General features: G+C 38.3%; 1 long non-coding RNA gene and 1 pseudogene across 1 annotated transcript; one reads left to right on the top strand and one right to left on the bottom strand.

Moving 5' to 3' along the window:
- Positions 1-60712: 60712 nt before the first annotated feature.
- LOC129644962 (uncharacterized) lies at positions 60713-112530 on the bottom strand. Its single transcript, XR_008711089.1, has 3 exons — positions 112443-112530; positions 70499-70668; positions 60713-60919 (listed from the first exon to the last, which is right to left on the bottom strand). It is a non-coding gene; the product is annotated as an uncharacterized LOC129644962 (long non-coding RNA).
- A 164-nt stretch (positions 112531-112694) lies between these two features.
- Positions 112695-113414, top strand: LOC129644961 (gamma-secretase subunit APH-1B-like; annotated as a pseudogene).
- Positions 113415-133875: the final 20461 nt, after the last annotated feature.

Genomic DNA, 133875 nt, shown 5'->3' with positions numbered 1-133875 from the left:
ATATCTAATTAGTTCTTACACTTTAATGCTCTAATATATGCTGAATTGTTTAAAACTCTAGATTGTCAAATGGAACTGCAATTTGTTCTTTGAGTGACCTTTGTGACCCAATTATGAGAAATAATTTACTGCAATCTTAGGCTCCTTTGGTGGGAGTATAATATTCAGAACAAAGGAGATGAAAAGCACACAAAGCACATCAGGAAAGGCAAAGCTCTTCTTTATATTAGAATGCCAGCTAGTAAAGTTTAAAGAGATAAAATTAGAAATGCTGCACCAGCCAGTGTAATAATTGATGAAGGCAAGAGTCATCAATAGATGCTAAAACTGTAGGTATAAATCTTAGAGAACAAGATGCTCATATAGTCTTAAAGTACTATTACCCCCTATATGTGGATTAATTACAAAGGAGAATACTGACCTCTATAAAGGAGAGTCTGGGAACACCATGTTAAATGATGGTGATCAAATGACAAAAATGTTTACCACCAGAAATGGAACCAGCTGACACCATGCTCCACTTAATGCAGTAGAGTGATATGACTCAACTTTACCTATGTAGTATTATTGTGAAAATGTTTAACCTGAATCTAATAATGAAAAAGCAATCAGACCAATTCCAGTTGTGGAATATTCTGTAAGACATCAGCCCCAAAGTCTTTTTAAACAGAAAATAATCAAAGAAAAGTGAGAGAACTTGAAGAATATTAAAGAGACACAACTGCCAAATGTAAACCATGATCCTTGATTGGATCCTGGGACAGGGAAAAAAGAAGTACCTATAAATAACAATTGGACAGTTAGGTATATTTGAATGTTGACTGTTTATTGTCATAGCAATGTTACATTCTTGGATGTGTTAATGATACAGTGATAATATGAGAAAATGTCTTTGTTCTCATAAAATACATGCTATTTTTTAGGGACAAATATATTTAGGGGCAATTTTTTTTTTTTTTAATGTCAGCAACTTAGCAAAGCTTCAGGCAAATATTGGTATATTTTTATATGGACAAAGAAAAAATAAATGAGAATATTAAATATTTGTTAATACAAGCAAATAATACAATGTTCCTTTAAGTTTTCTCTAGATTTATTATGTTTTTAACTGGGATTAAAAAAAGAGTGAATCAGGATTACTGAGTTCAATTCATGATACCACATTTTAAAGGAGATTTCCATGTCCCAGAGAAAGGTGAAAGGATTAAATATCAAGTTGATGAGCGTCAAGAAGCAATGTCATTAAAAAATTGGGGATGTTCATGTGCAGAAAAAGAACTATTCTTCTGTGTCGGAAAATACAGTCATATAGAAGATGGAGTAATTTTTTTCTGTCTTTCTTTTAAAAGAATGCCTAAGACAAATGATTGAATGTAGCAAGCAAACTAAAACCAGAAAGAGCAGAAACAAACTGCAGTTTTGCTGAAGTGGGTAAGAGGTTGAAAAGACCTTTTCACTTACCTTCAAATCTAAGAGTCCATAGTCGAAATCAGAAATAGGTAATAGTCTTCTGGAAGCACAGTGACACTCACTGCATAACAGCACCCCCAGAGTCTGCTTCAGTGTTTTCAGACCATCAGGTACTCAGTTCAGTTCAGTTCAGTTCAGTCGCTCAGTCGTGTCCAACTCTTTGCGACCCCATGAACCACAGCACACCAGGCCTCCCTGTCCATCACCAGCTCCGGGAGTCCACCCAAACCCACATCCATCGAGTTGGTGATGCCATCCAACCATCTCATCCTCTGTAGTCCCCTTCTCCTCCTGCCCTCAGTCTTTCCCAGCATCAGGGTCTTTTCAAATGAGTCAGCTCTTCGCATTAGGTGGCCAAAGTATTGGAGTTTCAGCTTCAACATCAGTCCTTCCAATGAACACCCAGGACTGATCTCCCTTAGGATGGACTAGTTGGATCTCCTTATAGTCCAAGGGACTCTCAAGAGTCTTCTCCAACACCACAGTTCAAAAGAATCAATTCTTTAGCACTCAGCTTTCTTTATAGTCCAACTCTCACATCCATACATAACCACTGGAAAAGCCATAGCCTTGACTAAAAGGACCTTTGTGGACAAAGTAATGTCTCTGCTTTTTAATATGCTATCTAGGTTGGTCATAACTTTCCTTCCAAGGAGTAAGCGTCTTTTAATTTCATGGCTGCAGTCACCATCTGCAGTGATTTTAAAGCCCAGAAAAATAAAATCAGCCACTGTTTGTACTGTTTCATCTATTTGCCATGAAGTGATGGGACCAGATACCATGATCTTAGTTTTCTGAACATTGAGCTTTAAGCCAACTTTTTCGCTCTCCTCTTTCACTTTCATCAAGAGGTTCTTTAGTTCTTCACTTTCTGCCATAAGGGTGGTGCTGTCTGTATATCTGAGGTTATTGATATTCCTCCCGGCAATCTTGATTCCAGCTTGTGCTTCTTCCAGCCCAGCCTTTCTCAAGATGTACTCTGCATACAAGTTAAATAAGCAGGGTGACAATATACAGCCTTGACGGACTCCTTTTCCTATTTGGAACCAGTCTGTTGTTCCATGTCCAGTTCTAACTGTTGCTTCCTGACCTGCATACAGGTTTCTCAAGAGGCAGATCAGGTGGTCTGGTATCCCCATCTCTTGAAGAATTTCCCACAGTTTATTGTGATCCACACAGTCAAAGGCTTTGGCATAGTCAATAAAGCAGAAATGGATGTTTTTCTGGAACTCTCTTGCTTTTTCGATGATCCAGCAGATGTTGGCAATTTGATCTCTGATTCCTCTGCCTTTCTAAAACCAGCTTGAACATCTGGAAGTTCATGGTTCACGTATTACTCAAAAGCAATACTCAGGGATTTCCTTGGGGGAACAGTGGATAAGAATCTGCCTGCCAGTGCAGGAGACTCAGGTTCAATCCCTAGTCTGGGAAGATTCCACATGCCACAGAGCAACCTAGCAAGCCACAAATGCTGAGCCCATGCACCTAGAGCCTGTGCTCCACAACAAGAGAAGCCATCCCAAGGAGAAGCCCATCCCTGCAACTAGAGAGTAGCCCTCACTCACCACAACTAGAGAAAGCCTGCAAGCAACAACAAAGACCCAGTACAGCCAAAAATAAATAAATAAAAAATTTATTTTAGAAAAGCAATACTCAGACTTCTGATTCCAAATATATATATAAATATATTTAAAAAGAAGCACACCCATTATATGTGAGGCATTTTGTTAAGCACTAGAATTTCAGAACAAACAAGAGTGATAGATTTCTGTTCCTGCAGCTTTTCAGTCTGGGTCATAGTTTTGAAAAACAGTGAGAATTAAGAAAATGGGGTTTTGTCCATTTTATAGAAATGTTCTGTTGTGCTTAAGAAAGAATTATAAAGGCTATCCTGAAAAGTTAGATCTTCTTTAATGAAAATATTTCTGAGACAGGGTTTTGTCCTGTTAATATCTAAGCACTTTTCTGAATCATCTGCTCCAATGTACCTATTTTAGGAAAATAAACACCATGACTGTTTACTTTTATTATACCTATTTTTTATTATTTGGTACATGTACATATTCTAAATTTATGTCAATATCAATTAATGTGTGTTCAATAATTATATTGCAATATATTTGGTCAGTTTTCTATCTCTGTAAGAAGGTACTTTGGTGGATCTTGTTTAGAATCTTCATAAAGCTGGAGCAGATCTTGTTCAGAGTGGTCTGTGCCAGAGGAGATGATTCTAGTTGACCAAAAATGGTAGGATATTTTTTTTGAGGAAACCCCAGATGTTGATGGAGTGTCGAATTGTGTGTAGGGGAAGAGTGGAGGGGAAAACAGTGAAGAAGCCCTGAGCATATTAGACCAAAGATCATGGTGAAATTGTAAACTGAAAATGATTCTCTTAGTGAAACAAAATCAGTACAAGTGGTTCATGATTAAAGCTTTGAAGGTTTAAGGGCAGGCTTTTATAAGAGTGAGTCTACTTGGTGAGCCTGCCAACTTAAAGGAACTAAAGTCAGAGAGACCAATCTATTGTTTCCTGCCAGACTCACTTGCTCTATACCCTTCCAGAGACTAGCAAAATTTATCTTTGGCATTCATATTTAGACTAGGGCATCTTACATTTTCCCATAGAATCAACCTGTTTCTTCTTTATTTATTGGTGTCTCAAGCTTGTGAGAGTTGGCCCTGGTCTTTCATCCACAGCCTCAGGGAAATTGCTGCTTTTTCATCCTTAACTACTCAGTTCAATACAATAAGGATTCCAGAAACATTAGCCAAGCCCTTCGTGTAAGTATGCGGATTATGGAACTATGATAATTTATTGTCCCTAAAGCCTTTGTTTTATTTATCCATTAATTCAAAATTACTTATGAAATAAAGTGATTTATCATGAGACACAACAAGAAATCGAGTTAGTTCCAGTTAGTGGTTCCAGGATTGTTGTTTTTTGCCCTTTTTTAAAATCAAATTTGTCTCCTGTGGTGACAAGTGTATCTGTTAGTTTCAAACTTCATATCCTGACTTCGCAGCATATAAAAACTAGAAAAGACCACCCCATCCTCACATGAGATGTCCCAGAATCCCCACAAAAAATCATCTCTCAAATCAGTCTCATGGACCAGGATGGAATGAAGTCATCTTTTCTAAACCAACCATTAAAATGGTAATAGAACTGTTCCTATTGACTTAGACTAACCAAGATTTAATCTCTAAGGCTTACTCAAGCCTTAAGTGATTCATGAGGCTACTAGAAATACAAACAAAGTTGGGATTTCCATAGCAAGGAATAACTGAAGAGGAAACGGTTCTTAAAGGGGCAGCCAGTGGGGTCAGGGACATATTCCCTTTGTTTGAAATCTCTTTCTTGACTTCCTTTAGAAGTCTCACTCTTTTCTTAAGATTTCTCCTTTGGGCAGCTTCCCTCAACATCAAACTTAGTTACTCTCCTGTGTGCTCACGCAGCATCTCATACATACCCATCTCCCTATAGAACTTAACACACAGGATCACATTGATCCAAACATCTGTTGTCTCCTTGAGTACCTTGAGTACCTTGCTGCTGCTGCTGCTGCTAAGTCGCTTCAGTCGTGCCCGACTCTGTGCGACCCCATAGACGGCAGCCCACCAGGCTCCCCCGTCCCTGGGATTCTCCAGACAAGAACACTGGAGTGGGTTGCCATTTCCTCCTCCAAGTACTTCTTGAGTACTCCAAGTACTTCTTGAGTACCTTGAGTACCTTGTAATCCTATTCTGTAAGCCAGCATCTATCAGTACTATAGATATTGTATGTTCTTTGTGAATATTTTCAAAACAGCAGGAAAAAAACAGAGAGCAAGAAGAAATAAAAGATAAAGAAGGGAAGCATTGAAGATTAAAATGATAATCTTTGCTGATGGTTTACTGATGATTACATAAACAGGAGTATCAATGTTTAGCATGAGCATTGAAGATTATTCGATGGCTTCCCAGGTGGCACAGTGATAAAGAATCTACCTGCCAATGCAGGAAACGCAAGAGTTCAGTTTCAATCCCTGAGTTGGGAAGATCCCCTGGAGAAGGAAATGGCAACCCACTTCAGTATTCTTGCCTGGAAAATTCCATGGACTGAGGAACCTGGTGGGCTACGGTCCATGGGGTCACAAAGAGTCAGACATGACTGATTGAGCACCACCACATTAAAGATTATTAGGCAGACAATTTTATAAATATGTTCAGCAATTTACAAATACATAAATGTTCGATGCTGTTTTTCTGTACTCTGATTTAACCATCCCTTTTATTATTGCTCCCTTTAGCAAAGTCACAGCAGTAGTCTCCTCCCTGAAATAGTTCCTGACAGAGCTGTGGCTCAGGTGAGTGTAGGTGACAGGGAGAGTGGTCTCCTCAGCCAAATATATTTTTAAAAGTGGTACTTATGAAAAAATGTTTAAAAAATACTAAGTTAATACAGTAGTTTTTAGCATTGTGTGATAAAAAAGATCTTAGAAAAAAAAAAAAACAGTATGAAAGCAAGACCATGAGATACCTGGAAAGGGCAACCAAAGCACAAAACCATTCTTACGTTTGCTCTCTCAGGAACCGATAGTGCAGACTTCTGACCCACCTTACTCCCCTCACCCTTCCCCCTACACAGGGTTAACCCTTGCTAGGCTTCCTGTTCCCCAAGAGCAACTTGGCACTAAATATCCACGTGCCTCCCATATACCAGTACTATCCTAGACAGATAGGATGGATCCATGAGTGAAACACAGGAAGATGGCCTCTTGAGGTATTTTAGTAGGGAGCATCTGAGTTGGGGAAGCAGAGAGAGCTGCAGCACACTCAAACTGCCATTGTATCTTTGGAGATAGATGACAAAAACTGCATTAATTTCCAAGAAGAGATACACCTATTCTCATTACCTGGGCTCAGGTAAAAGACATTCAGCAGGACATTCAGCAGACCCATAAGCACTCAACCAGTGAAGTCTGCTGGCTAAGAATGTAGTGAACATATATGTTATAAGTACATTTCCTAAATTCCTATTAGGCTTCCCTGGACATGTAAAACAGATGAGGTCATGAGCGCTAACATATTTCCCAGTATACATCTAGGAAAGAAAAGGACAAAGGAAGAAATAATGTAGTTAAAACAAAACAAAACAAAACAAATATATAGAGCAAGCCCGCTTGGTACTGTGGAAGATAGTATTTAGATAAACTTAGTGTGAGATTTAAACTATTATGTGGGTCATCCCAGTGAGACCCAGACGGATGGTTTGGGGAAGGAGGTGGGAGGGGGGGTCAGGATGGGGAACACGTGTACACCCATGGCGGATGCATGTTGATGTATGGCAAAACCAATATTGTAAAGTAAAAATAAATAAATAAATCAAAAAGAAAAAAAATAATAAACTATTATGTGTAGCTACCTGGAGGAATGCCTAAAAAGAGCCTTTTTATTTTATTTTTGGTTGCACTGCATGGTTTGTGGGATCTTAGTTCCCATCCAAGGATCGAATCATGCCCCCTGCAGTAGAAGCACAGAGTCCTAACCACTGGACCGCCAGAGAATTCCCAAAAGAGGCTTTAACTAATGGCTTCATGAAGATCATAAAAGGAATCCACTGAAATGGATAACAGCTACTAGTTCTTTACATGATGACTACACATTGAAAGCCATATACTTGATATTTGTACATAACTTCAGCATGCTGCTGCTGCTGCTAAGTCGCTTCAGTCGTGTCCGACTCTGTGCGACTCCATAGACGGCAGCCCACCAGGCTCCTCCGTCCATGGGATTCTCTAGGCAAGAACACTGGAGTGGGTTGCCTTTTCCTTCTCCAATGCAGGAAAGTGAAAAGTGAAAGTGACGTCGCTCAGTCGTGTCCGACTCTTAGTGACCCCATGGACTGCAGCCCACCAAGGCTCCTCCGTCCATGGGATTTTCCAGGCAAGAGTACTGGAGTGGGTGCCATTGCCTTCTCCAACTTCGGCATAGTTATGTATAAAGACATTAGAAATATTGTAAGCTTCACTTTGGACAGTGAATTTCTAAATCCTCCTCACTAGCTCACTAGCTAAGTGATTTGGTCTGCTCTGGCCAGAACATGTATTTTTTCTTGCTGTGTTCAGGTTCTGCTTCTTGGCTTCCCATTGTCTCATGCTTCCAAGCAACCTGGGGCTATTACATTCACTCCCTTGATCTCACCATCTACAGTTGGACTTGCTTCCAGATCACTTTACAGATGGTAATTCTCAACTCTATTGCTAGGAAAGCTCTGCCCAGTGCCCCAGTGCTGGTTGCTTACCGCTAGGGACCAACTTTTCTTTTGATTTCTATGGCCTTGAAGCTCTCTTTGTCTATATCATGTTCCTGACCAGATGCGTTTCGTCTGGCTTATGCTCAGCTAGTCTTTTTGACTAGAAGGGTGATTGAGACCAAGCCCAGCCTGAAATCTATCTCTTCCTTAAAAATAGGTTCCATCACACTCCGTATGTTCCTCTATCAGATATCTGTTCTTGCTGCCTCTTCCTTGTTTCGAATGTGTTGTGAGCTGTGCTTAGTCACTCAGTTGTGTCTGACTCTTTGGGACCCCATGGACTGTATCCCATGAGGCTCCTCTGTCCATGAGAGAAAGAGCAGTATTCTCTAGGCAAGAATACTGGAGTGGGTTGCCACGCCCTTCTCTAGGGTATCTTCCCGACCCAGGGATGGAACCCAGGTCTCCCGAATTGCAAGTGGATTCTTTACCATCTGAGCCACCAGGGAAGCCTAGTTTAGCATGACCATTATCATATAAAGAACAGGATAATCCTGAACTAGGTAGATTCTGAGTATAGTGATAAACAGGTACAAACAAGAAGCCATTATTAGAAACACCTGCATGCATGCGTGCTCAGTTGCTTCAGTCCTGTCCAACTCTTTGTGACCCATTCTATGGACTGTAGCCCACCAGGCTCCTCTGTCCATGGGATTCTCCAGGCAAGAATACTGGAGTGGGTTGCCATTCCCTCCTCCAGGGGATCTTTCTGACCCAGAGATCGAACCTGTGTCTCTTATGTCTCCTGCGTTGGCAGGTGGGCTCTTTACCACTGGGGCCTCCTGGGAAGCCCCATTAGAAACACAGTAACAGGGAATTTAAATGTGAGAGACCCAAAAGCAAAGAGGCAAGGAAACAAGGCAGAAATAAATCTACATTTGCAAATAATAGAATTTACAAAATAATAAGGAATTTCATCTCATGTTGCTGGAAAGTCATTTAAACTAAAATTTTCATTTTCACTTAATTGATTTAATATTTTGTTCAATTACAGTGTTACAGAATGAACTATTTTAACAAATAGTGTATCAATGTAATAATAATTCAGTAGCTTGTTACTATGGGTAAAAGGTATATTTTTATATTCTCCCTAATATTTTAGCTGCAATTTAAAGCAGTAAAGTCTAACAGATTAAAAAGAGAAAAAGAAGTGCCATCCATTGAGGGCTTACAGTGTGCCAAGCACTGTGCTAAAATTAATATATTACTTCACTTTTCCTTATAATCATCCAGTATGGTAACAATCATTAATTTTACAGATGCAAAAACTAAGACCTAGAAAGTGAAATGCCCAAGTTAACGAATCTCTTAAGGGAAAGATCTGGGCTTTGCACCTGGCTATCTTATATAAAGGCCATGTTACTACTAATAACCAGCTATGCCAGAGAAGTCTAAAAAGCCAGCTTCCACATGAAGCAAACGTCCACATTCAGACTGTAGCTCATTTGTGACACTAGCAGTCTGACATCTGTAGCTGAACTTGAGGTGCTCTCTGTCTGTCATAAATTTCCCTCTGCGGTCAACTTGTCCGTCAGTGGAAACCATCCAGTGCGAATGATGTCTTTCCATGGAGTCCAGCATGTTGCCACGCACACAGTGGGAAGCGGGCTTAGCTGGAGGAGGCTGAATTATGCATCAAAATGCTCAGTCTGTGGACTTTTAGATAAAGTGTGTCTGCCAGGAGGGCTTTGTGTTCTGTCACGTATCTGTCCGTGAGGGAATCGAGGTGGGTGCCCTACGTGGCGGACTGCAAAACAACAGATGATGCTGTATTGGTCACTGTGGAAACCAGACTTCTGAGATGAAAGAATCTCTTGGCATTTCTATCTGAGCATGTTTCCAAAAATGAACTATCTCTTCCTTCTAGAAGTCTAATTCTCCCAAATTACTTAAAGAACTCCAATTTTATTTTATTTTTAAATTAACTTTTATTGGATATAGTTGCTTTACAATGTTGTGTTGGCTTCTACTGTAAAATGAAGTCAGCTATATGTATACATGTATGCCCTCGTTTTTGGATTTCCTTCCCATTCAGGTCACCACAGAACACTGAGTAGGGCTTCCTGAGCTGTACAGTAGGTTCTCATTAGTTATCAAAGAACTCCAGTTTTAAAATGTCAGTTTTCCAGTGTGCTAACCTGGATATGTTTAAAGGATGTTAAACATATTTTTGAACAACTCGTGGTAGGCAGAACAATGAACTCTTAAAGATGGCTGTGTCCTATCTCCTGGAATCTGGGAATCTATGTCACCTCACGTGGCAAAGGGGTATTAAGCTCAAAGATGGAAGCAAGATTGCTAATTAACTGACCTCAAAATAGAGAAATTATTCTGGATTATCTGGGTGGGCCCAATGTCATTACAAAGGTCCTTAAATGTGGAAAGAGGAGGAGGCAAAAGAAAAATCAGAGTAATAGGATAGGAGAAGAACTCAACTCGTCTTTTCTCAAGCCTGCAGAAGAAATGCAGCCCTGCCAATACCTTGTTTGAGCCCAGGTGACCTCGGTCACACTTTTTACCTGTAGAACTATAAGCGAAGAAATCTGTGCTGTTTCCAGTCACTGACTGTGTGGTCCTACAGCAACAGTAGGTAACGAATATGCTGCTAAAAGATTATATTAGTGAATACTTGAGGACCTGTGATTTTGTGAATTTTAGAAGTTGTATCTGGGCCAAGACAACACAATGGATAGAAACAGACATAAGTGTACCAAGGTGAGGTGCACACGGGTGTACCAAGGTGAAGCCAGAACACAGCACAACCGTGGAGCACAGCACAGTTGGCACTTGGAAAGCTGATGAAGGTATAAGTGCTCTTACACTTAGGCCTTCCTGATTCATGTTATCAGTTTCACTTACCTGGGGAAATTTCTAAAATTCATATGCATGAGTTACATTTGAAGTGTGGAAATAATGGATCTGGGTTCTAGTGGGTTATGAGCTTACAAGAGAAAAAAAAGGCAAATCATCAAAGGGAAAATGTAAATTTTCAGTATTTTTGCAAACTTTTATTCTACTTCTGCTATGTATATGGTATAGAAAGTATTACTGTATTAATTTCCCAGGTTCCTAGTGAGTTCTTTCATAATGTAAAGCCAAGGAGACTCACAGAATTTAGTGTATGCCAAAGTACTAAAATTAAACTAATATTAATTTTTCTCAGTTGATAATTTTTGAATATCCTCTATATTTAAGGTGCTATGTGCTATGGAGTATAAATACATATTGCTTCCATTTCTCAGGGAATTAATAATGTAAAATGTATGTGTATGTGTATATATATATATATATAGAGAGAGAGAGAGAGGAATAAAAAGACACGCAAGCAGTTATAAAGTAGAAGGTGGGAAAAGATATAGATTAAAAAACCATGAGAGGTTACAATACAGTGAGCAGCTATATTTGCTGCATGTGTGCTGTGCTGTGCTTAGTCATGTCCAGCTATTTGCAGCATCCAGCCATGTTTTCAAAGACAATCTTTAGCCCTCACTCTGCAGCTGGGTATTACCATATATATTCCCTGTTTTAAGATTAAGAAAATCAGAAAAGTGACTTACTCAAGGCCAAGTGGCTAGGTGGTAACTCTGACGAATTGCTTTTTCTAAAATGTCGGTTTTAATAGTGCCAGTTATGTACCTGGTGTCTGTGTGTGTACCTGGTAATGTTCTCAAAGTTTTACATCCTTACCACAACCTATGAAGTAGGTCCTTCTTATCACTCCTATTTTACAGGTGACAAGACAGATGCACAAAGAGATTGTCTCCTCCCAAAGTCACAGTTAGTAAGCGGCAGGGTTTATGAGGGAAGCCCAGGCATCCTGGCTCTCCAGTCCTATGCTTCACTACTACCCACACAGACTCTTTGCAGTGATTCTTGCGGAATGAATACTGAGGGTTTCCCTATGAACCTGTTTTAAAGTGGAGCCTAAGGCACTGTCTGATAGGGAACCAAAAAATGTATTGTTTTTATGGGTGCAAATTAATATTATCATATTTTGTTTGAGGAGAGTGTTCAAACAGAAAAGAATCTCTAGCAAAATCATAAAGAGTAATTGCTGTATTTGTGGCAAAAGCCTGAGGCTCATCGTGACTCCTGCTGTGACTTCCGTGGAAAGAAGCCAAGGCTCCAGTCATTAATCCTAAAATTCCTAAAGGTTACAGAACCCTCTCGTTAATTTTCTTGGTGTTATATAAATATTACATGAAACTATGGTTGCTTACTTTATTCATAAGTTATCAAAACAAAGCACTTTTGCATGAGCTTCCTTCTCCTTTCATTTAGTTCTTAACATTTTCTTTGAATTGCCCTCCAGGTACATCTGTAGATTCTGACAATTGGACAGTTGACTAAACAACAATATATGTGAAAAAATATGTGAGTGAGAAATTCTCTATGTGTCTATTTCTTCACTTCAGACCACATTATTTTCATCTGTTTGCATTCCCCAGCCTTGTGACAATGTCACAATTGGCAAAGTGATAATAGGGTTTTTCTGGAAGAACTAGAGAGAAAGAACTCGTCTGTCTTCATCTGGCAATCTGTGGTTAATTAGTCAGGGAGCCCTGCATTAAAAGATTGGTTTTATATTGAACTTTTGGTATGAGGTTATCTTATAATCATTTCTTTCCTTAGAATTGATAGAAATCCAAATCTTTATTCTCAATTTAACCTTAAGTTTTGATCTACACACTATGAGTTTTATTCTCAATTCCAATTTACTATGAAATAATATGCACATGGTAAGCACTACAGTTAGGCATGAAGGAGGAAGATAAGTAGTCAGAGGAACCACCTGTTGGTTTGGTTCTTGACACTCATGTTCTCATTTGTTGTTATTGATGTTTAGTCACTAAGCTGGAGAAGGCAATGGCACCCCACTCCAGTACTCTTGCCTGGGAAATCCCATGGATGGAGGAGCCTGGTAGGCTACAGTCCATGGGGTCACGAAGAGTCAGACATGACTGAGCAACCTCACTTTCACCTTTCACTTTCATGCACTGGAGAAGGAAATGGCAACCCACTCCAGTATGCTTGCCTGGAGAATCCCAAGGAAGGGAGCCTGGTGGGCCGCTGTCTATGGGGTCGCACAGAGTCGGACACGACTGATGTGACTTAGCAGCCCCAGCAGCAGTCACTAAGTTGTATCCAACTCTTCTGTAACCCCATGGACTGGAGCCCACCAGGTACCTCTGTCCATGGGATTTTCCAGGCAAGAATTCTTGGGTGGGTCAGCCATTCCCTTCTCTAGGGGATCTTCCCAACCCAGCGAATGAACACATCTCCTGTACTGGCAGGCGTATTCTTCACCACTGAGCCACCAGGGAAGCCCATGTTCTCATGTAAGCCTCAAATAGTCACATTTTGTAGGTGAAGAAACTTAAACTCACAGAAATGGAAACATTTGCCTAAGTTCATCTTGGCAGTAATCAAAGTTCTATTCATCTGGCTCCAGATGAATCTTTAAAGTTACTGTATATACTAGGTACTGTTTAACAAAATATTCAGTTAAAACAGAGCAAAAAGTAAAATTGGGGGTTGTATTTTCAACTCTTGAGTTTACTTCTGAATTAAAACTTGGATTCTACTCACTACTTGTAAGATATTTGATTGAACAATCTCAGACTCAATTTCTTTACTTGTAAGGTGGGAACAATAATATGTACTTGCAGTTTCTGTGAAAGTGTTAAAGATAATATATTTGAAATGTCCAAACATAGTGCCTGATATACAACAGCTCGAAAAAGATAATTGCTATTATTATTAATTTATAAACTGCTTTTCATTTTATTTCAAATACACATAAAATATTCAATAAGAAAAATGTTTGCCACCTTTACAAATATATCTGTGGATGAAGAGCTGTCAGTGTGTTACTAAATGCATCAAGCTGCAGACGTTCACATATCTGGCAGCATGTCCAGATAATTTCAGGACACTGCAAAGAAAGAAAGGAATCCTGTGTGCCCTGCCCATGCCCATGGGCCATGCTAGGATCATACACGGCTAACCTACTGGTCAGGAGAGTCTTTCTGGGATCATATTGGCTCAGGAATGTGGACAGAAGTAAACCTAGAGATTCAAGTCTCCTCACATGTACAGCATAGTTGGGGACAGTACTGGGAAAATAAGGCTGACTCATGACCCTGCCATGACACCCAGCGTGATCTTCTTAGGTTTCCCAAGATGAAAGGGCCATATTCCCACCAAAATGTACCAGTTTATATCCCAAGTAGTAGTCCATGGACTGCCTATTTTGCTAAATTTTAACAAACCTAAAAAAAAAAAAAATTTCTCAAAGAATTAGTTATCATGGTTCTTTATCAAGTTAATGCCAAAATTAAAAGACAAAAGTGACACTTCCCTCTGGTGAATTAAGAAATTAATTGGTCTGGGACCTCAAACACTTGAGCTAGCAGGGAAGTAAAAAATAAGTAAATAATGAGGCACATCTTGATAGCAACCATATCACTGCAGACAAAAAGTAAAGCTGCAGCTGTTGATACTGCTGTTTGTGCTTTAGAAGGCTTGTGAAAGTAAGAAAGGGGAAAAATCAGGATTCATTATGACATTTTTTTCTTTTACTGACCTATATAGTTGATTTACAATGATTTACAATGTTGACATTATTACAATGTTGATTTACAATGTTGTATCAGTTTCAGGTGTATAGCAAAGTGGTTCAGTTATATATATATATTTTCCAGATTCTTTTCCATTAAAAGTTATTACTCGATGTTGAATATAGTTTCCTGTGTTACACAGTAGGTCCTTGTTTTTTACTTTATATATTGTAGTGTGTATTCGTTAATCCCAAATTCCTAATCTATTTCTCCCGCTGCTCCCCCATCCCTGCTTTCTGCTTTGGTAACTATAAGTTTGTTTTCTATATCTGTGAGTCTATTTCTGGTTTGTAAGAGAGTTCATTTATATGATTTTTCAATTTCACATATAAATGATATATTTGTCTTTCTCTGTGAGACTTAGTTAATTTGATAGTGTCTAGGTCCATCAATGTTGCTGCAAATGGCATTATTTAATTCATTTTTATGGCTGAATAATGCTCCATTGTGTATGTGTACCACATCTTCTTTATCCATTCCTCTGTCAAAGGACATTTGCATCCCTGTCCTGGCTATTGTAAATAATGCTACTATAACATTGGGGTGTATGTATGTTTCTGAATTAAAGTTTTCTCTCTCCATATCCATATATATCTATATCAGTATCTATCTATATATATGGAGAGGGATTGCTGGATCATATGGTAACCATATTTTTAGTTTTTTAAGGAGCCTCCATTCTGCTCTACAAAGTGACTGCACCAATTTACATTCCCACCAACAGTATCAGAGGGTTCCTTTTTCTTCATACCGTCTCCAGCATTTATTATCTGTAGATGTTTTAATGATGGTTGTTTTGACAGAGGTGAAGTGATAACTCACTGTAGAAAAAAGTCAGGACTCGTTACATTTCTGTTGATACTCAGCCTTGAAGTGATCCTGAGTGCAATTAAGGTGCCCTCTTAAAAACATAGATTTCAAGGCCCAGTGCTAAAGACTCTGGCCTGCATTTTTAACAAGATCCTGGGTGGCTCTGAAGCACGTCATTTTCAGAGGAACTTTGAGAAATGTGGGCCCCTGGCCTCAACTGTGGCTGCTCATTGAACTAACTAAGACAGGAACTTTTAAAACCTCAGATGGTCTAAGGACACCAGTGGAGGAACTTGCAGAGTGATGAAAGGATTGTAATTTTTCAACAGACTTTAAAACCTTATGAACTGCTTTAGTGTATTCAGGACCTTGCTGTGAATTTCATGGTATTTATGTTTTTGGTACTCATGGTACTTAACGTTGGAAAGTTGTAATTAACATAAAATTTGAGATACCCAAATTTTATGATTTTCTCTACTTTTTATTTTACTAAATCAAGGAATGGAACAGAGTAAACTTCCCAGACTATTTGTGAAAAATCTGATAAATATCAAGTTTTATGGGAAGTTCCTCACTAAAATATAAATAAATACATTTTATTGCTTTTCTGATAGAGTCTTTTTGCACAGTTAGGATAAAATTTTATTGTTATTGTGGAGTTGTGTTCACAATATGTCCCTGAGTTTGGACCCGGGAAAAATTTTTGAATTCTGATAGCATGTCTTTAGGGCTTCCCCAGTGGCTCAGAGGTATCTGCCTGCAATGCAGGAGATGCAGGAGATGTGGGTTTGATCCCTGGGTCAGGAAGATCCCCTGGAGGAGGGCATGGCAACTCACTCCAGTATTCTTCCCTGGAGAATCCCATGGACAAGAGGCCTAGCAGGTTACAGTCCATAGGGTCACAAACAATCAGACACAACTGAAGCGACTGAGCACACACAGGCAGCATATATTTATGCCTCTTTTCTAGTATTAGAATTAGTAATTGTTCACTTAGTTAAACAGCTTACTTATAGAAGTCTTAATGCTTCAAGGTTTGAACTTACGTCATTAATAGTTAGCTCTTAGATAAATGATCCATAAAACATTGACAAGTAATCTTTATTAATGATAAATGTTGGTTCTGCCGCTGTCATTTGTTCTAAAGGTTAATGGCAGGCTTGTCATTTCTCCCAGTTTCATTAGGCGGATATTGTCAGAAAGGTATTTACCAGCACTGACATGTTTACAGAATCAATAGTGGTAATGAGGAGCTGCTTTCTTCTGGAAGTGGAAGCAAAATATGTGTCATTTTGTTTGTCATATGCCTCGAATCAGTGATCTGGGTCTTCCTGAACTAGCCAGCTGTGTAACTCACAGGCAGGCAGAGAATTGGGTAAATGACAGCAAACAGCGTAGATTAAGGTGACGGACAAGTAGGTAAGACTTTTGGTATATTTCTAGAAAATAATAAAGTCTGTGGCCACAGGATAGGAAAAGGACTAGTTTAAGTAGAGCATGAACAGTGGTAAAAATAAAGTTTGGGGACCACATGTCACCTTATCTCTATTTTCAACAATAAATAAAAAATAGCACATTTAGTTATGTAAGAGAGTGACTTCACTAAGAGGATTCGAGATTAAAACTAATTATTCCTATATTTAATTGCTCTGTAAAGCAATTGACTTGGGTTAGATTTGCGCTAATTTAGGGCCCTCTAGTTCTGCTCAGTGGCTTTAAGAATGTGACTCATTAAACAAAAACTTGGAAGCTTAAAAGAGATAATAAACCTCAGCTGGATAAACATTTTTACTTACATATTTATGAGGTCAGTACAGATAAGCATATATTTTCATATTACATGATATTAAATTTGTTTCTTTTTAAAAGTAAAAACACAGCAAAAAATGCTGCATTTAGAAGCAGTTGTCACCATTGAAGCTTACAATATCTGAGCTCCCCTGGGATGCAAGGTGGGGACATTGTTTTATTCACAGCTTTCTCCCCAGGACATAATACTGTGCCTACATCTGAGTAGGCATTTAATAAATATCTTTGGATGATGAACATCTATCCACCGATAAACAGACTATAATACTAAGAATTTACCACATGTTTGCAATATGCTACCCTTTAAGTCAAAAGGGAAGAAAATAATAATGCATGTTTGTAAAAATATGGAAAATAGAAAGGCAGGTATTGCAAGCATAGAGAAAAGTACGTGTAAACAGGCTGTGATAGAAAAAAATTTTTAAATCTCCAAGGAAAGGAAAAGTTGGGCACGAAAACGAAAACCATTTTGATAATATAGTTTAGCTGTTAATAGTCACAACAATGTAAACACGACATACTGATCTATCCCAAATTATAATATGACAGAAGAGTGGTTAATGAGAGTGATATCTGCTTATGGTATGGGAAGACCCTGATCAAAAATCTTGCTTTATATAATAGAAAATCAAGTGGTAAAGCCTCAAACTGAGTCAGGAAGTAGCAATACAAGCATGAAATTTTAAAGCATGAAAAGAAATTCCAAAATAATTAGCTAAAAGAAGTGAAAGTTGTTGCCAGTGAGGAAAGGTGAATAGTGGGAATGCTTGTTTTATATGTATATTTGTTTGTTGAATGGTTCTATAATAAAAGATGCAGAAGTTCTTTAGAAAGCCATAATTATGAGAAATGTCACATTAAAGCTAGTGGATTGGCAACATCATCCTAGGACCCTGCTGTTGGTTATCAGACATAAGTTTTTTTAATCTCTATTTTACTTATTCATTTTTTCATTTTTATTTTATATTAGAGAATAGTTAATTTTCAGTGTTGTATTAGTTTCAGGTATACAGCAAAGTGAATCAGTTATACATATATCTATTCTTTTTCAGAATCTTTTTTTCATATAGGTTTTTACAGAATGTTGAGTAGAGTTCCTTATGCTATACAGTAGGGTCCTTGTTGATTATTTTATATGTAGTATTGCATATCCTGGAGGAGGGCATGGCAACCCACTTCAGAATTCTTGCCTGGAGAATCCCATGGACAGGGGAGCCTGGTAGGCCACAGTCCATGGGTCACAGAGTTGGACATGACTGAGCGACTAAGCACAGCACACATTGTGTATATGTTAATTACAACATCCTAATATATGCAGAGTATATCATGAGAAACACTGGGCTGGAGGAAGCACAAGCTGGAATCAAGATTGCCAGGAGGAATATCAACAACCTCAGATATACAGATGACACCACCCTTATGGCAGAAAGTGAAGAAGAACAAAAGAGCTTCTTAATGAAAGTGAAAGAGGAGAGTGAAAAAATTGGCTTAAAGCTCAACATTCAGAAAACTAAGATCATGGCATCGGTCTCATCACTTCATGGGAAATAGATGGGGAAACAGTGGACACAGTGGCTGACTTTATTTTTCTGGGCTCCAAAATCACTGCAGATGGTGACTGCAGCCATGAAATTAAAAGACACTTACTCCTTGGAAGGAAAGTTATGACCAACCTAGACAGCATATTCAAAAGCAGAGACATTACTTTGCCAACAAAGGTCTATCTAGTCAAGGCTTTGGTTTTTCCAGTGGTCATGTATGGATGTGAGAGTTGGACTATAAAGAAAGCTGAGCACTAAAGAATTGATGCTTTTGAACTGTGGTGTTGGAGAAGACTCTTGAGAGTCCCTTGGACTGCAAGGAGATACAACCAGTCCATCCTAAAGGAGATCAGTCCTGGGTGTTCATTGGAAGGACTGATGCTAAAGCTGAAACTCCAATACTTTGCAAAGAGCTGAGTCATTTGAAAAGACCCTGATGCTGGGAAAGATTGAGGGCAGGAGGAGAAGGGGATGATGGAGGATGAGATGGTTGGATGGCATCACCAACTCAATGGACATGGGTTTGGGTGGACCCCACGAGTTGGTGATGGACAGGGAGGCCTGGCGTGCTGCAGTTCATGGGGTCACAAAGAGTCGGACACAACTGAGTGACTGGACTGAACTGAACTGAATTTTTCCATTCCCTCCCCCAACTTTTCATTTTCAGTGACCATAAATTTGTTTTCTAAGTCTGTGAGTCTGCTTCTGTTTTGTAAAGAAGTTCACTTGTATCATTTTTTACATTCCACATGTAAGTGACATACAATATTTGTCTTTCTCTGTCTGATTTATTCCACTTAGTATGATAATCTCTAGGTCCATCCATGTTGCTGAAAATGGTGTTGTTTCATTCTAATTTATGACTGACTAATATTCCATTGTATATATGTACCACAGCTTCTTTATCCATTTCTCTGCTGATGGACATTTAGGTTGTGTCCATGTCTTGGCTATTGTAAACAGTGCTGCAGTGAACATTGAGGTACATGTGTCTTTTTGAATTATGATGTTCTCCAGATACATTCTCAGAAGTGGGATTAATGAATCATATGGTAACTGTTTTCAGTATTTTAAGGAACCTCCCTACTGTTCTCCCTAGTGGTTTACATTCTCACTAACAGTGTAAAAGGGTTCTCTTTTCTCTATAGCCTCTCCAGAATTCATTGTTTGTAGCCTTTTAATTAGCACTGATGAACATCTTTTTTTGTGCCTTTTAGCCATGCATACGTCTTCTTTGGAAAAGTGTCTGTTTAGATCATTTTTTGATTGAGTTGTTTGTTTTTCTGACATTGAGCTACATGAGCTATTTTGGAAATTAATCCCTAGTCAGTCATTTCATTTGCAAATATTTTCTCCCATTCTGTGGGTTGTCTTTTCATTTTGTTTATGGTTTCCTTTGCTGTGCAAAAACTTGGTCCTTAATGAGGACCAATTTGTTTATTTTTACTTTCATTCGTCTGGGAGACAGATCCAAAAAGATCTTGCTGTGATTTATGTCAAAGTAATCTCCTTCTGTTTTCATCTTAAGAGTTTTATAGTATCCGGTCTTATATTTAGGTCTTTAATCCATTTTAAGTTTATTCTTGTGTACGGTGTTAGGGAATGTTCTAATTTCTTTTTTTTTTTTTTTTATTTTATTTTATTTATTTATTTATTTTATTTTATTTTTAAACTTTACATAATTGTATTAGTTTACAAGTAGCTGTCCAGTTTTCCCAGCACCACTCATTGAAGAGATTGTCTTTCCTCCATTGTGTTTTCTTGCCTCCTTTGTAGACTCATTGGCCATCAGTGTGCAGGTTTATTTCTGGGCTTTCTATCCTATTCCATTGATCTAGAAGTCTGTCCTTGTGCCAGTACTACACTTTCTTTGTTACCATAGGTTTATAATATAGTCTAAAGTCAGGGAGCCTGATATAACTGTTTTTGTCTTCTCAAGATTGCTTTCAGGATCTTCTGTGTTTCGATATACATTTTTGTTTTTTGTTCTAGATCTAAAAAAAATGCTATTGGTAATTTGATAAGGTCTGCATTGAATCTGCAGATTGCCTTGGGTAGTATAGACATTTTGACAATATTGATTCTTCCGATCCAAGTACATGGTATTTCATTCCATCTGTCTGTGTCATCTTCTTTTTCTTTCATCAGCATCTTACAGTGTTCAGAGTACAGTTTTTTGCCTTCTTACATTGCTTTATTCCTAGGTATATTATTCTTTTTGATGCGATGGTAAATGGGATTGTTTCCTTAATTTCTCTTTCTGATCTTTCATTGTTAGTGTATAGAAATGCAACATATTTCTGCATATGAGTTTTGTATCCTGCAACTATACTGAATATATTAATAAGCTCTAGTAGTTTTCTGGTAGCATCTTTACATCTACCTTTCAGTGGATAGTATGTCATCTGCATAAATAGTGACAGTTTTACTTCTTTTCCAATTTGTGTTCTTTTTCTTCTCAGATTGCTGTGGCTCAGCCATCCAAAACTATGATGAATAATAGTGGTGGTAGTGAACATCTTTGTCTTGTTCCTGATCTTAGAGGAAATGCTTTCAGCTTTTACTATTGAGTATGATATTAGCTATGGGTTTGTCATACATGGCTTTTGTTATGTTGAGGTATGTCCCCTCTGTGCCAATTTTCTGAAGAGCTTTTATCATAAATGAATGTGTGCTGAATTTTTGTCAAAAATTTTTCTACATCTATTGAGATGATTATATGGTTTTTATTCTTTAATATGTTAATGTGGTATATCACACTGGTTGATTTGCATATATTCAAAAATCCTTGCATCCCTGGGATTAATCTCACTTGATCATGGTATGTAAGATCCTTTTAATGTCTTGTTGGATTTGGTTTCCTAGTATTTTGTTGAGAATTTTTATGTCTATGTTCATCAGCGATATTGGCCCATAGTTTTATTTTTTGTCTGTCTTTGTCTGGTTTTGGTATCAGTATGATAGAGAGAGTGAGTTTGGGAGTGTTCCTTCCTCTTCAGTTTTTTTGGAACAGTTTCCGAAGAATAGGTATTAACTCATCTCTAGATGTTTGATAGACTTCACCTGTGAAGCCATCTGGTCCCGGACTTCTGCTTGCTGGGAGCTTCTCAGTCACAGTGTCAATTTCAGTACTTGTGACTGGTTTGTTCATATTTTCTGTTTCTTCCTGGTTAAGTCTTGAATGATTGTACCTTTCTACAAATTTGTCTGTTTCTTCTAGTTAGTCCATTTTATTGACATATAGATGCTTGTGGTAGTCTCTGTGATCCTTTGCATTTTGTAATGTCTGTTGTAACTTCTCCTTTTTCATTTCTAATCTATTCATCTGAACACTCTCCCTTTTTTTCTTGATGAGTCTGGCTGAAGGTTTATCAATTTTGTTTATCCGTTCAAAGAACCTGTTTTTAGTTTCATTGACCTTTTCTATTGTTTTCTTAGTCTCTGTTTCATTTGTTTCTGCTCTTATCTTTTTTTTTCTTTTTTTTTTTTAATTTTATTTTATTTTTAAACTTTACAATATTGTATTGGTTTCGCCAAATATCGAAATGAATCCACAACAGGTATACATGTGTTCCTTTTTTCCTTCTAACTTTGGATTTTGTTTCTTCTTTCTCTAGTTGCTTTAGGTGTGAGGTTAGATTGTTTATTTGAGATTTTTCTTATTTCCTGAGATAAGTTAGTATTGCTATAAATGCTTTTTAGAACTGCTTTTGCTGCATCTCATAGATTTTAGATCATTGTGTTTTCATTTTCATTTGTCTTTAGATTTTTTTTATTTTCTCTTTGATATCTTCAGTGATCCATTGGTTGTTTGTTAGCATATTATTTAGCCTCCAGATGTTTGTGCTTTTTGCAGGTTTTTTTGTAGTTGATTTCTTCTTTTTTTTTTATTTTATTTTATTTTTAAACTTTACAATATTGTATTGGTTTTGCCAAATATTGAAATGAATCTGCGACAGGTATACATGTGTTCCCCATCCTGAACCCTCCTCCCTCCTCCCTCCCCATACCATCCCTCTGGGTCGTTCCAGTGCACCAGCCCCAAGCATCCAGTATCGTGCATCAAACCTGGACTGGCGACTCGTTTCATACATGGTATTATACATATTTCAATGCCATTCTCCCAAATCTTCCCACCCTCTCCCTCTCCCACAGAGTCCATAAGACTGTTCTATACATCAGTGTCTCTTTTGCTGTCTCGTATACAGGGTTATTGTTACCATCTTTCTAAATTCCATATATATGCATTAGTATACTGTATTGGTGTTTTTCTTTCTGGCTTACTTCACTCTGTATAATAGGCTCCAGTTTCATCCACCTCATTAGAACTGATTCAAATGTATTCTTTTTAATGGCTGAGTAATAATCCATTGTGTATATGTACCACAGCTTTCTTATCCATTCATCTGCTGATGGACATCTAGGTTGCTTCCATGTCCTGGCTATTATAAACAGTGCTGCGATGAACACTGGGGTACACGTGTCTCTTTCCCTTCTGGTTTCCTCAGTGTGTATGCCCAGCAGTGGGATTGCTGGATCATAAGGCAGGTCTATTTCCAGTTTTTTAAGGACTCTCCACACTGTTCTCCATAGTGGCTGTACTAGTTTGCATTCCCACCAACAGTGTAAGAGGGTTCCCTTTTCTCCACACCCTCTCCAGCATTTATTGCTTGTAGACTTTTGGATCACAGCCATTCTGACTGGTGTGAAATGGTACCTCATAGTGGTTTTGATTTGGATTTCTCTGATAATGAGTGATGTTGAGCATCTTTTCATATGTTTGTTAGCCATCTGTAAGTCTTCTTTGGAGAAATGTCTGTTTAGTTCTTTGGCCCATTTTTTGATTGGGTCATTTATTTTTCTGGAATTGAGCTGTAGGAGTTGCTTGTATATTCTCGAGATTAGTTGTTTGTCAGTTGCTTCATTTGCTATTATTTTCTCCCATTCTGAAGGCTGTCTTTTCACCTTGCTAATAGTTTCCTTTGATGTGCAGAAGCTTTTAAGGTTAATTAGGTCCCATTTGTTTATTTTTGCTTTTATTTCCAATATTCTGGGAGGTGGGTCAAAGAGGATCCTGCTGTGATGTATGTCGGAGAGTGTTTTGCCTATGTTCTCCTCTAGGAGTTTTATAGTTTCTGGTCTTATGTTTAGATCTTTAATCCATTTTGAGTTTATTTTTGTGTATGGTGTTAGAAAGTGTTCTAGTTTCATTCTTTTACAAGTGGTTGACCAGATTTCCCAGCACCACTTGTTAAAGAGATTGTCTTTAATCCATTGTATATTCTTGCCTCCTTTGTCAAAGATAAGGTGTCCATATGTGCGTGGATTTATCTCTGGGTTTTCTATTTTGTTCCATTGATCTATATTCCTGTCTTTGTGCCAGTACCATACTGTCTTGATAACTGTGGCTTTGTAGCAGAGCCTGAAGTCAGGTAGGTTGATTCCTCCAGTTCCATTCTTCTTTCTCAAGATAGCTTTGGCTATTCGAGGTTTTTTTGTATTTTCATACAAATTGTGAAATTATTTGTTCTAGCTCTGTGAAGAATACCATTGGTAGCTTGATAGGGATTGCATTGAATCTATAGATTGCTTTGGGTAGTATACTCATTTTCACTATATTGATTCTTCCAATCCATGAACATGGTATATTTCTCCATCTGTTAGTGTCCTCTTTGATTTCTTTCACCAGTGTTTTATAGTTTTCTATATATAGGTCTTTAGTTTCTTTAGGTAGATATATTCCTAAGTATTTTATTCTTTCCGTTGCAATGGTGAATGGAATTGTTTCCTTAATTTCTCTTTCTGTTTTCTCATTATTAGTGTATAGGAATGCAAGGGATTTCTGTGTGTTGATTTTATATCCTGCAACCTTACTATAGTCATTGATTAGCTCTAGTAATTTTCTGGTGGAGTCTTTAGGGTTTTCTATGTAGAGGATCATGTCATCTGCAAATAGTGAGAGTTTTACTTCTTCTTTTCCAGTTTGGATTCCCTTTATTTCTTTTTCTGCTCTGATTGCTGTGGCCAAAACTTCCAAAACTATGTTGAATAGTAATGGTGAAAGTGGGCACCCTTGTCTTGTTCCTGACTTTAGAGGAAATGCTTTCAATTTTTCACCATTGAGGATAATGTTTGCTGTGGGTTTGTCATATATAGCTTTGATTATGTTGAGGTATGTTCCTTCTATTCCTGCTTTCTGGAGAGTTTTTATCATAAATGGATGTTGAAGTTTGTCAAAGGCTTTCTCTGCATCTATTGAGATAATCATATGGTTTTTATTTTTCAATTTGTTGGTGTGGTGTATTACATTGATTGACTTGCGGATATTGAAGAATCCTTGCATCCCTGGGATAAAGCCCACTTGGTCCTGGTGTATGATCTTTTTAATGTGTTGTTGGATTCTGATTGCTAGAATTTTGTTAAGGATTTTTGCATCTATGTTCATCAGTGATATTGGCCTGTAGTTTTCTTTTTTTGTGGGATCTTTGTCAGGTTTTGGTATTAGGGTGATGGTGGCCTCATAGAATGAGTTTGGAAGTTTACCTTCCTCTGAAATTTTCTGGAAGAGTTTGAGCAGGATAGGTGTTAGCTCTTCTCTAAATTTTTGGTAGAATTCAGCTGTGAAGCCGTCTGGACCTGGGCTTTTGTTTGCTGGAAGATTTTTGATTACAGTTTCAATTTCCGTGCTTGTGATGGGTCTGTTAAGATTTTCTATTTCTTCCTGGTCCAGTTTTGGAAAGTTGTACTTTTCTAAGAATTTGTCCATTTCTTCCAGGTTGTCCATTTTATTGGCATATAATTGTTGATAGTAGTCTCTTATGATCCTTTGTATTTCTGTGTTGTCTGTTGTGATCTCTCCATTTTCATTTCTAATTTTATTGATTTGATTTTTCTCCCTTTGTTTCTTGATGAGTCTGGCTAATGGTTTGTCAATTTTATTTATCCTTTCAAAGAACCAGCTTTTGGCTTTGTTGATTTTTGCTATGGTCTCTTTTGTTTCTTTTGCATTTATTTCTGCCCGAATTTTTAAGATTTCTTTCCTTCTACTAACCCTGGGGTTCTTCATTTCTTCCTTTTCTAGTTGCTTTAGGTGTAGAGTTAGGTTATTTATTTGACTTTTTTCTTGTTTCTTGAGGTGTGCCTGTATTGCTATGAACTTTCCCCTTAGGACTGCTTCTACAGTGTCCCACAGGTTTTGGGTTGTTGTGTTTTCATTTTCATTCATTTCTATGCAAATTTTGATTTCTTTTTTGATTTCTTCTGTGATTTGTTGGTTATTCAGCAGCGTGTTGTTCAGCCTCCATATGTTGGAATTTTTAATAGTTTTTCTTCTGTAATTGAGATCTAATCTTACTGCATTGTGGTCAGAGAAGATGCTTGGAATGATTTCTATTTTTTTGAATTTACCAAGGCTAGATTTATGGCCCAGGATGTGATCTATCCTGGAGAAGGTTCCATGTGCACTTGAGAAAAAGGTGAAATTCATTGTTTTGAGATGAAATGTCCTATAGATATCAGTTAGGTCTAACTGGTCTATTGTATCATTTAAAGTTTGTGTTTCCTTGTTAATTTTCTGTTTAGTTGATCTATCCATAGGTGTGAGTGGGGTATTAAAGTCTCCCACTATTACTGTGTTATTGTTAATTTCTCCTTTCATACTTGTTAGCATTTGTCTTACATACTGCGGTGCTCCCGTGTTGGGTGCATATATATTTATAATTGTTATATCTTCTTCTTGGATTGATCCTTTGATCATTATGTAGTGACCTTCTTTGTCTCTTTTCACAGCCTTTGTTTTAAAGTCTATTTTATCTGATATGAGTATTGCTACTCCGGCTTTCTTTTGGTCCCTATTTGCATGGAAAATCTTTTTCCAGCCCTTCACTTTCAGTCTGTATGTGTCCCCTGTTTTGAGGTGGGTCTCTTGTAGACAACATATGTAGGGGTCTTGTTTTTGTATCCATTCAGCCAGTCTTTGTCTTTTGGTTGGGGCATTCAACCCATTTACATTTAAGGTAATTAACTGATAAGTATGATCCTGTTGCCATTTACTTTATTGTTTTGGCTTCGAATTTATACACCGTTTTTGTGTTTCCTGTCTAGAGAATATCCCTTAGCATTTGTTGGAGAGCTGGTTTGGTGGTGCTGAATTCTCTCAGCTTTTGCTTGTCTGAAAAGCTTTTGATTTCTCCTTCATATTTGAATGAGATCCTTGTGGGTACAATAATCTGGGCTGTAGGTTATTTTCTTTCATCATTTTGAGTGTGTCTTGCCATTCCCTCCTGGCTTGAAGAGTTTCTATTGAAAGATCAGCTGTTATCCTTATGGGAATTCCCTTGTGTGTTATTTGTTGTTTTTCCCTTGCTGCTTGTAATATTTGTTCTTTGTGTTTGATCTTTGTTAATTTGATTACTATGTGTCTTGGGGTGTTTTGCCTTGGGTTTATCCTGCTTGGGACTCTCTGGGTTTCTTGGACTTGAGTGATTATTTCCTTCCCCATTTTAGGGAAGTTTTCAACTATTATCTCCTCAAGTATTTTCTCATGGTCTTTCTTTTTGTCTTCTTCTTCTGGGATCCCTATGATTCGAATGTTGTAGCGTTTAATATTGTCCTGGAGGTCTCTGAGATTGTCCTCATTTCTTTTAATTCGTTTTTCTTTTATCCTCTCTGATTCATTTATTTCTACCATTCTATCTTCTAATTCACTAATCCTATCTTCTGCCTCTGTTATTCTACTATTTGTTGCCTCCAGAGTGTTTTTAATTTCATTTATTGCATTATTCATTATATATTGACTCTTTTTTATTTCTTCTAGGTCCTTGTTAAACCTTTCTTGCATCTTCTCAATCCTTGTCTCCAGGCTATTTATCTGTGATTCCATTTTATTTTCAAGATTTTGGATCAATTTCACTATCATTATTCAGAATTCTTTATCAGGTAGATTCCCTATCTCTTCCTCTTTGGTTTGGTTTGGTGGGCATTTATCCTGTTCCTTTATCTGCTGGGTATTCCTCTGTCTCTTCATCTTGTTTAAATTGCTGAGTTTGGGGTGTCCTTTCTGTATTCTGGCAGTTTGTGGAGTTCTCTTTATTGTGGCATTTCCTCGCTGTGTGTGGGTTTGTACAGGTGGCTTGTCAAGGTTTCCTGGTTAGGGAAGCTTGTGTCGGTGTTCTGGTGGGTGGAGCTGTATTTCTTCTCTCTGGAGTGCAATGAAGTGTCCAGTAATAAGTTATGAGATGTCTATGGTTTTGGGGTGACTTGATTTCTAATATAGTGTTGTGGTTAGAAAAAATGTTTGATATGCTTTCAGTTGTCTTAAAGTTACTGAGGCTTGTTTATGGCCCAGCATGTATCTGTCATGGAGACTGTTCCATGTCTACTTGAAAAGAAAGTGTAGTTTGCTTTTGGATGGAATGCTCTATAGGTATAAATTAAAACCTTCCCATGCAATCACATTGCACTTACAATATGTCCCTAAACTACCATTCTACCTCTTCTCGCATTGTTACTTTCCTCATCAGTCATTACCCTCCAGCCACATAGGTTTCTGTACTACTTCTCCAATAGCAACATGTCTTGTTTGGGGGTACATTGTAAGAAATATCCCTGAAAGTCTCAATAATATATCTAGTACAAGGATATTGTTGCTGCTGCTGCTGCTAAGTCACTTCAGTCGTGTCCGACTCTGTGTAACCCCATAGATGGCAGCCACCAGGCTCCCCCGTCCCTGGGATTCTCCAGGCAAGAACACTGGAGTGAGTTGCCATTTCCTTCTCCAATGCAGGAAAGTGAAAAGTGAAAGTGAAGTCGCTCAGTCGTGTCCGACTCTTAGTGACCCCATGGACTGCAGCCCACCAGGCTCCTCCATCCATGGGATTTTCCAGGCAAAGTACTGGAGTGGGGTGCCATTGCCTTCTCTGAGGATATTGTTAAATGCATGAATTTTAGGGGCCAATAAATAACCTTCTTCTTCAAATCCAAAGTCTGACCAATTGCAAGAGAATCAGAGACACCTAATGGAAGAAGGTCACTATTTCAGCTCCTTGTTGAGAGGGCTGATGGAGGAGGGTCTGTCTTTGTGGCAAAATGGACTCCTTGAATCTTCATCCATGATTGAGAGAGATTTACCAGCTGAGTCACAGGCAAAGGTAAACAGTAGCAATTTACCCCCACCTCTCTGAGGCTGAGCTGCACCCTGAAATTTGCCCTGGAGCTGCAGAGTATTCAGACTCCCAGAAGACAGGCTGGTTTCAAGAATTATTAGTGAGGAAGGAGATAAGCTATACATTCTCTTTCTCTCAAACTTCTCAACCAGCTGTATCATTCCTCCCTATGTAGAGAGGGGGTGAAAGAGAAGCTTCTAGTGTAGGTCTCCGACCTTCCTTCCTGAAGAGGGGAGTGGACATTCCTTTCTCCATGGAAACTTGGAAGAAGGGAGGGAGAATCCCCTCCCACTAAAGTGTAGGACCCTGTTCACTAGGTTCACACAGTGTCTTCTTTGCAGAGACTCAAAAGCAAACATATCTCTTAGATTTCATGCTGAAAATAGCTGTTTAATAGCTAGTGTGTTCTTAAAGTTTTTTAGACAATGTGGATTTTATTTCAGATTAGCTGTCAGAAATCAGGGCTGTTGAGCATCTTTTCTTGTGCCAAAGCAATGACCCACCTCCAATAAATCAAACAAGACAATGGGCAGGTATGTTGGGTACTAACCATGGCCCAGAATCTATTTTTTCCTACCTTAATTTTCATTTCACCTGACACTCACATACATTTTTAACAGAATCTTATTCTTATAGTAGTATATGTATCTTTCTGTGTACCTAAAATTATAGGTACCTATATTTACCTAAAATTTGTAGGAACAAAGCTTGATTATAAGGAATATCCTTTAAATTATCACCACAATTATGATTTTAGTGGATGCATAATACTCATTTGACTAGGTTCCTAAACCATTTCTGTATTATTTATTTCTTAGGCTGTTTCCACTGTTTCACTGTTATATATAAAACTGCAGTCTTCTTTATGCAGATAGCTTTTTTTTCCTCTTTAGCATTATTTCCCTAAGAAGAGTTCCTATATGTTAAGATGACTGAGGTCAAGGGATATAAACAGTTCTCCAACTTTTATATATTTTTCTGCATTACTATCATAAAGAGTTGTGACAAATTATTACTTACAGTAATGGATTGTTTTAGCAGTTTCAACAAAACCTTTCCAGGCTTGAGTATAAATGTCAAAATTTTAAACTATTTTAATAAGTATAAAGTGACACTTTTTTTGTTGGGTAGGAAAATCATTACTCTAAAATTTTGCTCATTAATTATCTTTCCAGTTATATCATTGCATCTTGTTATCTGAGTTCATTACCTAACATAGTGTGTTAGTCAGGGTTCTCAAAAGAAGCAGAACAAATAGAATATTTGTTTGTCTGTTGGCTTACTTATTAATTTATTGTGAAAAATTGGCTCATGCAGTCAAAGAGGCTGACAAGTCCCAAGATCTGCAGTTGGCAAGTTGGAGACCCTGGAGAGTCAATGGGATGGTTCCCATCCCAAGATTTGTAGACTTGAGATGCAGGAAGAGCCAATGCTTCAGTTCAAGCCCAAAGGCAGAACAAATCTGATGTCCCAGCTTGAAGGCAGTCAGGCAGGAGGAATTCCCTCTTACTTGTGGGAGGATCAGTCTTTTGTCCCTACTTAGACTTTCAGCTGAAAGGATGGGGCTCACCCCCATTAGGGAGAGCAGTCTCTTTACTCAGTCTACCAACTCAATTGTTAATCTCATCCAGCAAGAACCCCACCAACACCCAGAATAATGTTTAGTCAAATGTCTGGTCACCTCATGATCTGATCAACTTGACACATAAAGTTAACTTTGACATAAATATTACACTCTTGATTACACTCTTGCCTTTTACACTTGCTAAAAAAGAAAGTGTTTTTAATGAAATTTATTAATTTTTCTCTTCTAATAGTTCTTTTATGTCATAATATATTAAGATTTAATTCCTAACAAGAATTGACATTTAATCAATCATGTTTTGGCACGTTTACAATTACACACACGTTGTATGGCTATTTATATATACATACATATAAATATATTTATACACATACTTGTGGCTTAGTGGTAAAAACATCTTCCTGCCGGTGTAGGTGACCCAGGTTCAATCCCTGTGTCAGGAAGATCCCCTGGAGAAGGAAATGGCAACCCCCTCCACTATTCTTGCCTGGAAAATCCCATGGACAAAGGAGGCTGGTGGGCCACAGTCCATGGGGTCACAAAAGAGTTAGACATGACTAGTGACTAAAACAAAAAGAGCAACAATAGCATATGACTTCTTATTCTATGAATCTTGTTGGTAGTAGAAACAAATACATTGGAATTAAGTATTTTCTGGATTCTGATTAGAGAAGTGAGAAAGAGCAAGGCAGGAGACAGAAGGATAGGAATGTCCTAAAAGGCTTTTGTAAAGAAACTGGCTCAGCAGTTGTCACATCAAACCATTAGTGCTTAGGGCAGAGAATTTAGTGGGTTTTATGTGCATACAAGTGACAGAATACCTTTTCCTGTGACCTGTCAGCGGTTTCTGTTTGTGTGTGAACTCTTGATTAACAGTTTTAAATAATAACTCATACCTGGGAGGCATTAACGTGGCCATGCCACCATCCTTCACTCACTCACTCACTCAAGAGTAATACTTTTTATACTAGGTGATTAAGAAAACATTGACTATGTATGTTTTATAGATGTATTTCTATAGAGATACAAAAGCTATTAGTGAATTGGCAGTTTTTTATACTTATTGGAAGATCTTCATTAAAAGAAAAATACCACTGACTTGTTGAATCTAATTTGGAATTGAGTGCTGTCCATTATGGAGAAGGCGATGGCACCCCACTCCAGTACTCTTGCCTGGAAAATCCCAGGGACCGGGGAGCCTAGTGGGCTGCCGTCTATGGGGTCGCACAGAGTCAGACACGACTGAAGCGACTTAGCAGCAGCAGCTGTCCAATAACATTCCCCCAGGATTCACATTATCCTTGGGACGGTAAAGCAGAACTGAAGAAAGGGTTTATGAATTAAACGTTTGGGCCCTCTATAGCTCTAACTTTATACTCTGTACAGTTTCAGTATGTACAGTTCATTTGTTATGATGAAGCTTAACTTGCTGAATCTGGGGCACATGGCTATAACATTAATAGCCATATCAGTCTTTCTATGTCATGAAGATTTCACAGGAGAATAATTTATGTGACTTCCCTCACTCATATTGAAATATCACAAGGTTCTTCAATCAATTACAAAATATTTATTGAATGCCTTTAGCTGTACTCAGAATTGGCTTCAAAGAGTCTGAGTAACCTGAAGTTTAGTATCATTCCTGATCCTCCCCACCCACCCACCCATTACTGGAATTGGCAGTCTTCACTGGGGCTCACATTCTAAAACTGAGGACTTAGCTATCCAGACACACCAAAGTGGGCTGGAAATGTAATCCTCAACTGGGCAACCATATGCAGCTACAATTCTAAAATTATGTAAGAACTGGGAAACAGATCTTGTTAACAACTGGCAGCTTCAGTGAGATCACCTAACAAAGCCAGACTTCATTTACAAAAACAGGCAGTGGGATAGATTTGGCTTATTGACCATAATTGACCGACCACTCTGAAGGTAGACTGTGGTAAGTTAAAGAGCTATACCATAAACCCTAAAGCTACCACTGAAAAAAAGTTATAGCTAATAAATAAATTAAAAAGGCAAATATAATTATAAAAAATGTAGTTAATCCTAGATAAGGCAGAAAAGGAAGTAACAAAGAAAACAGGGAAATGGGAGAACACAAATAACAAAATAAGTGTAAATGTAACCATATTAATAATCATATTAATGGAAATGATCTAAACACCCAAGTCAAAAGGCAGAGATTTTCATATTGAACATAAAAGCAAGAACCAAATATGCTCTTATAAGAAATGCACTTTTAATATAAGCTCAAATGGACTGAAAGTAAAAGGATAAAATACAATGCTAAAACTAATATTTAGAAGAGGAGACTACAGCCCAAATAGTCATAAACAGGTGAATGAATACACAGATTGTGCTGCTGCTGCTAAGTCGCTTCTTTCGTGTCTGACCCTATGCGACCCCATAGACGGCAGCACACCAGGCTCCCCCGTCCCTGGGATTCTCCAGGCAAGAACACTGGAGTGGGTTGCCTTTTCCTCTTCCAATGCATGAAAGTGAAAAGTGAAAAGTGAAAGTGAAGTTGCTCAGTCGTGTCCGACTCTTCGCAACCCCATGGACTGCAGCCTACCAGGCTCCTCCGTCCATGGGATTTTCCAGGCAAGAGTACTGGAGTGGGGTGTCATTGCCTTCTCCACAGATTGTGCTAGATCCATACAATTAAAAGGAACAAAATATTGACACATGCTGCAACATGAATGAATCTCAATAATAATTAATAGTATGTGAAAAAAATTTAGATGTCTTTTAAAAAGAGTAAATACTTCATGATTCTATTTGAATAAAAATAATCCAGAGAATCTAAAACAAATGCAAACTAATTTAGAGTAACAGAAAGCAGATCAATGATCAGGGACAAGGATGGAGGTTGTATGGGGGGCGGGGGCAAGAGAGAAAAATTACAACTGGAACAAGGATACTTTTGGGGGTGATTGATATGTTCACTGTTTGATTGTGGTGATTATTTCATGGTTGCATACATATGTCAAAAATTACCAAACTATACAATTTAACTATGTGAAGTATATTGTACTGCAGTTATACCTCAATTAGATTCTTTTTAAAAAATCCACAGAGAGAGTTCACAGCAGGAGTATAGTTTCCCACCACTGTCAATCTGTCTCACCAGTGTGGTTGCATTTCAGCTTTTTTTTTCTTCTCACATCAACCACTGATTTATCTTAAAATATGGCTGAAGTCCAAATTCATCCAAAAATGTTTTATCACCCACTCATACTCCAAAACTGTGTTCTCAGGAAAATAAATATTCAGAAAAGAAATGCAAAAAAGCAAAATGGCTGTCTGAGGAGGCCTTACAAATAGCTGTGCAAAGAAGAGAAGTGAAAAGCAAAGGAGAAAAGAAAACAAAAGATATAAGCATCTGAATACAGAGTTCCAAAGAATAGCAAGGAGAGATAAGAAAGCCTTCCTCAGCAATCAGTGCAAAGAAATAGAGGAAAACAACGGAATGGGAAAGACTAGAGATCTCTTCAAGAAAATTAGAGATACCAAAGGAACATTTCATGCAAAGATGGGCTCGATGAAGGACAGAAATGGTATGGACCCAACAGAAGCAGAAGATATTAAGAAGAGGTGGCAAGAATACACAGAAGAACTGTACAAAAAAGATCTTCACATCCCAGATAATCACAATGGTGTGATCACTGACCTAGAGCCAGACATCCTGGAATGTGAAGTCAAGTGGGCCTTGGAAAGCATTGATTCATGGGGTCACAAAGAGTCAGACACGACTGAGCGACTGAACTGACTGACTGAAGTTTGCCTTACTCTACAGCTTTGTCTTACTGAGGTCAGTCACCTTGTGTCTATATGCTCAAGGTCAAATCATACGTTCATAAAAAATATGATCAGTCTTATCGGCTTTCTTTATTAAAATAGCTCATTAAATATGACGCTCAGAATATGAAGTACTTGGTTTGATCAAGGCAAGATAAACCAACTAAACTGGACATTAACACATAATTCTCCTAAGGGCACAACTGCACAATTAATATCACATTAAGTATTATTTTATGGGGCTAAATGGGACCATTTTGTTGGCATTAACTTTATAAAGATAAGAATTATCTAACCTATAGAAACTTTGTTTAACAACCAATATGTTATTGAGATCTCAGAAATAATAATAAAAGGAATCATATAGTAATACTAATTATGGTATACATTTTATAGTTTGACTATTTACAACACACTTTGATAAGTTTTATCACCTTAGAAAATGAATGATGACTCTAAAAATGCTTTGGGCTTTGAGGTAGGGGGCAGCATAATTTGAAACATAATTTCTCTGTCAGATACTCATATAAACTGTCTGCATTAAGCAAGTCTTCTATTGCTTAGTTATTCTGAACTTTTTTTGCAAAAAGACTTAAATAGAAACTTTCAGTCAAAGCTTGCCCCATACCTTGTGAAAACCTTAAGAGGGCAAAATATCAAATTTCTTTGTTTTTAACTAAAATTTTTATTTTAGAATAGTTTTAGATTAACAGAAAAGTTGCAAATGTAATATGGATAGTTATTACACATCCCACGCCCAGTTTCCCTGTTGTTAGTATGTTAGTGTCATACATTTGTCATAGCTAATAAACCAATACCATTATGTTAGTATTCACTCAACTCCATACCTAGTTCAGATTTCATTCATTCTCTGCATCCTTTTCCTTTTTCTGTTACAGGATCCAATCCAGGGTACATAGTGTATTTAGTTATCATGCTTCTTAGTCGCCTCTGGTCTTAAAAGTTTCTCAGGCTTTTCTTGTTTTTTGTCTTGTTTTGATAGTTTTAAGGAATACTGGTCATGCATTTTGGAGAATGTCACTTTAGGTGTGTATCATGTTTTCTTTTAGGTTGAGATTGAGGGTTTGTGGGAAGAAGACCATAGAGATGACATGCATTTCTTGTCACATCAGGAATGCATGCTATCAGTACGTACTATCATTATCACTGATAAGGTTGACATTGGTCATTTGACTGAGATAGCATTTGCTTCTCACTATAAAGTGTTTTTTGTTATTTTTGTTTGGTTTTGTTTTTTTGCTGTTGTTCTTTTTTCTACCCTTTGGGAGTGAGTTGTTAAGCACAGCTCACATTTAAGGGACAGAGTTAAGATTCACCTTCTTGAGGGATTAGTAGCTACATAGATTACTTGAAATTCTTCTGTGCAAGAAATTCATCTCTTCCTCATTTACTTAATCACTTATTTATATTGGTGTATATTCATGGATGTTTTATACTTTGTGTTATAATCCAATACTATGTTATTTATTTTGTGGCTCAGATCGATCCAACTCTGCCCACGGGGAATTCTTTCAGTTTGGCTCCCATATCTTTTCAGTATACCCCACCCATGTGGTTTTCAGTTTTTGAGCTTTTTTTTTTCTTTCTAGAACTACAAGATGTTTTAGACTCTCCTTTCTCCAGCCCCAGAATCAGCCATTTTGACAAAACTTGAAGTGGATAATGACTTTCCTAAAATTTAATGATAGATATTTACATAATTACTGACTAGTCTATAATAATTATTTGTCTTTACCCTTTGAGGTCCTTGAGTAGTTTACAATCAAATCAAAATTGAATAACAGAAACACTTCTTAATAAATCAGTTGTTAGCTTTAAGTTTCTAAGCTCAATTTTTTACTCAGCTTTGTAACTGAAACTTCTGTTAGCCATGACTGTCCCTCTCGCTTTATTACCTGTCCTCCTGATGCTCTGATATCTGGGATTGGTTTTACTCATGGAGTTTGAATAGGAAAATATACAGGCAAAAAGTCTAATGCAATCTTGATGAGAACAGTTTAATTTCAAATGCTTTTAAAAATACATTGCACTCACACACACAAAAAAAAAGTTCAAAAATTCTGCACAGATGCAAATAGTCTCAATGGCCTCTTATTTCATACACTTAAGTGTGAGTTACAGAAAACTCCAATGGATAATGGGCTCATCAATAGAAGGTAGAAATTTCTGAACATTTATCTTGAGAATGATGTTCTAAAATATCTAGGTATAATTTGAAGTTATAAAGCTATCTTAAAATAAATAAATAAAGCTATCTTAAACAAAAATATAACTTTAACCAACACTGTAGAGTGATGGCTTTTTTAAATCAGCAAAAGTTAAATTACCTTGACTGCTTTGATCACAGCTTCAAAAGTCAAGCTTCTCTGTGAACAGGGTACACTACAACCATAATCTGCTGGAGTGGAGAAGGACCTTTTAGACCACAGCGACCCATTTTACAAAAGAGGATATCATCGTCAAAACATACACCATTTTTAATTTGTTTAGAGAAAACAATTGGTGAAATGACTATGAAATTGATACCAAATTTTTTTGATGCATAGAGTGATTAGGGCAACTCACTAATTCAGCTAACAGGTAAAATCATTTTAAAGAGGTATTCAACTTTTTCCTCAAAATATAGATTGTATTTTTTAGAAATACATTGTTTTTAATCACGAAGTCCCAGGTTTGCTTACCTATTGTACAGCAAACAGTTTCTCAATCAATCATTATAAATTAATTATTTGAAATCATATTATCTTTAACTCTATAAACATATAATATACAGATTTTGGAGTAGCACTAGACTGGAAGTCAGTAGGCCTAAATGATAGACTCATTTCTGTCAGTAACTCTCATGTGCTCTTGGACGGGTGGGTGGTTTAACACAGTTCTGCCTCAGTTTCCTTTTCTGTAAAGTAATGGGGAGCATCTGAAGAGCGCTGGGATCACTTCCAGCTTTAACATTCTATGATTACATTATTTTTATCTTTACTTTCAAGAAATCACTTCACATCATATGTGTTTGCCTATATGCATATTTCTAAATAGCTTGTCATCCCTTTTTATGTTTTTCTTCCTGGAACTCTGCTGTTTCTATAGAGAGAGAAGCTGTCGCTTAAAGAAGGAAATTGTCCAAAGTAAAGAACTTACATTCCAGGATATGTGATTTTTGTAATCATGCTTTTTGCTTGTTTTCACATTCACATTAAATGGCTGAAGAGCAGCCAGCAACAATGCCAGGATGAGAAGAGGAATTTAAAGGAATTAAGGAAATGTGCAATAAATTGCATGTCTTAACCTATCAAACTCTTTTAAATCTTGAGAAAACTGCTATTTTTTTTTTTTAAATTTGATGTGGCCTTGTTGCCATATGGTCTGTATCTGGTACTTAGTGATAGCAGGCAGCCCATCTCTTGTCATTATTATTGTGAACAGCAGGATGTAAATGGCATGACCTAAACCAGCTAGGCACGAAGGTGTTAACTCCCTCAGTTCTTAACTAGAATGCACACCATATGTATGTGTGTAATTAGCCTTATGCTTTTTATGTTCCAACCTTGAGTCTTTTTTTTTTTTTCAAAAAGTTATTATAATTTAATTTTGTGTTTTTGTAATGATACCATTTTTTTTCAATTAAGAAATGTTAGTTACTTTTTTTTCCCCAATAATCACCCTCTTATCTGAGTTCATCACTAGGAGAGAAAAATTGCTTCACATTATCTTGAGTAACATTTGGATGAGCTATCAGTCATCAGCGGAAATTAACCTGAACATGTCTCCAGTGAGATGAAGAACATTTAGGCATGCCAGCTGGAAGACATTTACAGTTTCATTTTTCCAACTTCCTCAGAAAAATCTTTCCCGTGCACATCTGTGAAGGTTTCATAATGATTCGAGTGATGTGAGCTTTGTGTGGCATTCGGGCACTCAGAGACATTTAAACCACCCTGCAGTATCAGAAATGCACCTACAATTTAAGAGCAAGAAGCTTTTCAGTTCTCACATTGCAGCTCTGCCCTCTGGTTCATGATTGATTAAAGGCTATTGCCAACTTTCTAAAAGGCAGCTCAGAGCACACAAAACCTCTTCAATATAGTGTTTTTCCCCTCTGATCCCTTCATTCTGAGGATTATTAACCTTAAAACTGGAAGGAACCTGCAGATCATCTGGTCCAACCCAATAAATTTGATAGCTGAAGAGACTGGCTCCAGAGAGACCAAGCCATTACCCAAACCTCTATACCCACCTTGTGACAATATGAGGACAAAGCCCAGGGCTATGTTGTTTCTAATACATTAGGGTGATTCTCTTGTTATTTCAAAATTATAAATATATTCATTATGTCTCTAGATTGTAGTCACATGTCAAGACTTTCATGAATCATGGTTATAAACCAAAGCTGATGTGCAAAGCAGTATAAATATATTTTTAACAACATAGGAAAATTACCCTCACTCACTATGAAAACTCCATTTATCCTTATGGTAGATAGACTTTATGGTTCACATATAGCGAGATTATTGTAAACAATGATCCAAGATGTCTAATATCTTATAAAGAAAATAAGAAAATTACCTGATAGCTTTAATTATGTCAATATTCCAAATCAGATCTTTTTTGAAGTTAGTTTCTGTTAAGAAAAAGAGAGTTTTGTACCACCTGTTAAAATCAGATTGTGAAGATTTCAAAGAGCCTCAAAGACTTTCCCCTGCTTCTAGAAATTCCCGTGTTTAAACAGTTTCAGATGTATAAAAATCTACTAGTTTTAAAGAATTTACTAAGTAAATTTTTTTTTGGAATCTTAAAATCTAATGAAGCTTTATTACATGGTGGAACTGTCCCTGGATTCAAATCCAACCGCTTTTGTTTACTGGCCATGTGATTTTGGGAAAAGCTCTCTAAGCTTCAATTTTCCTCAGAGAATAGGAAAATATAAAGAGCCAGCTCATTGAGTCACAACATGAATTAACTGATAACCCCCTAGCTTAGCTCCTCATACAGGAGGCACTCAAAAAATGGTTCCTCACTTTCCAAAAGCTTATGAACCACTCCCATAAACCTTGAAATGTTCAAGGTTCCCATATGTCGCCTCTAAGACAGTTCATCACAGGTAGAAGTAAAATCTTTATCGAGTCATAATTACTCATATTTGTTTGGATAATATGGTCACCCTACCTAGAAGAAAAGAGGCTATTGACAGATATTTTTAGAGCCTTTCAAAAGTGATGTTTCCACAAAGTCACTAAGAACAAGAATAAATCAAAAGATGGGCAGTGAAGGTCTCCTAAAGACCTTGACCTTTGACTTACACCAACCTGGCATCTACTTTTATTTTTTTGGACCTGAGAATTGCCTAAGATTTTTTTGTGTGCTAATACTGAAATATATACAGGGCTTCCCTTGTGGCTCAGAGGTTAAAGCGTCTGCCTACAATGCGGGAGACTCGGGTTTGATCCCTGGGCTGGGAAGATTCCCCTGGAGAAGGAAATGGAAACCCACTCCAAGATTCTTGCCTGGAGAATCCCAGGGACAGTGGAGCCTGGTAGGCTACAGTCCACAGGGTTGCAAAGAGTTGGACACGACTGAGCGACTTCACTTTCACTGTCAATACTGAAATAAACTATAAATATCTGTACACTCATGAACTCTTGCCTGGAAAATCCCATGGGTGAAGGAGCCTGGTAGGCTGTGGTCCACGGGGTCGCTAAGAATCAGACATGACTGAGCGACTTCACTTCCACTTTTCACTTTCATGCACTGGAGAAGGAAATGGCAGCCCACTCCAGTGTTCTTGCCTGGAGAATCCCAGGGACAGGGGAGCCTGGTGGGCTGCCGTCTATGGGGTCGCACAGAGTCGGACATGACTGAAGCAGCAGCAGCAGCGGCATAAACTCAGTGAAACAAAATGAAGTACAGTTTTGAGGAAAGTCAAGCATAGAAAACTTGGCAGGCGGGCAGTTTGGGGTGCATCTACAAGTTTAGGGGTTCTGTCACATAAACCGAGAACAAAGAACAAGGGGACCTAAGCCCATGGAAAACCCCTTTCCTTATTCAAATATAAAGTATTTCTTACCTTCATAATCTAATTGTAGTGTGGGATGTTCACAAATGAATATATACTTTCAGCCACAAAAGTATAATTCTTTTTCTTTTTTCTTCTTAAATTTTCTAATTCTTGTTAATTGTAGTGGTTTTGCCATACATCAACATGAATCCTCCACGGGTGTACATGTGTTCCCAATCCTGAACACCCCTCCCACCTCCCTCCCCATCCCATTCCTCTGGGTCATCCCAGTGCACCAGCCCTGAGCACCCTGTCTCATGCATCAAACCTGGATTGGCGATTCGTTTCACATATGATAATATACATATTTCAATGCCATTCTCCCAAATCATCCCACCCTCACCCTCTCCCACAGAGTCCAAAAGACTGTTATATACATCTGTGTCTCTTTTGCTGTCTTGCATATAGGGTTATCGTTACCATCTTTCTAAATTCCAAATATATGCGTTAGTATACTGTATTGGTGTTTTTCTTCCTGGCTTACTTCACTCTGTATAATAGGCTCCAGTTTCATCCACCTCATTAGAACGGATTCAAATGTATTCTTTTTAATGGCTGCGTAATACTCCATTGTGTATATGTACCACAGCTTTCTTATCCATTCGTCTGCTGATGGACATCTAGGTTGCTTCCATGTCCTGGCTATTGTAAACAGTGCTGCAATGAACATTGGGGTACACGTGTCTCTTTCAATTCTGGTTTCCTCGGTGTGTATGCCCAGCAGTGGGATTGCTGGGTTATATGGCAGTTGTATTTCCAGTTTTTTAAGGACTCTCCACACTGTTCTCCATAGTGGCTGTACTAGTTTGCATTCCCACCAACAGTGGAAGAAGGTTCCCTTTTCTCCACACCCTCTCCAGCATTTATTGCTTGTAGACTTTTGGATCACAGCCATTCTGACTGGCGTGAAATGGTACCTCATAGTGGTTTTGATTTGCATTTCTCTGATAATGAGTGATGTTGAGCATCTTTTCATGTGTTTGTTAGCCATCTGTATGTCTTCTTTGAAGAAATGTCTGTTTAGTTCTTTGGCCCATTTTTTGATTGGGTCATTTATTTTTCTGGAATTGAGCTGCAGGAATTGCTTGTATATTTTTGAGATTAATTCTTTGTCAGTTGCTTCATTTGCTATTATTTTTGCCCACAAATGAATATATACTTTCACAGTATATATACAGCCACAAAAGTATAATTTTATATTAGTATTTGTAAGTATAATTACAATGCAGACATTTAATGTGGCATGTGGAATTGAAGGTATGAATCATACCTAAGGACATATGATTATAAAGATGCTAGCTCCCCAAAAGTAATATGGTAGAGTTTTTATGTTGTTTTTCTTTGTTTTGTTGTTATTGCATTTATGTGACTCTCAGAATAACAATTTTTCTTCTGTTGTATGTATGTGTGTGTGTGTATCACATTAAGTAGGCTAGCAGTGCCATTGGTATTTATTCATATTTACAAAAGTCCTATAGCTTTGTATAGAAGCAAGTATTTTTCCTTACTATAATGGAGGAGATTTCATTGTGATTTCTGGGCACACATTAACCTTCCCAGACCTGGAAAGACCTGCTTTCTATATCAGTCAATATGGAAGATGCAAATAAGTAATTAACACATGCTCTGTACAAACTAGTACTCTGCTTAGCACTTTTCTTGCATTATCTAATTTAATGCCCACAACCCTATAAGTTTTATTCTCAGCACCATTTTATAGATAAGGAAAGTACAGTATAGAAAACTGAGTGTATAAAAGTTAAATAGCATGTTCATGTGGTAATTATCAGAGCCATCAAAGTGTAATCTGATTTCAAAGTCAGTGACAATTAACTCCTTTATTACATATAGTATGCTCCACAGATTTTTTTAAAAAAATTTTTTTACACATGTTCTTCTAAAACAGGACAAGGCGGGCATAACAGAGTATCTGAAGTGTGATGACTGTATTTTTGGCCATTTTAATAGCATGATAATGGAGAAGGAAGTGGCAACCCACTCCAGTATTCCTGCCAGGATAGTTGCATGGACAGAGGAACCTGGTGGGCTACAGTACATAAGGTCACAGAGAGTCAGACACAACTTAGCAACTGAATAACATCACAGAGAGCATGATGGTAAAATTCAGAGGCAGGAAAGAACAGATACTACCAAAAATTTGTCAGAAGTTTAAAAAAAATGGAAATATATATACATCAATAATAATGAGTGGGCAACGAGAAATAAAAGAGATCCATCAAGATGCAAGTTGTTAGGATATTTGGGAAGTTCCCATGTAAAATGGTTCTTATTTGGAAAGAAGGTTCATTGTCTTTGAAAATGCAGTGTCAGAGAAGGGAGTAGGATGTGTGGGCTGATCTATCAACCCGAAACAGTTTACCATCATTCATAGCTTTTTCAGAGGAAAAATAGAAAAAGCATTTGTTTGCTACCACCTGAGGCTCTTAGTGAAGATACGAAGGAGATTTGTCCAGCCTGCTTGAAGATAGGGATGCTCTGTAAGGAAGCCAAAAAATGCTACTGGCCCAAATACATCTGGAGAGTAATTAGCTTTAGCAAACCACCAACAGTATCAGCTTAATCACCAGCAAGACCCAGTCACGATAATGAAGCTATCTGTGTTTACTCTAGTATGATCATAACAGGCACGACGTCAGTATGTCTAAATCATTCTAGCAATTTAACATTCCTATAAATTAACTCAAGAGATCAACACCAAGCATCAACAAAGTGAAAAATGAAATGGACCTGTGACCATGGGTGGGAATTTCTACTGCTTACTCTAAGCCCTTAGTCAAGGTCTTCATGTCCCAGGGCCTCAATTTTTTCAGTAAAGTTAGGATCACTCACAAAGTCTTTATGGAACAACTACTAAGCACTTGGTTCTGCATTGTAGGATATTAAAAGTAGAGGAAGACAGAGCCCACCCCTCTCCCAGGATTTAGAATAATACATATTCCTACTCAAGGAAATAGAAACACTGGCTATCAGTAATGTTAGCACTTCACTATTCTTTTCTTTTTTTAGGGAATATATGGAATCCCATATATTTTTAGGGAATATATGGAACATTTAAGAGGTATGCATGTTCAGTTGCTCAGCTGACTCTGTGACCCCATGGAGTGTAGCCTGCCAGGCTCCCAGGTTCAACCCAGGGATAGAACCCGAGTCTTCTGCATCTCCTGTATTGCAAGTGTATTCTTTACCACTGAGCCACCAGGGAAGCCAGGGGATATGAGATTCCTTTAACAAAAGAGACAGAGTCTCACTGTGTTGCCCAAGTTGGACTGCAGCGGCCAATCACAGGCACCATCCCACTACTAATCAGCACAGGAGTTCTGACCTGCTCCGTTTTTGACATGGACCAGTTCACGCTTCTTTAGGTAACCTGCTGGTCCCCTGTGGCCAGGAGGTCACCATATGAATGCTGAACTTAATTTAGACACCCATTGGCATAGCATACCACAGCCTGGAACTCCTGGACTCAATCCATCCTCCTGCCTCTGCCTCCAGAGTAACTGGGACTATAGGCACCAGGCACCAAGCCCCGCAGCACTTTACTATTCCTAATCAAGACATCAGACCTCATCAGCTCTGCTCAGGTGAGTGGAAGAATCTCTATCTGTTCCTCTTATCTTTGTAAAGTTTTGTAAGAATTCAGTTCACTGGTCACATTGCTGCTGGAAAACCCATGGGAAGACTCTAGAAATGCAGAATTAGAGATGTATGGAATAATCTAAGTATCACTCTCATATTTCCATTTTCAGTGGTTATTAACAACCTCTGGAATCAGACTACTTGTATGTTCATATTCTAGCTCTGCCACTTACTAACTGTTGCTCTGGGGTGAATAAGCCTTGGTTTTGTCATCTCTAAAATGAAATTGTGAACACTTTATTGGGAGAATTAAATAATATCCATTCATATAATACACTTTAGAAGCATGACTGACATAGGAATTCGCTATTATCAAAATGATCCTCTCCACACAGATCAATAAGGATGCAGGGCCCAGTAGGTGACAATATAGCTGCAGGAAGCTATGGATTTGTCTTAGCAACAAGTATCTAAACCCAGATTAAATTAGGTATTCAAGTTACAATTTATCATTGATGCTAAGCCATAAAAATATATTTCTGACATGAGACAAAATGAAGAACCGAGGTCATTGTTATACATGGTTAAATGTTTATAATTAATAGAAATGTATTTATGTGTGTGTGTGTCTTTAGGAAAAGACAGATGGCACACATGCTTAAACCAGATATTAGTGTGTTCCTCTCAACAAAGTGTATAGTCCTTCCCTTCAATACTTAGTAGTAATAACTTCCAAACTAATGACAAAATAATATCAAACATTTATTAAAAGCAATAATATTCACCTAAAAAAAATATATATATATATTTCTAAGTGCACAGATAGAAACAAGTTGCAGTTCAGGAAGAAAAAGAAGCCGAGATTATTTGACATTTTTTGGCAGTTTCTCTTGGAAGCATTAAATTCTATTTAACCTTTAGTTTTAGCTTCTCATTGATCTTGTCCAGAGAGCAGGAAGGAGTTCTTTTAGTATATTTTATGGGTTCTAAACCCTAACACATTATGTTTTTAATACATGAGCATTCAGAAGCTCAACCCTTTACTTCTAAATAAGAAATTTGTCCTCCAGTTAACATCCTGACCTGAAGATTTGTACATTTGCTATTACTTTCAAAGAACGGTCTCCAGCGCATAATTAGTTGAATCCATAAAGGATATTAATTCATCCCCATTGTAAATCATTTCATTATTTCATTCCTTTTTTCCTAAGTTTTTAGAATGGATCTTACATCATGCTTAAGGTTTTTACTTCTGTGTTCAACTAAAACTATGAGTGATGACAAGATGTCACAATGTGTCCAGTATGATTTTTCACCAAAAAAGATTATGTGTACAGATAAAATCAAAATATGCCACACAACATGTTAAACACCTGGGGCTTTATAATCCCTGTTAACATAATGAAAATCTCTTTAGAGGCAGCTTTAAACTTTTACAGGTTTAACTTTTTACGGGTTCACTGTCTCTCAAACTCTTCAACTATTAAAGTTTTTCTTGAGGTATCTATTAACATTTTTAGAAAACTGTGTCCAGTAGAACACCTTTTGGAAAGTAATAATGACAAACTCAGAGCAGCCCTTCACATATCCAAAAAAGGTCACCCGTCAGGAACAAAACTAGACCTCGAGGTGCAAGCAGGCCTCTGAAGTAGCTGCAAAAAAATCACAGCTGGCCCATAGCATATGCATGTGCTGCATTCTAAATCACTCCAGTCGTGTCCAACTCTTTGCGACCCCATGGACTGTAGCCTGTTAGGCTTCTCTATCCATGGGATAATTGCTGGAGTGGGTTGCCATGTGTTCCTCCAGGAGATCTTCCCGACCTAGGGATTGAATCTGAGTCTCTTATGTCTCCTGCATGGGCAGATGGATTCTTTACCACTAGCCACCTAGAAAGCCCCCTGAGTCTGTAAATGAACTTCCCCTAGGTTCTTCATTCACACACCCATCTCCTGGAGATGGAGAGAGAGGAAAGCAAACGGCATCATGCAACCATAAAAGCACAGCAAAGTGAGACCATTTACAGACAGAAAAACAGTCCTGTATGTGCCTATAGACTTTGGGGTGTATTATTGTATTAAGGACTCAAAGAATTTATGTTAGTAATAATAACACTGATTTTTCCAGAGGAAGTCATGTTCAATAATCACCCCCAAGTAGAGAAAGCAGAGTGAAGTACCCCTCAGAAAAATTTCTAGGGGAAATTAAAATTGAAAAGTTTTGGTGTTTAAGAAAATTCATCTTTCTGGAACCCTTAATCACAAGTGATAGGAGGAAAGTTCCTGAAAATTGTTGCAGTGCTTATTTTAGCCTGGAAGAATGAATGGTGGGACTTATACTAAATATGTTTAGATTTAGAGCCTGAATGCAATTAATTTATAATATACAGTTTAAAATAAGAATTTGCATCCATCTGTACAAAAAATACTTCCGCTTCTAGTGTTACTAAGCTAATCTACATTCAACAAGATGACTTGCTCAATGAAAAGTGGCTTGCCCTTCCCCTCACTTCTAATGAGTTAGCTATAGAATTCAGTTGCCAGATTTAGCATACAAAAGTACTTGATGCCCAGTTAAACTTGAATTTCTCTGAAATTCTCTGCAAGCTAAACTTAACTGGGTTTCATGTGGTTTTTACCTGGTAACTCTACATATAGAATATAATATGGATTTAAAAAAAAAAAAAAACCATAGGGAAGTGAGTCTGCAAGTTCGCAGGCCATCTGGGAAAGATGGACAACTAAGTGGTCAAACCTTTTAACACAGAAATAGAGGAAATAGATTCTAAAATTGCTAAACCCTGGTCACCAACTAAGGCTAGGCAAAAATCTTTTCAGGTGATACCCTAAAGCTGAAATTCATTCTATCATTTCCTCTGTCGTTTCTTTGCCAGAGATCCAGCATGGCCAAGCTGTGGCCCTGAAGGAATTACTACCCAGCTCCACTTTCCCTTGACAGCCAACTTGGGAGAAGGTATTTAGTTCGGAAAAATCCCTATCCTGGGTCCTCAGGTGGGGACAAGATGCTGTTTTCTTCCTTATTACAATAAATATCCTTCTACTTTGAAAGACTGGGTGTGTGACCACTTAGTTTATCTACATAGGTGCGTGGAGTTGAGTGGAAACAGCTAGATATTCCTGTGAGCTTGGGTATAGGCTATTTAAACTGAGTAAAATACCCTAGAGAAACCAAAGCCACAGTGTCTAGAATAGATGTGAGAACAAGTGATGGTGGTAGATCCCTGTAACACCCCAAACACCAGGATTCATGCCTAAAACTAGGCACTTGGATAGAATAGTATTCTTGGGCAAATTACCTCTTGTGCCTCAGAATCCTTATCTGTAAAATGGGTATAATAATGGCATTTACTTCATAAAGTTGTCATGAAGGTTTAAAGCGGTCATAGAACAGCACAAGTCCATAACTGGCTTTCAGTAAACGCCACTTGTCTTCACAAGCTGATTTTCCTCTTACTCTCTGTTCAACCTGGAGATTTCCCTAGTAAGGAGGCCAAAGCCAAAGCTTCTTTCTTAAAGCAACTAAGTTATTTGTAGTATTGTCCTCACTGATATGTTTTTTTATTCTCATGGCCTGAGATATTTAGGAGCTTCAGAAGTATCTTCACAATGATTTAGGTTTTTCAAATATTTGAAAAAACTCAGAGATTTATAATTCAGAGTCCTGAGTCAATAATGATTGGGTCTCACCTTTAAGCTGGAAGGACCCCCAGTCCAGAAGAGAGTTGTCAAATTGGTCGTCAAGTTAGAATCAGGAGATTGCCTGATGAAAGGTTTCTGGCTTGGACTGCCCTGGACTGCCAGGTGACTGAGATGCACAGGCTGTATAGGAGTCAAAGTTGTCTTTGGGTTGACGGTGGACCTCTACTTCCCGCAGTGCCTCACTCTCGGCACACCCACCTCCCCACCCACTGAGGAGCTGAGAAGGCTGAATTAACTTGGCCTGTGTCGTATCCTGAAGAAGACGGGACAGTTTTACATACTGCTGTTTAAAGCGGGGCATTTAGGAAGGGCCATTATGAAGTGTCTGTTCTCACTTTGTATTTAGTTGTCACTCTTTGGGTTGAAGAAATCATACATACACACAGTGACCTTTATTCATTTCTTATTCCTAAAAAGCCTTTCGTTAAACACTTCCTAGCATTTTTTACAAACTGACTGAGTTTTTACAAAACTGAATGAGTTAATGGAGATCCCACTCTCTGTTTCTTTCCCTCCCATTTTCTCATTATTCCGTAGTCATAATTCCAAAATTGAGACTTCAGCATTGGAAATCGTCTTTGATGCGGAAGGTCAGGCCCTCACCGGTGCAGTTTCCAGCGGTCCATTATTCATTTGGATTGGCAGTTCTCTTAATTAACACCTTGTCTGTATTTACTGCAAAGGTTCAGAGTTTGGAGCTAAAGCCAAGAATGTTTAATGCAAATTTGCCACATTCAAAACAGAAATGATTTCATCTGAGACATCAGCTCAATAATGTCTTGAAAATGCACTGTAAACTTATATTTTCTGATTATTAATTATTGATCATCCATATTATACTAGGCAGAATGAGTGTATCATTTCTCATTTCTAGTAATTTAGATAGAAAAAAAAGGCAAATAGACTAATACACATTCTCTGTTGCTAAAATGAGGAGCTACAAAGGTAAAGTGGATGCTGTATTGTTTATAGTTATAAGCTCCCTCAATGAATATTCATCAGAGCAGAAATTGCATTGATGTGTTCTTTCACTTTTAAAGGATGCCACTGAGTAATTGTATTATATGCATAGGTGCTTTATCTGAATAACACATTGTTTAAAAGAGATGCAAATAGCAGCCAGGGAGGAAACAATTGGAGAAGCATTTTCTTCTTTGCTATTGGATTCTGCCCTTGGGATAGCCACACTTCAGTACAGCCTCTTCAACTCTAGTATTCATGACATGCTGCTGGTCTCACAGGCATTAGGATATTAATTGCTGTCTGATCCTCCTAACTAGCTTGACTGATTTGTGGAGGCCAGAACAACATTAGGAACCTGACAAGGTTACTTGCAAGCTGACATTTTATTTTTTTGTTTATCACCTATTAATTACTGTTAACTACCATGTTACAGCAATCTATTTCAAGAAAGTAGAATTACCAATAGTACACTCTGCCTATTAACACAATTTTTGTTTTCTTTTGTATTTTTTTATTGACCCATATTTAACAAACATATTTTCAAATCCAATGACAAAAATGTAGCATTCGAGGACATTTAAACATTGTAGAAGAAAAGTATTTCTGGTTTGCAAAAATACTGGTAATGTTGAGTCAAAACAAAATGATGAAAAGTGTTACAGAATGGGCTTTGCTTGGTTCTATTTATAAGAATAGAAACTTTTTTGTAAGTGATTCAAAGTGTGCTGTGTTTACAAACATTGAAATAGATGAGAGAAAGTGTCATCTTCATTCTTTCTCAGGAATAAGGAAAAGTCTTTTATGAGTAAGTCTTTTTACTGATTCATGATTTTACTGAATCAGAAATTGATTTCTACTCTGTAATTACTTGAGATAGTTGTCACTGATCCTCCTTAACTGGAAAAAAAAGGAGCAAATTAACCATGTTTTACTTTACTAATAAGAATAAAAATACGATGATTGAACGATATGATAATCTGAAAAATTAGCCTGATTTTGGAAGTTCTTATGAATTGTTGTTAACTTTTCATATGATGACAGATATTTCTGGTTCCTTGTGGGAGATTAAGTATTTAGACACACAATAGCCGGATCAGATATTAAAATATAACTCTGACCCATAACCTTCAGAGGCTAGTCCAGCAAGCCAGGCCACAACCTGCTAGCCATCAGCCCCAAATGCTCAGGACTTGTTGAAAAACTGAGAGCTTTCCTAATATTTACTCCTGATTCTAAAGAGATAAAGTCAATGGAATGGGACCAATGGAATAAAGCCAAATATATGACCCTAACGAACCTCATAGGAGGTCCCTCTTCTAGTTTCCTGGCCCCCAGCTTCTCCACATCAATTGTCTTCTTTCAGGGCATATCTGGAGCCCTGCTTTTTTCCACTATAAAGCTGTCCCACTTCGCTGCCAGTCTTTGAGTTTCTGTCAAATGCAAATTATGATGGCTGACTCTCTTGCTGTAGCAGGTTCTGAATAAATAGCCCTTAATGGTTCTTGCTTGAATGGTCTTCACTTATTTCCATATGTAGGAATAGACTACATTTTTCTAAGCCATATTGTTTAAGTTTATGACTCTTTTTTATCAATATATTCTTATTGGACTCTGGACAACCTCCATAAGTCAACTGGACATTCTTAAAAAACATGATCCCATTTTTTCCATAATTTTCCAAGTATGAAAGTTATATTTTACCCAAAAGTAATTAAGACTCTTATTTTTTTAAAGAGTACCTCTAATTTACTGGGTAAGATATATTACATAACATTCTAAAATAGAACCAAGGAGTTATATTACTTACATCTAAAAGAAGAATAGGATTAAAAATAATTTCTCTATCATACCTTGTAATAAACCATATTGGAAAAGAATATGAAAAAGAATATATATGTTCTATATAATATATATAAGAATATATATATAAATGAATCACTCTGCCGTACACCAGAAACTAACACAACATTGTAAATCAACTATACTTCAATAAAAGAAATAATTACATTAAATAAATAATTTTTTCAGAGAAGTTTATCAAAGGTAAAATCCCATTCTGTACAGTGAGACATATTCTGCAGTGAGGCTTTTACGAGCTTCATAGCTTTCTTAATCAGGAAGAGAGTAGCAAGATCAATGTTAAGTCTAGTTTTAAACCATATGATGTTGTTTGTTGATGTTTTTTAATCACTAAGTCATGTCTTACTCTTTGCAACCCCATGGAGTGTAGCACTCCAGGCTCTTCTGTCTATGGGGTTTTCCAGGCAAAAATATTGGAGTGGGTTGCCATTTCCTTCTCTGGGGGATCTTCTCAACCAAGGGATCAAACCTGCAACTCCTGTGTCGGTAGGCAGATTCTTTACTGCTGAGCCACTAGGGAAGCCCTTTTTAAACCATGTAGAAAATCCCTAATGAGAGATAGGTCTAATTTACAGGCACAACTGCTTTGGGGTTTGTTTGGTAATTTACTATTATGCTGAGCAATTACCACAGTAAAGCTGTGATCACATGATACATTTATACCCATGAAAGTGTGAAAGTGTTAGTTGCTTAGCTGTGTCCAACTCTTTGTGACCCCATGGACTGTAACTGGTCAGGCTCCTCTGTCTGTGGAATTTTCCAGGAAGGAATACTGGAGAGGATAGCCATTCTCTTCTCCACAGGATCTTCCCATCCCAGTGATCAAACCCAGACCTCCTGCATTGCAGGCAGATTCTTTACCATCTGAGCCACCAGGGAAGCAATTACACCCATACTACACCCAAAACTAAAGATCATAAAACTAACATTATGGAAATCTACCAAGGAAAGCCACAAAGGTCAAAGTTGAAGCCATCTATCAGCCTCAGAAATTCTATGTTTCTACTTGGTTCTGTGTTTAAATAAACCATCAAGTATATTAGCATAGAATAGTGGAGTTCAGAAATATACCTAGTTCCTGTCTCACCCATTCATGTTGTGAACATGTTCTGGGAACACCAACATTCTCTTAGCACAATACAAACTAGGATTCATTGCCATCAAATATACTGTAAAATTTCCAGTTGATTTTCCAATTGAATTGCCACAGAATTATTTCTTGATTTAATATATTTTAGTTTAATATATTTTTTGTATTTGATTTTCTTATTTGTAGGAAACCAAATGCTTAAAATATATTCAGACTATATTTGAGAATTAACTCAAAGTGCTGAACAAATTTCAATTTGATAAATTTATTTCTTTCTTAAAAAAGACCCCAAAGTACACATCCAATCCCATCTGCTCCTGACAAATGTTTGTACAAGGCATCAATGTTAATTCTCTGAAACTTTTTAGTAAAATTATACATTAGACCATTTTGTCCACCATTATAATGGACTCACAATGAAGGTCATTCTGGAACTATCAGAAGGTTAAGGAAAGAATAAATCTCCAGTATGCTACTGGAGAAGAGCAGAGAAATAAGCTCCAGAAGGAATAAAGAGATGTAGCCAAAGCAAAAACAATGCCCAGTTGTGGATGTGACTGGTGATGGAAGTAAAGTTTGATGCTGTAAAGAGCAGTATTGCATAGGAACCCGGAATGTTAGGTCTGTGAATCAAGGTAAATTGGAAAATTCTTAAAGAGATAAGAATACCAGACCACCTTACCTACCTCCTGTGAAATCTGTGTGCAGGTCAAGAAGCAACAGTTAAAACTGTACATGGAACAACAGACTGATTCCAAATTGGGAAAGGAGTACGTCAAGGCTGTATGTTGTCACCCTGCTTATTTAACTTCTATGCAAAATACATCATGCAAAATGCCAGCTGGATGAAGCACAAGCTGGAATCAAGACTGCCAGGAGAAATATCAATAACCTCAGATATGCACATGACATCACCCTTATGGCAGAAAGTGAAGAGGAGATGAAGAGTCTCTCGATGAAGGTAAAAGAGGAGAGTGAAAAAGCTGGCTTAAAACTCAACGTTCAAAAATTGAAGATCATGGCATCTGGTCCCATCACTTCATGGCAAATAGATGGGGAAACAATGGAAACAGTGAAAGACTATTTTCTTGGGCTTCAAAATCACTGCAGAAGGTGACTGCAGCCATGAAATTAAAAGATGCTTGCTTCTTGGAAGAGAAGCTATGACAAACCTAGACAGCATATTAAAAAGCAGAGGCATTACTTTGCCAACAAAGGTCTGTCTAGTCAAAGCTATGATTTTTCTGGTAGTCATATAAGGATATGAGAGTTGGACCATAAAGAAAGCTGGGCGCCAAAGAATTGATGCTTTTGAACTGTGGTGTTGAAGAAGACTCTGGAGAGTCCCTTTGACAGCAAGGAGATCAAACCAGTCAATCCTAAAGGAAATCAATCCTGAATATTCATTGGAAGGACAGATGCTGAAGCTGAAGCTCCCAATACTTTGGGCACCTGATGCAAAGAGCCAACTCATTGGAAAAGACCCTGATTCTGGGAAAGATTGAAGGCAGGAGGAGAAGGGGATGACAGAGGACGAGATGGTTTGGTAGCATCACCAACTCAATGGACATGAGTTTGAGCAAGCTCTGGGAGATGGTGAAGGACAGGGAAGCCTAGCTTGCTGCAGTCCATGGGGTTGCAAAGAGTCGGACACAACTGAGCGAATGAACAACAACAGCAATTTAATTCCATTCCAATGTTTTATTATTGAAGTATAGTTCATTTACAGTGTTGTGTTATTAATAGTTTCAGGTGTACAGGATAGTGATTCAGTATATTTGCAGATTATAATTCCATTATAGGTTATTATATGATAATGGGTAGAATTCCCTTTGCTATACTGTGTATCCTTTTTGCTTATCTATTTTATATATAGTAATTTGTACCTCTTAATTCCATACCCCTGATTTCTTCCTCTCCCCTTCCTTCTCCTATTTGGTAATTACAAATTTGTTTTCTATATCTGTGAGCCTCTTTCTTTTTTGCATATACTTTGATTTGAATAATTTTTAAATTCTACATATAAGTGATATATATAATATAGTACTTTTCTTTGTCTGACATTTCACCAAGCATAATATTCTCTAGGTCCATCCACTTTGCTGCAAATGGCAGTATTTCATTCTTTTTATGGCTGAGTACTATCCCATTGTATGCCACATCTTCCGAACCCAGTTGTCTGTTGATGGACATGTGGATTGCTTCTGTGTCTTGGCTATTGTAAATAATGTTTCTAGAAAATAAGTACATTATCTTTTTTATTTAATTAGAGTTTTCATTTTTTTTCCCAGAAATATATCCAGGAGTGGAATTGCTGGATCATATGGTATTTCTATTATTAATTTTTTAGGGAACCTTCATACTGTTTCCACAGTGGCTTCACCAATTTCCATCCCCACCAACCGTGTACAAAGGTTCCCTTTTCTCCATGTCCTCTTCATCATTTGTCATTTGTAAGCTTTTGAATGAGAGCCATTCTCACAGCTGTGAGGTGATACCTCATGTAGCTTAGATTTGTGTTTCTTTAATAATTAGTGATGTTAAGTATCTTTTCATAAGCCTGTTAGCCACCTGTATGTCTTCTTTGGTAAAATATCCAAGTTTTCTACCCAGCTTTGCTTGGATTTTTGGATATCAAATTGTATGAGCTATTGATAAAAGCAAAATCTTTTTTAACTAGGCTCCATTTGTTTATTTTTGCTTTTATTTCTTTTGCCTTAGGAGACCGATTTAAGAAAATACTTCTAAGATTTAAATCAAAATGTGTTCTTATATTCTCTTCTAGGAGTTTTATGGTTTCAGGTTTTACGTTTGTCTTTAAACCATTTTGAATTTATTTTTGTATATAGTGTGAAGGAATGCTCTAATTTCATTGTTTTATATTTGGCTATATGGTTTCCCCAGTACCACTTATTGAAGAGATATCTTTTCTAATATATTCTTGTCTCCTTTGTAGTAGTGACCATCAGTGGGTGGGTTATTTCTAGGCTCTCTATTCTGTTCCATTAATTTATGTGTCTCTTTTTGTACCAGTACCATACTATTTTGATTACTGTGGCTTTGTACTAAAGTCTGGAAGAGTTATAACTCTGGCTGTGTTCTTTTTTTCTCAGAACTGCTTTGGCAATTTGGCATATTTTGTGCTTTCATATGAGTTTTAGGATGGTTTGTTCTAGTTCTGTGAAAAACATCATGAGTATTTTAATAGTGATTGCATTAAATCTATATACTAATTTTGGGATTATGGCCATATGAAGTGAAAGGCAAAAGCAGAAAGGAAAGATATATCCATTGGAATGCAGAGTTCCAAGGAATAGCAAGGAGAGATAAGAAAGCCTTTCTCAGTGATCAGTGCAAAGAAATAGAGGAAAACAATAGAATGGGAAAGGCTAGACATCCCTTCAAGAAAATTAATGAAACCAAGGGAACATTTCATGCAAAGATGGGCACAATAAAGTATAGAAATGGTAGGGACCTAACAGAAGCAGAAGATATTAAGATGAGGTGGCAAGAATACACAGAAGAACTATACAAAAAAGATTTTCATGACCCAGATAATCACGAAGGCATGATCACTCACCTAGAGCCAGACATCCTGGAATGTGAAGGCAAGTGGGCCTTAGGAAGTGTCACTACAAACAAAGCTAGTGGAGGTGATGGAATTCCAGTTGAGCTATTTCAGATCCTAAACGATGATGCTGTGAAAATGCTGCACTCAATATGCCAGCAAATTTGGAAAACTCAGCAGTGGCCATCGGATTGGAAAAGGTCAGTTTTCATTCCAGTCCCAAAGAAAGGCAATGCCAAAGAATGCTCAAACTACTGTACAATTGCACTCATCTCACACACCAATAATGTACTGCTCAAAATTCTCCAAGCCAGGCTTCACAGTATGTGAACCGTGAACTTCTGGATGTTCAAGCTTGATTTAGAAAAGGCAGAGGAACCAGAGATCAAATTGCCAACATCGATTGAATCATAGAAAAAGCAAGAGAGTTCCAGAAAAACATCTACTCCTGCATTATTGACTATGCCAAAACCTTTGACTGTGTGGATCACAACCAACTGGAAAATTCTTAAAGATATGGGAATACCAGACCACTTTACCTACCTCCTGAGAAATCTGTATGCAGGTCAGGAAGCAACAGTTAGAACTGGACATGCAACAACAGACTGGTTCCAAATCAGGAAAGGAGTACGGTCAAGGCTGTATATGGTCACCCTGCTTATTTAACTTCTACACAGAGTACATCATGAGAAACGCTGGACTAGATGAAGCAAGCACAAGCTGGAATCAAGATTGCCGGGAGAAATATCAATAACCTCAGATATGCACATGACCCCACCTTTATGGCAGAAAGCAAAGAAGAACTAAAGAGCCTCTTGATGAAAATGAAAGAGGAGAGTGAAAAAGTTGGCTTAAAATTCAACATTCAGAAAATGAAGATCATGACATCCCTTCATGGGAAATAGATGGGGAAACAATGGAAACAGTGACAGACTTCATTTTTGGGTGCTCCAAAATCACTGCAGATGGTGATTGCAGCCATGAAATTAAAAGACACTTGCCCCTGGGAAGAAAAGCTGTAACCAACCTTGAGAGCATATTAAAAAGCAGAGACATTACTTTGCCAACAAAGGCCCATCTAGTAAAAGCTATGATTTTTCCAGTAGTCATGTATGGATGTGAGAGTTGGACTATAAAGAAAGCTGAGTGACAAAGAATTGATTCTTTTGAACTGTGGTGTTGGAGAAGACTCTTGAGAGTCCCTTGGACTGCAAAGATATCCGACCAGTCCATCCTAAAGGAAATCAGTCCTGAATATTCATTGGAAGGACTGATGCTGAAGCTGAAGCTCCCAATACTTTGGCCACCTGATGCAAAGAATTGACTTATTTGAAAAGACCTTGATTCTGGGAAAGATTGAAGGCAGGAGGAGAAGGGGATGACAGAGGACAAAATAGTTGGATGGCCTCACTGACTCGATGGACATGAGTTTGAGCAAGCTCCGGGAGTTGGTGATGGACAGGAAAGCCTGGCGTGCTGCAGTCTATGTGGTCACAAAGAATTGGACACGACTGAGGGACTGAACTGAACTTAATTTTTGGGTTATGGCCATTTAATATTAATTCTTTCAGTCCAAGAGCAGAGTATATCCTTCCATTTCTTGGAATCATCTTCAATTTTCTTTCTCAGTGTTTTATAGTTTTCAAAATATGTGTAAGTCTTTCTCTTCAGTGGTTAAGTTTATTTCTAGGTATTTTTTTTATGCGACTTCAAACAGGATTGCTTTTTTACTTTCATAACGATGCCTACTCTTCCTGCTTCTATTTTACATAGTATTGAAAGTCCTAGCCACAGCAATCAGGTAAGAAAATTGAGCCCAAATTGAAAGGGAAGAGATAAAGCTGTCACTATTTGCAGATGATTTGATAAACACTGTGTGGAGAACACTTGGATTTCCTCAGTGGTTCAGCAGGCAAAGAATCTACCTGCAATGCAGCAGACACTGGAGTGAGGGTTCCATCCCTGGGTTGTGATGAGCAACTAAGCACACACATAGAGAATCCTAAAGTTTGTACCCAAAAACTATTGGAACTAACAAGTGAATTCAGCAAGGTTGCAGGATATAAGGTTGATATACAGAAATCTGTTGCATTGCATCCCAATTTTTACTCATTTTCTTTCTCACATTCCTTTCTAGTATTTCCTTTCCACCTCCAAGAAGGTTTTACTTGAAGAAGTAACTACAATGTCAGTGGAACATTGTAGTTAACTAGTCTCAGACATTTGTTTAACTCTGTTTCCTGATTTTATTTTAAAGTAAGAAAAATGGAATAAAAGGCTTTACATAAGTTAATTTAGCTTTTATTAGCCTTTCTTAGTCACATTCTGATGAACCCAGTTAAAAGTGTGGCTAAAAGCAAACAAAAGTTTCTCACATCATAGTGAACTCTTGGAACTGCGTGTTAAGGAGGAATTTGCATTATCTCCTATGCACCCTTTCTCTAAAAGCTTCTGGAAATGGGTTTTTATTTATGTAAGGAGTTAGCCAAGAAAGATGAAAGTCATGGGATACAAATAACAGGAGATCCAACTAAAGAAGCAAAGGAAATCCCCAGAATCATGCTGAAGGAGACACCAGAATGGCGTCTGTGATCAGATGTAGAGAGGACCTTGGAGTCCCAGTGAGCAACTTTTCTGGAGGGGAAGAAAGAAGATTGATAGAAATCTGAAGCAACTAAAATCTTTAAGTATGGTTTAGACCAGAGGTCAGCAAACTGCAGCGTGAGGGTCAAATCTACAATGACAGTATGGAGTAGTTGTGACAAGAGACCACAAAGTCTAAAGCACTAAAAGTATAAAAGATTTAAGGGTATTTATAGAAAGACTTTGCCAAAAAGGTTTTAGGTTGAATTAGCAATGCCGGAGAAGACAATGGCAACCCACTCCAGTTTTCTTGCCTGGAGAATCCCAGGGACGGGGGAACCTGGTGGGCTGCCGTCTATGGGTCACACAGAGTCAGACACAACTGAAGCTACTTAGCAGCAGCAGCAGCAGCAATGAATTCATTAGGAAACTAAGAGAAAGAAGATAAAGAGTGACAGTTGACTCCAGAGAAAACAGTTGTATAGAAAAAGAAAACAGTTTCCTATGTTTGAATTGCATTTTATACCTTAATGATGGTCTGGCTTCCTGGTGGCTCAGAGGGTAAAGCGTCTGCCTGCAATGCAGGAGACCCGGGTTCAATTCCTGGGTCAGGAAGATTCCTTGGAGAAGGAAATGGCAACCCACTCCAGTACTCTTGCCTGGAGAATCCCATGGACGGAGAAGCCTGGTAGGCTACAGTCCATGGGGTCGCAAAGAGTCAGACACGACTGTGCAAATATAAATATTGAATATTCATCTAAGCAAAAATTACAGTACTTGAGGAGGGTAGCTAGGGCTAGGGGAGAAGGGAGAGCTTAATCCTCATCATGCATAGTGAAAATTCGATAGAAAATGGCTAAATCTGAAAAATCAAGGAGTAACAGTTTTAAAAAGCATGTTGTTTAAACACATGATGCAAGAAAGTCAACTAAAGGAGGTAAAAGTGGTTGCTTCTGGGGAAGAGGAAAGAAAAAGAGTTGATACTGTTTTGTAAACAACCTAGTGCAATCCTTGGCTCTTAAATTATGTGCATATATCATTTCAAAAAGTTAACATTGAAAGTAAAGTAATTTGAGCCTGGCATAATATAAAAACCACTCATAAAACAACAGTCATTTCAGAAAGTTTTTCGCCCTGGTCGGTGTGCTATCCATGTGCATTCAATTCTCCCACTAATCCCAAGTAAGAACAATTATCCAAAATGACTAATTCACATGATCTTTGTATCCTAATGACAAACTTATTATTATATAACAATAGTTGAGTCCCACTGATTCTGTGAGACGTTCAGTATAATAGATTTCTGGGAATCATTTCCCCAAGAAGTCTCAGATAATACTGGAAGTTATTTGTTTGTGTTGACATTATAAGCTAGTATTTCTGAACTTCTCTTCCCACAAAATGAAAAAATAAAGAGAGCAAAGTCAGAAACACTCTAAGGTTATTATTGGTATAAAAGATAAAATTGTTTCATGCTATGTAACAAGAAATTTTAAAATATTGTATAAAAATGATACATACATTATAGACCAAGAAAGTACTTGCTGCAGCTATTCTTGTTCTCTTCTGACATTTAACAGGTTCATACAGTATTCTACACAACTAGACTGAATGCCAAGCTATAACCAAAGCGTTCTTGTTTTTCTTAAAAAATAGTTTGTAAGTTAGAATACTTTTTCCTGTAATTACTGCAGCTATTTGGCTTATACTTAGTACTTTTAGTTTTTACTTTGATAAGTTAATAATATGTACACTATTAAGACTGCCTTCAAGGAAAAGGGAAGACATTCCTATGCATGACCATGGATATTGCACAAAATCAAGCTTCTCTTTTGTTTGTGCATGTATAATTCAAACTACCAGTGTGTTTCATGTTCTCCAATTGTTCTAGCAATAATCTGGCCTTTTCATATTGCATCTAAGACTTGATTCATCAACTATGAGATCATTACTATTTGGGTGCCTGCATTCTAGAATGTTAGAGTGATAGAAAACAAAGACAATGAGTCTTGTGTTGAGAAACTTTTACAAGCACCAAGGAATGCATATAATATGAAAGAAGAGATGAGCTCATGCATAAAATGTATTAGTGTGAACTGAGGTATTGAAAATTGGTATGCCTTGATGTCAAATAAAGATCTTTATCTCCCTTGACTCTGAATATAAGGACTACAGGATTGAATGATGTGGTTACATTCATATGAAATCTAAATTTTTCAACTTTCAATACCTTTTGTTCAAAGTGACTACTGTAATCAAAAGAAAACATAGAAGAATCAGTGAGTGCTTTTTAAAGATGTATTTTGTATTGTTTTCAGTGGATTTTTTGAACTGCACCTACATAATATCAGAACATCAGGATGAAAATTGAATTCAGTCAACCAGAAATTTTTGATTACATTACCAAAAATACAGATGGAGGGTAGCAAAATTAAATCCTAAAGCTTCACAGAAAACTTCTATGTTTTATTTTTTGTCGCTACGCTGTCTACCGCCCTAGGCTCTCATTTAATAGCACTTCTCTGAATCTTTTTAACTTTGTACCCTCTCTTTCTTTGGAACTTCAAAGTTTTGGAGTGAGAGATTGCATTCCCTTTGTATTCCTTGAGAAAGTTAACAGAATTCTTGGTCTGCTTGTGTTTAGGCTATCTTTCTACTTCCCAAGATTGGTTTCACTCCTGAAATGTCTCCTCATATCTTTCCAGTCATAGGACACACCATTTTCTTCCTCCAACTCTAGATTAAAAAAGGAAAACCACTTAAAATAATATAATTATTTAAACCAACCAGCACCCTTCTTTCAAACAGGGAGGTTTCATAACATATGAGTCACCTAACTTGCCCCTGACTTTGGAATTTCTACAGTTTCAACTACTTCAACTGAATCATCTAATGTTGAACTTTATTCTCAATATCCTCCTTTCCTTGTTCCTTTCTTTTGACACCTTTGTTTTTTTGTCCCTTACTTTATTTATTTAATCCCTGGCTCCTGTGTGGTCCTTGTTTCCTCACTGATCAAAATCTTTTTCTTTTTTTAAGCTTTATTTGAAGTTACAATGCACTTAGTTGTATGTGTGTGTGTGTGTGTGTGTGTGTGTGTGTGTGTATATATATATATATATATATATAATTTTATTTAGTTAGTTATTTTTGGCTGTGCTGGGTCTTTGTTGCTGCACCTGGGCTGCCTTTAGTTGCAGCAAGCGGGGGCCACTCTCTAGTTGCAGTGTGAGGTTGTCTCATTGTGGTTGCTTCTCGTGTTGTGGAGCACAGCTCTAGGGCATGCAGGCTTCAGTAGTTGTGGCTTACAGGCTTAGTTGCCCTGGGCCATTTGGGATCTTCCAGAACCAGCGGTGGAGCAGGCATCCTCTGTATCAAAAGGAAAAGTCTTAACCACTGGATCATCAAGGAAACCCTGATCATCAGAATCCTTTGTTCATTAAATTGAATTATCTATTCAATACATATTGATTGACTTGCTTTGTGCAATGTACAATGAGGAATTTAGAAAATATAAAACATAGCTCCAAGGATCTCACACGTAATAAAGACAAGGCATATATACATAAGGCTAAAACACAGAGATGAATATGAGAGATACAGAAAATGTGAATTCTGAAGTAAAAGGGATTACTGGGATAGCAGGAAGCTTAGGTCATAGATGAAGAAATTTTCCAAGGAGAAACTGAAGCTGGATAGGTCTTGAAAATCCAAGATATGTGCAAGTTGGAGGTGAGTGGGGGAGCACAGAAAAGGAGAGCATTCCAAGGAGGAGACAACATGAATTGTATCAGGCACAGAAATCTAATAGGAAATATTTGTTTGATTAGAGCTTAGTCTGAATGAAAAGAACAGTTTTTTTTTTTTTTAAAGAGTAAATCCTTCCATTTTATTAAAAACCATTTTGTTAAAGCCATTTTACTGGTTTAAAGAGTTAGTAAGAATGTTTATCCATGTAAGATTCAGGGACTTCTGTCATGTGAAATAAATGAATAGCAAGAACAGGTATATGACTGGCACTTGAGGACTTCTGTTTTCTCTGTGAGGAAGGTGACAAGGTCATCTACTAAGAGTGAGGAGATAGGTATACTGTTAGGTGTTTGGGGACAAGATCATTATCACTTAAGATAATTCTTGTAATAATAATGACTTCTTAGCTGCAATGGCACCCCACTCCAGTACTCTTGCCTGGAAAATCCTATGGATGGAGGAGCCTAGTAGGCTGCAGTCCATGGGGTCGCTAAGAGTCAGACACGACTGAGCAACTTCACTTTCACTTTTCACTTTCATGCATTGGAGAAGGAAATGGCAACCCACTCCAGTGTTCTTGCCTGGAGAATCCCAGGGACGGGGGAGCCTGGTGGGCTGCCGTCTATGGGGTCGCACAGAGTCGGACACGACTGAAGTGACTTAACAGCAGATGATAGCTATTACTATCATATATACTCTTGACCATTCATAATCAGACCATAGTTCTTAAAAAGCATCTAATTCTTGCTACAGGCTTCCCAGGTGGCGTAGTGGTGGTAAAGAATCTGTCTGCCAAGCAGGAGATATGGGTTTAATCCCTGGGTCAGGAAGATCCCCTGGTGAAGAAAATGGCAACCCATTCCAGTATCCCTGAGAAATCCCGTGGACAGAGGAGCCTGACAGGCTATAGCCCATGGGGTTGCAAAGAGTAGGACTCAACTGAGCATACACACCGTTCTTGTTACAAAGTGTGAATTTAGTTTTCTCAACAAATTTTTCAAACAATTTTCTTTGGCAGGTCTAGAATTAAAGAAATTTTTCAATTACTATTAAGCATAATTTCCTTAACCAGATTGATCTTATTGGATTGATTATTAGATCTAAGTTTTTTTTACTCAAAATTGCACAATATAAGCAACCTTCCTTTGGAATTTTGTCTAGGCTTGTCTTTGCCCAGGTGCTCTGCAAGTTAACTTTCTCGTATTTTATCTCAGTGACTCTGAGAAAAGTGTGTGTGTGTGTGTTGTGTGATTTTTTGTTGTTGTTGCCGTCTATCTCTTTCCTTTTAAAATTAACTTTAAGATCCTTGAAATGAAGGTAATCCTCTGCATTGTTCAGTTCAGTTCAGTTGCTCAGCCGTGTCTGACTCTTTGCAACCCCATGAATTGCAGCACGCCAGGCCTCCCTGTCCATCACCAACTCCCGGAGTTCACTCAGACTCACATCCATCGAGTCAGTGATGCCATCCAGCCATTTCATCCTCTGTCATCCCCTTCTCCTCCTGCCCCCAATCCCTCCCAGCATCAGAGTCTTTTCCAATGAGTCAACTCTTCGCATGAGGTGGCCAAAGTACTGGAATTTCAGCTTTAGGATCATTCCTTCCAAAGAAATCCCAGGGCTGATCTCCTTCAGAATGGACTGGTTGGATCTCCTTGCAGCCCAAGGGACTCTCAAGAGTCTTCTCCAACACCACAGTTCAAAAGCATCAATTTTTCAGCACTCAGCTTTCTTCACAGTCCAACTCTCACATCCATACATGATCACTGGAAAAACCATAGCCTTGACTAGACGAACCTTTGTTGGCAAAGTAATGTCTCTGCTTTTGAATATGCTATCTAGGTTGGTCATAACTTTCCTTCCAAGGAGTAAGCGTCTTTTAATTTCATGGCTGCAGTCACCATCTGCAGTGATTTTGGAGCCCCAAAAAATAAAGTCTGACACTGTTTCCACTGTTTCCCCATCTATTTCCCATGAAGTGATGGGACCAGATGCCATGATCTTCGTTTTCTGAATGTTGAGCTTTAAGCCAACTTTTTCACTCTCCTCTTTCACTTTCTTTAAGAGGCTTTTTAGTTCTCTTCACTTTCTGCCATAAGGGTGGTGTCATCTGCATATCTGAGGTTATTGATATTTCTCCCGGCAATCTTGATTCCAGCTTGTGTTTCTTCCAGTCCAGCGTTTCTCATGTACTCTGCATATAAGTTAAATAAGCAGGGTGACAATATACAGCCTTGAAGTACTCCTTTTCCCATTTGGAACCAGTCTGTTGTTCCATGTCCAGTTCTAACTGTTGCTTCCTCCCCTGCATATAGGTTTCTCAAGAGGCAGGTCAGGTGGTCTGGTATTCCAATCTCTTTCAGAATTTTCCATAGTTTATTGTGATCCACACAGTCAAAGGCTTTGGCATAGTCAATAAAGCAGAAATAGATGTTTTTCTGGAACTCTCTTGCTTTTTCCATGATCCAGCAGATGTTGGCAATTTGATATCTGGTTCCTCTGCCTTTTCGAAAACCAGCTTGAACACCAGGAAGTTCATGGTTCACATATTGCTGAAGCCTAGCTTGGAGAATTTTGAGCATTACTTTACTAGCATGTGAGATGAGTGCAATTGTGTGGTAGTTTGAGCATTCTTTGGCATTGCCTTTCTTTGGGATTGGAATGAAAACTGACCTTTTCCTGTCCTGTGACCACTGCTGAGTTTTCCAAATTTGCTGGCATATTGAGTGCAGCACTTTCACAGCATCATCTTTCAGGACCTGGAACAGCTCAACTGGAATTCCATCACCTCCACTAGCTTTGTTCGTAGTGATGCTTTCTAAAGCCCACTTGACTTCACATTCCAGTATGTCTGGCTCTAGATCAGTGATCACACCATCGTGATTATCTGGGTCATGAAGATCTCTTTTGTACAGTTCTTCTGTGTATTCTTGCCATCTCTTCTTAATATCTTCTGCTTCTGTTAGGTCCCTACCATTTCTGTCCTTTATCGAGACCATCTTTGCATGAAATGTTCCCTTGGTATCTCTAATTTTCTGAAGAGATCTCTAGTCTTTCCCATTCTGTTGTTTTCCTCTATTTCTTTGCATTGATCGCTGAGAAAGGCTTTCTTATCTCTTCTTGCTATTCTTTGGAACTCTGCATTCAGATGTTTATATCTTTCCTTTTCTCCTTTGCTTTTCACTTCTCTTCTTTTCACAGCCATTTGTAAGGCCTCCCCAGACAACCATTTTGCTTTTTTGCATTTCTTTTCCATGGGGATGGTCTTGATCCCTGTCTCCTGTAAAATGTTATGAACTTCATTCCATAGTTCATCAGGCACTCTATCTATCAGAATGTGGTCCACTGGAGAAGGGAATGGCAAACCACTTCAGTATTCTTGCCTTGAGAACCCCATGAACAGTATGAAAAGGCAAAATGATAGGATACTGAAAGAGGAACTCCCCAGGTCAGTAGGTGCCCAATATGCTACAGGAGATCAGTGGAAAAATAACTCCAGAAAGAATGAACAGATGGAGCCAAAGCAAAAACAATACCCAGTTGCGGATGTGACTGGTGATAGAAGCAAGGTCTGATACTGTAAAGAGCAATATTGCATAGGAATGTCAGGTCGATGAATCAAGGCAAATTGGAAGTGGTCAAACAAGAGATGGCAAGAGTGAACGTTGACATTCTAGAAATCAGCGAACTAAAATGGACTGGAATGGGTGAATTTAAACCATTATATCTACTACTGCGGGCAGAAATCCCTCAGAAGAAATGGAGTGGCCATTATGGTCAACAAAAGAGTCCGAAATGCAGCACTTGGATGCAATCTCAAAACGACAGAATGATCTCCGTTTGCTTCCAAGGCAAACCATTCAATATTACAGTAATCCAAGTCTATACCCTAACCAGTAACACTGAAGAAGCTGAAGTTGAATGGTTCTATGAAGACCTCCAAGACCTTTTAGAACTAACACCCAAAAAAGATGTCCTTTTCATTATAGGGGACTGGAATGCAAAAGTAGGAAGTCAAGAAACACCTGGAGTAACAGGCAAATTTGGCCTTGGAATACGGAATGAAGCAGGGCAAAGACTACTAGAGTTTTGCCAAGAGAACGCACTGGTCATAGCAAACACCCTCTTCCAACAACACAAGAGAAGACTCTACACATAGACATCACCAGATGGTCAACACCAAAATCAGATTGATTATATTCTTTGCAGCCAAAGATGGGGAAGCTCTATACAGTCAACAAAAACAAGACCAGGAGCTGACTGTGGCTCAGATCATGAACTCCTTATTGCCAAATTCAGACTTAAATTGAAGAAAGTAGGGAAAACCACTAGACTATTCAGGTATGACCTAAATCAAATCCCTTATGATTATACAGTGGAAGTGAGAAAAAGAAATAGATTTAAGGGCCTCTGCATTGTACAGAGTGGTAAAAAAGGAAACAGAAAAGAAAGTAAGAAATTTAAGGATTCTGACTTCCTAACAAGCATATTAGGATGGAAGAAACTCCCGGGCAGACTTAAAAAATAATTAAGCTGAAATTAATTTGCTATTAATAGGTCATTGGGAAGAGCAGAGATGCCACAAGCTGACTAAGAAGTTGTCTGAGGGCTCGGCAAGCAGTAGCCAATGAATGAAGCCTCCCAACAGCTGTGGTGTGCCTCACCTATGTCAGCCCCATTCCAGGTCACCAAACATCCTCTCTGACTCTCTCTTTGGATTTTACAGCCTCTGAAATAATCAAATGCCATATACGACTTGTCAGAAAGAGTGAAAATAAAATGAAAATTTGCTAATCTATTATGTCATCTATTATCACTTTAGAAAAGAATTCAGTGTTTAAGTTATATGTTAGACACATTTGGGTGAAAATTAATTTTTACTTAAGGATAGATACCATTTCTACTAGTTGGAGAGAGAGCAGCAGTGCTTGGGAAAGGAAAATCTTTATAGAGTTCTTAATCCTGTAACATTTTACCAGTGCATTCTGTAACCTTGTAAGCTAAGATTTTATTTTTTCACAAAATAATGGCTTAGTATTATGAAATCCCATGGACAGAGGAGCCTGGTGGGCTAAAGTCCCTGGGGTTGCAAGAGTCAGATACAACTCAGCGACTAAACCACTACCACCTTTATCTTCATAATTATAATTCAAAGTAAAATTTAACATTAAGGAGAAAAAATAAGCCTTGTCCTCATAGAACTGAATTATCCACAATGTCCCCTCCAGTTACACCTGTAGGAAAAATCTGAGTGCCTAAAGATATTTTTTCAGAAAGTTATTCTTCATCTCACATGCTAGTGAAGTGATGCTTAAAATTCTCCAAGCCAGGCATCAGCAATATGTGAACCGTGAACTTCCAGATGTTCAAGCTGGTTTTAGAAAAGGCAGAGGAACCAGAGATCAAATTGCCAACATCTGCTGGATCATCAAAAAAGCAAGAGAGTTCCAGAAAAACATCCATTTCTGCTTTATTGACTATGCCAAAGCCTTTGACTGTGTGGATCACAATAAACTATGGAAAATTCTGAAAGAGATTGGAATACCAGACCACCTGACCTGCCTCTTGAGAAACCTATATGCAGGGGAGGAAGCAACAGTTAGAACTGGACATGGAACAACAGACTGGTTCCAAATAGGAAAAGGAGTATGTCAAGGCTGTATATTGTCACCCTGCTTATTTAACTTCTATGCAGAGTATATCATGAGAAATGCTGGACTGAAATAAACACAAGCTGGAATCAAAATTGCCGGGAGAAATATCAATAACCTCAGATATGCAGATGACACCACACTTAAGGCAGAAAGTGAAGAGGAACTCAAAAGCCTCTTTATGAAAGTGAAAGAGGAGAGTGAAAAAGTTGGCTTAAAGCTCAACATTCAGAAAACGAAGATCATGGCATCTGGTCCCATCACTTCATGGCAAATAGATGGGGAAACAGTGGCTGACTTTATTTTTCTGGACTTCAAAATCACTGTAGATGGTGATTTCTGCCATGAAATTAAAAAAGACACTCCTTGGAGGGAAAGTTATGACCAACCTAGACAGCATATTAAAAAGCAGAGACATTACTTTGCCAAAAAGGTCTGTCTAGTCAAGGCTATGGTTTTTTCCAGTGGTCATGTATGGATGTGAGAGTTGGACTATAATGAAAGCTGAGAGCAAAAGAATTGATGCTTTTGAACTGCGGTGTTGGAGAAGACTCTTGGGAGTCCCTTGGACTGCAAGGAGATCCAACCAGTCCAACCTAAAGGAAATCAGTCCTGGGTGTTCATTGGAAGGACTGATGCTGAAGCTGAAACTCCAATACTTTGGCCAACTGATGCCAAGAGCTGACTTATTTGAAAAGACCCTGATTCTGGGAAAGATTGAGGGCAGGAGGAGAAGGGGACAACAGAGGATGAGATGGCTGGATGGCATCACCGACTCAATGGACATGGGTTTGGGTGGACTCTGGGAGTTGGTGATGGACAAGGAGGTGTGGCGTGCTGCAGTTCATGGGGTTGCAAAGAGTCAGACACAACTGAGTAACTGAACTGAACTGAACATTAAAGCCATGCTTTAATGGTTCTGGTAGCTATTTTTATGGCTCTCTAAATAATTAATCTGATTTACAAATAGAACATTCTGAAAAGTCAGCTTTCATCCCCATGGTATTACTGCTGCATTTTATAATTGTTCACAATACCAAGTTTACAAACATTTGCTGGTACAATGATGCAGCAGAAGCTAGGGCATAGATTTAGTGGAAAGAAATGTCAAGCATGTAAGAGAAATCAAGAGATGAAGAAAACTCAAAGAAAATAATCCTAACAGGTGAATGATACAAATTTACCTAGACAGCTGATGGGTCAAGCCATTTGTATTACCAAACATTTCATTTTGTCACACTTTACAGTAATTTTTCATATAGCTACATCTTAATATAATTATATTCTTTCATTCAGTAAGGGTTTATTAGGCCCCTTCCTGTGGCTGCACAAATGGGAGACATAGTCAGATCAAGATATAACTACAAAACAGTGTAGAAGCACAGTGTTCCACTTCAATACCATTCAGCTCTGATCATTGATAGGGCATGAAGTCAAAGAACCAGCCTTGGTGTGTCTCTTAATCTCCTCTGGAAATGGGGATAATGACTCAAACATGGACCCTATAATTCACCTCAAATGCATAACTCGTAAGTCTTCAAGCACAATAGTAGGAGGTAGTGTATAGCTTAATGCTAACTATAATATAGCTAAAAAATAAATAGAGAAAGGTGGAGTCAACTTGATCTGATGCACCAATGCAGTCCAGAAGAGCAGAGGAGCCACAGCAGAAAGAATCCTGCTCAGGGGCACATGGACAAAGCTGCTGCTGCTAAGTCACTTCAGTCGTGTCTGACTCTGTGCGACCCCATAGATGGCAGCCCACCAGGATCCCCTGTCCCTTGGATTCGCCAGGCAAGAACACTGGAGTGGGTTGCCATTTCCTTCTCCAGTGCATGAAAGTGAAAAGTGAAAATGAAGTCGCTCAGTTATGTCCAACCCTCAGCGACCCCAAGGACTGCGGCCTTCCAGGCTCCTCCGTCCATGGGATTTTCCAGGCAAGAGTACTGGAGTGGGGTGCCATTGCCTACTCCACATGGACAAAGCTAGGAGCACTGAAATGTGTGTGGCTTGTTTGTGGGACCTTTTGATTTGCTGAACCAACTCCTTTCTCCTTCCTACCCCTTCCTCTCTACGTTTCCTGCCTTTCACTCCAGAAACTCACCTGATATTGTTAAGGCATAGGTGGGATAAATTTGCATCTAAACCTGTGTTTAGATTGCCTTCAGCCAATTGTGTAACCTGTCTGATATAAGTTCTCAGGAAAAGAAGCTCAGTTTGCACAATATACGAATGAATCATCCAGCCACTAAGGTTTGGCCTCATGGAGTCTGAGATGTGCTAATTTTGACTTTTTAACTTTAATTTTAACTGTAATCAATCAGTTAGTTCACACAGCTCACAACCTGTTGATACTCTAGGAGTTCAAGACAGTATTTGTGGGCGTGCTTTGTCATTCAGTTGTGTCCGATTTTTTGCCACTGTAGCCCACCAGGCTCCTCTGTCCATGGGATTCTCCAGGCAAGAATACTGGAGTGGGTTGCCATTTCCTTCTCCAGGGAATCTTCCCAACCCAGGGATTAAACCCAGGTCTCCTGCACTGCAGGCAGACTCTTTACAATCTGAGCCACCAGCGATACTCTAGAAGTTCAGGACAATATATCTTGCTTTAACCTTGCCCACACTGAACTTAAAATCTCTTGCCTGAAGTTCCACAGATTTTCCTCCCTCCCTCCCACAGCTTTCTTATATGTGCCTCTTCCACCCTCAGCTTCCTGCATTCTTACTGCTTCCTTCTCATCTGGACATGCCATGGGTATTTCTGCATCCCCATGTTTGTTTGAAAATGAAGCATGACTCAGAAAACCTTCCAGATCCTTCCACATCAAGGTAAAGCCCACCTCATCAGGGAAGTCTACTGAGGATCCCTACACCTGTTTCTCTCTTCCACAGCTTCCTGGTTAGTGAGAATGGGCTCCACGTGGCTTCAGACCCTGTCTTGGACTCTATATGACCTTGGGAAAGTTGCCAACCAAACTGTCTCTATTTCCTCATCTGTAAAATAGAGATGTTTTCACTTACCTTATGAGGTCACTGTAAGTACTAATAAGATAAATCAAGTGAAGTGCCAGGAGTCATGCCCAGCATACCTAGTGCATGATAACTGTTCTCTTTCATTAGCAGAAAAAGCAATGACAACAGTCACGATTAATTAAGCACTTACTATCTGCCAGATGCTATGTCCTGCATAACCTTGTGAAGCAGATATTATGATCAGTTTACTCGTGAGAAAAATAAAGACCTGAATGGTTAGGAAACACACCTAAGGCCACACACTGAGACACCGAGCTAAGACTTAAAGGCAGTTCAACCTAATTTCAAAGCCCGTGTCTTTTGTTTGCTTGTTTTTAATTTCAGCATATTCCCCTCAGTTGTTAAAGTAAAAGAGGAGGAAAATACATTTTTAGAATGCTTTATTGTAAGCAAGCCCTAAACTGGTCTCATTTTTTCCAATTAATTGTGTACTCCTGCCTAAAATCCTGATGGCAGCTGAGGTTGCTCTACCCTTTGAGAAATAAAATTTTATAAAGCTATGTATTTTATACTTTACCAAAAGTCTTGCTCCAGGACTGTTTTCTCTTCTGGAAAGGTCTAGCTTGGAGCTTCAGTGCCATGACGTGGTTCCAACTTTTGGTTCCTTCTAAAACTTCAGTCTCATTCTATCCTCACCTGTAGGTTCTGTTTCATAGTCGCTCACACATGGGGCTTCTTGGAGTCCGCCTAAACAAGTACAAAAGAAGACTGTACTTCAGATTTGGAGCAGTAAAGGGTATTTAAATTATAGAAGCACAAACCACTCAACAATGAATGTTCAATTTCCTTCATCTCAAAGCAGCCTCCCTTCACTGTGAGGGAAGTGAGAAATCACTCACTTTCCCATTTTCACCCCAAGGTCCATGATCTTGCCATATGGCTGAACTCCCTTCTTCCCCTCAAAACTCTTAATATTCCCCTTTTCTGTGGAATACTCTTTAAATTCCTGCTGAATAACCAACAAATCACAGAAGAAATCAAAAAAGATATCAAAATTTGCATAGAAATGAATGAAAATGAAAACACAACAACCCAAAACCTGTGGGACACTGTAAAAGCAGTCCTAAGGGGAAAGTTCATAGCAATACAGGCATACCTCAAAAAAACAAGAAAAAAGTCAAATAAATAACCTAACTCTACACCTAAAGCAACTAGAAAAGGAAGAAATGAAGAACCCCAGGGCTAGTAGAAGGAAAGAAATCTTAAAAATTAGAGCAGAAATAAATGCAAAAGAAACAAAAGAGACCATAGCAAAAATCAACAAAGCCAAAAGCTGGTTCTTTGAAAGGATAAATCAAATTGACAAACCATTAGCCAGACTCATCAAGAAACAAAGGGAGAAAAATCAAATCAATAAAATTAGAAATGAAAATGGAGAGATCACAACAGACAACACAGAAATACAAAGGATCATAAGAGACTACTATCAACAATTATATGCCAACAAAATGGACAGCGTGGAAGAAATGGACAAATTCTTAGAAAAGTACAACTTTCCAAAACTGGACCAGGAAGAAATAGAAAATCTTAACAGACCCATCACAAGCACGGAAATTGAAACTGTAATCAAAAATCTTCCAGCAAACAAAAGCCCAGGTCCAGACGGCTTCACAGCTGAATTCTACCAAAAATTTAGAGAAGAGCTAACACCTATCCTGCTCAAACTCTTCCAGAAAATTGCAGAGGAAGGTAAACTTCCAAACTCATTCTATGAGGCCACCATCACCCTAATACCAAAACCTGACAAAGATCCCACAAAAAAATAAAACTGCACGCCAATATCACTGATGAACATAGATGCAAAAATCCTTAACAAAATTCTAGCAATCAGAATCCAACAACACATTAAAAAGATCATACACCAGGACCAAGTGGGCTTTATCCCAGGGATGCAAGGATTCTTCAATATCCACAAATCAATCAATGTAATACACCACATTAACAAATTGAAAAATAAAAACCATATGATTATCTCAATAGATGCAGAAAAAGCCTTTGACAAACTTCAACATCCATTTATGATAAAAACTCTCCAGAAAGCAGGACTAGAAGGAACATACCTCAACATAATAAAAGCTATATATGACAAACCCACAGCAAACATTATCCTCAATGGTGAAAAATTGAAAGCATTTCCTCTAAAGTCAGGAACAAGACAAGGGTGCCCACTTTCACCATTACTAGTCAACATAGTTTTGGAAGTTTTGGCCACAGCAATCAGAGCAGAAAAAGAAATAAAGGGAATCCAAATTGGAAAAGAAGAAGTAAAACTCTCACTATTTGCAGATGACACGATCCTCTACATAGAAAACCCTAAAGACTCCACCAGAAAATTACTAGAACTAATCAATGACCATAGTAAAGTTGCAGGATATAAAATCAACACACAGAAATCCCTTGCATTTCTATACACTAATAATGAGAAAACAGAAAGAGAAATTAAGGAAACAATTCCATTCACCATTGCAACGGAAAGAATAAAATACTTAGGAATGTTTCTTTTTTTAAGTTCTAAGAGGTTTCCCAGATAGCACTAGTGGTAAAGAACCTGCCTTCCAATGCAGGAGACATAAGAGACGTGGATTTGATCTCTGGACTGGGAAGATCCTCTGGATGAAGGTATGGCAACCCACTCCAGTATTCTGGCCTGGACAATCTCATGGACAGAGGAACCTGGTGGGCTACAGTCCATAGGGTCACAAAGAGTCGGACATGACTGAAGCAGCTTAGCATGCATGCACAATTTAGAGACAGATTTATTGTCCCACTGATAAAAATTTGCCATGATATTCACTGCCAGTATTATTATGATCAGTTTACATGTGAGGAAAATAAAGACCAGAATGGTTAGTAAATGTACCAAAGGCCACATATTGAGTAACAGACCCAAGACTTGAATGTAGTTCAGCCAAAGCCAGTGCCTTTTGTTTGTTTCTAAATTCAGCATATTTCCCTCAGTTGTTAAAGTAAAAGGGGATGAAATTACATTTACAGATGGGAGATGTTGCTCTAGTCCATTTAGATTTCATGCATTTCAGTATTTTCCCACTATTGATAGATACTTAAATGTACTCTCCGTTCACACTTTTCATATAGCATATGCCCACTTCAGTCTTTGAAAGAGCCTTGTCACACTCCTCTTTCTTTCCCTTACAGTGTATAAAGTTTTGCAGTTTAAGGATGACAATGATAATATTGTATTGGCTAATCTATTGGATATGACAAACATATTGTAGAACCATAGGCAAAGAAATCGCCCTCTCTCTAACTCTTTTTGTAAATCAGAAACTTCTTCACTGAATGTCACCAGTGATGCATTATTAAGAACAGACTAAAGAAAAAGAAAATTAAAATGAGAAAGAAAGAGAAAAACAATAGAGACGATGGGGGAAAAGAGAAGGGTAAGCAGGAGAGAAAGAAAAGGAATCAAATGAAGGTGGCAGTTCAAACTTGTTAGTTTCCTATCCAACAACCAGTACACTCTTCTTCCTTGTTAATAAAGACTCTAAGTTTGTACAAGGATGCAGCTCATAAAAATCTGAGGATAATTCCTGATTATTTTAAACCCATCATTGTAATCTCATTGCCTTTGCCAGTTAAATATTTTTTGTTATTTTAGTTGCTAAGTCATGCCCAACTCTTTTGAGACTCCATGGACTATAGCCCTCCAGGCTCCTCTGATAGATTTCCCAGGCAAGGATACTGGAGTGAGTTGCTGTTTCCTTCCCCAGGAGATCTTCCCAACCCAGGCATCGAACCCACATCTCCTGCATTACAGGTGGGTTCTTTACCACTGAGCTACCTGGGAAGCCAATTAAATATTTAGGCAATCACATTTTATGACATTCTGACAGCAAAATGTGAGAAATATTATGCAGGGGATAAAGCTTGGAAAGGTTTCATCCCACTTTAAAAAAATAAAGACGCACAATGAAATGTTCAGATGTTGTTATATCTAGAAAACATAGCTGGACTGAGACAGACATCTGTCTTGTGACCACTGGAGGATCCAACTTGAGGACAGTGAAGTGAAAGATGAAAAATAAATAGGTTCCCAGATCCATCACAAAACAATCAACTGATCAGCCTTGGAACTACTCTATTTCCTCTAATTTCTGATTATTTAAGATAAACATTATTATTTTAAGCAATTATGTCAGGTTTCTATTATTTAAGTAAGACTAGATTAACTGAAACATAGGAATTTTAAGCAAGGTAAAGGTATTAAAACATGTGTGTTTTAATGCAGTTACATTGGCTGAACTGTCAGAAGAGGCAAGATCCATTAAGAAATATATCCATTTAGTGAAGTAAAATCAGTGAAGGTGAACATGACCATTCAGTGGAAATGAACTGGATACAAAGTGGAAACAAAGAAGGAAATGACTATAAGTGATACTGAAGAAGAGAAATCCACAGGACTTTGACAATTGGTTAAACATGGGAAAACAAAGAGAGAGGAGATAGAATAAGTTAGAATTTCTGAAAATAGCATGCTCCCAAATACGGAAGTCAAAATAAAAAACTTATTTGCAGGGTCAAAAGATTTGTTTCAGACATAGGACAGGGATACTTGCACCAGGCAGCTGGAAATACTAAAATGGAGATGCTAGGAGCGATCAGAACTGATGTTGATGTACACACAGAGGTGATAGTTGAAGACAACAGAGTGAAATGTGCTAACCATACAAAAGATAGGGAGTGGGGACAGGGAGCAGTGGATATAAAAGACGAGATGGAGGATTAGGAGGAACACTTATGTTTAAGAAAAAATACAGGAGAAAAAACATCACTTAAAGATGTGGGGAAAGAGAGAAACTAAGATAAAAAAATGTAACCAAAAGTGAGAGAAGAGAGATTTTCATGCAGGAGGGGAAGGATAAAGGGTCAAACACTCCTGGAAGGTAAAGAAGATCAGCGCGTGATCTGGCAAAGGATTCTGGGATTAGGAGCTGTTGGTTCTTCAGTGAAGATGGTTAAAGTTCCTCAGTGATGAGGTGATAAAGAGTTGAGGAGCACGAGGTATAGAAACTGAAAACAAATCCTATTTTGAGATGTTTGAATTTTAAAAGGAGAAAATTAGAAAATCAAGGTAGATGAAAAGTTTATTTATGTATAAAGAGAATCTGAACATTTTGGAAGTCAAAGCATGAGTAGTCAGTGGAGTGGGAAAGATGAGAGATGACACTTGCTTATGCTAGTCTACTCATGTTATAATGCTGTTTGTCTCTGAAATAATTTACCTAAAAGTTATATGTGTGTGAATGTGTGTAAACTTGCTATATATATTAATATATCTTAAAGCTACATATATTAATATGCTATATATATTAATATGTATACACATTATAACACACACATGAGCAATTTATTACAGAAGAATGGTAAGCATAGATCTTTCCAGCTCTGAGAGCTACTGTAGACTCTCAGCCAACAAGTTTTAGTGTATAAAAATCTAAGCTGTTTCAGCCACCACACCATAAAGAATTGTGGTTTTTAAAAGTTTACCACAATCTGTGTCCCTCACATTTATTTTATTACAAAGGACACCAAAGGGCTGACCCATAGTTTTGACTAATAATGGCTGACAAAATGTGCTGAACAGTATGAAAAGGCAAAAAGATAGGACACTGAAAGATGAACTCCCCAGGTCAGTAGGTGCCTAATATGCTTCTGGAGATCAGTGGAGAAATAACTCCAGAAAGAATGAACAGATGGAGCCAAAGCAAAAACAACATTCAGTTGTAGATGTGACTGGTCATGGAAGTAAAGTCAATGCTGTAAAGAGCAAATTGCATAGGAACAAGAAACGTTAGATCCACAAATCAAGACAAATTGGAAGTAGTCAAACAGGAGATGGCAAGAGTGACCAATGATATTCTAGGAATCAGCCAACTAAAATGGACTGCAATAGGTGAATTTAACTCAGAAGACCATTATATCTACTATTGTGGGCAAGAATCCCTTAGAAGAAATGGAGTAGCCATCATAGTCAACAAAAGAGTTCAAAATGTAGCACTTGGATGCAATCTCAAAAATGACAGAATGATCGCTGTTCATTTCCAAGGCAAACATTCAGTATCACAGTAATCCAGGTCTCTGCCCCGACCAGTAATGTTGAAGAAGCCGAAGCTGAATGGTTCTATGAAGACCTACAAGACATTCTAGAACTAACACCCCAAAAGATGTCCTTTTCATTATAGGGGACTGGAATGCAAAAGTAGGAAGTCAAGAGATACCTGGAGTAAAGGGCAAATTTGGCTTTACAAAACAAACAAAGTTGGTCAAAGGCTAATAGAGTTTTGCCAAGAGAGCGCACTGATCATACAAAAACCCTCTTCCAACAACACAAGAGAAGACTCTACACATGGACATCACCAGATGGTCAATACTGAAATCAGATTAATTATATTCTTTGCAGCCAACGATGGAGAAGCTCTATACAGTCAGCAAAAACAAGACCAGGAACTGACTGTGGCTCAGATCGTGAATTCCTTATTGCCAAATTCAGACTTAAATTGAAGAAAGTAGGGAAAACCACTAGACCATTCAGGTATGACCTAAATCAAGTGACAAATAGATTTAAGGGATTAGATATGATAGACAGAGTACCTGAAAAACTATGGACAGAGGTTCATGACATTGTACAGGAGGCAATGATCAAGACCATCCCCAAGAAAAAGAAATGCAAAAAGGCAAAATAGTTGTCTAAGGAGGACTTACAAATAGCTGAGAAAAAAAAGAAAAGCTAAAGGCAAAGGAGAAAAGGAAAGATATTCCCATTGGAATGCAGAGTTCCAAAGAATAGCACGGAGAGATAAGAAAGCCTTCCTCAGTGATGAATGCAAAGAAATAAAGGAAAACAGCAGAATGGGAAAGACTAGAGATCTCTTCAAGAAAATTAGAGATATCAAGGGAACATTTTATGCAAAGAAGGGCTCAATAAAGGACAGTAATGGTATGTACCTAACAGAAGAAGAAGATATTAAGAAGAGGTGGCAAGAATACACAGAAGAACCATAGAAAAAAGATCTTCATGACCCAGATAAGCACAATGGTGTGATCACTCACCTAGAGCCAGATATCCTGAAATGCAAAGTCAAGAGGGCCTTAGGAAGCATCACTACAAAGCTAGTGGAGGTGATGGAATTCCAGTTGAGCTATTTCAAATCCTAAATGATGATGCTGTGAAAGTGCTGCACTCAATATGCCAGCAAATTTGGAAAACTCAGCAGTGGCCACAGGACTAGAAAAGTTCGGTTTTCATTCCAATCCAAAAGAAAGGCAGTGCCAAAGAATGCTCAAGCTACCACACAATTGCACTCATCTCACACATTAGCAAAGTAATAATCAAAATTCTCCAAGCCAGGCTTTAACAGTACATGAACAGTGAACTTCCAGATGTTCAAGCTAGATTTAGAAAGGGCAGAGGAACCAGAGATCAAATTGTCAATATCCATTGGATTATTGAAAAAGCAAGAGAGTTCAAAAAAAACCATCTACCTCTGCTTTTTGACTACACCAAAGCCTTTGACTGTGTGGAGCACAACAAACTGTGGGAAATTCTTCAAGAGATGGGAATACCAGACCACCTGACCTGCCTCCTGAGAAATCTGTATGCAGGTCAAGAAGCAACAGTTAGAACTAGACATCGAACAACAGACTGGTTCCAAATCGGGAAAGGAGTACGTCAATGCTGTATTGTCACCCAGTTTATTTAACTTCTATGCAGAGTACATCATGAGAAACGCTGGACTGGAGGAAGCACAAGCTGGAATCAAGATTGCTGGGAGAAATATCAGTAACCTCAGATATGCAGATGACACCACGTTTATGGCAGAAAGTAAAGAAGAACTAAAGAGCCTCTTGATGAAAGTGAAAGAGGAAAGTGAAAAAGTTGGCTTAAAGCTCAACATTCAAAAAATTAAGGTCATGGCATCCGGTCCCATCACTTCATTGCAAACAGATGGGGAAACAATGGAAACAGTGACTCCGGGAGCTGGTGATGGACAGGGAGGCCTGGCGTGCTGCGATTCATGGGTTCACAAAAAGTCGGACACAACTCAGCGACTGAACTGAACTGAAGTGAATTGAACATGAAGCTGAAATTCTAGAAGCTGATAAAAACTTGTTTTTTTTAAATAAACCTTATTTCTGAACTTTGCTCTCTCAATTCTTTCCTCAGGTTTCTCACTCCTTACTACTTCATTTTTATATAAATGTAAATATGAGGGAGAAAGGAAGAAGGGAGAATTAGAAATTCCTTTGCAATGAAGGTAACATGGTCAGGAAAGAGGCATGTTTGACTACTTACTACCGTTGATGAGTCTTCATTTTAGGTTTAAGTCTGTCCTCAGAATCAGTGTTTAATATGTTCGTAAATTGCTTTCATGTTGGGTTAGTCAAAGTGCCAATAAGCTGAGCTTTCATATACTGCCTTGGGTGCTTCCCAGGCTCTTGGAATTATCTCTTCCTAAAAAGTGTGATGAATGATCTCAGTCCTACAGGTCATGAAGAGGCCACTATTTGAGCCTACAAACATCAGGAAAACATTTTGTCTAGTGATAATTCATTAAAATTGCTGGAATAAAACTGATGTATTTTCCTGTCTTTGAAATAAATTCCGTTCTCTCTGTGTACTTTAGTATCTTCCATGAACAAAAAAGAGTTGCTCCATGACACACCTCTATTTCACATACTTATGTTGAGGTTGTTTTTATGGTCATTACAGTAAGATTTTTATTTTTATTATTCCTGACTGCTTTTAGGAAAGAAACAGAAAATATAATACTAAGGAATCAAGCAGTTATGTTTTGTTTTTGCTCTTGTGTTCTAAGTAAACACAAGAGCAAAAACAGGGAAACACCCTTGGAAATGGAGCCTGAATACTTAGTCAGTTGGACCCTCCATGACTTCATAAGTGGAGATCTTTGAGAATGACTCACATTTTCAGGCAGAGATTTCTTGCTAAAAGTCCAATATTTTGAAGGCATCTCCATCAACTAGAAACATCCTGAGATACCGAAATTACTAGAGTGCCACATTGTGGTGAATTCAGAAAAAAATGCTATAATAACCTCTGTCTCTTCCTACAAATAGCAAATAAAAAGAGACCCCTCCCCCTTTATCAGAGCAACTGGTTTCTGACACTTAACATATATTTCTGGATATAAAATAAAGTGATTACATATGAGTCTTTTTGCAAATGCTCAAGAGCTTTTTTAAACTACGTAAGAATTGCATCATTGGATGACACCTAGGACCCTAATCAGTCTTCACTGGTGAGCACTGATGGATATGAAAAGGAACATTCAGCTGTTTGATTTTTTGATACAACTTACCACAAAATTTCTCCAGTTAGTCATTTTAGTGATATCAAATTCCATATCAAGTTTGCCCCACCATTGAAAACTTATGAAAAGTATCAGGTTGGCCAAAAGATTCACACAGGTTTTTCTGTAACATTGTCCAGCAAAATGCAAATGAACCTTTTGACCAACCCAATATTTGCCTTTTCTAATCCAGTGTTCTTGCCTGGAGAATCCCAGGGATGGGGGAGGCTGGTAGGCTGCTGTCTATGGGGTCGCACAGAGTTGGACACGACTGAAGCGACTTAGCAGCAGCAGCAGCAGCAGCAATCCATGTCATAGAAGGTGAAGACAGGGAAAACCCAGGGGAGTAATTAAATTGACTGTTTTTTGAATTGGCAGTTACATAAACTGCTGGAAACAACCTAAGGTCATTCCTAGTACCTGTGTTAGTTCCACACTTGAATGTAGGGTTTATTTCCAGGGACTGCAGAAAGAAGAACCAGAAAGAGTGCTGGGAGTCTCCAAGGCCAACAATACAGAGAGCAGCATCCGGGTTGTGTTATCCCAGTCTCAGCTGTTAAGGCTCTGTGTTGCGAAGATGCCCCTTTAACTGCCCAAATTCACTGCTTCATATTAAACTTCAGATTTTTCATAAAGGTACATTCAACTTGACTAAAGGAAAATTTTGATATATTTTATTACTAGCACTTATTCAAATTCCTTCACGGCAGAAACTTTCTCTCTTATCATTTTATATCTTTAGTACCCAACAGAGACTATAGCACAAAAAAAGGTGCTTGATCATGTTTTATTGATAAAATTGTTGAAAGTTACTAAAGGCACTTTACCAGGTTCCTAAATTTGATATTTTGCCCAATACCACTGTCCCATTTTTTTTTTCTTTTACTGTTAGGTATTAACACATATATGGTTTAGCAAAAATATAATAAACTTTATTTTAGAATTGTTGGACCACTGTCTCCTGGAAAAATGGCAGTTCCAAGTGGTTCAACTTCATAACTCAATTTGGCTTTATAGCATTTATATTTTTCAAGGCATGTTCTTAGCAGGAAAAAATTCTCTACCACCTCTTAGAGTCTCCAGCTGAGCCTACGAAATAAACTGACAGAAAACAGATTAACAGGAGAAAAGCATACAAATTTTATTAAATTTTTACATATACATGGGAAACTTCACAAGAGAATAAAGCAAAAAGAAGTAACCAGAGCAGGAAGCTTTTTTATACCTTAGACAAAGAAATGATAAATTTGTAAAGAATTTGCAAGATAGAGGGATTTGGGCTGGGGTAGCAATGGTGAGGGCTTCCCAGGTGGCTCAGCAGTAAGAAGTCACCTGCAGCGCAGGAGACAAGGGTTCAGTCCCTGGGTTGGGAAGATTCCCTGGAGAAGGAAATGGCAACTCACTCCAGTATCCTTACCTAGGAAATCTCACAGACAGAGGAACCTGGTGGGCTACAGTCCATGGGGTCACAAGAGTTGGACATGACTTAGTGACTAAACAACAGCAGCAAGTGATGAAGAAGTAACTAGGAAGACAAGGGTGAATTTAACAAGATTTGTTTATATGGATTTTTCAGCCCCAAATTCCCCATCTCTGGTGATAAGAATGTCTTCTTTCCTCCCGGTACAGGGAGGGTACCTTTCATTTGATAGTTTTTTCTCCTGCTTTCAGGAAGAAAAAGGAAAGTCAGAGTGTCTTTCTTACCCCTGCTGGTTTTTAAGTGCCTTTATATCAAGATAATCAGTACACCAAAGCAGCACATTTTGGGTAATGTATTCTGGTTTCCTTCACCATGTATAGTGCTTAGTTTTTATTTTTACTATGAGGTGGGTTAAAATAGGAGCATCCCATTTTGCAGATGAAGCCCAGAGAGGTTAAGTGCCTTCCCAAGGTTTCCCTACATTGCAGACCGGCCCAAAGTTAAAATCAACTCTTTTGTCTCAGCTCATTCAAACATCTTTGCAAAAAGTCCGGAAAGTTTTAAAACTTTATTTTTGCTTTCTTTTCATATATGATATTCCCCTAAAGACCATCAGAGTTTGGTTGTCCCATCAAGTTAGAAATGATATTTGTCACTTTAAGAGCTGATAGACCAAAATGCAGTTTGAACACTAAAAATGCACATTTTAGTACAGAGCGATGGGGAATGAAGCATTATAGCCAAATCATTATTCAAACCATTTAACAGGCTGCTGCTGCTAAGTCACTTCAGTCGTGTCCGACTCTGTGCGACCCCATAGATGGCAGCCCACCAGGCTCCCCCGTCCCTGGGATCCTCCAGGCAAGAACACTGGAGTGGGGTGCCATTGCCTTCTCCATTTAACAGGCTAAAAGTCCCAAATCTCAACAAGCCCTAAATCACCCCTACCAAAAGTTAGAGTCATTTTTAAAGAGGTTACCAAGACATGGTTTGTTGTTATCCATCTATATACTTATTAGGTTTCAAAATATCATTAGAAAATATTTTCTACTCCTATCCTCTGGGAAATTTTCTACTGCCCAATTTTATTCTTTGGCCATAGGCAAGTAGATTTAATTTACATAAAATATTCCTCCTAGCTGTAAACACCATTTAAGCATTTTTTCCCAGAAGTAATCTTGCTATTACTATTTTCTGTTAAATATATATATAAACAATCTCAATCATGTCTAAGTTTTTTTTTTTTAGGAAGAAATTTAGTTCTTGAATAAGGATAAATATTATTTTCTGATTAAAAATCTGATGAAAGCTTGTTAAAGTCTGACATAATGTATAACAATACTTAATTTCTTAGGATCAAAAGTTCAGATAAACTTAGAACTAATGAGCATTTTTCCATATTTTACTTAAATTCTGAGCTATTCTTACTACCCCCCCAAAGATTTAATAATTACTCAAACTAAATTTCCCCAAACCTCAATTTCAGATTTTAACTTATGTCCAAATACTGTCCAATTCTCAAATGACTTAGGTTTTGTTAAAAACTTCAGTCAATTGTAAATTGACTTGCCCTATGGATATTCAAAATCAATTTTTATATTGTATTTTTAGAAGCAAATGTGAAACTTCCTAAAAAAACAACACTCATTATAGTTTTCTTCCCATCTTCTGTGAAGGCTGTGTCTGCTTAGTAATACCATTTCCAGAAGATTATTCTAGAGGTGAATTTTCTGGGTCTGTAAGTGGATGAGGAAGTCAGGGTTGAAGCAAGGACAGGCTGGGCCATCTGGAGGCTTGATTCAGTGGACATACTTGAATAAAAGATTTGGTTCTGAACAAGGCCTTGAAAGAGATGTTATGTTAGCTCTGAAGAAAGAGCAGCTGAGGAAAAAAACATGGGACATGAGAAAGCCAAGAGGTTGCTGTCTGGGCAAAGGGTTAGGTAGTCAAATAACGAGGCACTTCTGTGCATTGTGACAGTACCCTGAAGTTCAGCCACCCTCCCAGAATCTGCCTTGTTGCTGCAAAAGTGACTGTTTCCCAGTTAAAAAACAAACAAACAAACAAAAAAAACAACCCAGTGTTCCAAATAGCATGTGCTTCACAATTCACTCTGCCTGTTATGCGATGAAATCTTGCTGTTTATGCACTGCCAGGAGTGGACCCATTTACATACTAATCCACATGGCATCACCAAATTTTCAGAATTACTCTAGATGGTGCAGCACACGATTAACTGTGTGCACGTGGGAAACTGTGGGATTAACATGACATCCCAACTGCGGGTTCCAGGGACAACTTTATTTTCTTTTCCATTGTATTACTGTTCTCTCCAGAGTTATCTAGCCCTCAGACAAGCCAATTCACTTACCACCTGCTCTAAGTAGAAATATACTACCTCCTAGGTATAGGGTTGGAGAAGGCAATGGCACCCCACTCCAGGACTCTTGCCTGGAAAATCCCATGGACGGAGGAGCCTGGTGGGCTACAGTTTATGGGGACGCTAAGAGTCAGACACGACTGAGTGACTTCACTTTCAATTTTCACTCTCACGCAATGGAGAAGGAAATAGCAACCCACTCCAGTGTTCTTGCCTGGAGAATCCCAGGGACAGAGGAGCCTGGTGGGCTGCCCTCTATGGGGTCGCACAGAGTCGGGCACGACTGAAGCAACTTAGCAGCAGCAACAGCAGGTAAAGGGTATCACATAGTAACTAATCTTGTGTATATGTCTTTGTGTGTGTGTGTGTGTGTTTCATTCATCAACAAATATTTACTGAGTATATCATAAATACACTAGACCCAGCCCAGACAATGGAGATAAAAAAATTAAAAAGAAAGCCTAGGTCCCTGTTCCTGTAGAGCTGGTATTCTAGTAGAAGATGATAGTAATAAGCAAGGGAAAAAATAAACAAGATAGTTTCAGAGACAGTCATCGTCGTGTTAGTTGCCCAGTCATGTCCGACCCTTTGTGACCCCATGGAGTGTAGCCCACCAGGTTCCCCTGTCCATGGAGTTCTCCAGGCAAGAATACTGGAGTGGGTTGCCATTCCCTTCTTCAGAGGATCTTCCCAACCCAGGGATCGAACCCAGATGTCCTCCATTGCAGGCAAATATTTTACCATATAAACTACAGGGAAGTCCCTCAGAAACAGTAATTAAGTCATTTAATTTACAGTGAGCTGTGATTTCTAAACAGTCATTTTACATACTAAGAAATAAATCTAACTCATAAATTGTTTTCATATGCAGTGAAAATATGAAATACGAAGGCTGAGACCGTCACTGTGTTTAGACACTCACTTAAATGTATTTTTTTTTTCATTTTGCAGTTTCCTTTTCATATTTTGGGGCCATTAGTTGTTTTTCTAGTTCCAAACATTTTTGTAGGCTCTTAAAAATTGCTGAGAACCGTGGCACTGTGTTCATTGACCCTGGCGAATAAGCACATTCTCCTTCTAGACTATGTGAAGGTCTGTATTTCATGCTGATGGTGATGGGAAGATTTGCTACATATCAGGGGAGCTCCACCTTCTTCTGCCCCAACACACAGGATGCACACTCCCGGTAGTTACAGGGCTCAACCCAGAAGGTATTTCTAACTCAGGGGCTTATCAGAAACTATAGGACGTTTGAAGGTTAGTAAATCAAAAAGAGGCATACATATGGAAAGCCCCTGGTGGGATGTACTTCAACTTTGAAAATTACTACAATATACATATATAGTACTTTTATGCTTGTGTGTTAATTGGTGTTGAAAGGTTAAATAGTAGCTGTTGCTTCAGGAAGGGAAGACAGTTATGACGTTGCACAGGATCACCAATGGGGGAATTTATTTTCAGTTGTTCCCCTAATCAGAAAGTTATTGTTGTTGTTTAGTCACTAAGTCGTATCCAACACTTTGCGACCCTATAGACTATAGCCTGACAGGCTCCTCTGTCCATGGGATTCTCCAGGCAAGAATACTGGAGTGGGTTGCCATTTCCTTCTCCAATTCAGAAAGTTATACTTCTCACACACATAAGAAAAAAAGTAGTTTTAACTCATTACTTATCAAAACATCACTCAGAAAGTAAAGAGAGTAAAACCCAGGAAGAAACACAGAAAGCTCAAAAGGCCACAGGTTAGTTCAGGAAAATAGTTCAGCTTTTTGGTCCTAGAATCAGACTTGTTAGTCATATCCTAGCTGTGAGGCCCTGGACGAGTTAGTCAACATCTCTGAGCCTCAGTTTGCATATCTATAAAGTGGAATAATTATTATCCCTACTTCATGGAGTTGTGATCATTAAGTGAAGTGACTCAGGTTTGCACCAGCAGGTCAGCAAATATTAGCTGTTAGCAGAGAGAGTGGCTGCACTGGGCAGAAAATGAAGTTTTTGGAAGACTAATCAACAACGTGGGTAGCTGGTATTTTACAGAATTTATTATTTAGAAATTCCCATGTCAGAATTTCATATATGGGGAACATTTTGACTAATAATATTGGCCTGACAATTTTTTTCAAAATTAGTAGTCAGAATTATAGAGAAAGCAAATTTCCAAATGTGCTACCTCATTTCAGAATAGCTTTGAATAACACATGTTAGAAACTCAAAAGTGGCCTAAGTTTGAGAAAAACAGGAAGAGGTCGAGTCTAGTTTCTTTTACATCAAGTTCTTTACAGAGGAGAAACTGAAATCCAGACACCATGGTGTCAGAAACCCCGTGTGTATATGTTAATGCATAGAATTGTAATACATGTAGTTCTCATTCATCCTCAACTAATCATTGTGATATATTCTTAAACCTTTGATGGAAAGATTCCTTCAAGTGATTGGAACTGATAGAAACTTGGCCTGAATAAAGTCTTCCTGGTGCCCAGATGGCCATGGCATCAACCAGGCAGGTCTTTAATGGAGACCCACTCCAGTATTCTTGCTGGGAACATCCCATGGACCCAGGAACCTGGCAGGCTACAGTCCCTGGGGGTCACAAAGAATTGGACATGGCTGAGCGACTGAGCACAATGCTTGACAACTGTGTTATACTTCTACATTTGTCATCTGTATGTTCATCTGTTCATTTTACGATGAGGAAATGCATCTAATAAAAGACCATCATTAAACATCAACTTAGCAGAACCATGATAGAATCCTGGACTCTTGATGGCTCCCAAGGACTCAACCCACCTTCCCTGACTAACTCTAGGATGGTGAAGCAATCCTGACCGCATAGATGATGGATTTTCCTGTGGACATTCCTGAATCCAGGACAATGAGTCAGGCTACAGCACAGCTTCAAGCTACATGGGAATATCAGGATTCTTGGGAAACAGACTGCAGAACATCATAAACCAAACCTACCTGAAAATAGGGCTGTGTGCTTTCAGAAAGGTTCTGGGAAGCCAGCCAGACATTCATGTACATTTTTTTATGTGTCAGCTGCTGCACGGGTATTTTGAGAAACACTTTGGGAAGTCACAGCAGGAACTTGGCTTTTGTGTTTTGAAAGTGCCAGCTCTATTGCAGCTCAAACAGAAATAAAAGGGAAACAGCATCATTACCTGGCAGGTTTTTCAGTGCAATTCCAGCAGAGATTCTCACTTTCCTAGTTTTAACATGTTTGCCTCCCCAGCTTTATGAAAAAAGAACAGTATCTGGGAGGGACCTGAACCAAATATGAAACATGGTTTCAACAATTTCATACCATTTTTACCAGGAAGTGCTTTCACTGGAACATTTTGGTTTACTGAGAACCTCTTCTTTTGAGAGACAGAACATTCTTTCGTTTGATGACCTTAAGAGCCTTTTTACCTTTAGCTGGAAAGAGGGGAAAAAAAAATGGAACTCCAGTGGAAAAGTAATTGTACATCTCTGTCATGCACTTTCTTGCTGAGCTACATAATGGTTCATAAGCTCTTAACTGAAACTTATAAAAGTGTTCCCAATTGTTAATTCAGGATCTGTAGCAAGCTTAGAAATTGTTGAAATGCACAAAATAAATGGAAGGGGAAAAAAAAAACCCAGCAGGAAAAGAAATTCTAGGTCACGCTTTTAAAAGCTGCTTGACCAAGAAAAAGTTTCTTTCAGAGAATAGGAACAATTTCAGTGTTCAGTTTTCTATGTCGTTGGTTTTGTTGGGCACAATATGTGGATCTCTGGTGCAAATGACTCAGTGTTTAAAGAGAGTTTGTTTCTAGCTCCTGTGAAATGCAGATACCTTGAATGGTATGGAGTCCTTTCTACCACCAGTAATCTTACATTGTGTAGCTTAGTTAAACCTCCATTGCACTCTGTTGTTAACTGTGGTTAGAAAGAAGAATTTTAAGCTGAGGTCAGATACAGGAGACAAAATTATTGCACAGCAAGAATATATTAAATTTTCAAGACAGTCCTAAAATTTCTGAAAGAAACCTGAGGAAAAGACTGCAAAGCACATAGGAAATGATATGCATGAGTGAGCTGATGATGCCAAGTCAGGATATTTTCCTGTGTCAGGGCACACAGTCACCATCTGTGGGTAGAATGGGTAGAATGCACTGTGGTTTTCCCATTCAGCAACACAGAGGCTGAGGTTTCCCAAAAGAAAACAACCGTCACTCTACATCTCTTCCCTCCCTTCCCTGTGATCACCCAACTTTGATTAATTTCTAGTCAACTCTCAGATCTCACTCAAACATCACTTCCTCAGAGAAGCCTTCCCTGAATAGGTCTCCATGGATTTGAATGTCTCCATAATATACTCTCTTTCTAGCCCCATGTAGTACATGTCATAGTTGGTTTTGCATTTGCATGAGTACGAGGTTAATGGCTGTCTCCCAAAGTTTACTTAGAGCTCAGTCAAGGACCAGTTTGGTAGTAGGTCTTCAAGAGATGTTGGCTAATGAATGATTAAGTGTGGGGATAAATACACAAGTCAGTCAAAAGACGGATAGAATCTCCATTATGCACTGGAGTAAATGTATCTCCTGCTGGAGGGGAAAAGAACTCAACAGTCTTGACTATATTATTAGAACTAAAACAGACCACTCTATCTTAACTTTCATAACTTATACATAAGATTCATCAAAATTATCTTCTCTTTATATAACTTCTGAGGCTGCCCATCTAAACATTTCACACAATGTCCAGCACTAAAACACAGCTCATGTTATATTAAAAAATTTAAACTGTATCTGATATGGTGGAATGATATGGAATAATTATTCTGCAGCTGAGATTGGAGGATCCCTGAGAGGGAAACTTCTGAGAAGGGAGACTGCTAAGGCAGACACAAGGCTTCCACATTTTCTCCTGGTGTCTCTGCCCTAAACAATAATTGCACAGTTCCCTGTACACTGATCACCCTGGGGAAACACCACAGACCGTCTCCTGAACCTGAATTCACCCAGTTTTACCGTGCACTTTAAAAATAACCTAAACTATAGAAAAGTAATTCTGTATCTCTATGGTAATGGATTAAAGCAAAAGGTAAACATCTCCAAGGATTTAAAATCAGATGCTAAAAGTAGTCTGTGAAATGTAGTTCTTTCTATGCTCACTTCTCCCCTTTCCCTAGAAGCAGAGGGCTTTCCACCCACTACACAGCTGCCTAGAAGAGGCTGCATTCTAGATTCAACTTCAGTGACAGTTAAGGAGAAAAATCTAGCATGAAATCCCAGTAACACTAGTGGAAACAAACGTGGCTGAGGCCATAAGTCAGGAACGATAAGTCTAGATAACATTCTAGCTCTTGAAATGGCAAATACTGGCATATCACTTGTAATGGAGGTCTGATTTAGTGCTCATTTAAATTAACTACCTAGTCCTTATTTCATTTTGCTCTCTTTTAAAATTTTTTTGTAAAATAATGATGTAATATTATGACTTTCGACATTTTCAGATATATGCAGCCATTTTTCATGTATGATCATACAATTTGTAGTATTCATTTAAATTATTATATACTAGCTTCCCTTCTGCTCCTCCCCCTCAACACAGACACTGTAACTGTCATATGTGCTCCAAAGCCCTGTCTAAACTGTTCATAATATGACAGTCTAAAATTCTTTTAGAATCTCACCCATTTGAGAAAACTTGATTAATTCCCTACATTCTATAATTATCATTAGACCTAGAATTATTTTGAATACTATCTGTAAGTGAAACTAAAAGTTACTCAGTTGTGTCTAACTCTTTGCAATGCCATGCGCTATACAGTCCGTGGAATTCTCCAGGCCAGAATACTGGAGTGGGTAGCCTTACCTTCTCCAAGGGATCTTTCCAACCCAGGGATCAAACCCAGGTCTCCCTCATTACAGGAGGATTCTTTACCAGCTGAGCAACAAGGGAAGCCCAGGAATACTGGAGTGGGTAGCGTATCCCTTCTCTATCAGATCTTCCCCACCCAGGAATCAAGCTGGGGTCTCCTGCATTGCAGGCAGATTCTTTACCAACTGAATTATCAGTTCAGTTCAGTCACTCAGTCCTGTCCAACTCTGCGACCCCATGGACTGTGGCAGGCCAAGCCTCCCTGTCTGTCACCAACTCCTGGAGTTAACTCAAACTCATGTCCATTGAGTCAGTGATGCCATCCAACCATCTCATCCTCTGTCATCCCCTTCTCCTCCAGCCTTCAATCTTTCTCAGCATCAGGGTCTTTTCCAATGAGTCAGCTCTTCGCATCAGGTGGCCAAAGCATTGGAGCTTCAGCTTCAACATCAGTGCTTCCAGTGAATATTCAGGACTGATTTCCTTTAGAATGGACTGGTTGGACCTCCTTGCTGTCCAAGGGACTCGCAAGAGTCTTCTCCAACACCACAGTTCAAAAGCATCACTTTTTCAGCGCTCAGCTTTCTTCACAGTCCAACTCTCACATCCATACATGACCACTGGAAAAACCATAGCTTTGACTAGACGGACCTTTGTTGGCAAAGTAATGTCTCTGCTTTTTAATATGTTGTCTAGGTTTGTCATAACTTTTCTTCCAAGAAGCAAGCGTCATTTAATTTCATGCCTGCAGTCACCATCTGCAGTGATTTTGGAGCCCCCCAAATTAAACTCTGTCACTGTTTCCATTGTTTCCCCATCTATTTCCCATGAAGTGATAGGACCAGATGCCATGATCTTCGTTTTCTGAATGTTGAGCTTTAAGCCAACTTTTTCACTCTCCTCTTTCACTTTCCTCAAGAGGCTCTTCAGTTCCTCTTCACTTTCTGCCATAAGGGTGGTATCATGTGCATATCTGAAGTTATTGATATTTCTCCCAGCAATCTTGATCCCAGCTTGTGCTTCATCCAGCCCAGTGTTTCTCATGATGTACTCTGCATAGAAGTTAAATAAGTAGGGTGACAATATATTTTGACCTACTCCTTTCCCAATTTGGAACCAGTCTGTTGTTGCATGTCCAGTTCTAACTGTGGCTTCTTGACCTGCATACAGATTTCTCAGGAGACAGATCAGGTGGTCTGGTATTCCCTTCTCTTGAAGATTTTTCACAGTTCGTTGTGATCCACAGTCAAAGACTTTGGCACAGTCAAAAAAGGAGAAATAGATGTTTTTCTGGAACTTTCTTGCTTTTTCAATGCTCCAACGGATGTTGGCAATTTGATCTCTGGTTCCTCTGCCTTTTCTAAATCCAGCTTGAACATCTGGAAGTACACAGTTCATGTATTGTTGAACCCTGGATTGGAGAATTTTGAGCAACTTTGTTAGCATGTGACATGAGTGAAATTGTGCAGTAGTTTGAGCATTCTTTGGCATTGCCTTTCTTTGGGATTGGGATGAAAACTGACGTTTTCCAGTCCTGTGGCCAATGACGCATTTTCCAAGTTTGCTGGCATATTGAGTGCAGAACTTTCACAGCGTCATCTTTCAGGATTTAAAATAGCTCAACTGGAATTCCATCACCTCCACTGGCTTTGTTTGTAGTAATGCTTCCTAAGGCCCACTTGACTTCACATTACAGATTGTTTGACTCTAGGTGAGTGATCACATCATTATGATTATCTGAATAGTGAAGATCTTTTTTGTATAGTTCTTCTGTGTATTCTTGCCACCACTTCTTAATATTTTCTGCTTCCGTTAGGTCCATACCTGCTACTGCTAAGTCACTTCAGTCGTGTCCAACTCTGTGCGACCCCATAGACGGCAGCCCACCAGGCTCCCCCGTCCCTGGGATTCTCCAGGCAAGAACACTGGAGTGGGATGCCATTTCCTTCTCCAATGCATGAAAGTGAAAAGTGAAAGTGAAGTCGCTCAGTCGTGTCCAACTCTTCATGACCCCATGGACTGCAGCCTACCAGGCTCCTCCATCCATGGGGTTTTCCAGGCAAGAGTACTGGAGTGGGTTGCCATTGCCTTCTCCATTGGTCCATACCATTTGTCCTTTATTGTGCCCATTTTTGCATGAAATGTTCCCTTGGTGTCTCTAATTTTCTTGAGATCTCTAGTCTTTCGCATTCTATTGTTTTCCTCTATTTCTTTTCATTCATCACTGACGAAGGCCTTCTTATCTCTCCTTACTATTCTTTGTAATTCTGCATTCCAACAGGAATATCTTTCCTTTTCTCCTTTGACTTGTTGCTTCTCTTCTTTTCTCAGCTCAGACCTCCTCAGACAAACATTTTACCTTTGTGCATTTCTTTTTCTTGGGAATGGTCTTGATCTTTGCCTTCTGTACAATGTCACAAACCTCCATCCATAGTTCTTCATGCACTCTGTCTATCATATCTAATCCCTTGAATCTATTTGTCACTTCCACTGTATAATCATAAGGGATTTGATTTAGGTCATACCTGAATGGCCTAGTGGTTTTCCCTACTTTCTTCAATTTAAGTCTGAATTTGGCAATAAGGAGTTCATGATCTGAGCCATAGTCAGCTCCCAGTTTTGTTTTTGCTGACTGTATAGAGCTTCTCCATCATTGGCTGCAAAGAATATAATCAATCTGATTTCGGTATTGACCATCTGGTGATGTGCAAGTGTAGAGTCTTCTCTTGTGTTGTTGGAAGAGGGTTTTTGTGTGAACAGTGTGCTCTCTTGGCAAAACTCTATTATCCTTTGACCAGCTTTGTTTTGTATTCCAAGGCCAAATTTGCCTGTTACTCCAGGTATCTCTTGACTTCCTACTTTTGCATTCCAGTCCCCTATAATGAAAAGGACATCTTTTTGGATGTTAGTTCTAGAAGGTCTTGTAGGTTTTCATAGAACCATTCAGCTTCAGCTTCTTCACATTACTGTTCGGGACAGAGACCTGGATTACTGTGATATTGAATGGTTTGCCTTGGAAATGAACAGAGATCATTCTGTCATTTTTGAGATTGCATCCAAGTGCTGCATTTCCAACTCTTTTGTTGACTATGATGGCTACTCCATTTCTTCTAAGGGATTCTTGCCCACAGTAGTAGATATAATGGTCATCTGAGTTAAATTCACCCATTCCAGTCCATTTTAGTTGACTGATTCCTAAAATGTTGATATTCGCCCTTGTCATCTCCTGTTTGACCACTTCCTATTTGCCTTGTTTCATGGACCTAACATTCCAGGTTCCTATACAATATTTCTGTTTATAGCATTGGACTTTACTTCCATCACCCGTCACATCTACAACTGAGTGGTGTTGCTTTGGCTCCATCTCTTCATTCTTTCTGAAGTTATTTCTCCACTGATCTCCAGTAGCATGTTGGGCACCTACCGACCTGGGGAGTTCATCTTTCAGTGTCCTATTTTTTTGCCTTTCATACTGTTCTTGGGTTCTGATGGCAAGAATGCTGAAGTGATTTGCCATTCCCTTCTCCAGTGCACCACGTTTTGTCAGGACTCTCCACCATGACCTGTCCGTCTTGGGTGGTCATAGGGCATGGCTCATAGTTTCATTGAGTTAGACAAGGCTGTGGTCCATGTGATCAGATTTAGTTTTCTGTGATTGTGGTTTTCAGTCTGTCTGCCCTCTAGTGGAGAAGGGTAAAAGGCTTATGGAAGTTTCCTGATGGGAGAGATTGACTGAGGGGAAACTGGGTCTTCTTCTGATGGGCAGGGCCATGCTCAGTAAATCCTTAATCCAATTTTCTGTTGATGGGTGGGGCTGTGTTCCCTCCCTGTTATTTACTGGGGCCAAACTATTATCTGTATTATAATATAATATATAATATATTATATAATATATAATAATATAATATAATATATATATAATATAATCTGTATTATCTGTATATATAATATATCTGTATATATAATATATGTATTATATAATATTTATATATATTATATATATAATATAATCTGTATTATCTATTATCTATAAAGTTTATTTAAAACATTAACTTTCTTATTTATTCATTTATATAATAATTTTTGCATATTGAAGATATAGTCACTTCTAGGAGTCAGTTACCCCAAGTTTGAATTCTACTCTGAATGGTGTAAAACCTTTGAAATAGAACTTAGTACCTCAGTAACTAAGATTTTTACTCTTTAGAACCAAGGGGTTAGACCAGTGCATTGTAAAGCATCTAACGTATATTATTTCATTCAATTTTGCCAACCATTCCATGTGAAAAGTGCTATTATTATTGACATTTTACAAATGAGAAAAGGAGACACAAAAGGGTAATAAAACTTTCCTAGAATCATTCAGTAGGAACCAGTGGAGCTGGGATGAAAATACAGGTCTGACTTAAACTATTTGTACAATGTCTAAATCAGAGGTCAAGAGAGTGGAGATAAATTTACCCAAATGTTAAATTCGATCACTTGGTACCTCTGGTTATGAATTATTTTGATTACTATGAATTATTCAGTCACAGATAAACAAGAATATTTTATGCCTCCAATTTTCCATGGACCATAAGCTATACTCTATCCACACATCTCCCCTTGGCATCTCCCCTCACCAGATGCTACCACATAAACATACAGGCTCATGTGTGCACATGAGTGTGTGAACATACACACAGAGTCCTAGATGAATGATATCTACCTATCATACATCCATATTAAACCACAATGATTTTTTTGTAACTCAACCCTTATATAATAAGACTAATGTGTTTGAAGTTGGAGTTTTATCGAAATAATGGTACTTTTCATTTCATTTCCAAAAAATACCTACAGAGATAGCCATAAGTACACAAACCTAATGCCTAAAACTATTTGACCCACTTTCTTATTTCCAAAAACTTTTTTCTCTCATTATTTTTGCTTAAGGCAGCAACAGAGGAGAATCAAAAATCAATAAATGACTGAAGAAACAATTCATGGACTGGAAAATAGCTCAGAGTAAAATATCTAGAATGAAGACAAAGATTAGAAAACACAGAAAAGTGCTGAGAGACAAAAGGGATATAGTGAAAGCATGTTATATACAAAATTTGGAGTTTCAAAAGGAAAGCAAAAAAGTGAATGGATCAGGAACTATATTAAAAGATAATGCCTAAGAATTTTTCAAAATTAGAGAAACTGTATAATTCATAGATTAGAGACGGATGATCTCTAAGTTGGATAAATAAAAAGAAATTCATATCTAGATATATCATAATGAGATCAATGAAAATAAAAGACAAGAAATCTTAAAAATTGCTGTGGTAGGCAGAATTCTGAGATGACTCCCAAGACTCCTACCCACTGAGATACACATCTTATATAATCTGTCCACCCCTCACCCCTCATTGAAAGAGACCTGTGAATATGATGGAATAGTCCTCCCTTGATTAGCTTATATCACATCCCAATGGTGGTGGATAGCCATACCAGTGATTATGATATATTATATCACTCACTAGTAGCAGAGTGTGGAGAGTGAGTCTTCTGGCCTTCAGTAAGTAAGCTGCTGCCATATTTTGAGATGGCCACATGGCTAGAACCTTATGGCCTCTAGCAACTGAGAGCAGTCCCAATGAGAAGAAAAATCTGGCTAAACTTTGCTTGACCCTAACCCACAAGAACTGTGAGATAATAAATATTTCTTGTTTTAAGGTGGTAAGTTGCAGTAATTTATTACACAGCAATTGTAAACTAACTGATCTCCTTGGACTTCAAGGAGATCAAATGAGTCAATCCTAAAGGAGATCAACCCTGAATGATCATTGGAAGGACTGATGCTAAAGCTGAAGCTCCAATATTTTGTCTACCTGATGCAGAGAACCAATTCATTGAAAAGACCCTACTCATTGGAAAAGACCCTGATCTTGGGAAAAAGGTTGAAGGCAAAAAAGAGAAGAGGGCAGCAGAGGATGAGATGGTTAGATAGAATCAGTGACTCAATGGACATGAATCTGAGTAAACTCTGGAAGATAATAGAGGACAGAGAAGCCTGGTGTGCTACAGTCCATGGAGTTGCAAACAGTCAAACACGACTTAGCGACTGAACAACAACAACAATTGCAACTAATACAGGAGTATTTGGAAGATAGTGCAGGTTCCGTTCCAGGTGATCTTAATAAGGCAAATATTTCAATAAAGGAAGTCACAAAATTTTTGGTTTCCCAGTGCATTTAAAAGTTATGATTACACTATACTATAATCTATTAAGTGTGTGATAGCATTATGTCTTTTAAAATGTACAGACCTGTGGATTCTTTACTGTCTGAGCCACCAGGGAAGCCCTAATTCAAAAATACTTTATTGCTAAAAAGTGCTAACCATTATCTGAGGCTTCAACAAGTCATACTAGTAACATCAAAATTTACTGATCAAAGGTCACCAAAAAAGGTCAGTTTTCATTCCAATCCCAAAGAAAGGCAATGCCAAAGAATGCTCAAACTACCGCACAATTGTACTCATCTCACATGCTAGTAAAGTAATGCTCAAAATTCTCCAAGCCAGGCTTCAGCAATATGTGAACCGTGAACTTCCTGATGTTCAAGCTGGTTTTACAAAAGGCAGAGGAACTACAGATCAAATTGCCAACATCTGCTGGATCATCGAAAAAGCAAGAGACTTCCAGAAAAACATCTATTTCTGCTTTATTGACTATGCCAAAGCCTTTGACTGTGTGGATCACAATAAACTGTGGAAAATTCTGAAAGAGATGGGAATACCAAACCACCTGATCTGCCTCTTGAGAAATCTGTATGCAGGTCAGGAAGCAACAGTTAGAACTGGACACAGAACAACAGACTGGTTCCAAATAGGAAAAGGAGTTCGTCAAGGCTGTATATTGTCACCCTGCTTATTTAACTTATATGCAGAGTACATCATGAGAAACGCTGGACTGGAAGAAACACAAGCTGGAATCAAGATTGCCGGGAGAAATATCAATCACCTCAGATATGCAGATGACACCACCCTTATGGCAGAAAGTGAAGAGGAACTCAAAAGCCTCTTGATGAAAGTGAAAGTGAAAAAGAGTGAAAAAGTTGCCTTAAAGCTCAACGTTCAGAAAACGAAGATCATGGCATCCGGTCCCACCACTTCATGGGAAATAGATGGGGAAAGAGGGGAAACAGTGTCAGACTTTATTTTTCTGGGCTCCAAAATCACTACAGATGGTGACTTCAGCCATGAAATTAAAAGACGCTTACTCCTTGGAAGGAAAGTTATGACCAACCTAGATAGCATATTCAAAAGCAGAGACATTACTTTGCCAACAAAGGTTCATCTAGTCAAGGCTATGGTTTTTCCTGTGGTCATGTATGGATGTGAGAGTTGAACTGTGAAGAAGGCTGAGCGCCAAAGAATTGATGCTTTTGAACTGTGGTGTTGGAGAAGACTCTTGAGAGTCCCTTGGACTGCAAGGAGATCCAACCAGTCCATTCTGAAGGAGATGAGCCCTGGGATTTCTTTGGAAGGAGTGATGCTGAAGCTGAAACTCCAGTACTTTGGCCACCTCATGTGAAGAGTTGACTCATTGGAAAAGACTCTGAGGCTGGGAGGGACTGGGGGCAGGAGGAGAAGGGGACGATAGAGGATGAGATGGCTGGATGGCATCACTGACTTGATGGACGTGAGTCTGAGTGAACTCTGGGAGTTGGTGATGGACAGGGAGGCCTGGTGCGCTGTGATTCATGGGGTCTCAAAGAGTCAGACACAACTGAGCGACTGATCTGATCTGATAGTGAAAAAGTTTAAAATATTGCAAGAACTACCAAAATGTGACACAGAGACACTAAATGATCAAATGTTATTTCAAAAATAACTTGATGCAGGGTGGCCACAAACCTTTAACTTTTTAAAAATGCAATATCTGCAAAGTGCAATAAAGTGAAATATTGATATAATAAAACAAGTTATGGCTGTATAGATTATTTTCAAAAGAACAATAGATTTGATAGCCATCTTATGAGACATGATAGGAGCCAGAAGACAATAAGTGTACAAAAAGAAACTACAAAACTAGAACTCTATACTCAGTAAATATATCTTTAAAGAATGAATTTGAAATAAAAATATTTCCAGACACACAAAAACAAAAATGTGTTACCAAAAGACCCACATTAAATAAAATTCTAAAAAATGTTAGTTAAGCAGTTAACAGTTGATCCTAGATGAAAATTGAAAGCTACAAGAAGGAATAATGATCAAAAGATAAAGTATGTGTGTAAAAATAAATGATAAGGATGCATGTTAATTTCTCTAGATTTCAACTCTGAAATGGCTGTAAACTATGTTTGTATACTTTTCCATATTATAGCTCACAATTTAAAAGTTTTAAAATGCAAAATGAACAAAATTCAAAAGGATAAAATTTGTTACTTTTGACTACATATGCTTTTTAAAACAATTTTATGTATTTTCTTACGGCATTTACTTTTATGGTTTCAATTTATTTTTACAGTTAACTTTTGACCCACATGGAATTTGGTGGAAAAAATTAGCAAAGATCCACCTTTATTTTTTTCTAATTTTCTTAACACAATTTATTGGATAATCTATCACTTCCCCTTGCTTAAAATGTGTACTTCATTATAGACTAAATTTTCGTATGTATACATGTCTGTTTCTTCACAGTTTCATTTCCTCTATTTCTATGTTTATTCTCAAGCTCATACCAAAATTTTTACTTATTGTAGCACAGTGCCCAGGTTAAGAGCATAGAATCTGGAGCCAGATTACCTGGGTGTGAAGTCTGGTTCTTTCAATTTACAAGCTGTGAGATCTTGAGGAAATTACCCGACCTCTCTGTGCCTGTTTTCTTATCTATAAAATGGGGAAAGTAATAACTCCCTCTTTGAAGGATTATTACATGATAATATTTAATATATATAAGGCACTTAATACATATATGGCACACAGTAAATACTATCAAATATCTATTAAATTAAATAAGCACATTTTAGTGTCTGGTATAACTAGTCCTGCTTTATGTTACATTTTCTATTTTTCCTGGCTATTTTACATTTTTTTTTCCATGTGAACTTTAAGTTAGACCAAAGATCAATATGTTACATTTTTATTGGGTCCATATTAAACTTATAATTTATGCAGTATTGGTATTTTTACAATAATATCTTTCTCTCTAAGAACAAAATATATATCATTATATATGGTCAGATTGTCTTGGGATCTCAGAAGCAATTAATTTTTACATAGATTTTACAAATTTTGGTAAGGTATTTATAGACATTTTATATTATTGGTTATTATTATTAATGTAATCCTTCCACTAAGTTTTGGGGGTTTTATATATTGTACAACTATTGCCTTTTGCATTTAATATTGTACTCAGCTACTTTATTTTTTTTTAATTTTATTTTATTTTTAAACTTTACAATATTGTATTCGTTTTGCCAAATATCGAAATGGATCCACCACAGGTATACATGTGTTCCCCATCCTGAACCCTCCTCCCTCCTCCCTCCCCATTCCATCCCTCTGGGTCGTCCCAGTGCACCAGCCCCAAGCATCCAGTATCGTGCATCGAACCTGGACTGGCGACTCGTTTCATACATGATATTATACATGTTTCAATGCCATTCTCCCAAATCTTCCCACCCTCTCCCTCTCCAACAGAGTCCATAAGACTCTTCTATACATCAGTGTCTCTTTTGCTGTCCCGTATACAGGGTTATTGTTACCATCTTTCTAAATTCCATATATATGCGTTAGTATACTGTATTGGTGTTTTTCTTTCTGGCTTACTTCACTCTGTATAATAGGCTCCAGTTTCATCCACCTCATTAGAACTTCATCGCAGCACTGTTTATAATAGTCAGCTACTTTAGGAAGTTCTTACCTATTGCTTCTATTATTTGATCATCTGATTATTTGGAATTTCCCTATATATAATAGTTATGGACTGAATTGTATTCCCCTCAGATTCACATGTTGAAACCCTCACTACCAATGTGATGATATATGGAGGTGGGCCCTTTGGGAGGTAATTAGATTTACATGAGGGCATGACTAATCTTGTGACGAGATTAGTGTCCTTATAGGAAGAGATACTGCAGAGATTCCTTAGTCTCTCAGCCTTGTGAGGACACAGCAGGAAAGTGGCCATTTACCAGCCAGGCCATCTGCAAGTTCTCACCAGAACTCCACCACACTAGAATCCTGATCTCTTACTTTCAACCTCCAGAACCATCAGAAAAGTAATTTCTATTGCTAAGGCACCCCATCTATGGTAGTTTGTTATGACACCCTGAGCTGAAAAAGACTGTAGTCAAATCATCTACAAATAATTGTCATTCGCTTCTTTCCTTCTCATTTTTATATTTCATCTTCTTCCTATTTAATTGCATTTGCAAGTACTCCCAGAAAAATATTAAATAATAATGATGGTAGAATAACTAATATTTCACCATTAAGCATTATGTTTAAGGCTTAGTTTGCAGTTTCTGTATGATGTAACTAATAATAATAATCACAATAGCTAATACTTACTGAATGCTTAGTGTGGTCTGTGCCCTTCATATACAGTGACTGAATTAATCCTCACATTCAGTCTCTGAGAAGGTTCTATTGGCTCCATTTTACAGATAAACTGAGACACAGAGAGGTCATGCAGAGTGTCCAAGATCACACATCCCATCCTGTAACTAACTTTGCATTACCAATAACATTATAGTTATCATTTCATGTATTATTTTCCTCACTATTCTGCACCTCTGGAGGGTTTGCACTCTTAAGACAAAGCCTGGAATACATTAAATATTCAGTAAATGCTTGCTTGGGGAAGGAATGAAAGAGCTGGTTTCTGAAAAAAAAAATAGTAAGTTCTGTTTGGGACATGACAAAAATGAATTGCTTGCAGGAATTCTGGAGCAGGGTCCTATGAACAGTTGAGTGAGTACATTGTGAGCTGGGGAAACATCTTGGCTAAAGCTAAGATTTGAAGCCACGAGTTCCAGCTTGATTGTGATTTTGCTCCTGCTTCCTAACATTAATTATACATTTCACTAATAATGATATAGAAATGCTAGTCAATAGAGAATGTCATTGAATAGAGGCTCTGAAGTCATGAGAATGGCCGAGAGTACACAGAAGGCACATGTAAAGGGAGCAAAACAGGTGAGGGAGGGGCTGGTGGTCCTTCCTTCCAGGGCAGAGGATATGGCTAAACAATGCACTAGGAAGCAGACAGTGTAATTCATGCCCACACATTTTCTTAGTAGATTTTCTTAAGAAAAATTGTATATACTTTTAAACTATACTAGTCTGAACAAGAATAAATTGTCTGGAAAGGAAGCTATTTCTCAGCTCCACAGGTACACCTTATTATCTTATTCATCCCTTCAGTGATCCTTATTGTTTTCCCCACTGTTGATATTACTTAAGCTACAGCAAATGTATCTACCTATTGCTTTATTTCCCACTGCATTATCTAAAATTGCCCCCAGTCTTATTGACAACAGAGAGCCAATTCATATCTTAAAACCCCTAAGTCATCAAATAAATTAAAACATAAAAAACTTTGGCATGCAATAGAGTTGTGTGCTCACTGATGGGACCAATGTTAATGAGAGCAAACGATGCAAGGTGCAAGCCAGATGTCAGGGACTGGACAGTCAAGTGGAATAAAGACAGAAGGAACCAGGCAAGAGGACAGAATAGGTAGAAGCAAGGCTCCAGGGTCCCACTTGTATGAGTCTCCGCTTCTTCCTGACAACACTAAATTCCAGCACAATTGTCTCCCCAGAATTCCCAGAAAACATGTTTGCTCAGAGCTGAGTTTAAACCCAAAATAGGATTAAAAGAATTCCAGTGAAACCTAGGATTTTAAAAAGTATAATGAACTGCCTTCTGTATTTATACCCGTAATGCCATTTTGTTTGTTTGGTGGGGTTTTGAGGGGACATGCTTTGGGAGGTTTTGCTGAAAATAACAGGAACCTCAATTAAGACAGAGGAGCCTGGTAGATGGGGTCGCTAAGAGTCGGACACGACTGAACGACTTCACTTTCACTTTTCACTTTCATGCATTGGAGGAGGAAATGGCAACCCACTCCAGTGTTTTTGCCTGGAGAATCCCAGGGACGGCGGGGCCTGGTGGGCTGCCGTCTGTGGGGTCGCACAGAGTCGGACACAACTGAAGTGACTTAGCAGCAGCAGCAAACAATAAGAAAATTTGTTATGTTGCATAAGCCAAGTCTAGAGATCAATTCAGCAGTCTGGTGATGCTAACAAGGGTACAAGCTCTTTCCATTTTCTGTTCTGCTGGCCTTGGTTTTCTCTTCCCTTGGAGACTGGTGTACTTTTTGTTCATGGCTGGCAGGGAACAGGAACTGGAGCAAGGGGCTTCCTCAATTACATTCTACAGGAGGCGAAGAAAACATCTCCCCCAATTGGAAAACATAAGATACTCATTCTGTTGAACTGGGCAAACCTGAACTGCATGTACCAATGAAAGTCATTAGGTGTGTCCCGAGTGCTCATCCTCATTTAGACAAATCAAGATTCAGAACTAGGGTTTTGGATGAGAAATTTACATGAAAAAGAGGTGTTTTAAGAAAAGGTAAAAGTGGCAAATTAAAGCTAAATAGGAAACAGATCAGGTCCTCTATATCCATCAGAAAATCTGAGCTAATGATAATAGGCACAGAGTTTGCTATGTTTTCTACTCCAGTATATTCTGTCATTTCATTCTATATAAAGTACTTTAATTGTACTTTAATATCAATGTACTAAAATACTTTAACATTAATTGTACTAAAATATCATAGTTTATTGAGATATTTTTATGAAAATACTGATTTTCCTTTAATACATAATTGAGTATGATTGCACTGCACCATATTCACAGAACCATTTTGACCAGAGAAAAAGGGACTATTAATTTTCTAATAAGGCTCAAGGTGAAATTCAACAGAGTTCCAGCAAACATGAGATATACATGCATTTTTGCAGTACAGAAGGTAGAAAGATAGAAAATCTTTTAAACCTTCAATATTTTCTGAATCAATCAATGGTTCAGTTCAATTCAGTTCAGTTCAGTCGCTCAGTGGTGTCCGACTCTTTGCGACCCCATGAATCGCAGCACGCCAGGCCTCCCTGTCCATCACCATCTCCCGGAGTTCACTCAGACTCACGTCTATTGAGTCAGTGATGCCATCCAGCCATCTCATCCTCTGTCGTCCCCCTTCTCCTCCTGCCCCCAATCCCTCCCAGCATCAGAGTCTTTTCCAGTGAGTCAACTCTTCACATGAGGTGGCCAAGGTACTGGAGTTTCAGCTTCAGCATCATTACCTCCAAAGAAATCCCAGGACTGATCTCCTTTAGAATGGACTGGTTGGATCTCCTTGCAGTCCAAGGGACTCTCCAGAGTCTTCTCCAACACCACAGTTCAAAAGCATCAATTCTTTGGCGCTCAGCCCTCTTCACAGTCCAACTCTCACATCCATACAATTGCATGTTTTGTTTATTTAAATACGTCTTATAGTGCCTATACCCTTTATTAATAGTTTTCACAATGATGTTAGCACAGGAACATTTTTTAAAATGAAAGCTTGAGTGAAATGCTCATATATAAGACAAGTAAAAAGTGGAACTACTCTGATTGAAGCATAAGTTCCACCTATTTTTGTCTGTTTCTTGTTTTGTCATACCTCTCACCATGGTAGAAATTGGTACAGTTGGAGGGGTGGATGAACCTGGTCTATGAAGGACTTTAGAAACAATTGCCCTATATTATTGCCAATTATAATGGAAGGACAGAAAGTAGGGGGCTCTTGGAATTAAAATGACATTGCCAATAATGCTAACTTGTCTATGAAGACTCAAATTCACATCCTTCCTAACATTAATTTTACATTTATTATTAAAAATATAGATATGCTTGTAAATAGAGAATTCCACCTAGTAGAATGCCATAGTATTATCAAGAGAGTGCTGCACTAAACCAAATATAACATAATAAACAATATTCATATTTATGATAAAGAAATACAAATAAACAGTGTTGAAAGGAGTGATTCTTTTGTACATGCATCATTATACACTCCTTCATATGTAAGATTACTTTCTTATTACTTTATCTTATCAATTATGTACTACAGATCACTTTCCTTCCAGTTTAATTATGATTTTGCTCATGCACTTGTTATTACCAAATCAATACAACAGAGCATAATGCATTGTAAGCAAACATGCTATTGTGTGATTAGTACTATAGGAAATTTCAAATAAGCCATTTGCTGGAATCACCATAACTCTTCTTCAACATGATAAAAAGTTTAGTTTATCCTTGTGTTTAGGTATTTTGTGTGGGAGCTGGAATGGTCTTTTAGATTTGTCATAATTTAGGGTGAATAGGTCAAGACATTGCCCACTCCCCAAACCAGTGACCAGTCATTGAGTCTGGCTGTCCCCAGCAAGGCCTTGAGTAAGACAAGTCGTCCGCTGAGGACATTACTAAGACGGGTTCAACTGTGAGCTGGCAGCACCAAAGTCCCTGACAGCTGGGGTAGTGAGTGTCTCGGTCCTGCAGGGAGATTGGTGATGCATCACAGAATCAACTTCTGACTCCAGCTTTTACCTCTGAAGAGTGATCATTAAAAATAATCAGGCATTTATCCTGCCTTTTTGAAATGAACTAGCAGAATAACAACAAAGCATTGATGGATGAGGAGAAATTTTCTGTAAGGAAAATCCTAGCTAACAACTACAAAAGGAATAGAATCACATTTTATAAAAATTTGATTCAGAGAATGGTCATCAATAGATGCCAAACTTATTAAGGGATATGCTGAAAAGATCAGAGTGTCATCACCTGAAAGTCATGAATTAATTTTAGTATCATAAAAGTGGCACATTATGGGCAAATGAAGTACACATGCCACTTAAGAAGTGTTTTGGTCAAAAAAAAATTGGAATCTGACTTTAGATCTAAATTTAAGTCTACAGAATATGAGAAAGAAGTTAAACTGCACCACAAAGATGCAACAGTCAAATCCAGGAAGTGGGTCATATTTTTTCAGTATGCTGATGGCCTGAAAAAAATAAGATGAATGCGAGGGAGATGGGGGGAAGGAGGCTTAAGATAAATAATAGCCATAAACAACAAGTGAACTGTCTTGTTTAGATCCTAATTTAAACAAACTACAAAAAGACATTTTGAAGAAAATCAGTGAAAGTTGAATATGGAGTGGGTATTAAATAATATTAGGGAATTACTTATTAATTTTAAGCATAAAATTGCCATTGTGGCAATATTAGGAAATATCCAAAATTTTTGCTAATTAATATTAAAATATTGAGAAGTAAAATGACATCATATTTCATATATATTATAAACTACTCCAGCCAAAAAGAAGAAAAGGCAGGGTAAGGTGGCCAGGATGGGGAAAAGAGATGAAACAAATACCGCTGACTATTGGCAATCACAAAAGCTGTGTAATCAATACAAGGGTACACAGGACCGTTGACTCTACTTATTTGTACATTTTGAAATTTTCACAACAAATTTTTAAAGACAGAAAAATCATTTTCCAAGTTTCATGAGGTTCTTCTTTACTCTTCTGGGAGATAATGAGAATATTAAGAGACTTTAGTTTATAATACGTGTGAGAACATGAATGCAGAATAGATTTAATTATAAATATAGCACACATCTCTGAATTTATTCATAATTAAACAATAAGTATGTGGCAATTGAGAACTTTCATTATGTGAAAAGAAAGGAATGCTCATTATTCCTTTCCTGATGTATATATTGACTATTCAGTGACATTCTATAAACATAGAGCAAGTGATGGAAGAATATATTTGCTTTAATAAAACCCCATTATTCTGTTCATAAAGAAGGGATTGTATATCAGACTTTTAGCCCCAAGATAAAACTATCCAGCATCATTCGAATTCTAGCACAATCTTCATTTAACTGAACTCCCATTAAAATATGCAGAGGAAAATTGTACTTTCATAATCCACTTATTTCATATCAATTTCCAAGAGTTAATCTATATATTTGTATTGATTTCTACAAGTCTGTAGGCTGAGATTAATATGTGAATCTTTGATTTTGATCTTTTAATTCAAAGTATATTTGAATACTTTGAAGTTTTAGATAGGATGTCATAATATTGACTGGAAACATTGCTGATCAACTCTGGGGAGAGAAAGTGGATGATGGAGAATGCTGAGTGTCATTGGATTCACATATTTGAGCAGAAGGCATGTATCAGACTCCTGGCATTATAAGCTTTTAGATAGAACAGGTTCTTTCATAACTAAGGTGTTCACCATAATGGAGATCATTTGGAATCTTGATATTCTCCTTTACAAATTAAAGGTGTATAGGCAAGCCTTACCACTGTTCTTTTTCTCTGTCAACATTTTAATGCAGTTTATATTCTTGAAAAAATGGCAGCTGTCATTGAAAGAATATACCTTTTCTCCAGCTCTGGATTTTTGTGATTCTGTCCTCATTGTATCATTTGTGGTGGTCAATAATAAATGCAGTTTTATGAGATAATCCTTAATCGTTCTAGGGTTATAGACCCTTTTGAGTATCTGTATCAGTTGGAGTCTAGGTACAAGTAACAAAAGTCTATTCTGCCAACTTTAAGTGTTTTTAAGTGAGATATTGATTCAGTAAGTGGATATTGGGTAGCTCACAGAATTTCTGGGTTTGGCTTTGGGATTAGGCAAACAGAAACTCCATCCAAAATCTTTCTGCAGTATCCATGCCAGTAAGGACAGCCCTGGGGCCTCTCTGACATCCTCCATGATGTCAGGACTGACTCTTGCTATGCCTGCCACCACCAGCAGAGTGTTCCCCATGTACCCCTCCCCTCATGTTTTCATCTCTAATCCAGTGATAAAGGGACTGGTGTTCACAACTCCAGCTCTGCATCTGTCTGGTATTTTTAGGTTCAGCAATGAGAAGTGAACAATGCTGTCATTTCCCAGGAATATGAAGGAAATTTAAAAGGATAAATATCTAATACAAAATGAATATAGATTCTTCACCCCCAAAACACACACACACAATTTTATGCATTTATGAAGGTTCATGAGCTTTCAAGACTCATCCACTGGGCTCCTAGAGATAAAATGGGTCCTGGAGGTGCTGGCAGTTGTCATTATCGTTTGAGAAAACAAATCCTGCTACATAATAGGAAGTCCGTAGATAATTAGCTCTAATTTTATAGATCAACTATTTAGACTTTTTTATATAACAGTTTGAGTTCTAGATGAGAAGTATGGGTATGGCTGTGTATTTAAAATAAAAAGTTTATATAAATAACCTCTTTCCTTATGAGCTTTACATCTATAAAAATCCTCAGTTATCATGTTAATGAAAGGAAATTTTTATTACTACCCATATGTAGCCATGTGGTCAGGGCCCCATGTGTCCTGTCCTCTGCTGTGAGTCATAGCTATATATCTATATCTCTATCTATATTTATGTGTAATCTGGCTCTCAGAACTACTTTCAAATGAATTTCAATTTTTTGGCTACATCTTTCAAGAAATATTAAGGATCTGATTCGCAATTCATGACAATACTTGTTAAAACCTGCTCTCCTTACCTTTCTTTCTCTCATATCCCCTAGAGTTTCTGGCATTGTGCTGTCCAATAAAGTAGCCACTAGCCATATATGGCTATTTAAATTTAAATTAATTAAATTAAATGAGATATAGAAGTTCCTCAGTTCACACAATCCACATCCGTGTACTCAACAGTCACGTGCTGCTATTGGTGAAGTTGTTTGACATTTCAAGCAGAGAACAATTCCGTAACTGCAGAAAGTTCTACTGGACAGCGCTGCACTAGGGCCCCACCTCAACAAACACCAGACTCTTTCTGACACTCACCCAAGTTGCCATCTGCACCTCCAACATTCTCAGCAATTTGAAATAAAACGGCAACTCTCTATTTCAGCCCTTTATCCTTACATGTCAGATCACTTCCTTCTCTAGTATATTTTTTGATTTCACATCACCAATATATCCAGAGACTGAGCTGACACAGACTGAAAGCTCTCTAAGAGAGATACAAGCCTGGAGTCAGGCAGGAAATGCATGGAATTTAGAAAGATGGTAACAATAACCCTGTGTACAAGACAGCAAAAGAGACACTGATGTATAGAACAGTCTTATGGACTCTGTGGGAGAGGGAGAGGGTGGGAAGATTAGGGAGAATGGCATTGAAACATGTATAATATCATGTATGAAACGAGTTGCCAGTCCAGGTTCGATGCACGATACTGGATGCTTGGGGCTGGTGCACTGGGACGACCCAGAGGGATGGTATGGGGAGAGAGAAGGGAGGAGGGTTCAGGGTGGGGAACACATGTATACCTGTGGCGGATTCATTTTGATATTTGGCAAAACTAATACAGTTATGTAAAGTTTTAAAAATAAAATAAAATTAAAAAAAAAAAAGATGCCTTTTCACAATCACATCAGTATAATAATACTATTACATAGTAAGCGTCTTCTGATGCACTCATCACTTTTAATTCTTAGAATAACCCTTCAGAATAAAAATCAATTTCATTAAAAAAACAAAAACCTGAGGCTTGGAGAGCTTGAATCATTTACCTACAGTGGTACAGCTAGTAAGGAGTTAAGGCCAGGGTAGAATACACTGTTTCCTAAATATAAGGCCCACTTTCTCTCTGCTCTACCGCACTGAAAAACAGTATCTCTCTGAAGATATAAAAATGGACATTCCCATGGCAACACAAGAAAACAATGGTAAAATTCCCAAAGAGCTCCCTTAGATATGCTAAATGAGAAGCCTCTGCCACATACATTTTTAAATAAAGTCCTTGAGGAGAGAAAAACCTACTTGATCATATATCCCAACACTGTCTGGCCATTGCACTTTAAAGATTCAGAATTCACTATGAACATGACTAGGAAAGGTTTTCCATTGTGGACTTCAATAACACTTTCCAACTCCTCTAGTTTGGCCTTTAAAAATAAGTACAAAATGTATAATCAAATAAGCAGATGGAAAAATGCCAGTTTTACCCTCATTACTGATAGTCTATGCAGAACCATCTGATTTTAATCTCCCCACTTGATTTACCTCATGTTTTAAAAATTTGTCCATCCAGTGAGGAATAAATGCAAAACAAGTATAGTGTTATGTTCTAAGGTTTGCCAGAAATTCAAATGTGGGCATTACCAGTTTGCTATAAAAATCGAGGTAGGAAGTATTTTAATTCCACAAGCAGAAGCACAAAATGCACCTATTTTCCCTTCAAAAATCATGCTTTTGAAAAAATGTTTTTCTCTTCTGGAATTTAGGGAGAGCTTAGTTTAGAAAAATAAAATGATACATTTAGAAGAGAAAGGGGGGAGCTGGACCTTACTAATCTCTCCCTTTTCCTTTTCCCAGTTCTTCAGTACATTTCCATTTTGTCAACAGCAAATTGTTTTTTTGGAGTGAAACTGGACCAAATTCTAGTGCAGAATATTGGTATTTGTCTCTTCCTGGCTTAGGAAGCATTTGTATCTCCAGACGGAATTTCACAGACATTATTTAATCAAACTATACAACAGTTTTGCATGTAAAGTGAATTTGGGAATTACATTCAGTAGTGTCTAAGAGCTCTTTACAAGCACCATATCTGGTTTCAAATATTAACAACAATTGTTGAATGAGAGAGAATATGATTTTTCAAATACTCTGTTCAGCAAAGAAAGTATAGATTAGATTTTACTGAATCTTGATAAGCTACAGAATGAATTTATTCTCTTAGATGTGGATTATCATAGAAGCAAGATAAGAAATGGAGACTTAACCATAGTGAGAAGAGACCACTACAGTGACTTTCAGAGTAGAAATAAACCTCATCTCAATTGTATTACAGTAGTTATATCTGTAACTCAGTCTTTTCCATTTTTTAATCTAACCAGTCCTGAAATATTTTCCAACTCTACTGCCCTGGGTTTGCACTTAGCAAAGCATTGAATTCTCAAGATTTGTGAACAGCTTTCTAATTAGTTCACAAACTACAGAAATGGCTCTGATAGTGGTCTAGAATTAGAAATCATAGGGTGTCCCCAAACTGAAAATCCTTAGTTACTTACTCCCACCCCTTTTCTAGGTCCCACTCAAATATCACCTTCTCTTTTCCCTGACACATATATGCAAAGTGGCAACTCCTTTCCCTTCAAGCTGCCATTACCATATACACCAAATCTAGTGAACCCATGAAGAAAAGGAGTTTAATCCCAGCTAACCCATGAGAATTGACTAGAAGGCTGGAGATTCATGGCTCAGCAGAGATCAGCAATTGTCAGCCAAAGAGGATAACAAATTTATCAACAATGTTAATCCTTGAGTCACTCTAGAAGACAGGCTGGTGGGCATGACCTAGTTCACAAGATCGCATCTGGGCTAGAGAAATGCAGAGCTCCTGTAGTTACAGAGCCCCAAGATTGCAAGGGAAAGATGAATCCTAGACCAGAATCAGGCGGTGTCCTGAAAGAAGGTGGAAAGTAAAATGAACAAACATCCCCTGCACCATTCATTTGGTAATTCGTCAGGCTCTGCCTACCAATGCCCTCCAGTGTTCATCTTCAAATGTTATTTGATTTGCATTTTATTATGTAACTTTTGATTAATTTACTTACATGCTATTTTTCCTACTAAATTGTTAGTACCTCAAAGGCAAAAAAATAACATGTCTTAAAATTACCTATAGTACTTCATACAAAAGGATGTGCTGAATAAAATTTTTAAGACTAAAAGTTACAATTGTTTAAAGGATTGTTTTACATCCCTGTAAAATCACTTTCTAGGTTCTTCAACCATTTATTTTGGAAAGCCCCTTAAAAAGCCAGGTTTTTTTTTTTATATTTGCAGCTGTTTTTTTCTTTCAACAATATCTGGTATTTCCTTGGCAAGAGAAGCTGCTGGAATAGTTGCTGAGTATGGGAAGAATCTGTCAACAAATGAGGAGCTTAGCATTCACATAGGGCTTATTTAAATCTTAAATATTTACTTCACACTCTAAAGACATCAGTTATTGCCAAGTAATGAGACTGTGCCCAATAAACTAAAAGATCTGAGCTCCAGGAGTCAAATTATGTCAGACTGCTTTCAATTCTCCTCTGAAAATGCTGCAAATTAGACCAGGTTCTAACCATCTAGAGTGAACAAAAGACTGTGCAAGTGGCTATCAACCAGAGGCCCAGAGGCTTGTCTCCCGCAGTTGTCCTTCACAGACACATGTTGGCTGCAAGGCAAGCCATGGAAATGTGATGCCTGCCTTTTCCACTAACTGGTGTTTTCACCCTGGGTATTACTTGCCCTCTTTAAGAATCTGCCTGCAATGCAGGAGACCTAGGTTCGATCCCTGGGTTGGGAAGATCCCCTGGAGAAGGGAAAGGGTACCCACTCCAGTATTCTTGCCTGGAGCAAAGAGTGGGACACGACTGAGCCACTTTCACTTCACTTCACTTCACTTCACTTCACTTTGGTCTTCAGCTTCCTCTCCCGTAAAATAAAGATGCCCGATCAGAACATCTCTATGGTCTGTCCGGACTCTACTGTTCTTTGAATCTAGGTTTCTATGCTTCTCATCTTCAAATGAACACCAAAGCACACTTTGTACTTAGTAAAGTAATAATTATCTCAGTAATAACATTTACTGAGTCCACATTATGAACTAGGCTGACAGTTTTACATAACTGTTACTATGGTTTACCATAATTATTTCAGGTGGCTACAAAAGATCACCATTGTCTATGTGAAAAAAAAAAATGAAGCTAATATCTATATATGGGAAATTAAGGCTGCAACTAAGTTGTTCAATTGTTCAGTTGTGTCAGACTCTTTACAATCCCATGGACTGCAGCATACCGGCTTCCAGAGTTTGCTCAAACTCATGTTCATTGAGTCAGTGATCCCACCCAACAATCTCATCCTCTGTTCTCCCCTTCTCCTCCTGCCTTCAGTCTTTCTCAGCATGAGGGTCTTTTCCAGTGAGTTAGCTCTTCATATCTAAGTAGCAACTTAAGATCATAAAACTAAAAGGTTTTTAGGGTAAGGATTTATATCCAATTCCATCTCATTCCAGACTTTGAATTAATTGATACAGTCTGCTGCTGCTGCTAAGTTGCTTCAGTCATGTCCGACTCTGTGCGACCCCATAGATGGCAGCCCACCAGACTCTGCCGTCTCTGGGATTCTCCAGGCAAGAACACTGGAGTGGGTTGCCATTTCCTTCTCCAACGCATGAAAGTGAAAATGAAGTCGCTCAGTCGTGTCCGACTCTTCGCGACCCCATAGACTGCAGCCTACCAGGTCCCTCCGTCCATGGGATTTTCCAGGCAAGAGTACTGAAGTGGGTTGCCTTTGCCTTCTCCTGATAAAGTCTATAGCCATGCAAATGTCCAATCACCATATACATTCAGCCATGTTAAATCAGTAGATATCAACCTAGGCTACAGACTAGAGGCAATGTTGAGCATAGATTAATCAAATATACACAACTACTTTAATACCAGAACAGGATACAGTTTTGTCATAGTACTACATTATCATTTCCTCATTGTAATTCCTTCACTCATCACTAGCATGTTCAAACACATGGATTATGAAAGAAGAGTAGGTGAGGAAACCACTATTCAGTCTACCATCATCCGTGGAATGTCTATTTCCATGGGCTGTAACTATCTGGAATATGACAAGAGACTTCAATCTCAATTATTCATAGACTCATAGAAAACAAACTAGTGGTTACCAGCGGTGAGAGGGAAGGGAAGAGAGGCAAGATAGGCATAGGGATTAAGAGGTACAGACTATTATGTATCAAATAATGTAAATAAGCTATGATGTTAAATTTTACAACACAGGGAGCATAATCAATATTTTATAAAAACTATAAGTGGAGTATAACCTTTCAAAATTGTGAATCACTATGGTGCATACCTATGCTGCTGCTGCTGCTAAGTCACCGCAGTCGTGTCCGACTCTGTGTGACCCCATAGACGGCAGCCCACCAGGCTCTGCCATCTCTGGGATTCTCCAGGCAAGAACACTGGAGTGGGTTGCCATTTCCTTCTCCAGTGTAGCAAAGTGAAAAGTGAAAGTGAAGTCGCTGAGTCCTGTCCAACTCTCAGCGACCCCATGGACTGAAGGCTACCAGGCTTCTCCGCCCATGGGATTTTCCAGGCAAGAGTACTGGAGTGGGCTGCCATTGCCTTCTCCAGGTGTATACTTATAACTTACCTAATATTGTACATCAACTATACCTCAATTTAAAACATCAAAAAGAAAAAGCAGTGCTTGATTTTTACAAGTGATTCTCTGGGAGGGAAGATCAAACCGGTGTTTCAGTAAGTATTCTGTTGGCTGAAGCAAGAACTTTACCTCAAGCAAAATTGTACAAAGGTAAGTTTATTTTTGTTACCCTCATTTTCTCAACGCTGCCCATACTTCCGTCTTTCAATCGTCAGGCTTTATAACTGCATCCTCTCTCCTTTCTGGAACCTGTCCTTGGAAACTACTGGGACACATAAACGTCCCAAAGTATTTAAGAGTGAGAGCAATTAAAAGGTATGAGTGCTGAGACCATCTGTGTTAATATGGCTTAATTAAGAATACGGATCAGCTGAGCCACCCATCACCCACCCCCCCCCCACCACAGGCTTCTACGGTTGCCATGACGGCAGCCTTGTTCTGGGCTGCACTTGCCTTTGCACCTGTGCTCGAGTTCTACCTCTTCACCATGGCCACCGCCATTGCGCATCAACTTTCTCCTCATCGCAGTTCTTCTGGTTGGTGTCTCTGCTTCTTTCCTCCCTTGTTTGGTTTATGACAGCAGTCATTACTGACATCAAAGATGGACCAGTGCGGAAATGTCTGCTGATCTTTGGAGTGTTAGTCTGTCCTTATGCAAGAAATGTGCTGATTTGCATGTTATACACTTTTTTTTTTTTTTAAGCCAGTGAGGACTTGAAGAGGATAAACCCGGGTGAGAGCACCCTCTACGGACTGCTGGCTTATGTTTCTGGCTTGGGCTTTGATATCACGAGTGGAGCATTTTCCTCTGTAAATACTCTGTCTGACTCTCTGGGGCCAGGCACAGTAGGCATTCTTTGAGACCCTCTCCAGTGCTTCGGAGATTCAGCTTTCATGACACTGGTGAACACATTGCTGCACGTGTTCTAGAGCATTGTGTTTTTGGAAGTGCCTGTGAGAAGAAAAAGTGGTACACCCTTCTTGTCATTCTCACCCATCTGCTGGTGTCAGCCCCAAGCGTCGTGAATACTCACTGTGGATTAAATCTGGTGTCAGAGTGCATCATGCTGGTACTCATGGGCATCTGGCCATTCTCCGTTTCTGCCAAAGCCTGAAATGCTGCCTGCTCTGCCAAGACTAAGGCTTGCTCCTCTTCAACCAGTGCTCTAGACAACCTCCAAGGACCAGCACTTTTGAAATGGTAAGTTGCACCTTTAGAAGAAGCACAACTGTGTCTTTTTCTATAAATCTCTTTTACTGGTGAAATTTGGAAAAAACAAAAAAACTGTCTAGATATGATATAGCCTTCATGCTACAACTTTTTGAAAAGGATACATCAGTGAAATGTAGTCTGGCTGCAAGTCAAAATCACCTAGTAAAACGCAGAGTACTGATTTCTGGGCTCCACCTCCAGGTCTAATTGATCTGGTATTTGATAATTTTTTTAAGCTTCTCAGATAATGCTGATGTGCATCCAGGTGGAAAACCACTGATGTCCAAGTAGGAACTTTCTGAGAATTCTGTAAGTAAATAAAAATGAGATGATTAGCTGTCTCCTGACTGAGTTTGTCTCCAGTCTGCGTTGAGCAAGTAACTATCTGAGTATCAAATCCTGGTTAACCTTCATCTTTCTGAGTTCTGAAGTCACAAAAGGCTAAAGGGCTATCACCTCTGTGAACTGTTTCACTTCACAGTACTCTGATTTCTGAGAATGTGAAAGGATGTGCTTCTAACTACAAAATTGCTCTGACTTACTATGCCAATTTAACCAAAGTAAGCTATTGATTGTTACACTGTATTTTTCTGTAGTTTTCCCCTTATGGATTTTGCTTTTTTGAGGCATTACATTATTTTGATCATAGATTCATTTTCCTTAACTAAAAAACCAATTATTCCTGACTTCCTGTTAAGATATTATAAAACCAGGAATTTATGTGCATATGAATAAAGGAGGAAAAACCACTAGACCATTCAGGTATGACCTAAATCAAATCCCTTAAGATTATACAGTGGAAGTGAGAAACAGATTCAGGGGATTAGATCTGATAGAGTGCTTCATGAGCTATGGACAGAGGTTCATGACATTGTACAGGAGACGGAGATCAAGACCTTCCCCAAGAAAAAGAAATGCAAAAAAGCAAAATGGTTGTCTGAGGAGGCCTTACAAATAGTTGTGAAAATAAAAGAAGCTAAAGGTAAAGGAGAAAAGGAAAGATATACCATTTGAATGCCGAGTTCCAAAGAATACCAAGGAGAGATAAGAAAGCCTTCCTTAGCGATCAATACAAAGAAATAGAGGAAAACAATAGAATGGGAAAGACTAGAGATCTCTTCAAGAAAATTAGAGATACCAAGGGAACATTTCATGCTAAGATGGGCTCAATAAAGGACATAAATGGTATGGATCTAACAGAAGCAGAAGTTATTAAGAAGAAGTGGCAAGAATACACAGAAGAACTATATAAAAAAGATCTTCATGATCCAGATAATCATGATGATGTGATCACTCACCTAGAGCCAGACTTCCTGGAATGTGAAGTCAAGTGGGCCTTAGGAAGCATCATTAAGAACAAAGCTAGTGGAGGTGATAGAATTCCAGTTGAGCTATTTCAAGTCCTAAAAGATGATGCTGTGAAAGTGCTGCACTCAATATGCCAGCAAATTTGGAAAACTCAGCAGTGGCCACAGGACTGGAAAAGGTCAGTTTTCATTCCTATCCCAAAGAAAGGCAATGCCAAAGAATGCTCAAACTGCTGCACAATTGCATTCATCTGACATGCTAGCAAAGTAATGCTCAAAATTCTCCAAGCCAGGTTTCAACAGTACATGGACAGTGAACTTCCAGATGTTCAAGCTGGTTTTAGAAAAGGCAGAAAACCAGAGATCAAATTGCCAACATCCGTTGGATTATCAAAAAGTCAAGAGAGTTCCAGAAAAACATCTAATTCTGCTTTACTGACTATGCCAAAGCCTTTGACTGTGTGAATCACCACAAACTAGAAAATTCTTCAAGAGATGGGAATATCAGACCACCTGACCTGCTTCCTGAGAAATCTGTATACAGGTCAAGAAGCAACAGTTAGAACTGGATATGGAACAACAGACTGGTTCCAAATTGGGAAAGAAGTATGTCAAGGCTGTATATTGTCACCCTGTTTGTTTAACTTATATGCAGAGTAAATCATAAGAAGTGCTGGGCTGGATGAAGCACAAGCTGGAATCAAGATTCTGGGAGAAATATCAATAACCTCAGATATGCAGATGACACCACCCTTATGGCACAAAGCAAAGAAGAACTGAAGAGCCTCTTGATGAAAATGAAAGAGGAGAGTGAAAAAGTTGGCTTAAAGCTCAACATTCAGAAAACTAAGATCATGGCATCTGGTCCCATCACTTCATGGAAAATAGATGGGGAAAGAGTGGAAACAGTGGCTGACTTTATTTTGGGGTCTCCAAAATCACTGCAGATGGTGACTGCAGCCATGAAATTAAAAGATGCTTACTCTTTGGAAGAAAAGTTATGACCAACCTAAACAGCATATTAAAAAGCAGAGACATTACCTTGCCAAAAAGGTCCATTTGGTCTCAAGGCTATGGTTTTTCTAAAGGGCATGTATGGATGTGAGAGTTGGACTATAAAGAAAACTGAGTACCAAAGAACTGATGCTTTTGAACTGTGGTGTTGGAGAAGACTTTTGAAAGTCCCTTGGACTGCAAGGAGATCCAACCAGTCCATCCTAAAGGAAATCAGTCCTGAATATTCATTGGAAGGAGTGATGTTGAATCTGAAACTCCAATACTTTGGCCACCTGATGCAAAGAACTGACTCATTGGAAAAGACCCTGATGCTGGGAAAGATTGAAGGCTGGAGGAGAAGGGGATGACAGAGGATGAGATGGTTGGATAGCACCACTGACTAAATGGACATGAGTTTGGGTAAACTCTAGGAGTTGGTGATGGACAAGGAGGCCTGGTGTGCTGCAGTCCATGGGGTCTCAAAGAGTCAGACACAACTGAGCAACTGAACTGAACTGCTGTTAAGTCTTTTCTGGGTGCATCCTCACACAGCATTTACCTGCTGAATGCTGGCTGCTGGATTCATTGAGGTGAAGCCCACTGTTCTACCTCTGAGCAGCTCTGCAGGTTTTCCGAGTGATTACCCTGGGACAGGATTCACTGGAAGCTGGTGGAAGTTTGGGCGGAAAGCAAGCCAGGAGGGTGGTGTTCACACTTTTAGCTTGTCCTGTATTACTGACTAACACTTCCATCCAAATGATATAGTGGAAAATTGGAAATATGTCCTAAAATACCATATTCATGCTTTTACATAATCCGTATACTCTTTAGATATGGTAAATGCCCTTAGGTTTTGGTAGCACATACAGCATTCACTTTTTAGGAATACCAAAGATGCTTGTTTGGGCTTCCCAGGTGGCATTAGTGATAAAGAACCCGCCTGCCAATGCAGATGTAAGAGAAGCGCACTCCATCCCTGGGGCAGGCAGGGCAACCCTCTCCAGTATCCTTGCCTGGAGAATCCCATGGACAGAGGAGCCTGAGGGCTACAGTTCACAGGGTCATAAATACTTGGACACAACTGAAGTGACTTAGCACACAAGATGTTTGTTCAACTTCCAAACATCACTTTTGGTTTCCTTTATAAAGGAGAATTGTGCCTTTACTAATTAGAAATTGTTCCAAGTTGATGGTTTCTAGGGAGCTGATGTTCTGTGAGAAATGGAAATTCCCTACATATTCAAGTAGGAACACAGTGAAGCTTGTATGTGCAGTAGAACAGCCAAAAGAAATAGAAGCAGCAATGAGAGGGCTCATCAGTGACATGAAGGATGGAAGAATTTGGTAATATTATGGTGGGGGGAGAATAATGGACATGTTTAAAATGGAAACATGGCCAGTTAATTTGGGCTAGCTGCACATCTGTCCAGGGACCAGAAACTTACACATAAACTAGACCTTTATCAATAAAATCCCCTCTTATGTTTACATAATTCAAATTTTTTGATCTAGGGTTTCAAGAGGACTAAGGTTTCTAGCAAGGCTGTAAACAGTCCCATAAGCAATTGCAGTTATTCCCATAAAGTCTACTTGAGCACTAATACCACTGCTCCTGCTGGGGTTTGCTGTTTTCCACTTTTATACAAGATTTTCTTTAGGTGAGTCATACACGAGTCAAAGACATAGAGACTAAACAGTGACATTTATTATGAAGAGTTGAAGGGAATAAGATACCTATTGAACTAGGCTTCATTCCTATTGGAGCACAGTGTTCTTTGATAAACAGAGTAAGAAAAATGTAGAGTTGGTTTATTACTGTTGACTTACAATTCCTTAAATGGATAGTCTGATAAAACATTTGTGGATCTATGAAGTCTAGACTGCAAGGAGATCCAACCAGTCCATTCTGAAGGAGATCAGCCCTGGGATTTCTTTAGAAGGAATGATCCTAAAGCTGAAACTCCAGTACTTTGGCCACCTCATGCGAAGAGTTGACTCATTGGAAACGACTCTGATGCTGGGAGGGATTGGGGGCAGGAGGAGAAGGGGACGACAGAGGATGAGATGGCTGGATAGCATCACTGACTTGATGGACGTGAGTCTGAGTGAACTCCGGGAGTTGGTGATGGACAGGGAGGCCTGGCATGCTGCGATTCATGGGGTCACAAAGAGTCGGATAAGACTGAGCAACTGAACTGAACTGAACTGAAGTCTAGAAAAATCTGAGAATATTAGTATTACTCATACTTGAGCTCAGAGGATGTCCTCTGTGCATTAGTAGTTTAATCTTAAGTAAGCAATCTGGACCACTGTGAAATATCATTTAGAAAAACATCTTGGACAAGAAAATTTTCTTTGATGGTGAGATTAATGTCTTAGGTTAGGAAATTGTTGGCTAATCCTTGATTGAGTGAGTGCCAAGAAAACCCAGAAGGAGAGTAGTCTTTCTTTGTTGCTGTGTATATAAAGATGTGCTTTATTTATTTTTATTTTTTTGCATTTGTTATTTGTGATGAGTTTTCTGAGCCCTGACAGTGTTTGGAGAGGAGGTGATGGTGTTAATCTTGTGTTCATCTCCACACAGAGCTTTCTCAATTTGGAGGAAAATGTGGCTATGTTCCAAGTTGACCTTGGAAAGTGAATATTATTGCAGCACTTGACTATGTTGCCATGTACATCACAGAGATTGATTTTTGACTCTCTAATAAATTTGTATTTTTTTAACTCATTTCAACTAGGAATTGAAGCTAGAACTTTGTTACCTTTGATCCTGGCCTGCCTGCCTGGCAGTATAATAGGAGCAGCCTCTTTTAGAGCATCTTTGTGAACACATAGCTGAAAGAAATAAATGGTGTCTGTAGACTGTATAGAAAATAGAAAATGGCTTTTGTTCCCAATATTGTATTTTTGTTGTCAACCACTTTTCAGTGTTTGCTGAGAGTGACAGATACACATCAAAAATGCTAGGTGTTCTTATCTGTTGAGTTGGTGCAGTACAAGGGGTCGTGACAGAAGCTTCCTCCTACGTGATCTTCTTCCTGGTCGCCTCAAACTAGCCCCAGGACAGGGACTAATGGTCAGAGTGGGCCTGAGGGCTCCAGGGAAGCCAGGGCACCAGCCTGTCTCAGGCACCAGCAGCATGCTTCCTGGGAAGAGGTCCTGAGAGTACTGGCTTTTTGTTGGCTAAGTTTTCTCTGGGCCCCCACCATTCCTAACAAGAGAGACAAACTAGATGTCACAACTAAATAATTTTAAAGTTCTTTGCTGAGAATGCTTTATTTTATGATTGTAGCTTTTAAATTCTCAATTAATAAGAGACTTCATTCCATTAAATGTAGTGTTCAGAGGAGTGGGCACTGTCTTTATGTACAATATTTATCATTTCATTTAAGTTATACTCTTATGTCATATATAGCACTAATCAGTACATTCAATAGTATTTTCCAGCAAACAATAAAAAGACTGTCACCAAAAAAAAAAAAAAAAAAAAAAAGAAGAATATAGATCAGCTCTGTCAACATGAATTAGTTGTTTTTTCCAGGAAACTTTGCCTGGGAAAGATAAAGCTATAAACCAATTAAAAAAAAATTCACTGTTTGCTTCAGGATATTTCCCACAGATAATTAATGGAAACAAGAGTCTTCTCACCTTGGCAAATACTTGCTTATCATACAAAGTTTCCTCGTGAAGGCTTATTTCAAGACCCTTGTGTCACAGGGTCTACTAATTCTGAACTAGTACATTACAAACGTTGCCCAGTCCAGATCAGGTCTTCATCTTGAAAGACCTACCTCAAAACTACTTTGAGCTCAGACCCCAAAGCCCTAAAATTAGACAACTTCTGACTTCCATATTCTAAGACACTGCTGGGATTGGTAAGGTGGAGGTCTCCCTTGCTACAGCAAGTTTTAATACATTTAGCTTTCCTTTTTTCATAGGTTGATGATTTGCTGGGGAATCCAACGGTACTACCTATAAGATGGTAACCTATGCTTCTCTAGGTCACAGCAGGCTGAGAATAAAACTTTTGAGTTCCAACAAGTTAATGGCAAAGACAGAAATCATGCATGCCCATCTAGTAATAACTGAGGAATCTCAAGTTCTCCAAAACTGCCCACCTATTGCTAGAAGATCTAAGGGTCTTCTAGATGTACTCATGAACAAATCTCAGTATCAACTCAATGCTGAGGCTTCTGCTGAATTCAAACTTTAAAAAAAAAAAAAAAAAAAAAGAAATGGCACTATAGTTGGAACCCATTATCAAGCTTCTTCTTTGTGTGTGAAAACTATCGGCCTCCCCTAAAGTCACTGTTTCTGCTGCCCACCACTTAGGTCATTGCTGTTTGAGTCTTCTGAAGTTGATCATGTGTCTAAAGGTAGCCAGAATCAGTGCTGCTCATATCAGTGCCTCCAGGGCTGAGGTCGGGAAGGATTCCTAGTGAGGAATGCTTGCAAAACCACCAGGTTACACTGTGTGAGCCATTACCTGCTCCATATATGTATATGACCAGTGGGAGCCCACACAACATACTACTGAGGCACATTTGGACAATGGGGGAAATAAGAAGAACACAAAGGATCGAGAAAAGTCTTTCATTCATTTATTCCTTCTTTCATGCATACAACAAATATTTGAGTCTCTCCTGGCTATAACAAAAAGGAGTTTATTAATGGCCTTAAAATGTCCTCATCCATCAGGAAGCTTTGGCATCCATTCTCCATTCACCTCTGATTTTCTGTATGTCACAAACAGTGCACTGGAGATAAAATGAGCAAGACAGACAGTCCTCGCCAAGCCAAAGGGCAGAATGGCGAAAGAGATAATGAAACAATGGGAATATGGAATGGCAAATTCAGTGGAAGGAAAGTAAAGGGTGATGTAAGAGCAAAAACCCAAGGTAAACCAATCCAAATTTTAAAATCAGGGAAGTCTCTGTGTAATAACGATCTGTGAAGTTTCAGAAACAGGAGAACATCATGTTGTCAAGGAACGAAGTTTATATGGGCAGTTTATAAACGAAGTTTATACGTGTATCCTATGAAGGAGACAAGAGGATGCGTGAAGCTAGAGATTGGGAAACAGACCATGGAAAGTCATGTTGAGTTTAGAATTTATTTACAGGAGAAACAAGGCTATTGATAGCTTTAACAACAGGTGTAAATCAATGAAATTTTCAGAGAGGTTACTCTGGATACATTGTGGAGAATGAATTTGAGGGAAGAAAACAGAGGCAAGAAATCTAAGAAGCTATTGAGATGATTCAAGTAGGAAATGAAGGCTTCCTGGACTAGTGTGCTAACAGTGATGATGGGGGGAAAAAAAGATAGGACAGATTTGAGAAATAGAGAGGAAATAGACTTCATTGTCAATGGCAGTTGGCTGGGGCAGTGAAAGAGATAGGAATTCATCTCTTTCAACAGATGAGTCAGGTCATGTCACTCCTCAGCTCAGAACCCTGCAGTGGCTTCCATCTCATGCAGAATGAAAGCTAAAATCTTCACAGTGGACCACAAGGATGAAAAAGTCTGTACAACACATCCCTACCCTAGCCCTGTTGCCTCAATGGATTCACCCCTCCTGCCTTCCTGCCAGCTCACTCTACCTCACCCACTCCAATATCCTGATCTTCTCAAACATTCCCCCCTGGAGGAGGAAATGGCAACCCACTCCAGTACTCTTACCTGGAAAATTCCATGGACAGAGGAGCCTTGTAAGCTATAGTCCATGGGGTCGCAAAGAGTCGGACACGACTGAGCAACTTCACTTCACTTTACTTCTCAAACATTCCAGGCATGAACTTACCTTACAATTTTTGTTTTTGCTCTGCCCAGATACCAGTATGGCTCATACCCCTGCCTTCTTCAAGTCTTTTTTTAAATATCACCTTTTCAGTGAGGCTTCTCATCGTCATCCTACTAAACATTCCAACCTCTGTGACAGTATCCCAAGTTTTCTTCTTATTACCCATCACTTTTTGACTTATGGTATAGAGTAATTTACTTATTGTTTTGCTATTAGAAATAATATTTTGGTTATCACTTAGAATGTAAGCTCCGTGAAGGAAGGAGTTTTTGTCTTGTTTTGTTCATTATTGTATCCCCAGTTCCTAGAATACCCAGGATGTAGTAAGCACTCAATTTTTATTGAATGAATTAGTGGGCAGTCCCCATGTTTGTAGCCTGACCAACCAGTCAGATGGTGGTTCTAATTACTAGTCTGGAAGTATGAGAGATGGGGAAGGTTTGCACAGAAAAGCTTATGAATTCAGTTTGGGATCATTTGCTCAGTACCACAACTATATTAAGAGCATGATATTATTATATAAGTCAAAACTGTTAGCAAAATTTCAACTTTCTTAGATAAACGGAGCCAAACTCTTCTGTAAGAGAACAACCTACAGAATTCCAAAGCTGCTCTCACTGATGAGGCATGTGCCTGGTTCCCTGCAAGTCAGCCAATAAGACGGTCAATCAATATACATCAAGAAGAGGTCAGCAACCCTGGACTGTTCAAAGTGGCATAAGTCATACAGTGGTGTGGATACTCAGAATAATTACATTAGGGATTCTGTTTGAGGTCTTGTATATCTTGTATATCTAGACAAAGGATTGACAAATAATCATTAGATAATCTCAAGGCAATGTACTCAATTTTTCACCTAGCAAAGGTTAACATTTACTCCCCAAATTATAAATCAGATATCAAATAAGAAGTAGACTAATGGAGAATAAGATAAGCTAACTTGCAGAGAAAACGCTAGTAAAGTGTAATCAAGTTCTTGGTACCTAAATTTGTTTTCTTTTGTTTCCTTAACAATTTAGAAACCCTGATCAACTCTAAACAGTGTTTTGCAGCCCCAGATGAGAACGAGTTTCCACAAGTCTGTATTTTTCAAACTTTAGCATGTATCAGAATCCCCTACAAGACTTTTTATTCCTGGGCACCCAAGCCTGGAAGTTCTGATTCAATAGATCTTAAATGGGCCCCAAAATTTGCATCTCTAGCAAGTTTCCAGATGGTGTAAGTGCTTCTGGTGCAGGGACCACACTCTAAGAGTCACTGTAATCCTGGGCCTATTTGAGACCTTTTTGCCCATTTCAACTGGGTTCTTTACTGACTCCCAACTGAAGTTGGTTGAGTTCAATATCTGAATATGGAAACACCGAACGGTATAAAATTAATGCAAATTATTTTTTAAACCTCTTTTTATTTAATTTCATTTAATTCTAACGTTTTTCATCATATAGTCTGTCAGTTTCTTTTTTCTTCTCTTTTTTTGGTAATTTGTGGTTAAAATTGAAGTGAGCATTTACATGTGTATGATGGAACACATACTGTTCATTCCTGAGCTAACCACAATACCATGTGCTTTATGTTTTCTCTCTTATATTAACTTCCTGTTTTCTCCTAAAGTTAGTAATAGCCTCATTTTTAATCTGCTTAGTTTTCTATATGATCTATCACTAATGTGATAGATCTTACCAATGCTTCTTGATATTTTCCAGATGATCAAATAATACAATTTTTTTTTCCTTAGAAACCCCACTCTAACTTCCTGTTCTAATCTGACAGGTCCTTTTCCAGGCTGGCTGCATAGTTATTATCCTAGAATATCCTTAGTCATTTTCCTGTTGGATCCACTATTTCCTAATCCCATATTTTCCTATTTCTTGATTTATTTGCTTACTTTGTTGGAGTGTTTAGTTCAGCTGCATCACAAGAAAGAAAACAGGATGAGATTAATTTTGTCAGCTGTCACATGCCTGAAAATTTGCACATTCTTAACTAGATGGGTACAGTGTTTTGACTAAAATTTATTTTCATTTCAACTTTTTAAGATTTTGCTCTATTTAGTTTTCTAACCCCAGTGTTGCTTGTGCAAATTCAGATGCTATTCTGATTTTCTTTTTCTTTCTATGTGACTTTTGACTTTTCTTTCAAACTCTTAGAATCTTCTTTTTCACCAGGTGTTATAAACTTTCATATTAATGTGCCTTATTGTGGGTTTTTCTTATGGGCTACACCGTGTGGGCTTTTTCAATTGAGGAACTCACACATTTCAATTTTGAGAAATTTTCCATATGTGTCTGCAGAACTCCTATAAAGTAGATTCTAAGGGTCTTTTATTATCCTTTAAATTTTTTATCTACTCTTTCCAATTTTTCATCTCTTGTTTTTTAAATCTTTATAGATACTTTTTGCAACTTTATCTTCAAAGCCTTCTTTGAATTTTTATTTTAATTAAACTTTATTTTATTTTGTATATAATCTATTTTAATAAATTTAATTATTTGTATTAAATATTTATCATGTATTTAATTTCTAGAAGTTATCTTTCAGAACATCCTCTTATATCTTGAGATCATTTATTACAGCTTCTTGGGTGTTTTTTGCTGCTTCATACATTATTTCTTTTTCACCAAACTTATTTTTTAGTAATTGGATTGCTCTCTTTCATTTGAAAGCTATTTCTCTATATCAACAGATCTCAAATATTAACTTACATCAGAATCACCTGAAAGTCTTATTAAAACACAGACTACAGGGTCTCTTCCCTAGAATGTTTGATTTAGTAGGGCTGAGATGGGGCTAGAGAATCTGCATTTCTAACAAATGCAACTTGTGCCAGAGATCACATTTGAGAATTTTTGTTTGGGGTCACATGGGGTTGTATACTTCACAAAGTAACAAGTACTAACATGTATACAGATTAAGTGGAGTAGGGAATGGCAATCCACTTCAGTATTCTTGCCTGGAGAATTCCATGGACAGAGAAGCCTGGCGGACTACAGTCCATGGGGTGTCAAAGAGTCAGACAAGACTGAGCAACTAACACACACACACACATACAGGTTAAGGGCCTGCTTCTGGGTTCTCTGTTCAGGGCCTTCCTCAGCAGAACCCCTAGATGCTGTAATTCTAACCAAACCCCAGAATTCAGTGCTTTGTGAATTAGGCTCAGTGCTTTGTGAATGGCAGTGATTTTCAATTCTTCAATGTATTTTATGTGAGTAAAATCAATAATATATACAATAATATGAACCATTATAATTCCAAAATATATGCTTATAAAATAATAAAGTTTTCATAGGAAAGAGCAGAGAATAAATTACCAAGAAGTTTCCAGAAAAAGTTCAGGATTTAGGATGTCACTGTGACTTTAGCCACTGTACTATAAAAGAAGGAACAAATTGCATAATACATGCTGATTATTCTTTATTAGCTATTGAAATCTTCCTGGTGATGAGTGGAAGTTTGAAAACTGAGTTGCGGCCTCCTGAATGATAATGACGGAACAATCTGGAAATTATGTACTACCAGCAGAGAAAAGGGCACTAAGTGTGTACTTGAGTACCTGCCTCATAAAACATATTAATTATTATTTATAGTTTTCTCTTTTCATTGCTTCTACTTCTCTTGAAAATTCTGCTCTGTAGTGTTCAAAATTAAGACAAACAGCTCCGTCTAGTGGCCAATGTGATCATTGCAGTCAAAGTCAAAAACAGTATTCAAGTCAGACCTTTTTAAATAATCTGTCTAAAACTTGGCAAACGACTTTGACAGGAGGTGGCTCTTTTGTCCCAACTCAGGAGATGCAATGGATAAAAGCCATCAGTCATGTCATCTCCATTTGGGACTTTTTCAGCATTTAAGAGAGACAGGTGCAAAACCCAGCTCAGTAATTTAGCTTAAAAGGAAAGGATTTTTATTTGTGAAATTGTGTTTGGTAGATAACTTTGTTCAAAACATAAGTATACGCCGTAGCCTGTTTTTAGCTTCACTCTTCTTTGTTTCCCCCCATTCTCCCCTCTCCTGCCTTTAAGAAAAATCTGGAATTGAACTGTAAGTCAGAATCTTGTCATTCTTCTTATGGCAGATGAACTGCCCCCTGGCAGCTGGGGTGCCTGGCCTTTGACACTTGTTTCCACAGCGCTGCAAGAGTATGAACAGGACACCATGTGGAAAAAATGAAGAGCAGCAGCTACTGGCTCCTAATTCGCCATAAAGCATTCAGAACAACAGTGGCCTTTTTCTTGCAAGAACTGGTATATTGAGGCAAAATCTTGCTGTTTCCCATACATTTCCACTTCCCAAAATAATGTGAAGTATGTTAGAATAAATTTAAAAGGATAAGTAAAATCAAGTATAAAAAAAGATGAAGAATCCAATGGTGGACTAAATCTGGGCCCATGATATGTCTGGGCATGGAATAGAGATGAAATTTGCTGAATTGAATTAAAATTTATTGGACATAGAGGATGAGAATTTGGTTGCTTTTTAATACATAACTTGCAAGATATTAAGCATATGGTTGTACCCCCAAAGTAAAATGACCTAAGGGTTAAAATATCACTTGTTTGCTAAAGATAACCTTCAAGTACATAATTAATACTAAAACAAATCAATTAGAAAATTACAGCTTAACATATACCCAAGAAACATTCCAGTGTTAAATGAATGTTTACTTTCTGAAGATAAATTTTACAACATGCTTGTTGTTAAAAATTATAGTACCCAAAAATATTAACTTAAAGAAGGTAAAAGATAACCATAATATGAGATTTAAAGATAAGCACTATTAATATTTCGTATAAATCTTTTATGGAGAAGGCAACGGCAACCCACTCCAGTACTCTTGCCTGGAAAATCCCATGGACGGAGGAGCCTGGTAGGCTGCAGTCCATGGGGTTGCTAAGAGTCGGACATGACTGAGTGACTTCACTTTCAGTTTTCACTTTCATGCATTGGAAAAGGAAATGGCAACCCACTCCAGTGTTCTTGCCTGGAGAATCCCAGGGATGGGGGAGCCTGGTGGGCTGCCGTCTATGGGGTCGCACAGAGTTGGACACAACTGAAGCGACTTAGCAGCAGCAGCAGCAGCAGCATAAATCTTTTAAGGTATAATTCCTATGATAAAAGTAATTATTTATATTCTGAGGAGAAAAATTATTATTTTGTATGTATTAATATTATGCATATTTGGGTAAAGACTTATGGTGAACTTAGAAGAACCTGATCCAATAGGAAAAGTAAGTGAGCCTTGTTTTTTTAAAGTGTAATTTAAAAGATTATTTCTGAAATATTTCAAAAGGATGAATTTGTGGAGTCAGTTTACATTGTGAGGGCAAAAAGGCAGATTTAGAAACCCCCAAAATGGCAATGATGGACATGCTGTCAATTTTGACATTACATTGAGTCTGGAAGGAGAAGAAATATGTTCCATCAAAGTTTCCCTCAGTGGCAACATTCAAATTTTTAAGATATGAAATGATGACAATATTGTGAAAGCAACAGACCATGAAGTCTAGGAATCCTGGGCATGATTTAGTGTTTTAATCAAATAAAAGCCACCACGAGGCTAATGTGACACATATTTAATGATATGCATATCCCTGTAGCATTACACAGCAATTTGGCATAAATGGCAAATGATTGCATAAATGACTAAAATTAGCATGACTTTCACATAGTCAAATTAAGCATTTCTGGGGTCAGCTGGGGAGAGAGAGAACAAGACAGACTAAAAAGCTGCTTCAAGAACCTGCCAAAGAAAACCAGGCAGCTGGGTCCCTTATTCTCTGATGACAGCACAGGGTTGAAGAGGGAAAAAGAAAAAAAGTAGGGAGTTCAACAAAGGAACCAAGAAAGTACTGTTTTGGCTCCTTGCTACTTTCTCTTGTTTGGTCTCGTCTGGAAGTTTCTAGAAAATTCAAGATAATTTTATCTTCCCTGCCAGGCAAATGGTAAGACTCTCCAACCTCCAGTCTTTTGGACTCACAAAGAAATCTGCAGAGCTGATATGTACACTTTCTGTCACTCCCATCACCACCACCAAGTAGAGCCCCTGTACATGGTCTGAAGTATCAGCCATTTTTCCAGTTAACAAAAACAGCCCTGGAATGGTTAACAAGTGCACAACTAGATGTTCAAGCTTGGATACAGCAAGAACACTGGATATTTGGGTTTCTGGGAAGGAGATTACAAGGAGAAAGGTAAAGGCAGCACAGAAACAAGACAAAATTTTGGCTCTTTCAAAAAATGTCCCAGAGCTAACTCTGCCTATTAGCAACTAAATAATAACAATAACACTGCGTATTAAGAATAGGCAGAAAATTAAGGAGTCAAAAATAATATCAAGACTATAAAATCTGAGGTAATACTTTAGAAAGTTCAAGTCTCAATTGCACAACATCTGTGTGAGCTTGGAAAAGTTACTTAACCTCTATGAGTTTTCATTTCTTTATGTTAGTAAATGAACAAATAAGAGGAATATGAGTGTGTACTCAGTTGCATCCAATTCTTGACTCAGGAAGACACACATGCCCATAGCTTGTCAGAGAATTTAAATAATGCTCTTTACTCTCAGACATAAAGTGGAATGTGACATTTCACAATATGGTTGCTGAAGAATAAGCATGTGAGTGTGTCTGCCCTCCCCACCCCCCTTTTTTGTCAGCTTGGCATTCGCAATCAGTACACTGACATAATTCCCATGCTGTGCAGTGTTCGGAAGCCCCAGTACCAACCAGGCCTGAGCTGAGAAGCACTCAGACGATATCCTCAGGGAGGGAAGAGAGGTGAGAACTAATTGGAGCCACAAAGTCTTAATGGAAATTAATCAGTATTTGCCTGTTGAAAATAAAAAATATTCAGTTATATAACTTATATCTTTGTACTATACTAATATGTGCTGCCACTTAAGCTCCATGTGCAGCTGAATGCAGACAATTTCCTTTTTCAAAAGACTGGTCAACTTATCAATGCTTGGTTCCATCTCATCACTGTAGATGACAAGCATTCGACTGATGGTCAGCAGATGGAAACCAAGAAAGCCTTTGGAACCCAATGTGAGCTAAAGATGGCCAGAAAACTTGAACCAACAAATGAAATATCAAATAAGAGTTAAACCAATGGAAAATAAGATGGGCTAAATTGCAGAGAGAATACTAGCAAGGTACAGTTAAATTCTTGGTACCTAAATTTGTTTTCCCTTGTTTCCTTAACAGTTTTAAAAACCCTAAAAGAAACTCGAAGTAGTGTTTTGCAGCCTCAGCTGAGAACAAGTTTTCATAAATCTGTACTTCTCAAACTTCAGCATGCATCAGAATCACATGGAAGACTTGTTATTGCCGAGCACCGAAGTTTCTGATTAGTTAGGTCTTGGATGGGCCCCAAGAATTTGCCTCTCTAACACGTATCCAGGCATTGTAAATTCTGCTGGTTCACAGAGGAGATTTGCTCTAATAGGAACTGTTTTCCCCATCTCAGGGATAAGAACTCCTGGCTTAATTTTACAAGGTTCAGAAAGAGAAGTAGCTTAGACCTGGGCAAGAGGGCACCTCTTCTGATCCTCACATTCTGGAGATGTCAGGAACCTGTCTCTGGCCTTCCCCGCTCTGACGGATGAGGGAGGCAACAGAGCCAGGCCTGCCCACCTGCCCTCAGGCCATGCTCTAGATGGTCAGTACCTGGAATTCCTTGCCAAGCAGCCCAAATACACTTCTAAGGATGATGTTATCCTTTCCACAAGTCTATTCTTTCTTCCCCAGAAACACCTAGGCCTCAGGAATGAGCAAAATGTAGTTATTTTACATGGTTCTTTGAGATGGTGATGGGGATTGGGGTTTGGAGATGCAACCAAGGATTTCCACACTTAGCCAGTCAGGCCCTCATAGAACAGGACAAAACAAAGGATGGGAGAGAAGGATGGATGGCTGGGTGACAAAGATATAGATCAAGGCCCTGGGCCTTTGGTGTGCTCGCCAAATACTGCCATCTTCTGGCTAACTCCAGGAAGTCCAAGAATCCTAAATGTGAACCTGGCCTTTCTGTATCTTTATGAAGGTATTTTGTCAAGGTAGGCAGATAGAACATTTTCATTAACAGTTTAATAATTTGATTTGCAACTTTTAAAATACTTATGCATGTGGTACATGGGCTTCCATTTGATCTCAGAGCCCAGTTCCCACATATAAAACAAGGGGAAAGCGATTTCACTGACTGCTTACTGGATCCGACCTGCCATCATGTGTGTGCACTAATTCACTTCAGTTGTGTCCAACTGTATGCAACCATATGGACTGTAGCCTGCCAGGCCCCTCTGTCCATGGGATTCTCTAGGCAAAAATACTAGAGTGGGTTGCCATGCCCTCCTCCAGGGGATCTTAGCCCTCCAGGGATTTAACCCGCATCTCCTGTGTCTCCTGCATTGTCTGGTAGGTTCTTTACCACTAGCACCACTTGGGAAGCCTTTACCCTTATATAGCCTTTGCCTAATCTGGTTCAGTGCAGGGGGCATTGCTCTTAACCCCTTTATACCTCAACCACCTTTCCTCTGCCTTGCAGAGTTTAGATGATATCATGTATTCCAGTGTACTGGGCATTCCTGATCTGTTCTCAGAAAAGTCTGCAAAGCAGATCTTGGTCTCTAGGCAACTTCTCCAAGGAGCTTTTTATCTTTGAAGCTGATGCGTTTTGACCCTTGCCTTGCTCTTCTCAACCTCCTCTGTCCCGGGCGCCCACACGCACGCTTTCGTGCTCCTTCACTGGAACTCCTTTTATAGAGTCTGACTCATTTCAGTCCCTGTGTGTTCCTTTCTGGCTTTGTCTCTCTCGTGACTCCCTGCCAATTTCTCGATCTTTGTCTGCTCCTCCGCTCAGCATCTTTTCTGGCGGCTTCTCCATTCTGCCTTTGGGAATTTTAATCGCTTTCCCCATGAGCATATACTCTTCCTCCCTTTGCTTCTTGTATCTCTATAGGTCATGGAGAATTGTGGTTTTATTTCCAGTTTGGTTCTTCTCCCAACTTCTATGTCCCAGATACTGAGTCTCCACCCATTGGAGGGGGAAATTATAATAATAATAAACTTGCTTTCATGCCAAACTGACCAGATTGCAACTGGCTTTTGAAACTGGGGTATTGCCATATTCACCAATGATTTTCCAATCATTGTTCAACTTTCATTTCCTCTCAACTTCATATTTTTTCCTTTAGTAAAAGTTGCCAAACAGCTTTATAAAGTAACTGGAAACATACCAAAGTTAAGATCATTTTTTTTGGCCTCAGGCTACTTTACAAAGCTAAATATGAATTACTCAGTTGATGGAGGGGCTTCCCTGTTCTTTGGGCTTATGTGTTTTATTCCACAGGTAGGATTGCTGTTTATTTAGGTTGATGAAATGACTTGAGACCTTTTCAAAATTAATCATGGAATTTTAAGACTGTGCTGGAAAGAAGCTTAGAGATTTTCCAGGTCCAATTTTTTTATTTATTAAGTAAGGAGATTCAGAGTAAAGAATTTAAATGGTTTGACAAATAATAAATAATAGCTATTTTTCATAGCTTATGAGCTGATGAAGTCATTTGATACTCAAAACAAATCTGTCCTCCAATAAATATTTAATTTTTGGGGAAACTTTAAAACATTCTAGTCAAAGATAGGAATAAGAAATAATGTTTGTTATCACTGCCATTCTTTTTCATCATTCTAGAGGGCCTAGAGGCCCTCTTAGGGCCACTTAGACAAGAAAAATAGTTTTTTATGTAGAAGAAAGATATACTGAGAAAATAGTTTTTAAGATCCATAAAGTGAAAGACTAACAGATTTGGACCACATGAAAAAACAAGACTTTTAGTTTAAAAAAAAATGACAACATAAAGTTAGGAAACAAGTGGGGGATGGGGGAAATATTTGGAGCCTATGTAGAGATAAAACATATATATCCATAACATACAGATCCATGAAAAAGAATTAATACCCAAGAGAAAAATGAGCAAAGGTATAAATAGCTAATGTACAAGGACTGCTCTGGTGGTCTAGTGGATAAGAATCTGCTCTCTCAATGCAGGAGGCCTAGGTTCTGTTCCTGGTCAGGGAACTAGATTCCACATGCCGCAACTGAGAGTTTACATTCCACAATTAAAGATTTCACTTGCCACAACCAAAAAAAAAAAAAAAAAAAACCTTAATATACAAAAGAAGAAATTCAAATGATCAACAAATGTAAAGACTTGCTCAACTTTAGTTCTTTTTGATATCTCACCAATATTTGTTTTCTCTCACGTGAGGTGGCTTCTTTGGTTTTCGTCTGTTGGATTTTGACATAGTGACTGCCACCTTGAAGTCTCTGGCTTACATGGGAAGACCATACTCTTTTGTTTTTAAATGTTTTTTCTTTCTCCACTATGGTTTATTATAGGATATCTCAATAGCCTAAAATATTGGATATTGACAGTTCCCTGTGCTGTGCAGTAAGGGCCAGTTGTTTATCTGTCCTCTATGTAATTGTTGGCATCTACCAATCCCAAACGCTCAGCCCACCCCTTGTGCACCACCCACTCCCCTTTGGCAACCACAGGTGTGTTCTCCATGTCTGTGAGTCTGGTTTTGTTTCATAGATGAGTTCACTTGTGGTCATATTTATGATATAAGCAATATCATATGATATTTGCCTTTCTTTGTCTGACTTACTTCACTCAGTAAAACAGCTCTAGGTCCTTCCATGTTGCTGCAAATGGCATTATTTTATTCCTTTTTGTGGTTGAGTAATATTCCATTGTATGTGTGTGTCACACACATACATATATACCACAACTTCTTTATCCATTTCTCTGTTGATTGACATCTAGGTTGCATCCATGTTCTGGCTAAATAGTCCTGCAGTGAACATTGGGAGGCCTATATCTTTTCAAATTATGATTATGCAGATATATGCCCAAGAGTGGGATTGTTGGATCATACGGTAACTCTGTTTTTAGATTTTTTTAAGGAGCCTCTATACGTTTTCCATCGGAGAAGGCAATGGCATCCCACTCCAGTACTCTTGCCTGGAAAATCCCATGGACAGAGGAGCTTGGTAGGCTGCAGTCCATGGGGTCGCTAACAGTCAGACATGACTGAGCGACTTCACTTTCACTTTTCACTTTCATGCATTGGAGAAGGAAATGGCAACCCACTCCAGTGTTCTTGCCTGGAAAATCCCAGGGACAGAGGAGCCTGGTGGGCTGCCATCTCTAGGGGTCGCACAGAGTCGGACACGACTGAAGCGACTTAGCAGCAGCAGCAGCATGCGTTTTCCATAGTGACTGTACCAATTTACATTCCCACCACGTGTAGGAGAATTCTCTTTTCTCCACACACTCTCCAGCATTTGTTTATTTGTAGACTTTTTAATGATGGCCATTCTGATTGTGAGAATGGTGTGTGAGGTGGTACCTCATTGCAGTTTTAATTTGCATTTCTCTACTAGAGATGTTGAGCATCTTTTCATGTCCCTATTGGCCATCTCTCTCTTCTTTGGGGAAATGTCTGTTTAGATCTTCTGCCTATTTTTTGATTGGGTCTTTTTTGTTATTAAGTTGCATGAACTATTTGTATGTTTTGGAAATTAGGCTCTTTTTGACCACATCATTTGCAAATATTTTCTCCCAGTCCATAGGCTGTCTTTGCTTTGTTTATGGGTTTCTTTGCTATGCAAAATTTATGTTTGATTAGGTCCCTTTTGTTTATTTTTGCTTTTATTTCTTTTGTCTTGATATATTGACCTAAGAAAACATTGACACTGCTTATATTAGAGAATGCTTTGTCTATGTTCTTTTCTGGGAGTTTTAGGGTGTCATACCTTGCATTTAAGTAGGAAAATCATACACTTAAACTTACCTTTCCCTTAAAGCTATTTAGTTACTTGAGAGATTTTTAAAGCATTTATCTCTGAATGCCTTGGTAAAGTCTCTCTTACAGTTAGGATCTAAAAGCAGTTGACTTTTCCAATAACGCAAGGTCATAGATCCTGTTTGCCAGAATGCTTTACTCAGCTCATCTGTCTTTTTTTATAATACCTTGCTAAATGAAACCAATAGCACACGCAATTAACATTGAGTTTCCCAACTATTTCTTTATGCTTGCTAGTCTTCAGTATTACAAAAGATTTTGACACTATATACACAGATCTTCATCTTCTCATCCTCTAATAAAAATTTCCTTGTCACCTACTACATACGAGTGCAGTCAATGATACATATGTTAGGTTTAGAAAGCAACATCCTTCTTACAGTACCAAATTTTATACAGTCTGGGTAACAGCA

This window comes from Bubalus kerabau, chromosome 2 (assembly GCF_029407905.1).
Source record: "Bubalus kerabau isolate K-KA32 ecotype Philippines breed swamp buffalo chromosome 2, PCC_UOA_SB_1v2, whole genome shotgun sequence".
Lineage (NCBI taxonomy): Eukaryota > Metazoa > Chordata > Mammalia > Artiodactyla > Bovidae > Bubalus > Bubalus kerabau.
Note: the sequence above shows the minus strand (reverse complement) of the source record. Positions and strands in the feature narration are given on the sequence as shown.